The following is a 144,179-nucleotide window of genomic DNA, read 5'->3' as shown; positions in this document are numbered from 1 at the left end:
TCCTTATTCTCTGAAATCCCAGACGGCCAACAAATAAAATGTTATGTAAGGAAGCAAGAAGTCAAATCTCATATCAAAAACGTATAAATACACTTTTATTGCTTTATACAATCCCTGTAAAGAAAGGAGTCAAGTGTTTGAAATAGAAAATGTATTATCGGGAAAGGTTGAAAAGTCCTGTATGGATTTTAAAACAGTGTGAGACTTTAGAGAAGAAAGCCTGAGACATGTTAATAGTGAATATTACTTCATTATTTGATTCTTTTTTTCCCGAGAGCCGTTTGTTATAGCCATCAGCGTGCTGTGCTGAACACAGTATTCCACATGCTTTAAAAAACAATTCAAATTGTTATGCAATCGCTTCTCTCCAAAAGAAATTGGGATATATAAATATTCTAAATATTTCTTAAAGGATCGAAATCAGCTTTTGCGGAGGTCCAAAGGTCTTTAAATTATTATCATAAGCTTCGGGGTTTGAATCAGACTACATTAGGATGTTTATGGAATCGTATCAATCAATAATTCATTATTGCATTGCGTAAACAGTGAAGCCTGAGATGCTGGGTGAAGCTTATTAATGGATTTACAAGGACGTGTACATTAGCGCTGGTAGCAGATGGGAAGCTGGTAATAATTAGATAAAGGGCAGATTCTTTTTTTCAGTTTTTTTGTTAGAGCATCCTGCTCTCTTTCAATAATTCAGAAATCACAGCGTGTCTAGATAAGTCCATCAGGCTGACCGGCCTTATTCATTATTCAGTATGTTGTCTGAATAAGAGAGTTGAATGCATGGCAAATAGCAAAGTCTAAAAAATATGCAAATATCGTCTTCAGCTAAAAAGCTCAGCTATTACATCCAGTTAACGCACTGAAGAGCTCCAGAGTTATGTTTCCTTTGCCTTGCCTCCCTCTTCACAGAGCGTAGCCTCCAAGCTGGGTCCTCTGCCCAGGATCCTGCGGGAGGTCAACTCGGCTCTATCCAACCCGTCCTGCGTCCAGATGACCCCCGGACCCTCCTCAGAGCTCTCAGGCTCGCCCCCCCCTGAGGCCGGCTGCAGCATCTCCACCGGCCTGCAGAAGATGGTCATAGACAACGAGCTTTCAGGGTAAGACATATTAAACACCTCCTCTAGAACACACACACATATGTGTTCATTCATGCAGATTACACTGTTTTCTGAAAGATTAGAAGTTTCAAAGACTATTTTGTTTGGTTTTTATCTATTTGATAGAGTATATCTTCTGTTAAATCGAGCAGCACGTTAAAGGAAGCTAGCTAATGTTCCTGCAGCTGCTAGCATGGCTATTTAGCCATAGCTATGCAAAGCCTTAATATAGAACAATTAAAACATGTATACTATGCATTTCTGCTCCTTCTCTGCATATTTATATATTTAAGTCTTTGAGTGAAATAAATACAAATGACTCTTTGTACAAGCAGAACATATTCCTGAGAGCGCAGACATCAGTCAAGGCCCATGCTTCATCTCTCATTGTTGAGTGAAAATGTATTTGTTTATCCGCACTGTGATTCATATCCACTCCCAAATTGATTTGTTCTTCATTTGCCAATTTAACACTGTTACACCAAGTTTTATGAAAATCTAGCTAAAGCTTTTTTACATATTCCTGGAAAAAACAATACCTACTTTAGTAGATATCACAGCCTTTTAAGCCAATCAACAAAGTCTTTAAACAGTCCTTATATTAGGAAACAAACAAATAAAAACATTTGGTGCCAACAATATAAACTTGCAACCCTTGTAACAGCTCATCCGTTTGTATAAAGGTCAGTTACCAATACATCCAGGTGGGTATTACAAACACGGAGGAGCTTTTGCCTGTGAAGGAGATGCTGTTCTCAAAGCAGTTCTGCTGAGTGTTAATGTTTGTCAGCCGTTGCCGTGACACAGCGTGAGTGTCACCCCTGCTTGTTTACATCCGCCAGATGAAACCTCTTTACTCTCCTGCGGGTGAATACACTGACTGCACCTTATCTCCCTTATCTATGTCCTCTAACTCCCTGGCAGAACAATGGCAGGAGGCAAGGTGACACTTATAAAGATTAACATGAAGACACAGGGGCCCACAGATGTATGAGTAACAGCCAGCAGACACAACACCAGAGCACCAGCAGAGATCATACTGCACATAACAGGAAGAGGGTCATACAGCTGCTGTCATTATGGTAATCATAGGTCCACGATCAATAGAGATGTCCCTATAAGACCTGGTGTCAGAGTCTCTTTACTTTATCACAGTTACTGTTTGCTCATATATTGACTTTTGTGTGTCGGTGGTGTGGCGATATTCAAATGAGTTCACGATTCTCACATCATTGCTTCTCATTCAACAACCAGTGACACGCAAAGTAGGAGACAGTGCCAACATTGAGAGAGGGAAGAAATTGAGCAGAATGAAGAGGGGAAAAGCAGTTATGAGGGGAGGGTATATGGAACGGATGGGAGAAGGACATAGAAAGGAGGAGATGAGCGGGATGTGAATCATTGAGATTATTGGAAGATAAATCACGGCTGTCAAGGTAATCGTCTCTTCTGGCGATAAAGCCTCCATCTGCTGGCTGAAGGGAAGGAAGATGAAGGGACTGCAGGGGCCACACATTCTCAAAAACTAGCCTCAAGACTATTTTCCACTGCAGCTACTTTCACAATAGCTTAGCATTTTTGCTACATTTTCAAACTACTGTTGCTAGACAACCTTACTTATGACCAGTAGCTTATGGAGAGTGCTAATTAATGACCACATTACTGAGTCAGTTCAATGACTTTATGACTCTTCTCCACACGCTCTACTGTTACTGTGTGACGAGCAAAATGCTAAAATACTGTAGATTACACTAGCAGCAATGACACATTTTGGGCAAGGGGGCTAAAGTGGTTCAAGGATGCCTTTTAGGACATTCTGCAACCAAAACCATCACCAACACATCATTTAATGCATATTAATGTTTGTTTTGTTAGCACTACTGTGTACCACCCTTGGTGGTGATCTTTTTTTTATTGACTACACGCCTGAATTTCCCTGAAAATCTGGCACTGAGCATAAAGGTTATATTTGTTATATTTGCATTGTTTGCGACCCTAGCATGGTTACAATACGTTCACACACAAACACATACTGACATACTTAAACACATATTTTCAAGGTGAAAACAATACCACTGTCTTCTGTTTCTACTGAGATGGAAATATGCAATTACAGTGCATTCACAAACAGGAAATCACAAAATAAGGTTCACTTGTGGCTGAACTAAGTTGGCTGAGGTTTTAAAATGCACACCATATTAATTGTATGTTTTCGCTCTGTCTCCTTCAGATTGGTAGACTTCACCCGGTTACCCTCCCCCACCCCGGAGAATAAGGACCTGTTCTTTGTGACACGGAGCTCAGGGATCCAGCCCTCCCCAGCACGCAGCTCCAGCTACTCCGAGACCAATGAACCCGACCTGGGCATGGCCAACGGCAGCAAGAGCCTGTCCATGGTGGACCTCCAGGACCCCCGTAGTCTGGAGGGGGGCCCAGGTCCCAGCTCCTCGGAGGCCCTGAGTGAAGGTGTAAGCTCTTTGGGGGTGTGGTCAGCCAGAGTCCCACAAGGAATCATCCCGGGGGGTCCCACTCTGAGGAGGTCAGGCCAGACCCCCCCCACCCTGGCAACAGAGAGCACCCCCGGCCGACCCGCCCAGCTCCTAGCCCCCCTCTCCTTCCAGAACCCTGTGTACCAGATGGCGGCCTGCCTACCTGTGTCCCCCCGCGGGATGAACGACTCAGGGTCAGAGTGCCAAAGCTCTGTCAGTTCCCATAGCAACAACGAGGATGGGACGGCGGGAGGGAAGCACTCCTTCTTGAACCACGGTGGAGGAGGTGGAGGGGGGGGGGGGAGCAGCGGGGACGAGTACACCCGGCGCTCGGGGGAGTTTAACCGCCGACAGCTGTCCCTCACAGAGCAGCAGCACCAGCCCACCGTGCCCAGACAGAACAGTGCCGGCCCCCAGCGGAGGATAGACCAGCCCCCGCCTCAGAGCATCACTCGGGGCCGCACCCCCCCAAACCTCCTCACCAGTGGACCCTACCCACGGCCCTCCTCTGGAAACATGATGACCAACTCACCGGACTGGCCCGGCAGCGGGGCGCGGTTACGGCAGCAGTCCTCCTCCTCTAAAGGGGACAGTCCGGAGACCAAGCAGAGGGGGCCACACAAACAGGTACGCACTCACAGTGTAGCGTACACATAGTCTATCAATTGCCCACCCTGTGTTACCTTGTGTGAAAAAATCACTATTCATGTATAAAAAAAATAAAATGATCGATGAATTTAAGTAACTTAGGGAAAACTCAGCAAAACTAAACCAAATATCTGTCTTAAAAACACTCTTTCTGGGTTAGGGTTTCTATTGTTGATGTATGTGCAATACCATATTTACATGTACATGCCACATGCTGTAACAAAAAAAAATCCCAATTTAGGATCAATTCAATAAATCTGAACTCATAATCTTACCTCTTCCTAAACACAAATAATATTGATGATAAACTATACGCTTGTTCAGTTTGATTAAAAAGTCCCGTTCTGGTGAATTGCTTGGGAAGGGTTTGGGAAAAAGTGAGGTTAAAAGTGGATAAATAACACTTGGATTTTCCTGCACAATTCAGTTGTTAAACGCGGCCCCCAATAACTTATCAGGATTTTCTTCTATTTTGTATTATTTATTCACTGTGGATGCATGTGAGAAAAGTGTGTCAAGGTCACACAGGGTGTCTAACTAATACACAAATCATAATGTTGTGGTGGAAGTATTCTTCTGAATTCCAGTAAAATATTTAAAGATCATTATTCAAGACAGCCAACTAGAGCTGCCTCAGGCGCTATCATACCAGAGTACTTTTCCCGTACTTTTCACAGAAATAGTTCCGATAGTTCCTGGGATGTTGCGTTTTTCGGGAACCTTTTCACCCCTTTTTAGGGGCTTTCCTGGGGAGAAAATGTTCCAATTTCTGATTGGCTGGGCGAATTGCAAACCAAAAAAAAAAAAACTCCAAGCCGCCATTTTATTTCCTCGCATTATTAGCATTCGCCCAGCGCACCAACGGAGAGAGACTAACTTATGGCAACACAAAATAAAACATGGGATCGGTGTGATGAGGAGGTGTCGGCGCTTCTGGCGATTTACCCGGGGCTTCGGGTGGCGATTTACTGCCACCCAAAGTCCCGGACTCTGGGGGGCTCCGGGACTTCGGGTGGCAGTATACGCCGTGAAGTTGTTTGCGGCCTGCCAGTAAACCCAAAGCAGAAGAAGAAGAAGTGACGTCAGCGGCTTCATTTGCATAATCTTCCCTCAGGGACTTATTCTGGTGTGAACGCGATTTACTAGATAGTTCCGGGGAAATAAAAGTTCCGGGAACTATTCCTGGGAAAAGTACTTGGTGTGAAAGCGCCATATGTAATCACTTAAAAGTTCTTATTACAAAATGGCAATTGTATCTAATGTTAAAAAAGGCTGTGTGGGTGGGCTCGGCACAGGCACCCTAATTAGGTTTAGTCTTGTGTGTGTCCTCACAGTGGGGGGCTTTACATTGTTTGATGCATTCACCCGAAAGTCTATGTTCAATATTGTCAGGTCAGGACTATCAGCTGTAATTAAAACACTGGTCAATAGTTGCCCTTGGATAATGGCTCAAGGGAAGGGCATATTAACCATAATGCTTTGCTCTCGTCTCTGTGGGATAGTCTACAGTATTGACTTATTTACTGATCGCACCAAACCCTAATTAAATGTGCATGTGAGGGGAACTCATTTATGATGTATTTGTCGAAGCAGCAAAGGACCTTAAAGCCACTATGTGAGGATGTTTATGTTTTTTTAAAAAAGATTTGGATTGTAATGCTGGTTGCTCCATTGCTTTGGTCCAGAATGACATTTCTCCACAGCTTTGGGATGGATCGCCATATAATTGTACACGTTAATGATCCCCAGAGCTTTGTGATCAAGTGACCTTTTGCACCACTAAATCTTAAATTGTCTAGTAAAATATCTTGACATAGATTTTACATTTTCTAAAGACCTTCATGGCTCCCAGATCAGAACTCAGAATCAGAATCAGAAACAGGTTTATTGCCAGGTAGGTTCGCACATACTAGGAATTTGACTAGATGTCATGGTGCATGATTTTGGTGACCCTCTGACTTTTCCTTCTGTTCGATGATTGTGGTTTTTAGAGAAATATCTCTCACTGACTTATTGTACATACACTTTTATTTCCCTCAGGATGATCTGTAATTACTTTGGTGTTCTAACGATAGCATTGGGTTCATTTTTTGAATATGTATTTATCATAATTTTTTGAATATAACTATTTTTGATCCTACCACAGTAGAAATTCAGAAATATTTGAGTTCTGCATACTGGCTTTAAGTTGACTTTCCTACCCATTGAACCTACATGTGCTACATCTAAAAGATTCAACGTTAAGTATGTGTCTAGAAAACAGTAACATTTTGATTCCAAATGAATTTAAATTCATATCTTGACTTTTCCCTACAGGTCTCGATTCAATAATTAGTCAGAATGAGTGTAATTGTAACAACAATTATAATTCGTTTTAATCTGTAGGAGTACAAGTTGTATTTAACATTTCCAAAAAAAAAAGACTAGCCAATGAGGAAACGGCACCCACATTTTATTTTTTTATTACATATTGTCCGTTTGCAAATATTCGATTTTCAGCCTTTTAAAAAGCCCTCAATGCAAATGAGTGGGCTGAACTGTAAAAACATCCTACTTCTGCTCTCGTGTTCTGCAACAGCCCACAGCTTTTCTTCTCATCTGTATATCAGACAACTGGCAGATGGAAACACACACACACACAGACACGCACACACACACACACACACACACACACCTTAACTGCTAGTATCTGCCTCCAGGCTGATTTCCATTTCTCTAATTTAATCTTACAGTGTTTACCTTCTTTGCTGCTAGTACGATACTGTAGGCGTACACACTCACACTCACAGATCAGCGCTTAGAGGTGTGTGCTCCGGTGTGTGTGTGTGAGCTTGAAGACAGCGGTGTGTATCCATTCCACCTACTGCTTTCAGTCCAGATGATTTGGTGCATTTCAAGCTTATTTCTGTTGTTTCTGTGCTGTTATTGCAACCTGCCCTCCCTCCCTTCCCCTCCCTGTCACTTGCACTCGGCTCATGTGTGTGTGTATGTGTGTGTGTCTGTGTGTGTTGTATTGTGTTCACTAGGCCCCCTCCCCAGTGAACCCCAGTGCGCTGGACCGCACAGCAGCCTGGCTTTTGAATATGAATGTGCAGTTTTTAGACCATGAGGGGATGGAGCCCGAGTCACTGAGAAACAGAGAGGATCTGACTCAGGTGGAGAAGGTAACCTACCTCCTCATCCGACCTTTGACCTTTTACCAACCCCTCCTTTCACAACCCACCTCAACCTTCCGCCCTGACGCTCCCACTCAACTCTCCTTCCTTCCTTTACCCCTCATTAGCTCCTGCATACACCTCCCTCCCTTTAAACAGCCCTTCCACACTTTAATTGTCTGCAGGATTTATCTCCACTCCTTTTCCTCTAAGCCTTCAGACGTACCCAAAGTGACACTTATAGTCATGATATGCACATTTATTACATCAAATGTAGGTAAATAGCTTATATTGTGCGTCAGGCAGGCTCTGCATGAGCACACATAATACCTCAATCTACCATTTTTGAGAAAATGCTCTTTCTTAGTGCTGTACATGCTGTTTTTCTGGGATGCTTTTTTCAATACCTGTGCTTTTCACACAGTCGGCAGTGAGCCTCATTGTGTCAAGTGCAGGAAAGTCATAGCAACAGCAATGACAATAGAAAGTCTATCACTTTTTCATTTACAAATCAAAGTATCAGTTACTTTGATTTGGGATTCAAATTCACTGGAATTGTACCATATTTTACTTACGTGACAAATAAGATCGATGTATTGATGGTCTGTAACAAGAAAATATTTGTTATTTTCAGCCCTAGACTCAAAAGATCAATCAGGTTTAGGTTATTTTATTTGTAGATTTGTATTTCATTTAAAAGACAAAGGATCCATTATAACAGACATAGGCAACAGACGGCAACTACTGTGAAAAGAGCACCCTGTGTTCCATCACTTTAAAAACCCACTTGTACAAACATGAAACAATCAAGTAAATAAATGGGCGGTGCTTCCAGAGCAGCCGTGTGACACCGCCACAACTTGATAATCCATAATTAAAATATTTGCAGCTGTTGACCAAGAAATAAACTAACCATTGTGTTTGCACGGCTAAAAATACCCTACTTATATTGTCAAAATCCACGAATAACTCCTAGAAATACTGTGTGCAGTGAGGGGATGCTGGATGTTGTAGTTTGAACCTTCTTCCTTCATTAAAAAAGGTCCCTCCGCCTGCCTTTGAATAACTCCCTCACAACTTTCCCCCGTCTCTCTTACCATCTTTGGAATGAACTACAAAGCCTGAAGTGTGTGTGTGTGTGTGTGTGTGTGTGTGGTGTGTGTGTGTGTGTGTGTGTGTGTGTGTGTGTGTGGTTGTGTGTGTGTGTGTGTGTGTGTGTGTGTGTGTGTGTGTGTGTGTGTGTGTGTGTGTGTGTGTGTGTGTGTGTGTGTGTGTGTGTGTGTTGTTCACAGCGCAGACATGTTGGAGCTTGCATGGATGTGAGGGATGGAGACAGAAAAAGCATTTTTTTGCTGTTCCTACCCTCAGCTTCGCTTCCATGCTGTGATTGGCTGCCACACGCTCCCCCACTTCTTCTTTTTCCATCTATAATGAATACAAGCCTGTCATCCTAACATAGCTCATACTTTATGGAAGGCAGCAGCCGCGGCAGGGAGAGCAACCAAAGAAGGAAATAACTTGAGTCTTAACAAAGAAGCCGCCGCCGCCACCTTAAAATAGCAGAGCCGCAATAAGAGGAGGGCTGCAGCTAACGGTCCACACACTCCTCACACACAGATCTACAGGAGCCATTTTCAGCCTTCACACACATTTACACGAGCTGCATCTGCTCAGAGATCTGTAACAAATTACAGCATGCATGTGTCTTGATAGGAGGAGTAGACTTCAAAAAGGAAATTCCAATACATCAAATCATATTCTCATTTCAACACAAGCTAGTTCAATAATAAGACAGTTCAAATACCAAAAGAAATGTCCCGGTTGAGTACCACTGAGTGTTTCATTGCATAACAAGTGAGGCACTAACATTTTAGATCTTTTGTGCAGTGGATTTTGATTTTGATTTCTGATTTAGCAGGAAGTCAAGGGTCGACTGTTTTTGACATAAAAACTACTACAGTGTGTTGTCCTATGGATTATGTTTACATCCGTTTATCCTTATTGCTTTTTTAACCGATGTGTTTTTTAGTCCTCTTTTGTTATATAGTCTTCAATCTGGCTTTTAATGTGTGATTGTTTTTGCATTATTTGACTTTAACTTTAACTATATATTTATTTGTTGTTCCTTTATTTTCTCTTCACTATATCTGTAAAGCGTCTTTGAGCACCTGTAAAAGCGCTAACAAATTAAATCTATTATTATTATTATTAGTCAGATGTACTTTTCTAATCTGTAGTTGGTCAAATGTCAAAGGCCTAAATCAAGATAAGAAACAATTAGAAGCACTCAAGTGAACAGTGCTTGTTTATAATAAACACATCAGTTCCAGCCGTAAAATAATAAGTTAGTAACAGCTTGTATTGCACACAGAGACCTGCAGCCCTTTGCTAAGGTACCGTTTGAAACACAGTACAGTTCATTCATTCTTCTTTAATAGTTTGATTTGCTCTGAGTTTATCCTACAGTGTATTCCAAATATAGAGGAGAGAGCCAAGGGCACGGTCAGTTCACTTGAAATGTTGTCAGCATTCTATTAGGTACTTTGATATATGTTGTATTGATAGCTAACTGTGCACTTGATTTCTGCACAATGCACCGTGGAGAGCGATTCATGGGTAGTCTTTGTCTCTTCCATGTGGGCGCTGAAAATGTTAAAAGGTTGTATTTTTGAAGTCTTGTTTTGACATTATCTACAGTAATTCTAAAACATGCACACGTGGTAGGGAAAGACATCGGGGTACAGAGTGGATGTTTGGTGAGTTTGTCAGCGGCAGGTACAGACGCAGTAGATCTCACAGCAGGAGATGTTAGAGATACAGAGAGGAGTGGACAAAAGGCCATGAGGTTCATCTATTTGACGTCACCGTTCCTCCTGGGAAGAGCGGGATGATGGGGGAAATGTCCCAGTAGTGGGCAAGAGATTGACGTGGAAAAAGAAGTCGAATGTGGCAGTTAGTCTGTGACCTGCTTAGTTCTTCTTCGTTAATGAGCTGCAGCATGTTAACATACAAAACACAGAGAAACAGCTCATTTGAAATGAGCCTTATTTCATTGGCAAGAAGGCCCCAATAAGATGTATCACTTTATTATCTGGGAAGAAGAGTGTATAACTGTAAATAATAGCATTATAAGACTGTTAGGCTTTATCATAAACTAATAGTTTATAGATGACTATGTCTTGAATGTATCTTTATAAGTTTGTTATAGTTGATTATAGCCTATAACATTACAAACACATTTGAGTTTAACTTACTAAGTAAATCATTTTAAAAGCTGTGTTGCTTCATTAAAAGCTGTTAACTCTGCATAATATTAAGTTGAGTTTTTTCTGCAGGTACCAGGTCTAGAACAAAACAGTGTCTTAATAGGATACCCTTTAAAATGCACTTTAACAATACACTTTCAAAGGACACTTTTTGAAAGATGTAAGGCATGACATGCAATAAAGTTAGCTAAATGCTAGTAAAGATTACATTAACACTAAATAATGTTGAAAAGCATCTTACGAGGACCTTATCATTAGACGCCCTGCAAAAAACATCACTTCACTATTTAGGCTCTATTCCTTTGGTCTAAAAATATGTTAGTATCAGGTATATCAGAGAAGACTTTTGACAGGGGCAGGGAGCTTTAATCATAACAATAATACATGATATTTCTACAACTCACAGACGCTTTACGGTATGAGGGAGGGGAGGCAAACAAGGACAGGCAAACAAATGAATATAGTCAATAATATAAACAGAAAAGGCAGTCAAGAGGAAGTTGATTGAGAGGGGGGGGGCTTATGGGTAGACAGAGTTGAAAAGATGTGTTTTGAGGCGGGACTGAAAGACTGTGAGGGACTCAGAGTCACGGAGATCTTGGGGCAGGGAATTCCAGAGCCTAGGAGCTGCCACTGAGAAGGCCATGGCCGTTTCTCGATGTCGAGTAAAGCTGCTCCAGAGCCACTATGTCAAGCATACTACGTCATCGAGTGGCGCCGAATCACTGTTTAAATGCCCAGCATACTTGTGCTACCAAGCAAGCCTCCTCGACATGGAGAAACGGCCTCTGTCCCCAAAGCTGCAGAGTGTGGATGTGGGAATGGATAGGAGTCCGGCTGCGGTGGATCTGAGGGACCGTGGGGGTTGATAAGGAGTGAGAGATAAGGGGGGGCCAGATGGTGGAGTGCTTTGTAGGTGAAGACCAGAATGTTGTAGTTGATGAGATGGGAGACAGGAGATAATGTAGAAGTATAGTCAATAGTCTAGTATTTTCTTCAAAACAACTGACATGATATTGATTTCATTAAGTAGAACAAACAGTGCTGCATACATATGACAGTATAACAATCTGTTCACCCCTTTTAGTCAGGCTAGCAGCGTGACTTCAAGCATGTGATTAGCAGTCAGCTGACCTGGATTGCCATGACATCAATTTATTCATAGAGGGTTAGTCCTAATGACAACCAATTAGTCAATATCATTATATGATGTTTTAACTGCTGGAGGGAAAGCCATGGCAAAAGAACAGTTGTTCATGTCCCTTTGAGGAAGACTTGAAATGAATTTGGCTAAAGTTCAATTATTCATCAGGTCAAAATGTTCATATGCTATACTTTGTTTACTGACCAATGTCCTCTGCCTCAGTTGCAATTTGTATTAATCATGTATATATTAAAACTGTTAAACATTAACATTTGTAAAGTGTCATTGTGGGCAAGTTGTTGTTAGCCTTTAGCTCTTAGCTCGCAGTGGCTGTAGGCTTTTGTAGGCTTCACTCTCCCTGATCACAGTGTCCCTCACTGCTGTAAGAAATGTGTTTTTCTATCCTGAAGAGATTCGATTTCTCCATTATTCCCCCCCCCCCTCCCCTTGCCTGGAGAAAGCTGCTCTGAGGTCCAGCGAGAGGTCAGAGAGAGATTGTCAGAGCTTATTTCACAGACTAGACTCCTACTTCACTGCCATGCCTCCCTTCTCCCTTCCTCCTCCTCTTTGTTCTCGTTTCATCCTAAACTCCCTCTCTTTTCTTTCACTCTATTTGAATGCCAGTTTGACTTCTCAATAAGGGTTATTTCAGAGGTCTCACTGATGTCTTTTCTGCCATAAAAGCATTGCTAACTGGATGAAAGTGAATGATTGGAAAGAAAAAAAGGATAATTGATTCCCCAAAACGTTTTTTAGGGCAGCTATTCAGGCAAAGTGTAAGAGTGCAATAATGAAAATGGCTTGTAAATGAACCGTGTGATTCCCTTCTCTGCCTAAATGACTCTCTCAGGGACAACAGGATCTCATCTCAGGCCCGATGAGAGATGTCTTTTGCTTCTTGTCAGCTATCTCAATGAATGCGTCCCAGCTGATAGGGATGATGATGATGATGATGATGGTGATGGTGGTGGTGATAAGCAGAACATGATGATGGTCCTCTCTCTGTTCAGTACCAGCAGGAGATCCTGGTGCTGCAGGAGAAGCTGCGGGCCTCGGTGCAGAAGCTGGAGGAGTACGAGGCCCGTCTGAAGGGCCAGGACGAGCAGGCCCAGAAGGTCCTGATGGAGTACCAGGCCCGGCTGGAGGAGTCCGAGGAGCGCCTGCGCAGACAGCAGGACGACAAGGACCTGCAGATGAAGGGCATCATCAGCAGGTAGGGAGGAGGAGGAGGAGGAGGAGGAGGAGGAGGAGGAGGAGGAGGAGGAGGAGGAGGAGGAGGAGGAGGTAATGGCAGGGGTCGTGTGTATTTCTTATTCTCCATCAAGAGAGCCAACGGTTTGAAGAGACTGCCTCGTAAAGCTTTATAAATGTCATATTTAGCTTTAGGGAAAACAAGCAGCAGCTGTGTCACCACGCTCGGTCTGTGCAAAATCCCCAAATCAAAAGGGAAATGTATTTTAAATATTTTAACAATTGCAATTATTTGTACTTGACTTTGATTTAGAGGAAACTGGTCAACAATATTCACAATATCATTGACACATTTTTGTTTAAGAGGTTTTTTAACAATCAAATATTTGTAGTTGTATATTTACTCTGTAGAATATTGTTGTGTAGGCAACGGCTGCCCTGCGGAACCACAGTTATTTATGCAGATATTTCTACATATTGTGCCAAATATTGGATATCCACTAGTTGTACAATCAATTAAAGGTGTGTGTGTGTGTGTGTGTGTGTGTGTGTGTGTGTGTGTGTGTGTGTGTGTGTGTGTGTGTGTGTGTGTGTGTGTGTGTGTGTGTGTGTGTGTGTGTGTGTGTGTGTGTGTGTGTGTGTGTGTGTGTGTGTGTGTGTGTGTGTGTGTGTGTGTGTGTCTGCAGGCTGATGTCGGTGGAAGAGGAGCTGAAGAAGGATCACTCAGACATGCAGGCCGTGGTGGACTCTAAACAGAAGATCATCGACGCACAGGTCAGCTCACTCTGCAGGTTCCATGTGGTTCTAGATCTATGTGGTTCTAGATCTATGTGGTACTAGATCTATGTGGTTCTAGATCTATGTGCTGCCACTTGTGTCCTCTGCTTGAGGAAACAAAGGGTCGCTCCAGAGATGTTTCATTCATAGCCGACTCAGAGCTACCGCTGTCAAGCTCGGGTGGCTCTGCTCCCTCTCTTTTGAAACCTACATTACTCATTTCTTATCTAGTTTTCTGTTAACATGAAGCCGTTCTATAATCCATGTGGTTCTTGTTCATATACAACTGTGTTTTCAAATCTGTCTAGGAAAGCCAAAAAGTGCAAACTGAAAAGTTGATTGTTGGGAATATAACGAGCTAAGAGTAATTGAAAAGGCTAAACAGTTGCGAGAAAGAAGTTAGCACAAAGTGTTCATTAATGCCTTTCAACACACCATCAGCACAAAGGTGCGTCTTTAGAGATTGATGTCAATGGGATTCAACAACAGCATGGGGGGGGGGGAACCACCATGCTGCAACATAACTTTCACCGACACGGAAAGGTGATTAATCTCCTTCACGCTGCGAGTAATGAGACTTTGCATGTGCAAACAAACACACGCCACAGGAAGGCAATAAGTTGTCTCCCTCTGTAAGCAGGCGCAGAGAATGGAAATGAGGAATCTCATTATGAAGACAGAGAGGGAGGTATGCCCGCTCTGAGCCATCTGCATGATCAACACAGAGAGCCTGGCGTAGGAAGCACACACACACTCATTTGTTAGGGGCACACAATGTCTGTATGTACGCAATATCAGGAGAGACTGACTTATGCTCAGATGTGACTTGTAAATGTGCTTTGATTTCAAATGACTTTGTCTGGATTAAAATGGAGTTCAAATGTATAACCTAAAAAGAAAACTCAAAGTGAATACTCTGCTGTAATCCAATCACTTTGCTTCGTTGGGATAACTTTTCACATATAAAACAAGCAATTTAGACACATATGTATATCCAAATTGTACAAGCAAGCCTTATAGAAAAGGAAGGTTTACTTAGGGGTTTGGATAAGAAGAAGAACACGTTGCAGTAGAAACCCCCCACCAGCAGGAATAAAGTCAAAGTAAGGTTGCATGTTTGCACTTAGGTCCCGTCTACCTAAAGTCAGGGGCATTTTGGAATGTTACTTCTGCAATGAGTGGGCTGGCTTCAGTATTCTTCACATGTTGATGTACAACATGGATATCTGTGGTTCAACGAGACAACATACTGTAGGTTTACTGTACATTACCTGACGCCGAACAAAGTCCACCGTCAGCTCCGTTCTCCTTGGTGGCCTTCAGAGAACACGTCTTCCATGCAGCACCTGCTTTTGTATATATAGATAGATTCCATCTGTTGCTCTAACTGTGTGTGTGTGTGTGTGTGTGTGTGTGTGTGTGTGTGTGTGTGTGTGTGTGTGTGTGTGTGTGTGTGTGTGTGTGTGTGTGTGTGTGTGTGTGTGTGTGTGTGTGTGTGTGTGTGTGTGTGTGTGTGTGTGTGTGTGTGTGTGTGTGTGTGTGTGTGTGTGTGTGTGTAGGAGAAGCGCATAGCCTCGCTGGATGCAGCTAACGCCCGTCTGATGTCCGCCCTCACGCAGCTGAAGGAGCGCTACAGCATGCAGACCCGCAACGGCATCTCCCCCACCAACCCCTCCAAACTGCAGATCACTGAGAACGGAGAGTTCCGGAACAGCAGCAACTGTTAGAGCCTTCCTCTGCCCTGTGGAGTGTGTACAGTTATTCAGAGAGAGGACGTCTGCATGCACGCATATGGCTGCATGTCGGTTTGAAAGACTGCAGGAGTGTATGTGTTTTTAGAGAGGATATTTCAGCTTTTTGGGCAGCATTGGAGAGGGCGCCAAGTAGCGGACAGATCCCTCGAGAAGACCACCAGACGGCCTTCGTTAGGAGGGGCGGGCCGAGGGGGCGGGGCAGAGTTTGTACATAGAAAACTCAAAGCTGTCCATCTGTCAAACACTTCTCCAGAGGATGGAAGGGACGTTAAAGACCCTGCCTACGCGTGGGACGAACCACTATTCAACCACTCACAGTGACGACCGCCTCTCACGGTCACCTTCGCAACCCTCCTTTCCTCCTCTCTTTCTGCTTTTCCCTCTTGAGAACCGAGTGGACCGTGAACACGCATTGAGGATGATCGCTGTCTGGAGAGGATTACCTTCCAGTTAAAGTCATTGTTTATAAAGAACCAAATAGGTGCGCAAAAAAAAATAGATATTTTTAGTCAACAAAAGTATCTTTATGTCCCTTTTTCTCTCTCCTTGGTGTGTTCCTGAGTGTCCCCCCCCCCCCCCCCCCATCCCCATGTAGTGCACTTTGTGAGAAGCTATTGGTACATGAACCGCCTTAAGTAAGGAACACACCTCGACTTTATCCCACAGCTCCCGATTTCTGCAAAAAAGGCACAACTTATACTGTGGATTTGTAAAGGGTACAGGAAAGGTGTACACACATACATGTATTATGAAGAGTAAAGTCAATCTATGTGATATGCTATATTGATGATATTTAATATAGATGTATGCATTTCTTTTCTTCTATAGAGTATACACACATGTCTATATTTGATAATCTCAAATATAAAAGCAGCCCTTTATTTAGGAGTGAGATCTAGTGTTCTTCTCTTGCAATGAAAGACTGTAGTGTGTCGCTGCAGAGCCCTGGAGGAGAGGGTCCCCCCCCCGAGCAGTGATCAGCACCATCGCCCCCCCCCCCCCCCCCCCCCCTCAAACCTGCATCATTGACCCTTTACATTCAGTGTGCAGTGCATGTGCTCGGTTTCTTCTTCTGGTGCTCATCGTTCTGTGTGAGTCACACGTTTGGTCTTCTCACTCTAGTAGCACCAGAGCTATGGAGAGACGTGTGAAGACCCTCACTCACTCACTCACAGGGTTTCCGTTAGAAACAGTTAGTGACGGCCCTAGAAGATGTCAATTTCCTGGACACTTGGGAGGACTTCTGATCAAATATGATTGGTGTTTATTGATCTTCACCTGCAGGCTACTTAAAGAACCACATCATCACGCCATTTAGACTTCTGATGCTTTCCATTTGGTGGAGGGGCTGCTGCAGCACGACATGTCCTCAACAATCACAGGTGGATATACGACACTAGGATCTGCAAACAGCCCAGTCTGTTTATATATTTGATGTGAGGTATGGCCCTTTTACAGAGAAATTGATCATTTGTTATAAACTACCACAGGAAATTATTTTATTCATTTTAACAGTACCATTTGGCTTACATAGCTGACCCTGTAGACCTGTACGTACCCATACAAGAGGAACTCAGTGAAAAAGAAGGACGGAAAAAATCCCAAACAAAACCAAAGCTCACCGGCTTCCCCCCCCAGCCAGTCAAATGATACAATCAGTGGCACATTCGCCCTTCAATGATGCCACACCTAATATATTGACCGGAGAGATTTAACGGAAACCCTGCCCTCTCACACTATACACTGGACTGGTGAGCCGTTCTCATAATGGCCTCCTTTGTTTCAACATTTGATCTCTAACTGCTTTATGTGTCAGTGGTGATGACGTGTGCTGCATCCAAACTGTGATTATTAACCCTAGTGACATCATTTTGCTTATTTTCTTCTTCCTCGCTTCCACCCTTCTTCATCCCTTGTTCTTCTAATGTGAAGATGCTAACTCACAGATGGTCTTAACATGGGGTTTGGTCCTTTTATCTCTCTTTGCATCTCTCCCATGCATCAGCATCTGTATTTTGTATATTTTTGTATTGATTTGTTCTTACCTGTATCAGACTGTAAACATCAAGTGTGAGGCTCCGCATGCTTCACCTTGCTCTCGAGACAATTTTTTTGTTGCCAATTCGAAGGTGATGACGACAATGATGAATGCTTTGCTGCAGACATATATACAGTAAATATATGATAACCGAGTGCATCGTGAGGCTGGACAGCCTGGGAACGTGTAAATAAAATGCACACACTATTTTTACCTAATGTTAACAGAGCTTTTTTGTAAATGTATCTTGTGCTCAAACTCTGCTGTATCTATTGATATTGTAAATACAACATAGCTCAGTCGGTCATCTGTCCTCATGGGGTAGAACTATACAATTTAAATTAACCTTCAGTGTTTAATCCCTGTTAGAGCTATTGTTTTTGTATTTAGAGTGTAATATCACTAGCCAAAAAACGGATTAAGGAGCAGTTAGACTCTTGGGAAGTAGTGGAACATGCCGCCCAATCCTGTTATTTCTCATCAGTCTAGCTCAATGCACTTGTATCCTCGGTGGTTGGTGTTTATTTGAGCTTTTTAGCTTTAAGTACCCATTTCAGTTGTTTAAAAAGTGGCATATTTCAAAACCTAAGAAAGGGATTTTTTCTATAGACCATTCACAAACCTTTCTATCAGACTGAAGAAGTCTCATCGCGCAAAAAAATTGTACCTCACATTCAGTCCTTAATCTTTTACTGCAGAGATTAAAGCAAGACTATGTTACTTTTGACAAACAAATAATACTTTATTACAAATCATTCAAGATACATTTGCGATAAAAGGCATATTCATTATTCAGTTCACTGGAATAATGGCTATTAATAGTACTGCTACCATGCTTAGCATTTTAGCTAAATGCTAAACTGTTAACTACTTTTTAGCATTTACCTTAGCTAAACACATGGAATTAGTGATGCTAATTCTCGCATCGTCTGTTATGACAAATCACTTTTGGTTTCCAACATTAGCAAATGTCAGGTCATGTTTGCTTTAAAAGGCAGTTATTCAATTCAGTTACTGTAAGAGCATTTTAGCTAAATGCCAAGCTATTGGTTTTTTAACTGTTTAGCATTTAGCTAAATCAGAGGATTAGCATAACAGTAGTTAAGCATTACGCAGAGGCTGTTGTTTATCAAATTTGACATAGTCTTACTTCAAATCTCAGTTTACAACTATACAAGTTAACTGATATACTTAGTACTGCTTTGTTTTTTTAATTTCACTTCTCATCAATCAGTTATTTTATCCCCTCCATGTTCTCACCCAGGTTTTAGTAGGATAACCACAAGCTCTGGTCACACATTTCATCCAGTCCGACAAAAGATCTATTAAAAATATAAAGCTATAAATAAAGTAAAAGATGTTGTATGTTTTCTATTATCTTGTAGAAAATACTTTTGTAAGTATGTTGAAAGTATAAAGTATTTGCTGGATTCTGCTTCCTTTGACGACAGTGACAAAACAATAATGTACAGAGGAATTTGTGTTGACAAAATGTGGCTGTGCAATTTATGTACATTTGCAACTAGACCTATTAAAGTTTTATTTAGCTATTTTAAAAATGTTGTTGCCTCTTGTCTGTCTCTCGTTATTCTCTTATCGTGATATGTAAATTAAGATTATTTTGAGTGTGGGAGCTGCATCTCATGCGCATTAAATACTCAAGCAGGCCTAGATAGATGACAAGTAGCTAGAGACCATATGCTCAGACGAGCGGTCCAGAGACAGAGTGAAGGGTACGATGTGACACTGCTCAGAGCCTGACCTACATAACGCCTCATTGGTATTCCCCACAGTGGAGCAGAAAGACTGGAAATAACGGGGAATTCTTTAGCAAAATGTCTCTTTCAGAATGAACTGTTGTTTTTTTTTTTTTAAATGCTCACACTTTGTTTCTAAATATAGCTCAAAGCCAGGCGACATGTACTTATCATGAAACAGTATGTTCGAATGGGGAGTGTGGAGCTCATTAACAGCGGATCATTCTCAGGTTTATTAGAAGGAAAGCTCCTATGAGGCTAATTGCTCCCTGAGAGTCACACCTGTTCCTTTGGCCAAGTGGAACCATCTCTCTGGGCATTAAGGTGTCAGGCTAATGGAACACGAGAACCACATTAATAAAGTAAACATGTCATGGTATAGTATGTCCAAAAATATGGAAAAAAAGCGTCATATTATAGTATTTATAGTTTTTCTAAAAGAAAAACATGTCAAATAAGGCATGATATAGAATGTTCTGTTTTTTAATCATCAAAGTTTAGTATGTCCAAAAATTAATGTGAACAAAAGTCATAGTATTTGGATAAAAAAGTTGTAGTATAGTTTGCCAAACATCATAGTGTACTATGTTGAAAAAAAATATCATAGTAATAAGAAAAATCTGGAGAAAAAAAGGTCATAGTATGTCGAATAAAACATGGGAAAAAAAGTAATAGATTAGACTGTCTTAAAAAAATATCATAGAAATATGAAAGTCATATAGTATTTGAAAAAAAAAACGTCATAGTATATTTTGTAGGAAAATTGGAAAAAAAGTCATAGTATAGGAAGTCGAAAAAAAAACAATAATTTGTAGTTCATAAAAAAACAAAAGAAAAAGTCACAGTATAGTATTTTGAAAAAAAACGTCTATTCTATGACATTTGTTTTAGACATACTATACTATGACCTTTTTTCATGTATTTCTTTGAACAATAAACTATTACGTTTTTTTTCCGACATACTATGACTTTTACTACGACATTTATCTGGACATACTATGTTTAAAAAAATGTTTCGACATACAATGACTATGACGTTTTTTTCATATTTTTCGTATGACGTTTTTTTGGACACCCATACTATGATGTTTTAAATATTTTTCGACATACCATACTAACACCTGTTTTCAACATACTATGCAAAAATGTTTCACCATATACTATGACCTTTTTTCATGTATTTTTTCATAACTGACGTTTATTTGGACATAATATGTTTAAAAGAAATGCAACTTCATCATATAGTTTGTCGGAAAATTTGAAAAAAGTCGTAGTGTGTCGAAAACACCTTTGTATTAAGGACAACATGAAAACAATTATATTATAGCATGTCTTCCAAATACGTCATAATATAGTATATCAAAAAATATGTAAGAAAGTCATGGTACAGTACAGTATGTCGAAAAAAAACATAGTTCATAAAAAACCTGAAAAAAAAGGTCATAGTTTAGTATTTGGAAGAAAGCATTGTAGTGTAGTATGTCGAACAAAAATGTAAAACAACATAGTATAGTATGTTTGAAAAAAACAGAAAACATGTCGAAAAATACGAAAGATACTTCCTAGTATAGTTAGTCAAAATATGTGAAAGAAAGTCATACTATATTGTTGATAAAAAAAAACTCAAAATATGTCAAATAATTAAAATCGTCACAGTATGTTGAAAAATACGAAATAAAGGTCATAGTATAGTTTGACGGAAAATATGAAAAGAAAGTCATAGTTTTTTTTTTTTAAACAACATAGTATGTCCAACAAATGTCATAGTATTGTGTGTCGAAAAATGTGAAAAAAGTCAGAGTATGTCGTAAAAAACATAATAGTTTAAAGTTCACAAAAAAACATGAAATAAAAGGTTATAGTAAGTCTGAAAAAAATGCTAAACTAAACGTTTTTTTAAACATCATTGCATGTCATATTTTCTATTAAAATGTCATAGTTTAGTGTGTGGAAAAAACATGAAAAAGTCATAGTATAGTATGTTGAAAGAAATGTTTTAAAACGTATGTCCAAATAAACGTCAGTTGTATGTCGAAATAAAAGCATCCATGATTAGCAACATAGCTGGTGAATAAAGAACACTAAAGAGATGTTTAGTTTTTTTATAATAAAAAGACAAAGTTAAACATAGTTCTTTCAAAATAAATATTCATATATATATATATATATGTACACACACCTTCAGTTCAAAGAGCAACATTACTTTTATTATTTTGCAGTGCTATGAATACATTTCATTCATATGATCAATCACTGTTAATAACCTCATATCTACTTCATAGAAACGAACATACTGCAGGGAATATGTTAGTCCTACGTATCTAGGAAACCTTCAACACATCTGATCGTCTGTTAAACAGGTTCCTGCTGCATCTGCTACAGTTTGATTGTTCTTCAGTGCAACACGTCACACTTCATTCAGTCTGCATGTAATCAAATAAGTGTAAAAGAAACAAACGTACAATTCAAATATGAATGTTCAGTGAGTCGCTGTGGTGTAAATAACTTAGAACAGCTATGATCCTATTGTCATGTTGTGAGGAGCCACTCATCACAGGATGAGGTTTTCTGATTGATTAATAAACATTGCATCTGGTTTAATTGTGACAATTCCTGCCATGCAATAATCAATAGCCCAAAAGCAACTGTGCCTTCAGAGAGAGCATCCTAACAGCGAGGTCTGAAGGCTGCCTGACTGGAATAGCTGCAGAAAAAGAGGATAAGTGGTGACATGGCCTTTTCCCTTTGAATACTTATTCACTTAACTCATCACTGACGGGCTCACGGAGCTGTGACGCACAGCTGAGCCACGGCTGTAAAGAAGCTTTCAGCATCGAGCCAAACACAAATAAATACAGTCCACACTCTGACACACACATTGTGCTCACAAATGCTCGGTCACCCTCTCATCCATCTCTGTGCAAATGTCAGAGAGTTGTTGTGCAAATTCAAGAATATAAGGACACTCCCTCACACCCAGTTATTGTGGGTGAAACCAAGGATGCACGATGTACGGGGGACGATCAATCATCGGCCAATCAGGGGAAAGGTTTTAGCTTTCTGAAGGAGAAGAAGATTTGCCAGATTACATCAAAGCATTTCATTTAAATTCTCAAGCAAAAGTTAAAAGTATGTTTTTTGATGTACTTTTGTCCTTCAAAAAACAAAAGTACATTTAAAGTGTCAAACTGTTAGTGGAGTTAATAATAGTGATGTTAGATTTGGTTTCATTTTAAATATGTTAAAATACATCTTAGCCTTTCTTCAGGTTTGCATATGAAGTTCTTTTAAAAATACAAAAATGTGAATATTGGCTTCGGCTGTACGAAGCATAGATGTGTAGCTCGTCTTCGTGGGCTGAAGAGAATTCAAAGCGTGCATCTCCATTGAGAGTAAAGCGTCTCGTGTGAGTCTCAGTGACAGGGGAAGGGAAGCAAATAGCTGCCCTGTAGAATCAGTACATTTAGTAAACGCAGCCCCTCCTGGCCGGACCACGTTGTTCATATATGATCTCAGCGGGGGGGGGGGGGGGGGAAGAAATGCAACAACCTTCTGGAAGTCCATGTTCTATTTCCTCTCCAACTCTCCCCCCTGCAGACCTCCCCCTCTGGAGAAAAAGCAATCAGGCTGAGAACGGTGCTCCCGCGCAAAGTGAGCCAGCAGGGGTCCTCCTCTCAGCTCCCATCATGCACTGCTTGTGAGAGCTGAGAGGAGGGGCTGCTAATGTTGCAGCTCCTGGGGAGAGGGCTACAGGCGTGGTTTGGGAGTGGGACCCCCTCAGTTCTCCAGGTTGGCCCTGAGAGAGCGAGGCTTGAGTCTCTGGTGCAGCCGGTAGTCCTGGCTGGCGGCCCGGCGCAGGGGTCCGGGGGAGGAGAGCTGGGGGTTAGGGAGGGTCTGAGTCCTGATGGAGCGAGGCAGGGCCCTGCTGCAGCTCACTGAGCGCCTCTCCTCTCCGCCCGGGGGGGGGGTCTCCAGCTGGGCCTCACACAGCTCCAGCAGCGAGGCTACCTGCTCCCTCAGAGGCTGGGACTTGAACCTGCGACCCGCCAGGTAGAAGAAGGCCTCCACAAAGGCTTGGAGTCCCATACCTGCAACACAGTGAGGTTTAGAGCAGTCATTCAGAGGAGAATCAGTTATGACAAAGCCAAGATGTCTTTTGTATGGACTGAACAAACTAAATGTCACGTGTTTATTTGTGCGCTTTAGAGGTGCGTGTAGGAGGAGTGTCTTTCCTATGGACAGAACGAAGCTAGCTTTTGTCCTCGTTTCTAGTGGTTCAGCTAAACTAAATGCAGCCCAGACCCTGGTTCTGCTGGAGGTTTCTGAGCTGTCATTCCATGTTACTGTCACCAAGTGTTCGCTCATAATTGCTGCGTGTCAGTAAATAATGTCTAGACTTGCTCATTATGAAAAGTTCCCTGAGAAAACTTCTTCTATCAAATGTCAAAACAGAGAGAATTTCCATGCAAGTCCAAGATGTTGGTTGTTGTAATACTCATTTTGGCCACAAGAGGCTACAGTGGATCACTACCCCTAGTTCGAATCAGGATGAAACCATTCAGGTTGACATTTCTTCATGCTGGATAATGTTATGTTACATAACTGTCCATTTCACCCGTCAATGAAATAATAGAGGACCAGGTTTCTGTAGATATGAACTGTGTGTTAACACAAAGGTAAGAATCACCCAAAAGAATACAAAACTATGTCAAATCAAATAACGTCATAGAAATATGCAAAATACCTTTTAACTTGTCATTAAACAATTGCCAAAGCTCTGATAATTATTGCGTACTTTAGCCTCTGTTATTGTCGATCAAGAAGAGGAAGACATTATTTGCAGACAAAAAAAGAAAATGAGAATAATGAATAAAGAGGCCAAATCACAGAGGAGCGACATGGTGAGAGTTTTGCTGTGAATCCAAACTGCTACAGATCCCAAGAAGCGAGCCTTTTCCTAAATGCCTTCACGTGTCCTTTCAGAACTTTGCTGCATATCCCCAACATAGAAAAACATCATATTGTGTTGCCTCTTATTGCTTCCCCAAATAACAGCGCCCGACACTCGAGTCCCTCTGAGTACGTATGAGCTCATTCTGAATTCAGCCCACCACCTCCTCCGTACAGACTCTTCCATCCTTGTCCATGTGATCTCCAGCCATCCGCTCCGCCTCGCAAACATTCCTCGCAAGGTGCAACGTCTGAATAATTCATGTCGGAGAGTCTCTTGGCTGTCACATTGTGATCTCAGCTCATTTACGCTAGCGCACGGTGTCAGAGGGAATCTGACAAAGAATGACAAGCAATTATCTCCAAGCACGTTATTTGCTCCGAGTCTCAAGGATATCGGGCTCTCTGTCCTTTACTGTACATGTTGTTCCTTTGTAGGGAAAGGTTGTTTTTGCACCTATGTTTAAGTGTCCGTGTGTGTGTGTGTGTGTGTGTGTGTGTGTGTGTGTGTGTGTGTGTGTCCGTTGTGTGTGTGTGTGTGTGTGTGTGTGTGTGTGTGTGTGTGTGTGTGTGTGTGTGTGTGTGTGTGTGTGTGTGTGTGTGTGTGTGTGTGTGTGTGTGTGTGTGTGTCACCTGCTTCTCTAGAGTCAGCCATTGTCCCTGACCAGCGGCGTGTGATGTCTATGTACAGGATGTCCACTGAGGCCATGGAGAAGTTACTGTTGCTCAGCTTGCAGGTCCTGAAGACATGGTGGAATCAAACATGTCAGAAATCCAACTGAGATGTTAGTAACTCATCCCCTTTGCAGTCAAACATATTGTCAACAGCTCAAGGACATGGAGGGACTTCAAACCAATCACAATCACATTATGATGGAATACTACGGAGCATCCTAGGGGACATGGAGAAGAAAAAAAGAAAACATTTGAACAAAAAAACAAACAAAGGTTTTGCGAGATCTCGCAATACTTTTCATTTAGTACTTCCTGGTCAGTTCGGCTGCTACGGCAACACAGAAACCACAACAATGGAGCGGTTCATCGATTTTACTTAAATATAAAGATATAACATCAGTGCTTGGCAATAGGCACGGGTTTCACACATAGACTGTATATATAAAGAGTTTCACATATGTGAAGACACCTCAAGAGAACACTCAGAGCGAGGGGACATGCACGTCCCTCTGAGCTGAGTTATTGACAGATTCGAATTTCGCGGATCAATAACTCATGAACATAACGTTGTAAAAATACAAACAACATGACTTTACAATCATAGCAAGGTAGACAACGAGCTACAGAGTCGTTTTTATCAGAACAGTTCGATACGCGCCGTCATCCGAGCTAAACATCAAGAATCTGCAGCTGGAGGAGGGAGAGGAGTGCTTAGGGACCGTCTACAAACTGCAACGGGGTTTTGCGAGATCTCGCAAAACATTTTTCTTTTTCAAATAATTTTTTTTTTCTCCTCCATGTCCCCTAGGGGGCTCCGTAGGAATACAGATGCAAACATCACACTACTATTTGGGGTTATGCAATACCTAAGGAATGCAAAATGATACACTTTAGGAATAAATATGATTATATGAATTATATTGATAGATATTTAACCAAGATATTATTGATCACAAGCAAGAATAACGAGAAATTGGTATGAAACTGAATCCCCTACGGAAATTATTTTAAAGAGATAACTGCTAAGAATAAAGTCATCTATCATCTTAGAGTGAGAGGACATGTTTTTTTTTGAAGAAATGTATCATTTATCACACGGATGTATGCAAAGACAAAAACTCAATGAATATTAAAGGTTCAAAAAGCAAGATGTTTTTAAACTGTAAAATATCCATAAAGAAAAATCAATCTGTTGACAGGTCTGTTTCATCTGGTGTTGAGAGACGTATCCGTAGAGCTCCTCATGTTGCTCTCAAAGGGCACCAGATTGATGCTTTTAACTTCAACATTTAAAACAAAATCTTCCCCAAAAAAAGTGTTTTGTATAACCCAGAACAAGGAATGGATCTATTTAACTGTTTTATGTAAATAATATATCATTACATATATATTACATTTGTAACTTTTTCTTGAAGAAGAACACAGGACAAATGATTTATACATAAAAAAATAATACCATTCAAGATCATCTTTATTTGAAATAACGGGCTGCACACTGAACACAATATGATTTGAAAAATGTCTAAATCATTGATCGTTGAGAAAAGGACACTAGCTCAGAGGACAGGGCATTCGTACTCACAGTATCTGACTGCTGGTATGCTGCCAATATGAATGATCTTGATTGACAATCAGGACGTCATGTAACCGCTATGACAGAAGCTAACGGGGACCCAATAGAATACATGGATGAGCTGTGTACCTGATGAAGGTCCTGAAGGCGGTGGGGCCCAGCCGCATGTTGCCTTTGACCCCCAGGAAGCGGATGAAGAGCGCGGCGATGCGCTCCACCAGCCGCAGGTAGTTGAACTGTTTGGTGTATTTGGGGTAGACCTGCTTCAGACACAGAGAGGGCAGGGCTCCTTCATCGGGGCTCCTGTCCTGTGGCTCCGCCTCCATGGGGATCTCCTCCCCGTGGTCCAGCCCACCCGCCCTCAGGTTGGAACTATGGAAACCAAATGGTAGGAGGGAAATGAAAAGAAAAACATATTATATTAAAAATGTATTGAAAAAAGAAAGCAGTTGAGCGAGCATGTGGATTAAGGACGACTAAAGTCCCTACTTTACTGCTTAGGCCCTGCAGGAGAGAAGCTGGAGAACAAAAAGCCACCCAGAGTTCCAGGTCACCTGAGGACGCACGTAAAGCACAGAGATTTCCTTTTGAGTATCCCTCATCTCTCACCTTCTCACTGCCTGTGCTCACATTCACAACATGGAATGCAACGGTAGATACATCTACACGCGATACATATTGCATGTAGAATTAAGATATGTTTTGAATGCTTATAAAGAGAAAGTTAATACTCCTCACAAAGTTTGGAGACTTAGTTTAGTAAAAAAGGAAGAGTACTTATGATGGGAGTAGCAGTCTGACTCATGAGAAACGTCACTCCCAGGAGAGCCTCTGGAGAAGCTACATTGGATCTCCACAGTGCTGTTATTCTATATATAAGACATAAGTCAACAAAAAGCCTGAGCATGAAAAACTAAAAGAGCAATATTGACCATTACATTGCACATGCTGATGGTGGACTCATTTAGCTTTCAGAGGTTCATTATTGACATCATGATAGATGCTAATGCTGGTGAGGCAGAATATAAAAGCACTTATGTCCGTTTGTATATTCAAAATCACTGTCACAAGAGATGGCTTTCCATGCAAATGAGGAAGTCAAATCTGGTCTTAAAATCTTGAAAGAAAAGTTTTGGAAATGTTTTATGAGACAGCAGATGCATTCACGATCCCTGGTGAAAAGGGAGCCCTGAGGAGTTTCTCTTGAAACAAAGTCCTGCTTGAAAGTCTCTCCTAAAAAAGACATTATGTGTAAAGACCTTCAAAACGTGTTGAATAAATGTTCATTAAAAACTTGATTGTTAAAAGTTAAATTATGATATGCTGTGGAGGTCAAGGGTATCAGGCTCAGAAAAAGTCCCGACACAAAATAAATGTGTGTTTTATATTTAGCTAAAAGGTCAAAAAAACACATTATTCAATAATAATAAAGTAAAAATATATGCTTAAGCATCTTATTTAGCCATTAACATCTTTGTTTTGCATTTGTTTTCATCTTAATTTTTTGTAAACTTAGTTCATAATCTCATTTTGAAAAACACTTCTGAACGCACCGTACTTCTTTACTTTATACATTCAATGTGCAGTTCTAGAATCATTTATAGTAATATAATACGTTGGTTGGTTTATGACAGACGGCTCTGTTCACAATCCTTATAGCTTTGATCTGTAATATAGCATTAGTCATGGTTTCGCATGCATTTCCCCAAACTTCCCCACAGTAGGTGCAGGGTGTCTGCAGGAATCCTGAAGTCAAATGTAAGACCTTATAAAACCTTTTTTAAGACCCTTTCCACACATTTTAAGACCTCATCGCCTCTTGGAGTTTGAACCGGTTACATTGGCGACACTTCACCTCACAGTTACTATACAGTATTGATTGTCCTTCCTTCTTATCCTCCAACCATTTGGACGCAGACTTGCATTTCCCCATAACGATGTTTAACAACCGGCATAAACGGACCTTCGCGCTATCAAGCAGTGAGCGTGCGATGTCCTGTTCAGATGACGTCCAATCCAACGGGATGCCATCAATAAACTACACAGAATCACACTACACACCTACGCCATGATTACATTCAGGCAGACTGTGGAATACAACCTACAAGCTACAAAATGTAACACCTTGGAAAATGCCGCTTAATACTTTTTAATAGCCTTCATCTTCAATTGATTTATCAACTTGTAATACTTGTTAAGACCCCGCGGACACCCTGGGGTAAAGTATGGAACGAAACATAAGTAATGAATTTATATTGAAAACGTCTAATTCACAATAAGCATGTGATGAGCATCAAGTCTGATTGGTCATAGTCCCACTCATTTCCACTTCTTTAAGGTCACAATGGATTCATCTGAACGATGCGCTCTGCACCGCCTGCCTGTGTCTCGCTGCCAGCTCTCCCATTGTGCTTCCACCCAGGGATTTGCCTCCTTCTCACAGAAAATGAAGATGAGTCAGAAGTTTCTGCACATCCTCACCCTCAGGAATGTGTGGGAGTGTAGACTCTGTGCTTAACAGACATCTCCCGCTCTCTCCTGTTGGCTTTGCAGAACTTGTAACTGTAGGCCAGTATCAAATAGGCCTCATCATTTGTTTAAGTTCATTGTGCAGTGAATTTGAATAAATGCCATCATATCATAGCAACCTGAGCAGAGGTCTCATTAGTGAGAGTCAGTGACAACACCTGTGTGGGTGTGCAGCGCCTTAAATAAACTCCAATGTTCAACACAAGTAACGAAGGAAAGGCAAAGGGGATTCAAACGTCAAGGGGATTCAGTGCTGCTGACTTTTAGGAGACAGTTTCTTTCTCCATGAATTAGTAAGCAGTGTGAATGGCACACAGAGAGCACTGCTGAATGTTTAATAGAATCAATCATCCCTCAGCAGCCAGAAGGACACCACCCACATGTATTAGACAGGACGGCTGGGCTAAAAACAGACACATTTTCACCAGAAGCTGACAGACAGGCAGAGACAGTGAGGGGAAGGTCCCAGCAGAGGGAGGGGAGAAAAGGATGGAGGCTAGGCCAGAAAGCAGAAGTTGGCAGGATATCAAAAAGACTCAGACGCCTGGTGCTAAATGCTAGCCGAGTGTGCGTGAGACGAGGCTAGGACTAATTTAGCTGTCATTACACTGCAATTATGGTTGTTCCGGCCTCCTGGGGAATGAATCATCAAAGCGGTTTCAGACTGTCGAAAGTCTTAAAAGGTAGAATTCAGGATGGATTGGCTGAGTCACACCGAAACACAAACGGCACAAATTAGCCTCCCACATGTGTGTAAATCAGGTGTGTGTGATTTAAAATATTAACTTTTTTCACTTGTCCCTACAGTATCACCACAACTACAAGAATCACAGAAATATAACGCATCAAGAAGTATAACATTAACAACCTACTACATCCATGAGTCCCAGGAAAGTGTTCAAATGTGACATCTCCCTAATCTGCAGCTCCCCTCGGCTTTTTTCAGCTTCAACACAGGCTCCAGATCATTACTGCAACTCTTTTGGTTCACCCCCCCCCCCCTCTCATGGACACATTCACAAATAATAGATCGCAGCCCCCTGATAAAATCACCATGCAATTATTTTTTTGTAAGTGCCATCTGCCCCATCTCAAGGTCTGATTCCTAAAAGATATTGAGCTAATTATAATGCAGCGCAAACACAACAATAACGTTTTTGCATCTGATTGCAATTATCCCTTTGCAATAAGGGCCAAATGTTGCCTTCATGCTCACAGTTGGCAGAACAATGGCAGAGAGAAATGAGAAAAGAAAGTCAAGCTAAAGGTCCTGGCTGACCTCAGGAAAGGTATTCCAATCTGATAGTGTGTAACCTATTTGGGCTTTAATGTCCCAGTCTGTGCGCGCTGCTTCCAAAGCACACCTCCAGACTCTAAAATAATACACTATCATTCTTTATAGAGCACTTAACCACAAAGTTATTTTCAACATGAGGGAATTCGAAAAACACAAGTAATGTCATGGACAAGTGCACATGTTAAATGATTAAATGTATATTATTAAAAGAAGATAGACATGATTTGAAGAAGAAGCATAAGTTAACACATGAGTTGGTGTTGTGTTATGCTAATGATGCTCTGTAATGGCAGTATGTGTTAATAAGCAACTATTTGTTAACACAGTTACAAGATGTCGACATGTAAATCATTTGTTCACATCTTGTTTCTGCTGCCCCCAAGTGGCCAAAACCTAGTAATGCAGCTTTTAGATGAAGGGGTTACGTGTATGTATTCAAATATTCCACTGTGAAATAAACTCACCTCAGTTAGCCTTATCTACCATATCATGTATAATTGTATAACCTATTATTTCTCTGTATGCAGATGATGCCTTAGTTATCGTGTCCCTTGCACACTATTTTAACAAATGTGTTCCTCCAAATATCTGTTGTTTGTTCCCACCCACACATCTCTCATAATGACTCATCAATCACCCTCAGACATCATACACAGGATGAATGAGCTTTGTGTCACTGATACCATCACAGAATACATCCCCATTAACCTCTACCCCCTTTTCTCCAAAATGACACTTTTTCCCCCTTTTGTTTGCCACTTTATTTATTTATCTGATTTATATAAGGTCTCACTCAGTCTTCTTTAGAAGAAAAACTGTTTTTCCTCAACTGTATCTCTGTATAGTGTGCCTGGTCAGTTCTCACCTCTCTTTCACTTCATCTTGACCAGTCAGATTCATACGTGGGTGACTTCAGTCTAAACTCTGCGTTCTGAGCGACTGAATCCCATAAATCCCGCTGCACACCAGCTGTCAGAGACCACAACACACGTTTACTTGTGGCTGCACCATCTGTGCTGTTAACACATTGCTTAACCTCCAGTTACGATGTTGAGAGATTATGACCTTCGTGGAGGTATGTGCAAACAGTGAAATGAGCCAGGTGATTTCGAAAATCATAGGCTAAGCGCCACATTTTCACAATACAACAACTATTATTCATATTAGTCACAAGAAAACAGGCTGAAACTGGGGCTGTGAGAAACTGAAATGTTGTGGCTGATACAAACATAGATATTTGATAGATGTGTTTTTAATAAATGTCTTGCAATATTTATAGGAACTGTGAGGTCAAAATCAATATAACAAATGTAAGTGGCATTGGATGAATGGATTAGGAGTCTGTATAAATACGTAGATTGGAATTAGTTGAAATGAACAGAATTCCAATCGTATGTTTGACATTGTGCTCGAGTGTAATTCATACACAAGATGTGATTCTGCTGATTCTAGCTGGATGAAAATATAGCAACCCAGGAGGCATGAGGATTAAACATATTATAGTCGCATTATATCGATGCGTTACTCATCATCATGAATGTAATAGCTAAGTGGGTATTATCCCCGAGAAGATATCCCCGTCGCTGGCAGAACAAAGCAGATCAAATATCTGATATGGAACATAATCTGCGGAGGAGGCAAGAAATGGAGAGAGGAAATAAATGGATATGGTGGTGGAATAGAAAACAGTAAATCCTCTTGTCATTGAAGAAAAACTGATTAAAGGGGGTACAAAAATAAAAAGGTGGAGGAGGGTTATTGCCAGGCAGCACTCAGGGCTGGTCCGACGCAGATTGAGCCATCACACTCGTACAGTTGTGTGTGACTCTCCACCTCGACTCGGCTGAATCACATGTTTCCATTTAACAGGCTTATGGAGAGAGCGGTGCAGAGCTCTGAGAAGGGAAGGGTAGCGTAAGGTAACACATCCTTAAAAATGGACTCTTTTAGAGGATGTTTTGAAGTGGGTTAAATGAGGTACTCTTGCATGGTCAGAGTATTACAGATGACGGTCAGAAGGCTTCAACTTGGAGAACCAAACAGGAGTACTGGCACTGACTGCATTGGTGCGTCCAAACATTTACATATAGGGAGGCGTGTGGCGCAGCGACCTAGTGCGTTGGTGTTCAGATCAGGGGAGCACAGGTTCAAACCCCGCTGCAGTCAGCATGTCGTTGTGTCCCTGAGACACTTCACCCCAAAGTGCTCCTGTGGGGATTGCCCACAGTATTGAGCATGTTAGTCGCTTTGGATAAAAGCGTCTAAGAAGTAACATGTAATAAATATACAATCTATGATACAAACTAACCCCATCAAGCACCAAAGGCACATACACAAACCAACCTATCAAGGCAGAGCTAGACCAGTAACTCCAGTGTCCTGAAAGGTATGATTATTGTTTTTCTCAAAGAAGACTGGTGGCTTTGAAGAGAGCAAGATATCAGCTAAGGTTTCCGGACAGAAATGGATTTCTTATGGCATGCTAAATGAGTGAAAATATTCCAAATATAGCATACATGTAAACACATATGGATGTGTTTAGGATTATAAAAATGTTTTGCTGCTTTCCCCACTGACTTTGGATAAGTGTAGAATGTGCACTGTGTTAGAATTGTGTTTAATGTATAAATAAACCTGTGTTGTATAGTTAAAGTGTGTTTTTGTGATATTTTATGAATTGTAGTAAAGTATTTTCATTGGTATCATTTTACAACCCCACTTCAGAGTGTGTGTGTGTGTGTGTGTGTGTGTGTGTGTGTGTGTGTGTGTGTGTGTGTGTGTGTGTGTGTGTGTGTTTACATTGAAGTTCTCTTGTGGCCGGGGTCCATAAGGCGCAGAGTGTCCCTGATCACCCCCACTTTGACCTCTTCGTCGACCGGACTGGGAACATATTCAAAAACTCCTGGCGCCATCTGAGACCAACACAAAGATGTATCACAGCAAAGGGAATACAACAATATCACAAAACTATGACAAATACTGAAGATGACCTTCACTCTTACCTCCTGCTCATGTTCTATTCTCATACTGGGGTTGGAGTTGACCTCTAATAGAACTGGCTTCAGGTTCTTCATCAGAAGGATGTCAAAACCCAAAATCTGAGAAACAAACACATCTCTTTTTATTCATATGTTACAGAAAGAAGATTGTATACTAGAGGTGAACAAAAGCCACTATCTTTATCTTTTTATCTTTTAATCAGATTGACGAAGAAAGTGGTCATGCCTACAATAGAAGTTGTTAGAAATATATGGGTGTGTGTGTATAGTTTCAAGCTGTATAACTGTTAATCGTCTGAATCCTAATGGGCAAAATTAAATGAGATTAGTGGAATTCCGATCTGATGATTATGAAAGAAGTTCTGAAACTATTCCGTTTTTAAACAAATGAATGCATATTTTGTATTAACTTGAGTATTTACATTTTTTTGTACAATGCTCTTCTACTCCACTCGATTTTGAAGCTTTTACTGCACATTTGTCTGACAGCTATATTTACTTTTCATGTTAGAGTTTTCTTCCCCTTCCTTTAAAAACCCTCTGGAAGGAGGTAGAAAATGAATCATCACAAAGCTTCCCCCACCTGAAAGCATGTGGGTCCCGGTTTGCCAGGAGGTATTTCAGCCTGATAGTAGACTCTAAGTTCAGGCACCACGGCGATGGTGGTCTTGATGACGAGGGCGATGATGTCGGACCACACCTTCTTGATGTCCACGCCTTTAGCTGCCAGCCTGTACAGCACGCTGGAGAGCGAGCGCTTGCTGCCTGTGCTCTGGCTGTTGGAGTGGACAAAGTTTCCACTGTGGACGTTCAGCGAGTAGTTTGTCAGGTGCATGAAGACATGGCTCAGATTCTTCTGGCTTGGTTCCTACAAAATCAGAATAAGAGTTGCATTAATTATATGTACAACTGCAGTGCTGTTCAAAAAGCTCCTTTTCAGAAAGAGCAGATTGCTCTTCCTCAGGTAATGCTGCTCGCAGCTTTTTCGAGAACGGCTCATCCAGACAACTTCACTTTAAAAAAGATTTGCAATGGAAAACACTCAATAGGTTGACCATGGGCCATTTCCATTATCATAATGATTGTGAATATTCTCACATGAGCAACTTGAAAAGCCTAGCTCACTATTATGGTAGACAAGTTAAACATAGATCCTGATTGAAAAGAAAACGGAAAATTATAATGTAAGAAAGAACAGACTCAGAGACGCAAGACAATAAGGCAAAAAGAGGCTTTAAAATAGATTGCCTGTTTTACATGTAGTTAAAGTATTTTATTTTGCCCAGTGAATATGTGCATTTTGAAAAATACATATGTTGTTCTGCATCTTACAATCAAAATAGGAACCATGTTAATTCCACTTCAGGAGAGACTTGATGTTCTCTACAATTAGGTGGAAAAAAACAATCAAAAATGAAATTGTGTGCATCCCTAGACCCCCAAAATATTTGTCTTTCCTGGGGCACCTTATCATTTATAATTACTGTATTTAAGATTGTTTATTTGTTGCTCTATTGGTTAAAAACTCAAATCGGTCAGAAAAACTCCTTCCATTTTAGTGACATGCCATAAAAGTGGAAGTACGCGTTTCATGTCATCGAAGCAAATGAACAGCTTCAGAGTGAACCTGTGGACCTCCACAGCTCCGTCATGGCTACCTGGTATGGCTCGGTGCAGAATCGTGTCAGGCCTTCCTTGGCAATGTAGATCTCCAGCGGCTCCAGGGACTTCAGCAGCACGTACAGGCGGATATCGAACTTGAGCTTGTCAATGAGCAGCGGCCTCTGGATGTACTCCTGGACCACAGCCTGTTTGGCCTGTGAACCCACCATGAGCTTCAGGTCACTGGGGTCCCGGATGAGGTAGATGCCGTCGCCCTGAGAGCCCCCATCGGGCTTCACAATGAAGGTGGGGTTCACCGAGGCATCGTTCTCCTTCACCATGCGGATCTAAAGCAGAGGTGCGGGTGGGTGAGGATACGTTTAACAAGAACCTCAAAGACAGTTTCTGGTAAGACGTGAATCACACATTTTCACAAGCCGTTGCAAAAAATCTAAAACAAAGGTCCCAGAGATTGAGTGAGAAAAGTGTTATGGTGGTTTATAAAATGTGTTATCAATCCATCATAGTCCTTAATATCTTACGCCAGATATTTTATTAAATCAAATCATTATTAGGCCTTGCACTGTAACTTTTGGAGCTGCATTTTATTCATTTATTATTACATTTCAGCTTCTTTGAATATTCGATTTTGTTTAACTCTTTAATGACCGATTTAAATTGTAATTAAAAGTCGTTATCATGTTTATGATCATTTATTTCAATGCTATTCATGTCTTGTGTAAAGCATTTTGAACTGCAACAGTGCTGAAATGTGCTGTAAATAAATGTGTCTTGAGTAAATGTTGACAGTGTGACATACAAAAAATGTTGAAGGAGGTTTGGGTCTTTTGTTCCTTCAGTCTTGTCTGCTGCAAACATTTGGAATGAAAACTGATATTCTGCTGCCCCCTGCTGGAAATATTATAATATTACTACCAGTTTGCAATGTGATATGTCGTTTTTTACTATCTGTGCATGCAATTTAAAGTTCCCCTATTATGAAATATTTAGGCATATATTATGGGTCTCAGATATATAAAAATATATAAAAAACATATCTATGAGGTGTATTGCTCAAAATACCGAACAGATCATGCATTTGAGACATCCCTCATATCCCTCTGTTTCAGCCCTGTTAGAGAACTACAGGTTCGGGGTCCTTAGCTTGAAAAAAAAGAAAAGAAAGGCGGAGCTAATGCCAGCTCAGAATTCTACGGGATACAGGGAAACACTGCCGTGATGAAATGCCATATCATGTTCCAAACCACATCAAGAATTATTTCTGAAACAGTATGGAGCTCAAATGCTTTTTATCTTGCCGGTTATACCGGTGAGTTCCTTTTTTTATTTCCTGCTTTTTTACACATACTCTCTCCAGTACAGGTTAGCTCTGAGTGTTAGTGATGGTTGCTAATGTAAACAAAGACCATATTTGTTCAAAACAGTCGGGCATTGTTTCCGATAGCAACGTTTCTGATAGGGCTGATCTGGATCCGCTCGTTGTACCCCCGTTTTTAGAGATTTGGGTACGGAGGAAAAGAGAGAGGGTTTTATTTTCTGACACTGCGTGAGTTCCCTACGGAGCCCTGGAGGGTTCATAGAGAGAAAAATAAATAAAACGAGGCCACGTTTTATTAATTAGTTCGCACAAGATACTTTTCCGTGCGCACGAGAAACTTACCGGTGCGCCAAGTAGGAAGTGGAGCGCACAGGAGATAACCGTTTCATTGCAGACTGTTATGTTTATGTGGGGAAATGGCAGTGCATACATTAGACTTCATTTTAGGGACATTTCGGCCAGAGGTGTAGAGCTATTTGTTTAAGCACCGGATTCGCAAAACAGGAGAGTCTGTGAACCAGTCTGCCTTGATCTTTGAATTCATGTCCGTGACTCTCACAGTATCTGCTATCTGCGCACACAGAGCTGTGTCTTTTACGCAGCGCCTTCACTGTGTTTACCTTCATTAGAACAGCTGAATAGAGATCGAGGTTGCTACGTTTTAGCCACACACACCGAACTGCCCGATTATTCCCCCTATTACTCGTTTTATGAAGGAGATGTCCGGTCACCAGGGCGCATGATGTGTAAATAACCCAATTTGTGTTCTGTGACACTAAAAAGGATATGACATTGTTTTGTTACAGTTGTATACGTCTTATATAGGTTAACTTCCTGTTTTATTTAGATGCTTTTATTTTGAAGGCGAGTTTACGCTGTTGACAGGAAGTTGTTGCTATGGAAATGTGAAATGCTACATGATGTGTGTGTGTTTGTGCTCTGCTCAGCTCTGTCTGTGTGTTCGGTGTATGTGCGACACCGGCATTTGTTTTCAAATTACAATGAACAGTAATTTACACACATCATATGTGTATTCTCAAGTGAAAGAAGTTTGTTTAATCTTAATCTCGATGTAGTGCTAAATGCTACACACACACAGGAATGCTGCCTCTGTTATTGTCTTTAAGTGCCAAACTCAGGCCAAGGCCTGCGCCTTATGGACCCCGGCCACAAGAGAACACACACACACACACACACACACACACACACACACACACACACACACACACACACACACACACACACACACACACACACACACACACACACACACACACACACACACACACACACACACACACACACACACACACACACACACACACACACACACACACACACACACACACACACACACACACACACACACACACACACACACACACACACACACACACACACACACACACACACACACACACACACACACACACACACACACACACACACACACACACACACACACACACACACACACCACACACACACACACACACACACACACACACACACACAGTAATAATCGGGCAGTTCGATGTGAGGCCGCAAATTACATCTCGTGCGCACAAATTAATAAAACTTGGCCTCGTTTTATTTGTGTTTCTCTCTATGAACCCTCCAGGGCTCCGTAGTTCCCTGACACACCGGGGACACATATTTATGTATAAAAGACATCAAAAAGTCAATTTTGCATGATAGGTCAACTCATCTCGTCGTATCATGTCCAGGATCATGATATGAAGTATACCTGTGTGGAGAACTGCTGGCACTCCTCAGGCAGGATCCAGGAGCGGGGATAGAAGTCATACTCCTCCGGGAACAACTCCTGCATGGTCCGCACTGCCCGACTCAGGTTGATCTTCCTCAGCATTTCAATCATTCCTGTGACAAAAAAAAAGAAGGTATATGATAAATGCAAGAGTTTGACATGTAACATATCAAAATTAGGGCTGTCAAGTTAACGCGTTAATAACGCAAAATTAACCCCACTAATTATTTTAACGTGCGATTAACGCATGTGTATTTGTCCTCGGCCCGCCCCGTAGTTTCAGAGCCCAAAGGCTTGACGTTGTTGTTGTTAGTTGGATGGTGGGAAATTCTAGCGAGAGATATAGATATGAAAAAGTTGTTTTAAACAACAAGCCAAGCACACAGCCGATGCTGACAGCCCCGCTCCTGCCGCTCGCTTGCGGCAGACCACGCTTGAAAGTTTGCCGGGGAGACACCAACAACAACAGCGATAGCTAAATGGGGGGCTACAGCTTAACATTCTGGAGGACGAGGGGCTGCGTGAGATCATTCGGATCGCATCCGACGTGTCGACTGCACATCACAGCGCATTATTTTGACCCAAGGTGGGAACTTCAGTCTCATGCTTTGACTGTTATGAAGACAGAGGAGCGGCCTTTCGCCGACAACTGTAAACAGGCTTGTCTGTTTGAGCAACTGGCTCAGTGCATGAAAAGGTTAGCATTGGCTCTATGAGGATCAGTCAGGGTTTAACTAAATCCCTGCTGTTGTGATCACTGAATACTGAGCACACATGAAGCACTGCGGCCTGAAATACATCCATCCCTTTGAGGTGCTCTACGTCTAGAGGAGGTTAGAGAACCTGTGAAATACCTGGGAACTTGTTCACCTGCCCAGAGACAATATTTTCATTGTCATGGAAGGAGACGCCATGCCAGTAGATATCACAGGGCGCTCGTCTCCCCAGAGGAAACTGCAGAGGGAGAGAAAACGGAAACATGGGGAATAAAGATGGTTACAAAAAATTATTTTGAGGATAAACATTTACTTCCCTCTCACATTTTTGTTTATTGACATTTTTTAGGACATAAAAAGGATCCGAAATTGAGTTTTACATTTCAATGCCTATATCAGGTTGGACATAGGTAAATATCACTGTTCATGGAGAGATAGTCAAATGTATATTAAAAAGTAAAGAATACAAGAGAATAATACTATTAAACATGTTAAAAGAGTGTGTTATTTAAAATATAATATAAAAGTAAAAAGGTGAAGGTTCATTGATTCATGTAAGTTAGAATATTATCTTGTATTTTTTTTTTTTAAATCACACTTTTTTCGCATCAGTAAATGATTGAGAATCGTAATCTTAATATGACAGGACATGAGGACATTAGCGGGTGTTTGTCCTCATGCAGAGTGCAGGGGTAATGGTGCCGTAAGATGGGAGGCAATGCGTGTTCTGTTGTGATGAGCTGGGAAACGAGAGGTATTCCCCCTGGCACACGCCACCACTTTTGTCTTTAACACACCTCTACTCCAGCACACATCCACACACTCCAAACCATTTACTATCCAACACATGTGCTGCTACCATGACATCATTATTAATATTACAGTCATACATCTTTATCTAAAGTCACTACTAGTTTGTGTCACTAAGAAATAGCGCCCAGTGTTTTTAAATGAGTTGTGGTCACATGCCATCTTGAGCCAGTAGAAAGCGTCATAGACTAAAAAAGCTCATGTAAAGTTAGCGAGGCTGTATTTTCCTGCATACAGTAGGAGGGTTAACAACGACCTCACATGTACAATCTGCTTGTAACACGCAGGGAGGCACAGCTGTGCTCCTCCTCTTGAATTGAATTATTTATTATTTCAACATAGGGGGATGTATAGGGAGCAGGGGGAGGAAACGTTTAGCATTAAACACTTCATTTCCTGCATTATGGTGCATTTGTATGCACTACTTTATGTTGGAAATGTTCCCATTTATGTAAAGAAAGACACAAAATGAAGGCGGCAGGTGACATTTCTGTAAATATAATACTATATTGTAGTAAGGGTGCCCGGCATCCTGTATTGTTCAGCCTGCTGGCCTCTGTTGTGACAAAGCGACCCCCATGTTATATGCAGCACATTTCCTCTGTCACACACTCTGACTTTGTGTCCAATTCCCATAGCACCATGATATAAAGTATGCCAGAGGGAGTCTCCAATAATCCAATGGAAAACTCCCATTGTTTTTATGTCAGGGGAACCAGGGCGATGCTAACTTGCGGGTTGGCCTACAAAAAACCATCAACCCTGCAGCACTGTTCAGGAAGCTTTCTCTCTTCTGATTGCATGCAACTAGAAAACTACCAACAGAACCAACATATCCAAAATATTTAAAGTTGCTTTGGATAAAAATATCCGGTAAATAAAAATGTAAAGTAATGTAATAATTAAGTGCACTGCTAACATCATATAAGTGCACTGCTAACACATAACCAAGAGTTGTAACCAGGACAGTAAAACGTTAAATCAATTTTTTTTAAATGAATGTCTTTTATACTATTTGTACAGTCTATGGGGAAGGTCTTCATCCTGAAAATCTTCTGAAACACATCTGAATCATTTATTTTAAAGATGTCCTCCCTGATTTCCACCTCCTCATTAATATATCAAAACATGACACAGCCCACATCTGAGCATCAAGACGTCATCGTTGAGCTGCGAATCATTTAGTCATGGAGGCCATCTTTAACTTCATTACCTCAGGGCTCTACATCAAGATGTATTAAGGTCAGGAGGAAATCCTGACCACTTCTTAAAGCGGCTCTCATAAGACCCGAGCCACTGCCCAGCTACGAGTCAGATCTGTGACAGAGCATCTCATTAATGAGTTAGCATCATAGTGTGTGAAACAGGGAAACCTGCTCCACAGCCAAGAGCTGCTATAAATACTGCCAGTCTGATCCCATCAGAGCAGCACGTCAATTAAATTGAGATGGTTTTCTAAATCCGAGAAAATAAAATAGCCATCTTTTTCACAAATGGAGACATAGAAACATGGTCACCCCGTGGTGTGGAATAAATCATGTGTGGGCTAAGTTTGTGTTTTTAAGCTACTTTATGAATGAAGACACTTTGATATCTGAAACCAAGCACAAGGACATTGGGCCTCGTTCATCAAATGTCCTTCCTCGTCAAATGCACTTTTTTCCAGTTTTCTGAATGTCTGTTTGGCATTCAATGTTGACTTTTTCAGGATCTGTTCTACTGCAAGTACCAAATCAACATTGAATAAGCATCCCAGGAATATTACTAATACTACTAAATGTTGCCTTTTTCTATGACTTTGATGCTCCACACTTTCAAATCGCTTGAACATTCTTTACTTATTTCTCGAAACTTTTCCTTTTCAATTTTCTGTATGCACGGCACTGCAGTCTCAAGTTTGCAATTTGCACAACGTTTACCAATGTTCCATGGTGCCTGCAGAGGGGCCAGTTCCTAGAGTCTACATTTCAGTGTGCGCTGTGTGTTAATGGTCGCTTTAATTAGAATCATTCGATATTTAAAGTTGTAGAACATGTTATATAAAAAGCATCTAAAATGTTCAGTTATACAAGTTATTATTTTCCAAAGACGCTCCAAGGCTGCCCAGGTGGCAGACCATTTTAAATGTCAGCTATGTCTGTAGAATCCTAATAAAGCAAGTTCATCCCTCGATGCACGGTTATTAGTCTCATCTCTTGAAGTTGTCATCTACACCCTCAGGCTTGCCAACCTCTCCGCCTAAAAGAGGACGAGAGGAGTTATTGGATTAGAGGTGCTTACAGCTAATCATTTCCCACTGTGTGAGAACAGGTCATAAGCTGAAAGTCCGTTGACAGCTGTCCTTCTCAGGCCAAAACAACTGCAGATGTAGAGAAGAACTTATTTGGATGTAAATGGTCATTGAATGGTAAAGCGTTGGTCTTTTTAGTAGGGTTCTATCAGGTAACCATAGTCAGTGTATACACCTCATCCAACACCACCTTAAAACATCCAAACTACCCTTTTAAGTTATTCATATTACAAATCGCTAACGTTTTTCAAGTGATGCATGTTCATCTCATAATTAACAAACAAGCTACTCGAGTTTCAAGGGACCCTTCAAAGATGTTGACAGGTACTTTCAAAATGTCAGAGGAACTATAGCACCCCTGACTTTGTCGGGGGTGCGCGGTGAGGACAAAGCGTGGTAATGTATAGGCCTTCGGTCTACTGTTTCCAATACCAGACCTGCAAGGGGTTAAGTGTCACTGCGTGGTCACCTGTGACAAGTAGAGACTTTACTTCGGCAATGTCATCGTGTTGCCCTTCTTTACTTCTCATGCATAATGGAGACCATGTTAATAATGATAGCTGGTATTAATTGCATCACATTCAGTAATAAATATCAAAAGAAAAGGATAATAGATTAGTTGACTAACTGTTAAGTAGTTGATGGACAGACAGAAGTATGTTTATATGCAAACATTTAATTTATAGCAGGAGATCTCCATTTTTAAGAGGCTGAAAGCTGCATTTCCTGCTATTTATGCATGAAAATTACTTATATCATAATGAATATCAATAGAGGATAACTTTTCTGTAAAATCGTTGCAGCTCTAACCAGTACCTTAGTGTTTCATAGGAATGAGACCTGCAAAGCACATATCAATAGCAAAATCATTAGAAATAAAGACACATAGCACACCTCTTTCCACTTCAGCTGCCTGATGCTCAACCTCAGGGCCTCCAGCGAGGTTTTGGCTTTGGACGTGTCCACAGTCACTGGCCTTCTCTTCCTTGCGAGCTTGAATCCGTCCTCACAGCGTGCTACTTGAATGTTTTTGGAAGGATGCATACTGACCCCATTATTCTCATTATTCTTGCCCTGCAGTATTTTTCCAGTCCCTTTGATGTGAAGTGTCCGCTCATGCCCTAGTTTATTCACGTTTCTCCCACCATGCAATGACACATCCAAGCTGTGTTTGCCACAAATGTTCTTGTCATCTTTCCCCATCTTGATTCGACTTTTCCCCCTATGTTTAAAAGTGTTGGACACGTCTCTCCCGGCTATGGTGATGCTGGGCGGGTCTGGGGAGACAGAGGCGGGGGGTGACGAAGACACGGCCACCTGCTCCTCCTCCTCAGCATCCACACCCTGCTTCTCTGCATCCTCTCCGAATGATTTCATTTGCTCGACGTGAATCTTGACTTTTACATAATGCTCACTCATAATGCGGTATGCTACGTGCACTGCTGAGCAGGGGACAGTTGTGCCCCACAGTGCAATAATAACCCGGCAAGCTAACGGTATTCTGGAAGGATGTTGAACGCATTGCTAGCTTAAGTGGCTCATTAAACACTATAAGCCATTTGATTATGTCAGAGTGGAGATATGCTCAGTCTTTTTAGGCTAGTTACCGGCTCACAGCTCATGCTAAGGGGAACAAATAACGCTAGACGTTTGCCAGATGGCCACAATAATACAACTTTAAAAGGCTAGCGAGTGTCACAAGCTGGCTTTGACTTGCCCTAACGTTAGCACTTGTAGCTAGCAGCTAATTGAAGATAGCTAAACCTGCCGTTAACCTGTCATTTAGCTAACATATGGGTCTGTACCGTTGGCGTAACTACCCGTTAACCCATGACAGACTTTACCTTACAGGTAGCGTTATGTATATTTCTGCGGCCACCAGCAGCGTTGTAGTGTTGCCCACAGTTAAGTCGTCCGCTCTCTGTGTATGTTATCGTCCCTGTGTTGTGAAGCAGACAGAGCAGAAGGCAGAGCCGCCCAGACTCCATCTGCTTTGAACACAGCTGATGCTGCCTTTTGAGCTCCTCGTAATCTCCGACTTCCAAAGACGTGTTGGCTCTATAACTTTTACTATAAATACATGTTAAGAAAAATAATTTAAACGTGTAATTGTTGCTTTAAGAGTACGATTTTAAACACTGACATATTGTGAAGCTGTACTATGTGTATCTTCAATTGGTTTCTGCTGAGATGTAGTATTTTTTTCCAACGTCACCTGAAGGCAATGGCCTACTGACTGTGTGTCCCCCAGATCAAAAACATCCTTAACCCTCTTCTCTTCACCCTACTGCGGGATATAATAGGTACAACTCTTTAAATAAATCAGTCATTTATTTAAATTGGGTTAACCCATTTTGGCCCTCAGTATTTTGTATTTATTCAACCCAATTTAAATAAATACAGTAATTTATTTAAATTGGGTTAATCTATGTCTCTGTGGACATTTATTAAATTGCTCTGGGTTTTATTATAAGCACACATATTACAATTATTTAGCAATACAAATATTAGATTTCAGGATCCCTCCAACAAGTCTCATATATATATATATATATATATATATATATATATATATATATATAGAACAAAATAGAATCACCCTGGTAACAGACATTCTGCATCATTTACAAATCACATGTCTACAAGATGGCTTCAGGAAAGCATGGACATAATAACCGATTAAAAGATAATAATTTCACACCTTATGGAGTTAAATGTCTGTTGGAGTGCATGACCAGGGCAACACTCCTTGCACAGCCAGATGACATCCCAGAGTTTCTGTCCACACATGTGGATGAAATGAGGCATCATGTCAGGGATGACAGATCAAGAGATAACAAGGAGGTGGCCTTTTGCTATGAAGAGCAGTGGGGTAAGTCAGAGTGGCATTTTGATGAAGGTACACTTAGGTATTGAACTCTGCTATTGGAATAGTCTGCCAGTGCCTTAAATTGTGTTTTTGATTATTGTAATGTCATGTCTTGGAGTATCTTCAAGTGCCTAGTTTTTTTTAATGACTTTTCCAGAGAATATCTTCTTGCAAGGGGAGTTCAAATGTGCCGATGAATCTCCTTCACCTGCATTCAGTGTGTCCAGTACATACTCTGAGTCCTTCCTGTCACGTTCCCCTGAGGTGAGATGGTGCAAAAAGGTTGTCTGCTACAATGAGTTTAAGCGATACTGGATGTTTTCATTCAATAGCAGCCATGTCATGTAAGTGACTAAATTCAACTCAAGTTCCTTGACTGTTTCTTTAGCTATTAAGGTTTGAAGAACAATAGTACATTAAGATAGGTACCAGGAGGCAAACGTTTTTTTCCCTTACCCATTTGGACAAGAGGGTCAATGACCTGCTGAAAGTATACTTTCAGCAGGTAGATCATTGAATGTATACATTTTCACTTGCCCCTACATTGTTTATTGTTTTTTTTCTAAGTTTAATTCGCAATGTAAAGCAGATTGTTTTTCCCCACATGAAGAGACAGGTGGTTATCAGACAGCCAAGTCCCAACACTGATGATGAAGCTGATGATGAATCCCCATTGTTTGTTGGTTGTCAGGATAGCATGGATCTAACGTCTGAAGAGAAACCACCGCTGTCACCTCTACTTTCGCCACCACCAGGAATAGGTGGGAAAAGTTTAGCCCTGAGCCTGTTTTTCAGGTCTCAGGCTCGAAAATGACATTCCCAGAACAAATTACCATATCTTCCCTTCTAAAAGGGTTAATTCATAATCTTTTTCCTCAAAGTAATGATAAACCTGTGAGTTGGATGTAGAAGAGTCAGAACAATATAGATGTTTTTTTTATTTTAAAGAAAATTCAGATTGAACATAGTAAAAAACTGTAAATTATAGTGTCCGTCCAAAAATGATGTTTTACTTATAGTGAAAACCAGTGGTGTAGTGGGCGTTGGACGCGGGGGTACGCCGTACCCCCACTTATTTGGAGCATAATCTTTTTTTTAAGTCTAATAAATATAAAATCATTGCCAGTGTTATCAGTTGCAAGTGTGTATTTGTTGTAATAATGACCAAAACATAATACATTTCACAGTAATTAAAATAAAAAATACAAACGATTTCCTTAAAAAAGTATGATTCATACTGACCCCGCGGTCACTGACCATAGTCACTGACACACCCACGGTGAGCCAGCTCGTCGCGCCCGCCGATTTTGCGGCAGCTCTTTCCCTCAAGAACACTAACGAAAAAGCTCTATAATGGCAGGCTAACATGTTTTACTTGACTTATTTTCTAAAAAGAATATAATTCACAAGAAGAAAGAGGCTAGCAGCACCGAAGCTACAAGTGAAGCTGCTAGTAATACATCATCAGAAGAGCCGCCTAAAGACGTGGATAATGCTAGCTAACGTGCACGTTAGCTGCGCTAGCAACGTTCCCCTAGCTAGCTCAAGCTCACCTTTCCCAGAGGTATGGACGGAGAGAGAGAGAGAGAGAGAGAGAGAGAGAGAGAGAGAGAGAGAGAGAGAGAGAGAGAGAGAGAGAGAGAGAGAGAGAGGCACAGAGAGTACACCTTTATCTATGTAATATAGCCTAGTTAAAACAGTTACTAAATCAGCCTACTATCACCTAAAGAATATATCTAGGATTAAAAGACTAATGTCACAGCAGGATTTGGAAAAACTTGTCCATGCTTTTATCTTCAGTAGACTCGACTTCTGCAATGGTGTCTTCACAGGTGTCACTAAAAAATCTATTAGGAAGCTGCAGCTGATTCAGAACGCTGCTGCTCGAGTCCTCACTAACACTAAGAAAGTGGATCACATCACTCCTGTTCTGAAGTCTTTACACTGGCTTCCTGTGTGTCAAAGAATAGATTTAAAAAATATTGCTACTGGTTTATAAAGCACTGAATGGTTACATTACATTACATTTAGCTGACACTTTTATCCAAAGCGACTTACAATAAGTACATTCGACCAGGAAGACACAACCTTGAAGAAAACAGAATCATATAAGTACATCAGGTTTCATAGAGCCAAACATTTCAAGTGCTACTCAACTGGCTTTAGATAAGCCAGTCCTTTATTAGTATATAAGTGCTTTGTTAATAAATCTATCGCACAAAGTGGAGTCGAAAGAGATGAGTTTTCAGTTTGCGCCGGAAGATGTGCAAGCTATCTGCTGTCCTGATGTCAATGGGGAGCTCATTCCACCATCTTGGAGCCAGGATAGCAAACCCACGTGTTTTTGCTGATGGGAACTTGGGTCCCCTTCGCAGCGAGGGTGCAGCGAGTCGTTTGGCTGATGCAGAGCGGAGTGCACGCGCTGGGGTGTACGGTTTAACCATGTCCTGGATGTACGAAGGGCCAGATCCATTCGCAGCATGGTACGCAAGTACCAGTGTCTTGAAGTGGATTCTAGCAGTTACCAGAAGCCAGTGAAGGGAGCGGAGGAGCGGAGTGGTGTGGGAAAATGTAGGAAGGTTGAAGACCAGACGAGCCGCTGCATTCTGGGTGAGCTGCAGAGGTCGGATGGCACATGCAGGTAGACCAGCCAGGAGGGAGTTGCAGTAGTCTAGGCGTGAGATGACGAGAGCCTGGACCAGAACCTGCGTCGCTTTCTGTGTCAGCTGGGCACGTATCTTCCTGATGTTGTAAAGCGTGTATCTGCAGCAACGGGTTGTAGCAGCGATGTTTGCAGTGAAGGACAGGTTGTTATCTAGGGTCACACCCAGATTCCTTGCAGTCTGAGTCGGGGAAACTTGGCCTACCATTTTATTGGAGCGGCGAGGAACAGGTGGGGCTTGAAAAGGCCCACCTGTTCAAAGTGGGGAATGCCAGACAAAGTTTGAGAACCACTGGATTAACCTATGGATTAACTTCAGCAGCGTTTTTATCATTTTAATGCCATTGAAGACCACGTTTGACCAGACTACGACACAGTGAGCCATATTAGCATTGTTAGCTACCTAGCGCCACATGTTTTGATGTCTGTTTTTGTTTATAAAGTCCTGATTTCGTATAATTGAGTGATAATGAGGGTACCCTTCGATTCTGTGTCACACAAACATTCATAGTTTATTAAATGAACATGCCCTCAGACACTGTTTCCTGCAAGATGTTGCGGCAGTGCCCCGGTACCGGAGTCTCTCTGGTTTAACAGGTTAAGACATTACAAGTACAATCATTCAAGATTCACCGTCAAAAGGACAAAAAAACGTCTCGACGATCTGCACGGCCAGTACTCTCTCCTATCAAACAGAAAGCTCCTCCACAAGTTACAAAACAAGAGCAGGGACACAAATCAACTAAAGGACGGAGTGAGTATACCTGCCGTCTCAATGATTGCCCTTACCACAACAAACCTAAAGAAGGGTCAGCAGCTGAAAAGGAATCAGGGACGGTCAACACCAGCACTGGGCCTACAGTAAAAACAGATCCAGGGCTGCATAAGTCCTCAGAAGGGTCTGCATTGTATGAGGTATGTGTCCCATACAGACCAAAGGGAGGGCTTATTGTAGATCCAGAACTAGTGCCAAAGAGAACCAGGCCAGGACACTTGACAAATACCTCATTCACACCAAAGGTGTTTCAGGGCCGGTTCGGAGCTGGAGCTTGAAAAGCACCGGGTTTTCCTCTTCACACCGCAGCGGAGCAGCCTCTTAGCTCCGGAATCCGGTTCATTTCGAGCACCAAAAAATTGTCCGGCCAGAGCAAAAGCACCGCCTACGTCATGCTTACGTCGAGGCGGGGGCAGGGGCAGATCAACTCCTGAACAACAACAAATAGCCGGCGTTTTATCCAGTTTGTACACAACGATGGAGAAACTTAACAAGCAGCTGTGGTCCACTGAAGAGACCAGCTACCTACTGGGAATCTGGTCTTCCGAAGAGGTACAGAGGAAGCTGGAGCACAATCGGCCATTGTTGTTGTTGTCGGTGTCAGCTGTGAGGGGTTTCCTTGTGGTTTGGCTTTATGAAGCAGGCACGCAAACGGTTACGTCATGACGCAAACGATGACGCAGCATTGACAACAATGACTCTGGGCAGTGTGAAAGGAGCCAGAGCTAAACCGAAGAACCGGTTCTGATCCTGAAAAGCTCTAGCACGGAGCTTGAACCGGAGTTGCGTTGGTGTGAATGAGGTAAAAGAGGACAACTGCTGCAGAAATTACCTCGCTTTATGGCAGCCGGTGCAATTCCTACGGAAGAAGAAGCGCTGGCATAAAAAGAACAGATCTGTCAATCATGTTGCTAACCATACACACCTGCCTTCATCTGAAACATACTGTCCATGGGATCAGATACAGGTGTATGCATGTGATGCGACTTCATCTGCACAAAAATAAAATGAGCAATGCAACTGATGATATTCCATTATTCATTTCACACAAACTGAACTCTCACATACAATGTCTCAACTGGGAATTCAAACAGCAAACTCTATAGGTATATAAGCAAAAACACATGTCTCCTTTTATTTATTTTTTTATTTTATTTATCCTTTATTTATCCAGGAATGTCCCATTGAGATACAAGATCTCTTCTTCCAGGGAGTCCTGACCAACACGGCACACAACAAGTTTCAACATAAAACAAGGGCATTAAACAAAAAACATACAATTAAAATATAAATACAGAAGGCCATTTGTGCAGTGGCAAGAAGCATAATCACATCAGCAATAGCATCAGGTAAAACAGTTACATGTTTCATGAAGGGCTAATCGTAGCATACCTTTAAAAGCATTTACAGTAGGAAGTGCCTCTAGACAAAGTTTTACTTGCAGCGTATTCCATAAAAAGGGAGCATAGTGGGAGAATGCAGCTTTACCAAGCTCTGACTGCATCAAAGGAACATTTAAAAGCATCCCATTTGCTGCTCGTCTGGTATTAAAAAAGCAAGTATAAAAGGACAGAAGTCTGGAGATATATAAGGGTAGCTTACCTAGCAATGACTTAAGGATAAAAATCAACATGTGTGATTGTCTTCTTTGGTACAGAGAGGACCATCCTAAGGACTGATACAAAGTGCAGTGGTGGGTGCGAGAGCCTGCACCCGTTACAAAACGTATAGCAGTATGGTACGCAGAATCCAGCTTTTTAAGCAGGGAGGAAGGAGCATGCATATAGATCACATCGCCATAGTCTAATACAGACAGAAAGGAACTCTGCACAATTCTCTTCCTGGCTTCAGACGGGAAACATTTCTTTAAACGAAAGAAAAAGCCCAGTTTAGGTCTAAGTTTTCTCAGTAGGTTCCCAATATGAACATCAAAGACCATCTTTTCATCAATCCATATGCCCAGATATTTGTAGGATGCTACTTTGTCAAGGCATGTCCCTTCCAGTGTCAGAATCGGAGGGACAGCTGTATTAGCTCGAGAGCGAGAGAAGGTCATGTACTTGGTCTTTTTTGCATTAAGGACCAGTCTTAGCCTTAGCAAGGAGTGTTGCAGTGTATTAAAAGCATCCTGTAGAAGCTCTATGGCCTGAGTTAAAGACGAAGCCACTGTGTAAACAACTGTATCATCGGCGTATAAATGAAACCGTGCTGGGTTTATCCCATTTCCTAGTTCATTTATAAAGATGGAGAATAAGACAGGGGCCAAAATAGAACCCTGTGGAACACCTTTGTTTACAGTAAGAGCAGCTGAGGTATAATCTTCTACTGAGACACACTGAGTTCTTTCAGATAGATAGTTTTTAAACCAGCTCAAAGCCATTTTTCCAAGACCTATGCAGCCAAGCCTCTGCAGTAATGCATGATCCACAGAATCAAAAGCTTTAGACAGATCAACAAACAATGCTGCACAGTGTTTTTTCTTGTCTAGTGCTTCAATTATGTCATTTGAGACTAGCATAGCCGCTAAAGTAGTACTATGGCCTGAACTGAAGCCTGACTGATACTCGTTAAGAATATTATGGTCAGTTAGAAACTTTTTCAGTTGTTCGTTTACAAGAGATTCAAAGACTTTGGCCATTACAGACAGTCTGGAAATAGGGCGATAATTATTTAGGTCAGAGGGGTCTCCGCCCTTTAACAAGGGGAGAACCATGGCCGACTTCCATGAGCTAGGCAATTCACCAGCACAAAGACTGAGATTCAAAATAGAGGTTATGGGTTCTGCAATCAGACCTGCAGCAACTTTGAAGAAGAACAGCTCTATCTTGTCTGGGCCTGAAGATTTCTTTACATCTAGGCTCATTAAAGCTTTGTGAACCTGAGAGGTCAAGATGGGGGCAAAGGTGAACAGTTGATCAGGGACAAGTGGCGGAGGACCTGGCTCTCCTTCTGCAGCGATCATCCCTGAGTTGCTAGAATCAAAGATTGACGGTGGGAATGAATTCCCCAGGGACCCGTAGCGTCTGACCATAGACGAGCTCTGCTGACGAGGACTGCAGGTCTTCTTTGGGGGCACACCTGAGGCCGAGCATAACCCACGGGAGCTTATCCACCCAGTTGCCGTCTATCAAGCCGGCACGCTTCATGGACCGGTGAAACCGCTCACACAATCCGTTAGCCTGGGGGTGATATGCAGTGGTGCGGTGCAGCTTGACCCCCAAACCCACAGCAACAGCGTTCCACAGCTCCGAGGTGAACTGAGAACCGCGGTCAGAGGAGAGGTCAGACGGGGTCCCGAATCGCGCCACCCACGTGCCGATGAAAGCGCGGGCGACGTCGGAAGCTGATGTCGAGGCGAGGGGAACGGCCTCGGGCCAGCGGGTCGTCCTGTCCACCATCGTAAACAGGTAAGTGAAACAGTGAGAGGGGGGAAGCGGACCTACGAGGTCGACATTGACATGGTCAAACCTCCTCTCAGGAACCGCTAAAAGTTCAAAAGGGGCCCTAGTATGGCGGTGGACTTTGGCCCGTTGACAGGCCACGCACGAGTCGACCCAGGACCTCACGTCCTTCTTAAGCCCCTGCCACACAAACTTCTGTGACAACAACTTCACGGACGGCTTCCTACCGGGGTGGGAAAGATTGTGAACTGCCTCAAAAACGGGTCGACGCCAGTCCGCAGGGACCAGCGGTCGAGGCTGGCCCGTGGAGACGTCACACCACAGCTTTGCGCCAGAGTCACCGACCGTGACCTCCTCCAGGCGTAATCCCGTGACCGAGGCCTTGAGGGTCTGGACCCCGTGGTCAGAGGCCTGGTCAGCGCCCATGCGGAGGTAATCGAGGCCCAGCTGCACAGCTCCGATGACCGCTCTGGAGAGGCAGTCCGCGACCACGTTAGCCTTGCCAGCGATGTGTCGTATGTCCGTGGTGTACTCGGAGATGTACGAAAGCTGGGGTTGCTGTCGGGCGGACCACGGCTCGGCCACATTGAACATGCAGAAGGTCAGTGGCTTGTGATCCACGAACGCCGCAAACTCCCGGCCTTCCAGCAGGAAACGGAAGTGGCGAACCGCCAAATAGAGACCAAGGAGTTCTCTGTCGAAAGCGCTGTACTTGCGCTCCCTGGGCTGGTCGGCTTGCCGTCGCAAGTGCGCGCTGCATAGGGGGAAAGTCTCCCATTTCCCTGGGCCCATAGACAGCGTATGTTTGTAGATGTATATGTGCATTAATAAATAAGGCAAGTCAGGCTGTGTCTCAACGCCGTGTATTCACACTGAGCAGGCAATCATACAACGGAGGTATATTACATGAGGCAGATATAACACAGGCACAATACGTCCACAGGGTGGAGCTGCAACCTAGCCTAAACCACCCTGTAACATCTCCCTTCCTTTTGTTAAGTAACAACACAGGATCAATACTGCCATTAAACTGTTGACCTTCAATCAGAACATTAATCAAATGATTTCAACAACAAATAGCACACATAGCAGAGACACTTCAATAATAGCCGGATCCGAACACATCAGCAATAAACTCAGAACAATCAATCACATTTGTTTTACAATCTCTCCACTTCCTTCTTTTTTTCTTTTTTTTTACATCTTTATCGTCCATGTGTGTTTGAGTGCGCACAGTCCAAGTGTGTGTGTGTGTGTGTGTGTGTGTGTGTGTGTGCGTGCGTGCGTGCGTGTGTGTGTGTGACCTAGAGGCCAAGTCTGTCAGGAGGTCTAATCAGCCGTCCGCTCCGGGAGAAAGCCCGGCCCTGTAACTCAAGGCATGGTGTATCCCCAGTCTGCGGGGAAGACCGCGACAACCCCGGGGGTGATGGCCTTGGAGACTCGTTGGGGACGCCGACGACCTCTCTGGCGCTCCCCCCACTCGCAGGCTGCTCCGGGGCCGATTCTGGGAGAACTGACGGCTGGAGAAGGGCCGCCTCTGCTGGTCGAAGATCAACCCTGTTGCGCCGATACGTGTTCCCCTCCACACCGACCAGATAGGACCGGAGTCCCAACTGCTGAAGGCACACACCTCTCCTCCATCGGCCCGTCCTGTCTCCTGGGAGTGGCTTCATCCGTATGGGCTGGCCGACGTTCAGCTCCGGCAGATCCTTGGCAGATCTGTCATATGTCAGCTTTGCTGCTTGATGTTTCATTTTCAGCTTGTCAGGAACACCCATGACGACCTGAGGCACCAGTAGCTGGTCGGCCACAGGGAGAAGGGTTCTCAGTCTCCGCGACATAATCCGCTGTGCTGGGCTGCAATGCATACCCTCAGTGGGCGTATTTCTCCAATGCAATATGGCCCTCCAGGGGTCCTCTTTGGCACGGTCTGCCCTTCTGCACAGGCTCTTTACAATTTTCACTGCTGATTCTGCTTTGCCGTTAGCCTTTGGGTGCCTCGGTGAGGACATGACATGCTCAAAACCCCATTCTCTCGCAAACGCCCGGAACTCTCCACCGGCAAACTGGCCTCCACTATCAGAAATGGCCCTGTCTGGGACACCGTAGCGTGCAAACTGTGCCTTGCATCTACGGATCGTGGTGTCTGCTGATAGGTCGGGGAGCAGGTCGATCTCCCAAAAGTCAGAATAATGGTCCACCACGAGCAAGAAGTTCTGTGCTGCGTAGCTGTACAGATCCATGCTTACTAGCTGCCAGGGACGTGTGGGGAGCGGGTGTGACATCATAGTCTCTTTCTGTTGTTCGTGTGCATACTCATTGCACACAGAGCACTTTTGCACATAATCCTTGACTTCCCCTTGCATACCGGGCCAGTAAAGTGTATCACGGGCCTGCCTGTAGCACGCCTCGCCCCCCACGTGGTTGTAGTGGATCCGTCTCAGCATTTCCGGGCGCATAGCTTTTGGAATGATGACCCGCTGACTCCTGAAGAGCACGCCATCCTGTGCACTTATCTCATCTCTGATGGCCCAGTAGTCCCTGACGGCTACAGGGGTCTCCTCTTTGTGTCCTGGCCATCCCTCCAGCACGACAGACTTAAGTGTTTGAAGACACACATCCTCCTCAGTGTGTGTCCGAATCTGTGCCAGGCGTTGGCTGCTGACACTTAAATAGTCTGCCTGCTGAATGGCCGCCGTGTCACCCTGCTCCTGCTGCATGCTGCAGACCATTTCACATTGGTACAGTGTGTCTGTTCTCTGTGGCGGGGTGGTGGCTCTGCTGAGCGTGTCACTTATGTACATCTCAGGGCCTGGCTTGTATACCACCGCAAGGCAGTAGTTCTGAAGTGTGAGGAGCATGCTCTGAAGTGTGAGGAGCATGCTCTGAAGGCGCTTTGGCGCACTGAGGAGGGGCTTGGTGAAGATGGACACCAGCGGGCGGTGGTCGGTCTCTGCAGTCACATCACCCCTCCCATATAGGTAGTAGTGGAAGCGTTGGCAGGCAAATACGATGCTCAGGCACTCCTTTTTAATCTGTGCGTAATTTTGCTCTGTTTGGGTCAATGCCCGGGAGGCGAATGCGACAGGCTGTCCCCCTTGAAGCAAGCAGCAACCCAGACCCGCCTGACTGGAGTCGCTCTGTACGGTGACTGGCTTGCGGACGTCATAGTACCTTAGGACTGGCACCGCCGTGACCAGTGCCTTGACTTTTTCACTATGACTAGATTGCTAATCCAGTCCGTGGGTTGAGTGACTGTGGTCAAGTGTCCCTCCTCTTCATATCGATCAAGCTGAGCCTTAACAGCTGCCTTGAGGGCCACTGGAACGTTCCTGGGAGCACACTGCACCGGTGCCACAGTGCTGTCCAGCTCAAAGTGAATAACACCGGGCAGAAACTCAACAGGGCTGGTGAACACGTCATGGTAGGTGCTGACCAGACACTCCTTGGTCAGGTCTCCCTTCCTGCAGTGCTCCACCTTATTCAGCTCCTCAGGAATGGTGAAGCGTATCAGACCAAGTCTCTCACATGTCTCACCCGAAAGCAAGGGCCTCTGGCCAGTATGCACAATCTCAAAGTCCAGTCTGTGCGTCTTACCCCTAATGACGCATTGTGTGCTGTACACACCTAATGAGCTCATCCACTCACTGTTGTATAGTTTTAATCTGGTGAGACTCTTCAGAAGAGGTGTTCTAGGCAAGGGCCGCTCATCACATTGCAAGTGGCTCCAGAGTCGAGCTGGCACCTCTGAACCCCACTTTGCAGTGGCAGGTTGACAAACCACTTTTTACCTCGAGTGTTCACAGCCCCCACGCTCTCCGCTGTGTACACGTCTCTCTCATCGCTGTCCTCCTGTTCCCCTGGCAACGGGTCATCCACAGCATTCAACTGGCGTGCCTGCTGGCCTCTTTTCATGCATACTTTTGCTAAATGGTTAGCAGTGCCACACGAGCGGCACGATTTACCAAAAGCAGGGCACAGGTCCCGCCCACGCTTGTGCCGTGTGCCACAGTACTTGCATTCGCCAGCGTCTCTCATGCTCTGTGGTTGTGCAGATGTGTTGGTGGACTCGGATGGCCTGCTGGCAGACCTCCGTCCATATCGCTGTCCTTGTGTGGCATTAATGCTGTCCCCAGGTCCAGAGCTGCCCAGTGACATGGTTTTTAACTTGCTGTCCATGACCTCGGCTGCACGGCAAATTTTAATGGCCTCGTCCAATTTAAGGTCCTTTTCCCTTAGTAAGCGACGTCTAGCACCCTCGTCAGTTATCCCGAGAACAAGCCTGTCCCTTATGAGTTCATCTTTTATAGCTCCATATTCACAAGAGGCAGCCTTTTCCCTCAGCCTGGTAGCAAACGCATCCAAGAGCTCTCCATCCTCTTGTTTAAGGTTGCCAAAAACGTACCTCTCAAAGATTACGTTCTTTACGGGTGTGAAGTATTTCTCCAGTGCCACCAGTATAGCACCCGCATCTTTTTGTTGGTCCGCGGTGAGTCCCAGGTTGTGTTTACATGTCGGCAGTCGTTCCCCATTAGCCTCCTGAGCGCAGCTGCTTGTACCGGCTTTACTTTCTCGCAAGCAGATAATCCTCAAATTCTGCTCGAAAGCTCACCCAGTTGCCGTGGATGTCCCCCGCCATCTTCATAGGCTCCGGAGGTGGGATGCTGGATGCCATTGTTCCAACGTGACGCTAATGCTAACAGGCTAACTGAAACTGCTAAACCTCACCAAAACAAATAAACGCACTCTGTCTCAGCGACGGACAGTAGCATGCAATCCGCAGCTGGGTCCTATTTGAGCTTCTGACACCATGTTTGTAGATGTATGTGCATTAATAAACAAGGCAAGTCAGGCTGTGTCTCAACGCCGTGTATTCACACTGAGCAGGCAATCATACAACGGAGGTATATTACATGAGGCAGATATATATAACACAGGCACAATACGTCCACAGGGTGGAGCTGCAACCTAGCCTAAACCACCCTGTAACAGCGTAGTCCTCGCGGCAGAACCCCGGGTAGATGAGACGTCCATGAGAGAAGGTCCTCCGCGAGCAGCGGGGTTGTCATCATGGCAAAAACTCTTACTGAATCCGGGGAAGCCATGGTGCCTGGGGTAGGCCACACATCAAGCGCAGGTGTGTCTTGTGGGTGTTCAGCGTCGGGAGCGACACCGGTCCCGGAGATCCCCAGCACCAGGTAGCCGACCAGGTAGAATAGCAGGGGAGGTAGCCACATCATCACGTGGTGAAACACATGTGACCAGAAATGAGCTTCACTTTTTGCTGTAGGTGAGGAGTCTGGTTGTCATCGAAGCCTCGAAGAAGATACTGTTTGAGCTGTGTCCTCAAACGACGCAGCGCTGTGTTACACACAAAGGAGCACAGAAAGACACTAACAATATAAAAGCGTGCTTGAAGGTGCTAAATGAATGTGGGGAGAATATACCAAGATTCGTCTCCCACTATCTGGATGACCTCCCACCAGTTTCTTACGACCACATTGATGTCTCAGCATTGCTGGGGCGGTTGGAACAGCTGAATAAGGACATGTGCTGTGTGAAAAAAACGCTCGAAGCTCAAACTGATGCCTGCGAGGGTCTGCGGGTGACGACCATGGCCATCGATGACCGGGTGTCCGCAATTGAGAAGCCCTGTGGATCTACCGGCGTGGTCCCAGGGGCGGGGTATGTGAGGCCATGCAATCAAGCGCGGCCAGCAGCTGTGTGTGCTGATCAGGAGGTAACAGTGGCTGGAGGAGGCTCCAGCAGCTCTGTGGGATCCGTGTCTACACCACAGCCACCAAAATCTCCTTTGTGGTCCGGTGTTGTGAAGGAAGGACACAGAAGCAAGGTGACCACCTGAGCATAAGCCAGCAGCAAGACAACGGGGAATGCAAGGGCCACTGAAACGGGAGAGGAAGAAAACGGGTATAGTTGGAACTGGCCCAGCAAGTTCTAACGTACAAGTTGTGATCACAAAGATGGTGAGTGTGTTTGCCACTAAGTTTGCCCCTCAACTGGAAGCTAACATGCTAACTGAGTATCTGAGAGAGAAACTTGGCCGAAGATCGAGTCGGCACAGAGTAGGTTCAGCTCATTTTATCACTGCCGAATGCAAGGAAGTGGCAGAAATGTATGACCCAGAGCTGTGGCCAGCTGGTACCTATGTCCGACGCTATTATGAGCCAAGACGGCCTGCTAGTGGGGTGCTTGTGGGGGATAGCACTACTACAAACAATGTGGTCGCTACTGTACAACACGGGAAGCATGCATCTGCTGATGTAAATGACTGTAGTACATAAACAATAGGATGCGGGTGGTGGGGATAAAGCGAGGCGGCTGGTTGTTGATGAACTGTTGGAGGAATGTGATATTATGTGCTTATTATAAGAGACATGGTTACCTAAGCAAGATCTGGAAAGGCTGAATACACTAAATGCTAATTTTCATGGAGTTGGAGAGTCAACTACTGATCTCTGTGATAAAATAGCCCATGGTAGGATACCGGGTGGAGTGGTGATTCTCTGGAACAGTAAATATGATCCTGTAGTGCCGAGAGAAAGGGAGTCGGAGGCGGTGCATCGAAGGTGCAAAACTGTCTTTAATGAGCAGCAGAAATGCAGGTGTTGTCGGGTCGCAGCCCGGGACAACAAGAGAAAGAGCCAGGAGGGCACACAACATATAAAGGTAACCACATATATGTCCGTGTGGAAACAATACCCCCAACTCTAGTTCCATGTGTGGATTATGTAACCCAGTGTATTAAAGGTGGTCACCACAATCCTTTGGTTACAGTGGTAAGATTGGATGTCGACTGGGTCATTGGTATAGAGATCAAGTATGAAAATAGGTCATTTATTATCGTAAATATTTACACACCTTATGAATCATATGAAAATGAAGATGAATATCGCAATAGAATGGCATTTGTTAACGCATTCATTAAGGATAATGCCACAACCTGTGTGTATGTAGTGGGGGACTTGAATGCTGACATTTCGGATGATAAATCTCTGTTTGGCAAATGTTTACTGCATTTTTGTAACGATAATAATCTCATACTGTCAAGTAAATCTCTACTACCTGAGAAAAGCTTTACATATATTAGTGAAGCATGCAGGGGCGCCGTAAGGGGGTGAAAAGTTAGGATGATTCTAAGGGCCCATGACTGACAGGGGCCCCAACATTTTTTAGAACATTAACAAAAAATGTTTAAGTAACCTTTCATCAATCATCAATAATTAACATTAATATAACTTCATATTGATGATGTATTCACTGAACTTATGATTCATTTCACTTATTTTCTTCCAAAAGTTAATTATCCAAAGCATCGAACACCCCCCTCTATTTACATGTAATGGTTTGGTCCTGCCTCCAAACGCTGTGCAGCACCGGCCCTTTCTAGCAGAGAGAGAGACTAGTGAGCGCATGTGAGGAGGGATGCTAGTACTTACGTGTGTAACGACTAACAAAGTCAGGCTTTCAAGAAATAAAAGAAAGGAGAGAAAGACAAGAGAGAGGGACTAAAGGGCGACAGTATGTCACCAAGTTTTTCAAAAGAAAAGGTGGGTGTGGTCCATGAGTGGTGGAAATTAGTCTGTTAGCTAAGCGTAGTCCATTGTAAATAATAATTGTAATTTTTTGCTGACATTCAAGGTGGGGTAGGTAAGTTTGAGAAACCGGCTCGAGATATACTTTTTGTTATATTGCATGGAATGCTCTTAACATCCCGATAGCAATGAATATCTTAAGTGCTTTGACAATAAATACATAAAAAATGTCATCTGTGGAAGCCGTGGCGCTGTAAAAAGCACGACCAATCATTTTAGCCGGCCCGGCTAAAGTAACTGGATGGCCTACCTGCCTACTGTGCACAAACTTATCTCGTGCCCTCATTGGTCATGTGCGTATTCGTGTGTGTTGGAGGAGGGGCTCTGTAAGGAAGTGGCAGATTTGTTCCTGTTGTGTATTTTCAAATTCTAGCGCACTCGAGCTGGTTTCTCCAAAATTACCTACCCCACCTTTAAGTACTGTTAATATCTTCACAGAAAATTCAGAGGTTTTTCATTTCACTCTTTTAGCTGACATTTAATAAATGCAGGTACATTTTTAGCAGCTATTCATACTAAATCAGTTGTGCCTCCCCTGGTGCCAGGACCAACTGATCCATCTTTAGGCTCCACAGCCCTGTCCCCCCATAAGGCTTTGCAGTCTTGCCATGCTGTCCATTGAAAGCCAGTTGGCTAGAAAGCTGGACTTCAAGGACTTGATCAGTGACTTTGCCTGTAAGAAGGCTTGGCGCTGGGCTCTTGGTGAGTAAGGCTGAGCCAGGGCTCGTAATAACTGTTAAAGGGCAAGGCTATGGTGACAATATTGGATCACTACACAGAAGATGCATGATGAGAAAAAAACTGAGAACAGGTAATAGGCTCTGATTTAGCGCCACCATCAGGCCTTTTCACTTCCATTTCCGTTTTGTTGTCCGTTTACACTTTAATACCCACTTATTTTGTAGTTGGTATGTATATTTAATAAAATAATCTGCTGCTTATGTTATTTTTTTTGTTATAGCATTTTATAAATGATAATATTGGTGTTAATGTTCACTTTATTTTAATTGAAGAGGTCATGTATATTTAAGTTATATTTATTTTGATTTTTGAATGTTCCATTCAAAAATGTTATTAAAAAGGCATGTACACCATAAAAGATGACTATTGAGGTCTATTGTCAGGAATGTTAGTGTTATATCAAATAGTGAATTCCACTGCAGTAGAATGTTGCACGTCTGCACAGTGTTATATGTTCACCGCTCAGTGTCAGTAAATATTGTGTAGTTAGGATTGGACTACAAGATAGATGCAAGCCTGTACAGTTAGTTATTTAAAGCATAAATGAGTCGGTTGGGTTCTGGAGGTGTGGTTACAGCATTGTGCTTGGTTGGCGTGGCCTGGGCCTGGTGGTGGGGCTCAATGTGATATATTTTCATGGGGCCCAAAATCCCTGGCGGCACCCCTGGAAGCATGGCATACTGTGTCATGGCTAGATCACTGTATATGCACACGCTTCTCTGGACAACATTGACATCTGTTATGAGTTGGCCACTACAGATCATATTCCTTTTGTATTGACCCTAAATGTTGAAAATATTCCGGTGCTATCTGTTGATGACAATAAAACATACACAGGGAGGCTGGATTGGTCAAGGTTAAGTGAGAAGGATATTAATCACTATACCTCACTCACTGACAAATCATTAGACTTGGTTGTAATTCCAAGAGAAACAATGCTGTGCAGTGACACCAACTGTAAAAATGTGCAACATGGTAGAGATCTATGTTTTACATATGATCTTATTATTGATCCAATCCATTTTATTTATATAGCACATTTAAAAACAACAGAGTTGAACAAAGTGCTGTACATCAACAACTGTATAAAAACATAGCATAAATACATAATAACAGACAGGACATTAAATAAATGTAATACACGATACAATGAAACCAGATCAGAAGCCACCGACTGAAAAACTCTCCTATATGACGTAAAAACAATACAAAACACTAGTAAGGTCAAAACAAAACAAAAACAAAAACACATTTAACAGCACAAGTGTCACCTGGTCTGTACAGTAAAAGCCAGGGAAAATAAGTGGGTTTTTAAACGAGATTTAAAAACAGGCAGAGTTGGAGCAAGTCTAACCTGGAGGGGTAATTCGTTCCATAACTTTGGGCTCTGTCTCCCCGCTGCTTTAGCCTCGATTTTGGGACTTCCAGAAGGAGTCGGTCAGCAGACCTCAGTGACCGTGTGGGTGTGTATGGTGTGTTAAATGCCTCAAGTAAGGGTTTTTACAACAGTAAGAAAAAGGAGCATAGTATAAAACCTGGATGGAATGAACATGTGACTGAGCTACACTCTGCTGCTAGAGATGCTTTTAAATCGTGGGCCGAATCAGGAAGGCCGAGACAGGGGTCTTTGTTTGAACATAAACAGTTCACTAATGCCAAATATAAGTATGCTGTCCGCTTCATTAAAAAAAACGAGGACACAATGAGGGCTGACTCACTTGCCAGAAAGCTGCGCAAGAATAGTTGCTATGATTTCTGGAAAGAGGTCAAAGTCATAAACAGCTATAAGACTCCCTTACCGTCTTCCATTGAAGGAGTGTGTGGGTCAGGCAGCATCGCAGAACTGTGGCGACAACACTATTATGAGTTGTTCAACGGTGTTAAGAGTGATGCATTTGTGGTTGAAAAGGTTGACTCCACTGAAAATGTTACAGTTAGATCAGAGGAAGTCTACAACACTATAATGAATCTAGAAAATAACAAAGCTTGTGGCCTGGATCTCATCTCAGCTGAACACTTAAAACATGCAGTTAAGCTTGCTCCTCTTCTTGCTCTGTGTCTTACTGGTTTCCTTAATCATGGCGTCTTACCAGATTCCATGTTATCTGTGCTACTTGTGCCAGTCATCAAGGATAAAGCTGGGAAGATTAATGGCATTGATAATTAAAGACCCATTGCTTTAGCTAGCATTCTCTCCAAAGTGTTGGAGAAAATTCTGTTGGATAGGCTGGAAAGGTATATTACCACAGCTGACAACCAGTTCGGTTTTAAAAGAAAACATGGCACAGATATGTGTATTTCTGCTTTAAAAGACATTATAGCAAAATATAGAAGCCATAATTCCACCATGTTTCTGTGTTTTATTGATGCTTCCAGGGCATTTGATAGACTGAATCATTTCAAATTATTTGACCAAATGTGCCAGAGGGGTAACCAAGTACATAATAAGGATCTTAGCCTTCTGGTATGCACATCAGACTATGCAGGTGAAGTGGGGCAATACTGTGTCTGAACATTTTTATGTTGGTAATGGGGTCAAGCAAGGTGGGATTTTATCTCCTTTGTTGTTTAATCTGTACATGGATGATCTGTCTAGGAAACTGAACTTGTGTAAAACTGGCTGTGTCATCGGAGCTACTGTTGTCAACCACCTTATGTACGCAGATGATTTAATCATCTTCTCCCCATGCAGTGCTGGCTTACAACAGCTTCTGAGGACTTGTTCCCAGTATGGCATTGATTTTAATATTAAGTATAACGCCAAGAAGAGTAGCATCATGATTGTGCGAAGTAAAGAGGATACAAAGGCTGTATTTCCTCATTTTATTCTCAGTAGCAACATTCTTCTTGTGTGCAGTGAGATTAAGTCTTGGTCATTATATTTCTGATGATCTCACAGATGACAAAGACATCCATAGACAGCGCTGCAAACTGTATGGCCAGGCAAACATATTAATGCGGACATTTCACAAGTGCTCTGTAGATGTCAAGGTATCACTTTTTAAAGCTTTCTGTACTCCATTGTACACGGCTCACCTGTGGAGTAACTACAAGGCTAGAACTAAAAGTTGCATGCAATGATGCTTTACGGTTGCTGCTGAGGGTACCAAGATGGCACAGTGCCAGCCAGCTGTTTGTTAACTTGGGGGTACCTACCTGTCAAGCCCTTTTAAGAAATGTAATGTACAAATTCATGTGTCGCCTAGAAGACTCGGACAATCATGTTATCTCGATTTTAATCAACCCTGTGAAGAGTTCTACTCGGTTCTCTTCCATGATTTGGAGACATTGGCGCAATAGGCGGATACAAGCGGCCGAGATGGGTTTTCTCCGCAGGGTGGCTGGTGTCTCCCTTAGGGATAAGGTGAGAAGTTCGGTCATCAGGGAGGGACTCGGAGTTGAGCCGCTCCTCCTTCGCGTCGAAAGGAGCCAGTTGAGGTGGTTCGGGCACCTAGTTAGGATGCCACCTGGGCGCCTCCCTAGGGAGGTGTTCCAGGCATGTCCAGCTGGGAAGAGACCAAGGGGTAGACCTAGGACCAGGTGGAGGGATTATATCTCTTCGCTGGCCTGGGAGCGCCTTGGGATCCCCCAGTCAGAGCTGGTTGATGTCGCCAGGGAAAAGAAAGTTTGGGGCTCTCTGCTGGAACTGCTACCCCCGCGACCCGACCACGGATAAGCGGGAGAAGATGGATGGATGGATGGATGGATGGCGCAATAGCCTCTACAGACAGTGAGCATGTGTGGCTCGCTGTGATTGGACTGATTTTATGTTTTTTATCTGTTTGTTTTTTTGTTTTGTGTTTAGCTTTTTAATCTTATTTATTGATGTGTATCTTGTCATTTTGTATGTGATATGGACCTTGAGTCTGAAATAAAGATTGGAAATAACACTGTTAATCTCTAAACTATACGAATAATTATTTTTGTAATGGTTGTATTGTGAATGTGAAGCATCACTTTCAAAAATATCAAGACAAGATGAGCATCCTAACAAAAAATGGCATCAGATCCAATTGATCAAATTCTGATAGGAGTAAAGAGGTTTGTTGATAATCGGTATTTGACACGGTTTTGCTAGAGTTTGACCTAATACGTTTGTCAACAAGCTTTCTTTTCCATGACTTAGATGATGACACTACATCAGTAACATTGGGTTAAAGCTTTTTTGCACTGCATTTTGATATTTTATATAACTATTTAAATTAAATATTTTTCAGAAGTTGTCACATTGAGGTTTATAATGATGCAAATTACCATAGGAAATATGTATTCATTTATTGGAAAAATCACAAAAACTGTCCCTGGCCTCCCTAAATAGTAGCCTACTTTTCATTTTGTTTACCTTTTTAAAATGTGCATTTAAGGATTAAACTCAGTTGCACACTAACATTGAGAAACCTGTGAATGTAGATTTGATATGGTACAATTATATTCTCAAATGTAATCTTATAGAACACATTGTTTTTTAGAATAATACAAATATCAAAGTGACTTTAAGCCATAGGCTGAAGCAAGGGGTCTCTGGGAGAAATCAGACGGACCGGAAGCAGAGGAGAGATTTGTGTCGGCGGACTAAAAGCCTCTCTCTCCCGGCTGAGAGCCCGCAGCTTCCCCTTTAAGGAGCGCAGTGATGAGTCGCTGGGAAACAGACTGCTCATCGGGAGACCCACTAGCTATTTATGTCACATTTTCTCTTCTAGCTTAATCTGATGGGATAAATAAGATGATGCTTTTGAATTAATCGGATTTGTTGGTGATCGCTGGACTCTGAGGAGGACTATGACTTTAAATCTGGGATGTAGCCGAGATTTTCTCCCCCATATGGAGCTGAATTGTGAAATTGCTCAATTTCAAGGACGCTCTCTTGATATTTTTTTCTTCTTATGAACGATGTGTTAAAAATAGCATTTTGAAATACCGTGTGCGTCAGCTCTATGGCATTTTTGCAGTAAATCTGCGGGAAATATTATGGCAGATGTGCTGGGTTTTGGTTATTTGCGACGCATGGCGCAGGTCTGCCCTGACGATGTGATCAGATAGTGGTCAGGTTCCTCTCTCCTCCTCACCAGCCGCTCATGATGCCGAGAGCTCTGCGGAGACTGGTCCATATGGTGCTGTTCTGCCCTCTGTCCAAAGGGCTGCAGGTATGGAGCCCAGCAGATCTGCCTTTGTGGCTACCAGGGTCCATGATATGCAGTGGGGATATGCATCTAGATAGGCTATTAGAGCTCCTTAAGTAGGCCTACCAAATGAAATACAATTTGATATGATTTACTTCAGTAGGCCCGTACACATATTTTAGGTAGGCTACTTGTGGGTTACCTGCCGCCACTTTTTAATAGCAGGTTCCTCTCCATTAACCTTTTAATTTCTCAAAATAACACACATTAATCCAAGGGGTTACAATACACAGGGCAACCATGGAAAAAAATCTTGCCTAATAGCAATAATAATAATAATACAATTGTCATAGATAATAAATAATTATTGTATTGAATACTGCGCAAATAAATACAAATAATATTCTAATAAAAATAAATGCAAACACACGATTCTTGTATCAGGTATATGTATACTTCTACTATAGCCTACGTTTTAAAGGGAAACATTGTCTGTTTTATTCAAATGTAATTTATTTAACACAAACATAAAATAACAATATACAAACTAAACTATCCCCATAAAGGATCTGAATATTTCGCCAATGCATGTCAGATAAATTCAAATACAAAGGGTTTATTTGCAAACTAGCTATAGCAGTGGTTCCCAAACTTATTCAGTCGGCCCCCCTTGGGTAATTGAAAATATATTCGGGACCCCCCAACCCGGTTCCCATCTATATTGGTAGGATTAATTGTATATTGTTGTAAAAACATTACATTTTCTCTACTAATAATAAGAAGATACAAAGATCCAACTATCATTTTATATTTTATTATGGATTACACATGAACAAAAGTGCTTGTAATAGATAGAATGTGAATTACTTTGGCCTAATTAAAACAGCCCTTCTTCCCTGAGTAGTAGATTTTTAAATTCAAATTTATTTAAGGAAAATATATTAATGAACTATTATTTCTACTGCAGGTTGCAAACAATCACACCACGTTACCATTCCTATTCCACACATAGCCATCAATGACTTGTGTGTGCTTGCTTTCCCTCGCAGATCTTCTCAAACCGGGGCTGTTGTTTTGAGACTGCCACTCTCAGTTCATTCTCAATGTTCAGCTTTGATCTGTATTTCGTTTAGATGGCAGCAAGAAAAGCATCTCACACAAGTAGATGTAGCAAAAGGCAGCATTATGCCCACAGCTCTCTGACCAATGAGATATTTTCGAGCAGTGTTTGTTTACAATTGAATAATAATAATATTAATAATAATAATACATTTGATTTATATAGCACACTTTAAAAACAACGTCATCTCAAGGTGCTTAAAAAAGCTAAAAGGAGAAAATAATCAAATTGAAAAATCTTCCAGCGCCCCCCCCCATGCAGTACCTCCGCGACCCACCAGGGGTCGCGCCCCACAGTTTGAAAACCACTGAGCTAGAGCATTGTTTTTAAATGAAAATGGGACATCCCAGGCTCCAGACATAAAAGGATAAAAATACTGCATGAAGAACTATAAATAAATACAAAAGACATCCAATTCAAACAAAGTGTGATTTAAATAAAATATTCCCCTATCTATCTAGCTATCTTGGTTCTTTTATTGTGTTGTGGGCCTATTTTTAAGATCAGTTTTCATCCTCACTGTGTTTTCTCTTATCCTCCTTATCCATCCCATTCCTCTCACCCTCATAAGAGTCGTCTGCCAGCCATTAAGGTGAAGTATCTCCTCCTGGCCTGGCTGGGCATCCTCATCACCAGCTGGGTCATCTACATGCAGTACGCCTCCTACTCTGAGCTGTGCCGCGGGCATGTCTGCCACATGGTCATTGTAAGTAAAGTCTTTCAACACTGCAACACCCAATATGTGCGTTTTCATTAACCTGTTTTTATGCACATTTCTGGAGACGCCATACATTTGAAAGACTTCTGAAATAACTCCAAAAAGTTGTATACCTAAGCTGAGGTCGAGAAAGTTGGCTCTATTGTGGGAACTAGGTTCAAATAATTTTTTAATACACTTTTGGGGTTAAAACTAATATTTACAAAACAAATAGAGGCAAGTATATGAAAAGAAAAACTACATTATGATGTTTGAAAAAAGTTGTTCACATGCAAATCAGAAGGGACTTTTAAACCCAAAATATATGTTTTATAAGATACTGGGTAAAAATTAAACAGTTGTAATTCTGTCACATTTTGTCATATTTTTGACCATGCGTAGGGTAAACATTGAAACTATGTTTGTTCTTGTTGCTCCAGCAGGGCCACAGAACAGCAGATAGCCCTAAGGCAGAAACAGTTCATAATGTATCATCATAAAAACAAAGGGGAATAAGGCAGGATACTGGACAAGACTGTCTTTTGAGAAAAAGAAGAGGGAGAGTTGGGGGCTGCTTGGGTTGGCCTCTTCCTTTACACATGGCCTTTGATGTTGGCTAAAGATACAGCCTTTAGCTGGACTGATCTCCTGCTGTGCCCAGCTGTTTCCAGAGATTTTGTCAGAACAGGCGGCTGAAATGTATTGAGAAAACTGAGATCAATGATGAAACCGGATCATCACAAATGATCCGATCTGCACAGCTCTGTGTGTGTGTGTGTGTGCGTGTGTGTGTGTGTGTGTGTGTGTGTGTGTGTGTGTGTGTGTGTGTGTTTTTTTGTGCCTCAGCTCCAGTCCCTAGTCTCAAAGGCAATGTTTTTTTAATAGATTGTGTTTGGATGACTGAAATAAGGTCTGTGGTTAGTTCAAGCTTAGCATTTCCTGTTTCCTTTTTCAGTGTGATCACTACAGAAGAGGCATTGTATCAGGCTCGTCCTGCAAGGCATTGTGTGATCAGAGAACTCTAACCATGCAGCGCTGCATGTCCACCTCCTCTACACACCAGGTAAAGTAAAACATACACACACCCACACAGATATAAAACGATACCAAACCAGACCCACTTTGCATGTATGTTAAAGTGTTTGTTTGTATGTAAATCCCGTAGACAGTCTAGCCACTAGTCTCAATTGTATCACAACCAGGGGCACCGCCAGGGATTTTGGGCCCCATGAAAAGATATCACATTGTTTACTTAAACATTTTTTTCTTAATGTTCCAAAATTGTTAGGGCCCCTGTCAGTCACGGGCCCTTATAATCGTCCTAACTTTTCACCCCCTTACGGCGCCCCTGATCACAACCATACCATATTCTCTCTCTCTTCACATTTTGTAACTCACAGGTGTACATTGGGCTGTGGAAGGACAGACCTGTTGTGATCAAGTGTGGGCTTGAGGATCCGCTGAAGACTGATGGGGCTCCAGGCTCTTTTCTGCGACAGGAGATGAGCTTATTTGAAAAACCCACTCGTGGAACCTCAATGGATGAATTTAAAGAGATGCTACACAGTTTCCTCAAGGTTTCCTTAAGCAATTACACCTACATTCATTGTTGTAATATTAATAGTAAAATATATATCACAATCAGGGTTCTCAACAAATACTTAAAATGTATATATATTTTTGTATAGTTAAAAAGAATGTTTTAAGAAAATGTAAATGTTCTGTTGAGCTTGCAACCAGTTGGAATGTCGTGTCATTGACATCATGTGCAAAAATAGATGTTTTAATTGTTAAAACCTAAATGTTTATTTTTTTTAAAGAAACATTTTAATCTATTTTTGACCAATTCTAACAGCCTTACTCACCTCCTTCTTGCAGGCTAACCTTGGTGAGCAGCCATCTTTGAACACATTGGTGGACAGGGTCATTACTCTGGCTGATATCAACAAGGACAGCAAAGTATCCCTAGCAGAGGCCAAGTCTATCTGGGCTCTTCTGCAGATCAACGAGTTCCTTCTGATGGTGGCGCTGCAGGAGAAGGAGCACACCCCCAAGCTGCTGGGTTTCTGTGGAGACTTGTATGTGACGGAACACGTGGGCCACAGCTCTCTCTACTGGCTGGAGGTGCCTCACTACCTGCAGGCTCTGGTTCCAGAGGCCCTGAGCTCCAGCCTGAACCACTGGCTCGCTCCAGCCTGGCCTCGCAGGGCTCGCATTACCATCGGCCTGCTGGAGTTTGTGGAGGAGGTCTTCCACGGCTCCTACGGGAGTTTCCTCATATGTGATGCCAGTCCTCGCCACGTGGGCTACAATTCAAAGTATGACTGCAAGATGGCCGAACTGCGCAGCGTGGCGTCTGAGGCAGTGGTGCGGGGGTTCATGAGGGGGCGGCGGTGTGAGACCAACGCAGACTGCACCTACGGCCGGGACTGCACGGCCACCTGTGACCGGCTGGTGAAGCAGTGTAACTCTGAGGTGGTGCAGCCCAATCTGGCGAAGGTGTGTGTGCTGCTGCAGGATTATCTGCTTTTTGGGGCCCCTGTGGACCTCCGTGGGGATCTGGAGAAGCAGCTACGCACCTGTGTGACACTCAGCGGCCTGGCCAGTCAAATGGAGGTTCACCACTCACTGGTGCTCAACAACCTGAAGACATTACTGTGGAAGAAAATCTCCAACACGCAGTACTCTTGAAAGGAGCTTATCATCTACAGTGAATTATTTCATGAACGTGGTCGTTTTTGCTCCTGAAGCTCTGCCAAATGTTTTGAAAGGTGGTGATTATTAATATATTTTCCCTCTGCATTGACTGTGAACAACAGAGAACTGTGATACAGTACGAAACAGCATTACAATGCATTATTTTGAGAAGCACATTCATCTCCTTGGACATAATATTCTCAGGGCGCTTGCCTCTAACTTTATTTGTAAAATAATCTGAGTAAATTTAGTTTTCAAAATATATAGAAGAGTCTTGTCTATCCCTACTGAATGTCAAATTTGACATGGCGTGATGGTTTTTGTACAATTTTAATTATTGGTGGAAATGATTGAACTTCTTGTTTTTTGTGTACAGTATAAATGACTCCATGTAAAGCACAGATAAGATACAAACAATGGATGGAATAATACGATAGTACTGATGTGTGCCTACTGATGTTGATAATGTACAGACTGGGGTTGTATATGATGATCATGATTATACTTGAATGAACTTCTGACCTGTGAATAAACATAATTTGGTTCAAATAATTCATTGTAAAATATTGAAACTCTGGTGAGCTTTCTGACCTCTTGGAGTATGTTTTGATTGAAAACTGGTACCTTTTTCTTAAATGGGTAATAAGATGGATGGAGATACAAGGAACAACTTGAGGTAAATGATTTGATTTAAAGGACCAAGGACATTCAGACCACTGATGACAGCTCTCAGTCAACAGTAACAGTCTCATTGCTCACAGCAAGCAGCCACACCCAACCTCACACAGCACCAGTAAATCTGCTAAAATCGGCTAATTTATAAACTAATTGGCCTAGGATAAGTCAATTAAGAGAACACGAAACTCTTATTATGATGCCATAGATATCATAAACAGTTTAAAACAAAAAAATAGCCTGTTGCATGTTTATCCAACACACTCTCACTCCCTAAACGTCCAGGAGCGACGCTTGGTCAGGGTCCCGTGGCGTGCAGTTGGGACGCGCCGAGGCTCCTTCAGCTTCATAAATGGACGCAAAGAGCTTTCAACTGATTGCAATGTATTCCCATCGGCGGCGGTATTTCACGCTCAGGGAAGCACCGCATCCATTTATGTCGGCAGCTCTTACGGAGCGTCCACACTACAGCTTCAAAAAAAGCTTGGAGCTGGGCGTGTCTGAAGCTTGGGGATTTTATTCGAGCAACGCGACCAACAACCAATCACATGAATCTCCCGCCCCCGACATACAAAGCAAAAAAACCCCGGGGATTTTATGGGAGCAATATATATATAAACTCCCCAAACAGGCGAAAACCTACCCGTTTCACCCACTGTCTCTGCCACCTCCCTCCATGCCTGGTTCCTCCGGTTTGTATCCCGGTAGGTGAAGAGGGTCTGGTCATACAAAACCGGGTGATTTGCTACGGCGATAATTAGTTTCTCCTCCATCTTTTTTTTAAATATAGAAATGAACGGCGGGATATCTCTCCCAGCTTAGACGCGGTTTGATTGGCTAGGGCTTGATCTGTCAGATTTTCCGAAATGGGATTTGATTGGCTGGCGCTGGCTACTCCGGCGTCTCCGGCGTCAGAAGTTGAACATTGTTCAACTTCTGACGCCGGAGACGCCGGAGACGCCGGAGACGCCGGAGACGCCGGAGACGCCGGAGACGGACCGCTATGCTACCCACAATTCAGTTCGGCGAAAAGCGAGGCAACGTGACGTCACCCCATTCAAAGTGAATGGGCAGACGCGTTGGAAACCGTTTTTGAAGCTGTCGAAGCTGTAGTGTGGATGGCCCGTTAAAGGCAATGTGAGTGTCCATTCCCATTGGATAACAGATAATTGTACACCCAGAAGTAAGTATTATCCTTACTGTCGATTGATTTGAAAGTGATATCTCCACTACTCATAAACTCCAAAACACCAGATTACCTTTGTTAATTAAACGACATTGATAGGTTTAAATTGTGTACAATGCTTTTGTGTTTTTCCCCTTCAATTTTGAGAAACAACTTGTTTTCTCTGAAATGTGGAGCGCCAAAGACACTACACTACCCACAATCCCCAGCTATTGTTGTGACGACGCCTGTCCGCTTTGCGACAAACCCCGTGATTAATCTTCAAGCTCTGGGATTGGATATTGGAGTGGCAGTGCGCCAAGGTTACGCCGAGCGTCAAGCTCTTTGAAATGGAACGAAACCACGGCAGACTATTCAAAACTGGACTCGAACGCCCCCCGAGAACTACACATGCTGGCTATTGTGTTTCGCAACATGTTCTCTATTGGCACATTTCCACTGCAGCGGGGTAGCCCCGTTTAAGCGTCCCTAAGCGTCCTCGCTCAGGCCTCGGGCTGCCTCGCTGGCCGTCCGAAGCCGTGGCGCATTTCCATTACAGTTTAGGACCTGGGGTAGCAACGCAGTGTAGGCGGGGCGATCGGCTTCACATTTTGAGTTGTTCCGTCGAGCTCCCGCTGGATTTTATCATCCCCAATGAGATGTAGGAACGTCGTCACCTCCTCGGTCGACCACGGTGTGCTTTTCTTTGACGTTGCCATTTTTGTAGCTCCTCTGTTTACAAAAATGCTGTGTATAAAAATGCTGCAAGCTTGCTTCTAGATATATATGCGACGCTAGGGATGATCTCGCGCCTTGTGACGATTCTCTCTGACCAATCAGCAGTCGAGAGTGTTGACGTCACTAGTTCAGCCCTGGCCCTGGCCTGATAGAACCACGATTTTATGTGGCCGGAAAAAGAGAGAAAAAGTACCCGCTAGCCGGTGCTACGCTATATGGAAAGGCCACCAAAAACTGTCCTGAACGCTTGAGGACGATAAAGGACGCTTAAACGGGGCTACCCGCTGCAGTGGAAATGCGCCAATATGGCGCATTTCCACTGCAGCGGGTAGCACGTCTCTACTGGGAATTGTAGTTTTAAAAGACGTTTTCGTTTTTCCCAAAATTAGAAGTTGACAGTATTAAACTGTGTACAGCCCTGGAGGTTTAGGCGATAGGAAACAAATTGGTGTGTACAAATGTAAAACATGTAATTACTAAATGGGTGAAAATCGCTTGTGTCCATAATGGGCAGCATTAATATATACCCACATGACAGCTCATTGTTACTTTGTAATTCTACTCCACTACAATTCAGAGGTTAACCTGGTATTTTTAGTCCACTACATTTATTTTAGTTACTTTGCAGATTCTGATCAATGATGTGAAATATAAACAACCCTTAAATCAGACTTTAGTTACACCTGAGTAAAATTCAGGGAAGGTGATTGTCAAGTGCCAACAATCAGGAGAGATATTTGATAGTTGCGTGAGAAGACTAAACATTTATCTGCAGATCTCTATAAAGTATATTCATTAATCGTTATTCTCTACTAATAGTTAATTAAAAACTGTATATAATGGCTATTTTGCACATCCCTTTCAAGATTTCAAGATTTCCAAATATACACAACTACGGTGCAGAGTCATATTCCCGCATCATCGTGAGGTCTGATGACACAGATGTGGAAGTACTGCTCATATATTATGCAAGCAAATACATGTTTGGTTCATCTCTGTGGTGTACATGCATGCAGGCCATGGAATGAGAGAGAGATATGTCCCCATCAACACCATATGTGAGAAAATTGGAAAATACATAATAATAATAATAAATTGCATTTGTAAAGCACCTTTCATTGCTAAAAGCAATCCCAAAGTGCTACAGGAGGCGTAAGAAACAAACAAAATAAACAAAAGTTTGATCAAAGGCTTTTTTTTAAAGAAAGGTTTTTAGGCCTTTCTTATAGGCGTCAGTGGTCTGTGGAGTCCTCAGGTGGTCTGGGAGGGAATTCCACAGGTGAGGAGCAGCTGCACAGAAAGCCTGATCCTCCATTGTACAGAGTTTGGTCCTGGGGGGCGAAGCAGATGGTTTGTTGTGGAACGGAGGTTGCGTGTGGAGGTTTGTGATGTGAGTTATTTTAGGTATGAAGGAGGATTCCCGTGGATGCACTGATGGGTCAGTAGTGAGATCTTGTATTCAATCCTGAATGAGACAGGAAACCAGTGGAGGGAATGAAGGACGGGTGTGATGTGGTTGTATTTTCTCACCCTCATCAGGATCCTAGTGGCACTGTTCTGTACGTATTGGAGCTTCTGAAGGTTCCCGTTTGGAGTCCCGATGAGGAGAGCGTTACAATAGTCAAGCCTTGAGGAAACGAAGGCATGGACCAGTTGTTCAGCATCTGACAGGAGTTTTGCAATGTTCCTGAGATGGTAGTAGGAGGTTTTGAACAGGTGTTTGATGTGGGTGTCAAAGGTCAGATGTCGGTCAAATCTTACACCCAGGTTGGTAACTGATGTGGAGAGGGGTATGTTTTGGCCAGAAAAGGTGATGTGGGTTATGGGGGATGACTGGACCTGGTTTGGTGTGCCAACTAAAATAGCCTCTGTTTTGGAGCTATTTAGCTGCAGGAAGTTTTGTTGCATCCAAGCCTTTATCTCCTCAATGCAGGTGTTAAAGGATGTTGATGGGAACGGTGATGTTGATGGTGACAGTGAGGATGCAGGTGGGATAGGGTCTGTCTTTATATATAGCTGCGTGTCATCAGCGTAGCAATGGAATGATATTCCATGCTGGCTGATGACACGGCCAAGGGGCAGAGTGTACAGGGTGAACAGAGTGGGCCCGAGGACCGACCCTTGAGGGACACCACAGTTGACAGGGTGTGTCTGGGACCTCGCACCTCCCAAGGAGACGAACTCTGTTCTTCCAGACAGGTAGGACTGGAACCAGCTCAGGGCGGAGTCAGAGAGTCCGATGGTGTATTGGAGGCGCTGAAGGAGGATGCTATGGCCGACAGTGTCGAATGCTGCAGTCAGATCCAGGAGGATGAGGAGAGATGGGGAACCAGTGTCAGCCGCCATCAGCAGGTCGTTTGTGACCCTGACCAGAGCTGTTTCAGTGCTGTGGGCGGAACGGAAACCGGACTTGAATTTCTCAAAGAGGCCGTTTAGATGGAGATGGTCCTGAAGCTGGGCGGCAACCACATCTCTAACTGTCTACCAGCATGTCATGCACTCACTGGCTGTGGCACAACAAGTAGTTTGTACAGAATAGGAAAGACATTAGCATTCACCAAACTCGAGTCAAGACCCATCTCAGCGAGCTCAAAGATCTGGCCCATTTTGGACTTTCTGCCAGCTTGGAAGAGTCTTTGCCAGTTGCAAGAGAATTTGCGCTTCTGCTATATGGAAAAAAGGAAATTGGACTGATGTGCACAAACTTGGATGAACTGAGGTTCATAATTGCATCAACAACGGATGCAGCCTCGGAAAATCTGCCGCCAACAGAGGATGCATTTCAACAACATGTAAAGAGCAATGTTTCAGACAGCGATATGGTGTCACAGGCCGAACCCAAACCCTTGTTATGGAGTCCTGTTGGTAAGGGGTGGATTGTCAGAGATGGGGCTATTCAACCAGTGCTATTTACAAAACCCCAGCACCTAGAGAATTGAGAGACATTACTCACTTGTATTGCAAAGATGCAAAGTGTGGAGAGAGTGGAAAGTGCCAGTGCCTCTCTGTTGGCCTTCCCTGTACAGAGTTATGCACCTGCTGTGCAGAATGTCAAAATGTGTCCCCTAACGTTTCTGAGGAACCAGACATTTAACATTATATTCTAGTATCTATATACTTGACCTCTCACATAATTATTTGATGATTTGTATACTGTACTTTGAATTAAGGTTCCAGTTTCAATAAAACCTGTACTATTTACACCTATGTTTTAGAGGCTTGCAATTTAGAACTGATACACTTTATTGTATTGGGTTACTCTTATTCTGACTATTTGGTGATGTAGTTCTATTTCGTCCCTACTGACCGCCAGAGGCGGTGCTTTAAGCACTGGATATGTCCATCGCGCGCATGCGCAGCTCGAGTACCAATAACAACAAAGTCACCTGTGACCCACGTGACACCGGCTATATCAGCCGGTGTCGTCAGAGGATCTGTTCTTTTCATCTTCTTGCTGCGCGAGGGTACGGTGGCTACATTTTTGTAGCCTACAGCGTTCAGGTTTGAGCGTTTGATCTGAGGGATTTCTCTGCAAGCAGCTGGCCGCATGCAGCTTCGTGACTGACAGTCGGAGCTACGGGTCGTTAACGCGTCCTCCAGGAGCTGTGGCCGGCTGTGCGCTGTGCAAAGCCTCGACAGACAGGTTGGTGTCAGCTTGTTGCTGGTGATGGCTGTGTCCCCGCACCCTCTCCCAGCCAAGTTGTCCTGATTGCAGTCTTATTTTTTGTTTGGCTTAGACTTTCTGGTGACGACAGTGTTCCCGCTTCCTCTCCCATAAAGTTGCCCTTATGCTCTTTTGAAAGTTCTGCTTGTGGCGTTGTGCCCGAGCTATCATTAGCATTTGAGTCCCAGCTTTGGCTGCGTCCCTCATTCAATTTAGTATGGAAAGCCCAGAGTGTCATATTTTAAACCCGTTTTTCGTTTAGATGCAGAGAGTAAGGTAAGTACTTTCTATTTCTTAGAAGCTATTATCTGGTCTTAACATTTGTGTTCTGACTTGGTCGCTTGATTGTTAGCAGCAGCCGCTTGGCTAACACCTTGCTGTTAAGCTTAACTATGAACTCAGCCGGTGAGGGCAGCGCTCCCGCTCCCAGTAACATAGGGTTTGATTGCAGTAGCGCTAGATCGTTGTATTACTGCTCCTAGTACTAGACTCCTAGCACTAGGATGATATGCAGAGAACATCTTCACTGCGGGTGCTGTGTGCTCCGCATGTGCGCTTACTACTGTAACCATGGCCTCTATGCGGGCTGTTCTCTTTCTTAGAAGCTAATTATCTGGTCTTAACATTGTGTTCTGACTTGGTTGCTTGATTGTTAGCAGCAGCCGCTTGGCTAACACCTTGCATGTACTGTTAAGCTTAATTATTTAACTCAGCCGGTGAGGGCAGTGCTCTCGCTCCCGGTAAACGCATGGTATGGTTGCAGTAGCGCTATATCGTTGTATTTACTGCTCCTAGTACTAGACTCATAGCACTAGGACGATATGCAGAGAACAATCTTCACTGTGTGTGCTGTGTGCTCTGCATGTGTGGCCATTAAGGAGGATTTCATCCTCCCAATATTATATTATCTAGTGGGCAGCCGTTTGGCTGACACTTTTAGGCACCGGCCACAGTTACTACTGTAACTAAGGTTCTAAGCCGTAAGTACTGGCCATAATTACTACTGTAACTACGGTTCCAAGCCATGCAAGTACTGGCCATAGTCAATACCGTAAACGGCTCTATGCTGTGTAAGTACTGGCCATAGTTACTACTGTAACTACGGTTCCAAGCCATGTAAGTACTGGCCATAGTTGCTACTGTAACTACGGTTCCAAGCCGTGCAAGTACTGGCCAGAGTTACTACTGTAACTACGGCTCTATGCTGTGTAAGTTCTGGCCATAGTTACGACTGTAACTACGGTTCTAAGCCGTGTAAGTACTGGCCATAGTTACTACTGTAACTACGGTTATATGCCGTGTGAGCACTGGCCATGGTTACTGCTGTAACTACGGCTCTGTGCTGTTCTCTTCTTTAGAAGCTAGTTATCTGGTCTTAAACATGTGTGTTATTTGACTTGATCTCGCTTGATCGTTAGCAGCAGCTGCTCGGCTAACGTCTTGTGTGTACTGTTAAGCTTCTTTATTTTACCCAGCTAGGTGAAGGCAGTGCTCTCGCTCCCGCTCCCTCTACCGGTAATGCGGATGTAGCTACATCCCTTTTTCTGTTCGGTAAGTAGTAGCACCACTCTACTCTTCCCGTTCAGCAGGTAGCTGGTGAAGGCTGTGTTCCCGCACCCGCTCCCGGTTACGCTGCATCTGGCATTCGTCTCTAACTCAACCAGTGAAGGCAGTTCTCGCCCCCGCTCCTGGTAGACACCAAACTGCCTCGTTTTTCCGTTAAGCAGGTAGCCGGTGAAGGCTGTGTTCCCGCACCCGCTCCCGGTTACGCTGCATCTGGCATTCGTCTCTAACTCAACCAGTGAAGGCAGTGTTTTCACCCCCGCTCCTGGTAGACGCTGAACTGCCTTGTTTTTCTGTTAAGCAGGTAGCTGGTGAAGGCTGTGTTCCCGCACCCGCTCCCGGTTACGCTGCATCTGGCATTCGTCTCTAACTCAACCAGTGAAGGTAGTGTTCTCGCCCGCGCTCCTGGTAGATGCGGAACTGCCCTGTTTTTCAGTTAAGCAGGTAGCTGGTGAAGGTTGTGTTCCCGCACCCGCTCCCGGTTATGCTGCATCTGGCATTCGTCTCTAACTCAGCCGGCAGTGTTCTCGCCCCCGCTCCTGGTAGACGCTGAACTGCCGTGTTTATTAATCCAGCCAGGTGAAGGCAGTGCTCTCGCTCCCGCTCCCTCTGCCGGTAACGTGGGTGTAATTACATCCCTCTTTCTGTTCGGCGAGTAGCAGCAACACTCTACTCTTTCCATTAAGCAGGTAGCTGGTGAAGGCTTTGTTCCCGCACCCGCTCCCGGCTACGCTGCATCTGGCTACCTACAGAATGGCTCATTCATGTAGCGCCTGTATGGCTTCTTTTGAGCCCGAGGACGGCCACGACCGCTGCCCCTCCTGCCTCTGGCGGTCAGTGGGGACGAAATGTGAGCATCTGAGGGAGGTTCTCACGGTAAACGCCTGCATGAGCTGTAGCTGTCACCACTAACGGAGGCATGTAGGATAGTCCTCCGTAGCGTACCAGTCGAGCCAGGGGAGCTGTTTAGGTCAGCTGCCCTGGAGGCACTGTAGTGTGCCGCCCAAGCTAGGCAGACCAGGCAGCAACTCTCGGGTCTTCGCAGACCTGTGCCCACTCCCAGCAGGCCCAGGGGCCGCTCTAGCAGCCGCACTCAGCCGCCAGATTACAGGGGTGGTCTGCAGAGGTTTTAGCGGCGCGACCCAATGACTTTCGTGCCCCAGGTCGCCCGCCTTCCAGGCGGCCTCGTGCCCCCGAGCCTTACCGGCGCCCCCCAAGAGGCTCCAGGGGCCGGGGGGCTGGGCCCTGAAATCCCGGGGGCGGTCATCGGCTGCTTTCCCAGCAGCAGCTCAGTTACTGGGCGGTCTGTACTTCTGTCCCTTGGGTGGTTTTCACCTTAACCGAGGGGTACGGACCGCAGCTCCGGCCCCTAGCCTTCGGCTGGGTCTAATTGACAGTCGTCAGCGATCCGGCAGGGGCCCTAGCTCTGGCCCAAGAGTTGGCCGTCCTTCTGTCCAAGGACGCAATCAAGCCAGTAAGACCCTCTGCTTAGCCCAGGGGGTTCTACTCGGCGTACTTTCTCGTGAGCAAGAAAGTCGGCGGATTTCGCCCGATCTTGGACCTCAGAGGAATCAACAGATTCCCGATGGTGCTGCCATTCTATATGCTGACCACTGCATATGCACAGGTGTAGTGGTTCTCAACCGTGGACTTGAGGGATGTCTACTTCCACGTGGGCCGGGCAAGATGGTGCCTTATATTCAGTTCCTCCCGCCCTTGGGCAGACTGGCAGCTGCCTTGGCCGCTGGGCCCTTAGGCCCGCTGTCGTTGTGCCCCATGCAGATGTGGCTGAACAGCCTTCACTTGGACGCCAAGTGGCACAGGCACAGGGAAGTCAGGGTGTCGCAGCATTGCCTCCACTCTCTGTCACACTGGAGGGGCAGGGCCTATCTCCTAGTGGGTGTGCCCATGGGCGCCATCCCATCCCGCCAGGAGACCATCACCATAGGTGCATGTCTCTCAGGGTGGGGTGCAGTGCGGCAGGGCAGGACCGTTCAGGGTCAGCGGTCTGCCCAGGAGAGTGCGCACCAGGTCAACGTGCTAGAGCTTCGGGCTGTGCAGCTTGCACTCACGCACTTTCTACCCCAACTGGGGGGCAATAATGTGCGTGTTCCTTGAGGACAGCATGTGCGTTGTTGCTTAGACAACAGTCCCTTCTAGATAGTGGACATTCTCACTCCACTCTGAATTTATGTGGCTGCGATTTCTGCCCGACATGTTCGGGTCGACGGCGCCACGGCGGGGTGCCACAGGTCGGTGTCCCTCTTTATGAGAGGGGCTTTACGGCAGCGTCCCCCTAGCACCCCGAGGGCTCCGGCTTGGGACCTGCCCCTGCTGCCGGATGCCCGATCATCTCCTCCCTTCGAATCCCTGGCCCAGGTGGGGCTTAGGTGGCTGCCCACGAAGGCAGCATTTCTGCTTGCCATAGCCTCAGGGAAGCTAGTCGGGGAGTTGCATGTCCTCTCCATAAACAATACATGCCCGAGGTGGGACTCTCAGGCGTTGCCCTTTGGGCAAATGTGGCATTCCTGCCCGGGGTCCTTCCACAAACCCACTTCAATCAGCCTGCCCAGCTGGCACGCTTTGACATTCAGGAGTACGGCACGTCGAAGTTGCTCTGCCCTGGGGGTGCCCAACTTTGGCGTATATCAAGGCTACTGCCTGTATACGGCAGTAGGAGCAACTCTTGATTTTGCCCTGGCGGCACTAAAGGAGGTTATGCCCTCTAACCAGTGGCTGCCCCACTGGGTTGTCGATACCATCTCACAGGCTTACGGGGCCAGTGGCCGCCCCCTGCCATCAGGCTGAGATGCCACTCTACAAGGAGCATCTCAACATCTTGAGCTGCCCTGAGGGTGGTGCCCCTGGAGACCATCTGTGCCGCGGCGTCGTGGGCGTCTTCTGGCACATTCTCCAGTTGTCATCAGGTCAATGTCGCCACTCCCCATTCTTTGGGCGTGGTCCTTTTGCCGAGCTCCGCTGTTTCCAGTGGTGAGCAAGGGCTTGGATTCTTCATGACATTGTTGGTATAAGTCATCCAGTGCTTAAAGCACCGCCTCTGGCGGTCAGTGTGAAGTTAAAACTTCTTTGCAGCAATGTTGAGCCAATCATGAAATGAGTGAAACTGGATTCGCCTGTCAATACACTGATATTTATTGAGAGCCTGAACGGCCGGAGAGTTCACAGCATATCACAGTTCTCATGTAAGATCCCAGCAAACTCTGAAGCCTAAAAACGCCAAGAACCCAACTATACAGACAAGAAGAGGAGGGCCCTAAAACACGCGGGTTTTCCTTTAATGCATGCCAGATGTCGAGACAAAGACTCGTTGCATTGTAACCCCACATGAACCAAGCTTCTCCCCCACAAGACATCAGATGACCTCTTGACCTGTGTCTTCCTGAGAAGCTATGGATCACATTACAGGCAGGAATAAACTTCAACCATATTAAACAGATTCCCGAGGACAAATCACTAAACTCTATATACTTTAACAAGACCAAAATATTCCTTTACAGTCAGTAGGGACGAAATAGAACGATAGTTACGGCTATAACTACGGTTCTATGAGTCCCGGATGACCGCCAGAGTTCCCTGTCACTCAGAATTCTTGTGTGCTCGCGAGAAGATTCTGGGAACAGATCCTCTGACGACACCGGCTGATATAGCCGGTGTCACGTGGGTCACAGGTGACTTTGTTGTTATTGGTACTCGAGCTGCGCATGCGCGCGATGGACATATCCAGTGCTTAAAGCACCGCCTCTAGCGGTCATCCGGGACTCATAGAACCGTAGTTACAGCTGTAACTATCGTTCAGCCACCTAGTATTTCCCTCTCCAAATATAATGACCATCAGAGTGAGCATTCTTAACTTATAGGCTATTATGCCACTTATCCCCCATTCTGAATGTGACTGTATCAGAGAAGAGGTAGGCCGATGTCTAATGAAATCTCATTTGCAATAGAACTGTACCAGATATTTCCATACTACTGGTTAGTGTTCAATAGCACCCTAGACAATTCAGTAATGGTATATTTTTTAGGGATTTCTGTTTTTCTGATAAATGAGAGAAAAGTGATGGAGTCCTATTTTCCTATCAACAAAAGTACAATTTCCGTCTAAACTAAAGCTAAGTTTACAGGACTATAATTCAGTATTTTTTTTTGTTAAATAATTGTCTGACTATTTGGTGATGTAGGACAGCCACCTGGTTCATACCTCAGCAAATCTGAAGAGGAAAAGAGTTGTCATTCTCAAATGATGGGCTTTCTTGTCACCTTTCCCATATTCAGCCTGGTCTAATTTGGCTCTTTTTCAGGGATTGGGGTAGTTCTAAAGAACAACCAAAAAAACATTTTTTCCCCCAAAATAAAATTTGACAACAATCAATTTCATTAATGGGAGACCCTAAAGATAAGAAAAATCATTGTTGTAATTTGTTCTACCTCGGGTAGGGGTATCTCAAAATCTGAGGGCCCTTCCTGCTAGCTAGACTATAAAGTGAGGGTGCCATGTTTGTACTGAAAAGGGAAAGGATTGTGTTTAGTTTTTTTATTTGTTTTTGACAGCATTAACCTGCCTTTCATATAACTTTGTTTTTATGTGATGTTGGGATTTGGCTAGGACGGTGGGTCATTTTTCATGCAAAAAAGCTGATTTCCCTTTATATCCTTTTATTAAGCATTTTACAGCAATGGGTAGATAAATCAAGCAATTTGAACAGAATCTTTCTGGTACCTGGGAAACTATAACAGGAGTTTCTAAAGTAATTTGACACTTTCACAACAGCAACACAAGAATTTAGATTATGGCAGTAGACAAAATTCATTGTTTAGTCAGAGATGCAAAACAGTGAAGGTCTACAAAAATACAGTAGGTTATTAAATTAAAACCAGAAGACCATACGTAACAAAAAGATTCCTTTAATAATAATAATAACATACACACAACTTCAGTCTTAACATTAGTGGAGTTGCAACGCTTAGTGAATCTACAGAGAAATATTCTGATAATCGATTAATTTCTTAGGTAATTTACAAAAATGGCAAAAATGCTTTTTCCAGCCTTTCAAATGTTGTCCGTTATTCTGTTATATTAAATTAAACGGAATACTTTTGGGTTATTGACTGACAAAACATGACATCTTGAGAAACTGGAATGGGCATTTTTAAAAATGTTCTTACAATTTATAGTCCAGAAGTGGCAGATTAATCGATTATTAAAATAATTTGAATTTTGAGTTGCAACCCTTAACATAAGACAGCATTCTTGCTTTTCCCCCAAAACACTAGTTAGATTTTTTTCCCAATAATTCAGAGGCATTAAGAGGAGCAGCGGACGGCAGTAGCTCCATGCGTTTCCTTTTGTCCTTAGCACGATTGATAACCATCTTGAATAAGTGACAGTACAACTCCATGGCAATAGGTGTGTCATCATTGCCGGGCACGGGGTACGTCAACAGGCTGGGGTTGCAGTTTGAGTCAATCACTCCAATTGTAGGAATGTTCATCTTTGCTGCATCTCTGATTGCCACGTGCTGCTGAAACACATTGTTGAGAGTGGAGAGGAAGACGATGAGGTCTGGCAGGCGGACCCCAGGGCCGTACTGGATCGGGGCGTTGGTGAGGAGGCCGCCCTGCCAGTAACGGGTGTGAGCGTACTCCCCACATCCCTTAGCAGTGCTCTCCACCAGCTGGCTGAACTGACGCTGGCGGCTGACAAACAGTATGACGCCCCCCCGATACGCTACATGTGCAGTGAAGTTCAGGGCCAGCTGAAGGTGCTCCATGGTCTGGTCCAGATCAATAATATCTTGTTCCAATCGGCAGCCATACAGGTATGGTTCCATGAGCCTGTGAACAAAAATAATTAGTTAGGCTATGTATGATATTGCATACTATTCATTGCCACAGTTTCTGAGTATGATATGTTGGCTTAATGGACGAGATATTTATTTCCCTAGGATGTAGAATGCTTCCTCCTCTTGCCTCAGATTGGGGATTGTGAAAAGGTGTTTGTTCTGCTTTCCTGAAATAATCTTCAAAGCCATTGCTTTTCTCTAAGTATAGTAAAAAGTGGGCTAGTGCCACGATTTAAATGTTTGTTAGAGGTGTATGCAGGGTTCCTGCAGGTTTCACCAACTCAAATTTAAGACTTTTTAAGACCACTTTGAAGAGCATTTAAGGCCTATTTCACGGCAAGAAAGTATGAAGGAAAATTGCTATGAAAGAAGAAATACGTCCCATAATTACAAACAAAGTAAATGTATTCATGTTCAACATAAGAACGATGACTGAATATAACACAGGGATGCAAACTCATCAGGTATGAAAAAGGTGACAAGGATCCGAGCCCCACGGAATATCGGCTTTAACATTAGGAATAACAGAGGATTTTAGCAGTCAGAACAACTAAAGCAGCAGTGTTAATAATAACAGAAACGCCAAAGAGTCACATCTAATAGAAATATATAAAAGCATTTATTTTAATTGTGGAGCAGTCTGTTTATAATTTTGGCAGCACTGTTGAGCATTTTGAAAATGTATTTTCATGCCTCTGTGCAAGGCTTAGTCTTTCTATCTGTATAGCCACTGGTGTAAAGTAACTAAGTTCATAAACTCAAGTACTAAACTTGGGTACAATTTTGAGATACGTGTACTTAATTTAAGTATTTTAATGTTTTGCTACTTTGTTCTTCTTCTCCTCTACAGTACAGAGGTAAATGGTATACTTTTGCTCCACTACATGTATTTAATCCCTTTAGTTTCTTCACAGATCTGAATGAATGATGAAAAATATAATCAAGTGTTAAATCAGACTTTAGTTCCACCTGGAGTAAATCCACAAGCTGCCCTGCAGTATACAAAGTCATTCAAACTAGCTGCACCTTACCAGCTTTGAGAACACTTTCATGATCAATCATTATAAAACATATCATATATATTATTCTGAAATGGACCAATCTGCACAACGACTACTTTTACTGTCGCTACTTTCACTATATTTTGATGCCAATACTTTTCTACTTTTACTTAAGGAACATTTTGAATGCAGGACTTTTACTGTAACAGAGTATTCCTACACTCTGGTACTTCTAGTACAAGACCTGAGTACTTCTACATTTACTCAAGTACAAGATCTGAGTACTTCTACTTTTACTCACGTACAAGATCTGAGTACTTCTACTTTTACTCAAGTACAAGATCTATACTTATACCACCTCTGTTTATAGCCTATGAAAAAAACTATTAGAAAACGAAGGCTAAATCTAACGTTAGCCGATAGTGACAATGTATGCTAGCTAGCTAGCTCAACGATAATATTGCGACAGAAAAACTTTTCAGTGCACATCACGCTCTGCCGCTCCGACAGGGAGCTCTGCTCTGAACACCTGAACGGCCCGTTCTAACAGCTGTTCACCAGCGGTCCAGTCTGTGCCACAGTGACTCCGGACCACACAGTTAATATTAATGAACGCACCCGTAGGTAATGTAGCTGCTGAAGCTAGGCCATCATCGCGGAGCAGCAGAGCCTTATTTTACATCCATGAGCAGAGCCGACAGGCAGGAAGACTCCAGCACACAGCTCAAGCTTCATTATAATATATAAAAAAAGAACACCATGTATGATGGCACATAACAGCTCGCGGCCGCAGATTACTCCGTGTCCCAGACCCCCCCCCATATTTTTTTTGATCATATTTAAGACCTTTTTAAGGCCTTAAATTCTGATTATCAAATGTAAGACCCCACGGGAACCCTGTGTATGTATGTATCAGGGTTTCCGTTAGCCGGTAATTACCAGTTTTTAGCTGGTAAAATGTAATAAAAACTGGTAAATTCAAAACCTGCCGGTCAAAATGTCCGATCGATTGGCCGCCGATCATTATCGGCCGATATTCACTCTTAATAGTTTGATCTGTGCTCTCTATAAAAGCCGATCAGTAGAGCTGGATCTGATCGATATGGACATAAACGCGAGTGAAGTATAACCAAGCCCCCAGTAAGTGTGCCGGACTCTGATGAGAATATTCGTTGTGGCCAAACGGCGGTACTACACTTCCGTTAGGTTGCTGGGCCCGGAAAAACTTTTTCCCATTGACTTACATTGGGAAAGTTTGGAGGATTTAGCAGCCTGGTATATTACACAGTTTTGGCGGCATATATATATATATATATTAGGGCTGTCAAGTTAACGCGTTATTAACGCGTTAACGCAAAAAAGAAAATTAACGCCACTAATTATTTTAACGCATGTGTATTTTTTTTCCTCGGCCGCCCCGTAGTTTCAGAGCGCATCGAGTTTAAAATACCATCTACAAGCTGATGCTGACAGCCCCGCTCCTGCTGCCCGCTTGCGGCAGACCACACTTCCACGCTCACCGGCAGGCACCGACTGGCCATCGGGAGGACCGGGAGGGTGTGTGTATGTGTGGCGCGAGCGAGAGAGAGATCTTACGTGCATTGTTGTTGTTAGCATCTGGTGCTAGCTAGCTGCGCTAACGGATATAAGGAGCTGTTTAAATGAAAACAGAGGAGCGATATTTCGCCAGAACTGCGCCGAGCACTTGACTTGATGCAGGAAGCCAGACAGTGGGACATTGTACGAGAAGTCAGCACACTCAGCTCGGATAGTGCGCAACATGATTGCAGCGTCCAGGCAGCTCCCGTTCGAGCATATGCCTTGCCTTGAGTTGCACACGCACACACACACACACACACACACACACACACACACACACACACACACACACACACACACACACACACACACACACACACACACACACACACACACACACACACACACACACACACACACACACACACACACACACACACACACACACACACACACACACACACACACACACACACACACACACACACACACACACACACACACACACACACACACACACACACACACACACACACACACACACACACACACACACACAATTTGTATTGTATGAGAGAGGTTCCAGGTTGAATTGAGGCGAATATTTGTAATGTTCAGAGGTTGTTGCTTAATATTCATGAGAATATTTGTCATCGTTCAAATGATAATAAACATTAGCATATTTGTCCACTCATATGTTGATAAGAGTATTAAAGTAGAAAAATATTCCTCTAAGGTACATTTAGAACAGATAAAAAATGTGCGATTAATTTGCGATTAACTATGGACAATCATGCGATTAATCGCGATTAAATATTTTAATCGACTGACAGCCCTAATATATATATATATATATATATATATATATACATACACATGGTTGGTAGTTAACAAAAAGGGGTGTTTGTGTCTATGTTGTAGTGTGTGATATTGGTATTTATGGAAACATTTTACACCTTTCCTTCAAGTATTATACGTTTTTGTTACTTGTGGGGTACTTAACATGAATAGTCACAGTTACTAGCCTTTTACTCCATTACAAGAGAAATAGGCTATTGTTATTTTAACTCCGCCACAGTAGTAATCCATCATCAGCTTTACTTTTTAGATAAGATTTAACTCACAATTGATCATAACAGGCTTCAAAATACATACATTTTTATTAGTGCTGTCAAAATTATCGCGTTAACGGCGGTAATTCATTTTTTGAATTAATTGCGTTAAAATATTTAACACATTTAACGCATGTGCAGAATGGCCCGCCCCATACGTGCCACCAGTGGCAGCGCCAGGGTATGGCTGGGGTAGGCTACACCCATACCAAGAAATGGCTTAGCCCCCCCATGAAAAATGATGTTAAAGTCAGCAAAATAAAGTCTGCCAACTCGCGGAGTAAATTGCACAGACAGCAGTTAGTAAGATTGATTTCAGTAGCCACGGTTTTGAAAACTTTTGTCACGTAGTGATCGTCTTCTCAATAGAACATCTTTGATAACGGCGTGGTGTTGTTGCAGGAAGTCCCGACGGAGAATACTTTTGCTGTAGTAGGCTACAGGGGTGCACATAACTGGTACGCAGGTTATGTGCGTAATCTGAAATGCGTACCGTCACTTGTGTCACAAAGCGCATTTGCGTACCGACGTACTTGTGAAGCTTTTCCAGAAGGCGGTTAGATCACCGGACGACAGAGTCGGTCTCCGTGTGCACAGACAGGGCTGCTGTTAACGTCGGTCTGTACAACGGAATTGTGCCAAAACTACGCCAACCGGCTGCGGAGGGAGACTCCCCCCCATTCACTGGAGAACTGCGCTAAAACAGCTGATCACAACGTTCACACTCTGTGGTCACGAAGTACTCTACTGTGAACGAGCCTTTTGGGGGACGTGGTTAAAGTTGCGCATGCTCTATGATCGCACATACGGGTACTTCTCAGGCATGAAGGGTAATCTGTGACGTTTCACTCTCTCAAAAGTTGGGCCATTTTATCATCATGCGCCAATGAGCAGCTCTCATATGAATGAATGAGGCCCCGCCTCCCAAGCTGTATCCAGTTCTTATTATACATCCATGAGTATAACCAGACGCGAGAGATCAGATCAGCTGCTGCATAATCACCTGAAGCCCCGCCCACTGTTTAGCGCGCTGCCGGGCTGTCAGGAGAGAGAGGGAAACTCTGCCACACAATTCTTATTATTATTATTGAAACATGACCGGTACATTTCAAATTTGTCCGGTAAAATAAATTCTGTCCGGACATTTGACCGGCGAGAAAAAATCCTAGCGGAAACCCTGGTATGTATGTATGTATGTATATTAGTGCTGTAGCGACGCGTCGACGACTTCAAAATATCGTCGGCGACATATTTCCGCGTCGACGCGTCGCTACACACACACGTGGGTCACCCAAAGCAACAAGCAGTTCGCAATCGCACTTCAAACACAATGGAGACTGAAACGGCTACCACCTCCTCCTCACAGGATTGCGCACGAAGCCCCCAAACGAAAACATCTCGCCCTAGGTCTTCAAAAGCATGGGAATATTTTAAAGTTAGTCCAAAACGCAAAGATATTTATATCTCACTGAGACTGCTGCATATCCTAGACCGGAAGCAGCAGCTAGCTGTGGTGGCTACCATTAGCAGCTAGCATTTGCTCTCCGATTTTTACATAAAAATGGAATTATGGATTATAAATTCAATCATTTTTTTATACATAGACGTTAAAAACCTATGGATTAACCGATTCAGCCGCGTTTTTTCTCATTTTAATGCCATTGAACATGTATTTTGATCAGATTGACAGCTACGGTGGTGAGACGATCTCCCTAGAAGCTCTGTAAAGGTACGTGTTGTGATGACTGTATTTGCTTCCCCTGTCGCGAGTCCGGATCACTCAGTGATGATACTATATACCTACATAATCTGTGGAGTCTCAGCTTTAATCGGATATATTGTATGTGCAGCTACGATAAGTAATAAGGGTACTTTTATCTTGAGTTCTGTGTCCGTTAGCATTTTTCGCTCAGGGGTCATTTAGATGCTTCTTATGAGACTTGTGTTTTGTTTTGGTAAACATGGTTTGTATCGTCAGTTAGCTGAGATTATTTCCGTTAATCTGGTATAAAACATTAATAGGTTCTTAAATATTAAGATCCCCTGAGACACAGTATCGTGACATTTTTTACATTACGTTTTTTTTACATTACGTTTTTTATGAATTGAACAACAGAAAAATAATAGTTAGATTAGTCCAGTGGTTCCCAAACGGTGTGCCGTGAGGCAAGTCCGGGTGTGCCGTGGGATTTTGTGACAACCATACGTTATTATTGCAATATACAACTACACAAAAATATTTATTTAATTTACTATATCAGTACTTTGTAGGTTTATACGTAATCTGCGCGACTTGCGCATCCACATCTCCATGTGCAGTGCTGCATAAACATGGCTGAGTCAGCGATAACTTTCGAGGGGTGGAGGTATGCCCATTATTTTGAGTTCGTCCGAAGAATAGACAGGAATGTGATGGTGAGGTGCAAACTGTGTCCAGGCCAGAAGCTGTTATCTACTGCTGTAAACACCACGTCAAACCTCAACACACACCTGCAAAGAACACATGCTAAGGTGAAGCTAACGCACAAGCTATTTGTTGTTTGTTTATATCACGTGGTCTGTTCTTCTTCTCTGTCTTCCGGTTGTTGCCTGTTTTGAATGAACACACTACCGCCGCCTGCTGGTAACGAAAGTTATTGCCACTCACGCATGCGCAGTTCGTACGTGCTCGGCGAGTAAAGTAACGAGTTACTTTATGTAGATAGTAACAAAGTAGTGTAATATATTACTTTTTTTTAAAAAAGTAATATGTAATATATTAAAAAATTTTTAGTAACGACCCCATCTCTGGAGTTGGCGTTCTCTACTCTGGTTTACATGAAGAACAACAGGAGGTCACGGCTCTCTGTTGAACAGGACTTGCGAGTGGCCCTCTCCTCAGTGCCACCAAGGATTAAAAAAATATGCGCGCCGACAGGCACATGTATCTCACTAATTTGTAAGTCGGCAAAATATTTACAATAGCACATGTTTCAATGCTGATTGCTGAAATGTTATAATTCGTAGTTCAGGACCATGGACAATGCAGCTTCCTTGCATTGACAGTTCTCTGTGTTGAATTTCAGCTAAGTTTCCTTTGCCTCATTTTTAATTGTGTGACCTGTCTGGTTTAAATGAGTGTGTTGCTGCTTTGATGAAGCCTAATTTGATAAAGTTTCAAATTAATTTCTGAAATATTTCGTTAATAAATATTTCACGAGTAATATAGTTGTCTTTGTCACATTTTATTTGGCATTAGTAAATAATTATGCACATTTACAGATATTTTACATGATATGAGTGATAACATGTGTTATAAGGGCTATTTTTGCACAATAGGTGTGCCTTGAGATTTTTACTTGTCCTTTGGTGTGCCTTGGGCACAAAAAGTTTGGGAACCACTGGATAAGTCGACTAATCGATCAAATAATCGCCCGATTAATCGTTTTCAAAATAATCGTTTCCCCCCACCACACACATACATATGAGGAGTTCTTTTCCAAAACGTTATAAATGCCAAATTTAAAAAAATGTAGTTTGTCGTGCCATTTTGCTGTGCACTGAACCTATTCACTGCTCTATCAACATTTCATGCCAAATCGCTATATATCCTTGTTTAAAATGTACGGCAAGGTGCAGTTCCTTTCCAAACCGCGATAAGCGCCGAACCCATTTTGAGCCTAAACGCGATATGTCCTCTCTACCAATCAGAATTCGGTGAGCGTTCTATGCAATCCAACATGGCGGCGCTCTGAGTCGAGGTTTGTTTATGTTCATTCAGTCTTCGAAATAAGTCTTTAAATGTCTTTAAACTGTTGTAACACCTTTGATGGCCTGGATGAGCCAGGGAGACCTAAACCTGGGGGTAGAAAACGTCGACTGGACAAAGAATACCACAAAAGAAAACAACAAAAGAAGGTTCGTCACTCGGGTGGCGCGTTAATACCGACTGTGGGATGTCAACACAAAGCTGCTGCGAAAGGTTTCTGTCAGGCCGAGAAGCTGTCACCGGACGACCTGATGATGAACTTCAACCATTTGTATGAAAAACCAAACAAGGTTGACCAGGACCGGGCTATACTTCATCTCCTGGACATCACACAAGTGAAAAGGAAGCGTCCGAAAGTTCAGGACGTAAACAAACAAAAAGACCGGAACGTATCTGTCAAGTACAATCTCTTGTGCAACAGTCACCCAGAGAAGGTTCCCGTTTGCAAGGCGACCTTCATTAAAGTGTTTGGTCAGTACAACTTTCGTTTCAGAATTTGCTAGTTTAATACCGTTTTGTAGGTTTCTCCCTTGCGACAAAGATATTCTGCTGTTAATAAGCATGCTAACGTGTTGTTGTTAGCATCTGGTGCTAGCTAGCTGCGCTAAAGTATATAAGGAGCTTTTTCAACAACAAGGTGGAGGAGATTCCTCTCTTGTCAGACTGAGAGACTGATAACTACAGCTCAGGTGAGGTAAAGGACTCTGAGTGTTTAGATAGTTAACTTAGTCTAAGTTCTCAGTGGGTCTCAAACGGTTTGGTCACCATTTATGTAAACACATATTTCCATTTGAGGGGGGAGTGATTAGTAAAATATGCATGAATAATAATAAAAAAAACGTTAACTAGGTGAAAAAAGGCAAGATAAACTATTAAAACTTGTTGAGCTAAAACTAGTCTTTGCTTCTGCCTCAAAGAGGAGCAGGGGGAGAGGAGGGAGACAGGAGAGGCTGATTCAGGAGCACAGACACACTCACAACTATAAATGAACCAAAAACAAATAAACAAGTTTCAATGTTTTTTCATATTGGATATGGTATTTTATTGGTTATGGCCATGTTTTTATGATTTTATGATTATTTAAATGTATACAGTTATGTTTCATATGGGTGTAGTCTCTTTATTTCCCCCTCAAAATGCACCAGATTGATGCATTTAAGTCCAACATTTAAAGAGGCAAATATTTATTTTATTTTACTATTTATTTCATGTATTTGCACTTATTTGGTTTATATTCATTTATAGTATGAGTCCCTGATATCATATGTTGCATGTTCTCGTTTAAAAAAAAAAGAAGACATAAACCATCAATTAAAAAAAATGCATGGATTTATAACGTTTTGAAAAAAATAAAAATAAAAACTTTGATTTAATCAACAATATTGTTGTTTGATTTAATAATCATTGTTCAATATGTTCAGACTGAGCCAACAAACCATTTTAACAGGATACATTTAATATTAACAAAATGTGTGGGTCTAGGTAAAACATTTCATTTTCCTGAAAACTATTAAAATGGATATATAGCGTTTTGGAAAATAACTCCTCATATATACATACAGGGCAGTCCAGAATGTGTACAGTTACCATGCTCTAGATTTACTCCACTGGGTTGAAACTAGTAATTGATTTAATTTGAATCAATATTTTCGAAAATCAAAACAGAAACAAGGTCAATCCAAAGTACAGACAACACTGGTCAATTTCCTTTAGTTGATCAGAAGCTATTTATTAATTTATTGATTGGTTGTACAACTGAAAAAGATCAATCAGCAACTAACTAACAAACTGATTAGTAGCTGCATTTTAAAACATTGGCATTGTTGAAGGGAACCTGTGAACAAAGAATTGCATGGCCAATTATAGTTTCACTGGAATCGTAGAGACCTTTAAAATTAATTTAAGGACTACACATTCGGTGCTGAGTGTAGAAAATGTGATATTTCAGTTGTTTGCTTGTTTCTGACATTTAAGAGCCCAAAACGAATCATACATGTATTTGAAGACAGCCAGCAGATTACTTGATAAGGAACAACAAGTTGCAGGACAATCTTTCACACTCAAATGATTGAATAAATAGAGCTGCTTTAACATTATGTATCTCTCTGCACTTATACGGTATGCGGTTATGGTACATGGATGACCCTAACCAAACAATTCCCACCCCAATGTCACTGCAGATCCAACGCAACAAAACACATAAAGAGCTGATGAGCTTTACTAATACCAACCTGTGTCTGCAGCCCTTCTTATGTCCAAGATGCACCCTGGCCTCGAACAGGGATTTGACCGAGAAGAGCTCCGACACACGAAAGAAGTCAGGCTTCTCGAGTGGCAGGGTCATTATCCTTTCTGTATGTAGGAGAAATGACATTGCTTAAAGTCAGAAAAACAAATCCAACGTGCACACACCTGACCTGATGGTTTAGCATTTGTTCGATTACCTGAAGCATCCTCAACTTGTAGTTGAGGTGATTTGACAGCTGCCTCGGTGCCGTAGAAATGTCCAGAAGCGGGGTATCCGATTGTAACAGCTCTGGACTGTCGTAGCGCCCAAAGCCCTTGAGATAAAACACAAATATCAGTCAAAGAAACCGATATAAGTTAACTTGTGACAAGCGAGTAGTGCTAGCTACGGAGCTTGCTAACGTAACGGACGTTAGCTGTGATGCTAATGTTTCCGTTAGCATTACAAGCAGAACAATGCTACAGCATGTTTGTGATACTCCCACATTATTCAGTTTATAACATTACTTTGTCGGATAGTAAACTATGCTTCCATACCTTTCGTAAGTGCCCGGGCAGCCATGCTTGCTTGAGTACCACGGAAGGTCAGCAAACTGCGACTGCGTGTTTGTAGTTCAGGGACTGCCGTAAAGTCCGTCTGTCGTGAACGCTCTATGCATTAAACTACATCACCCATCACGGAAAAATAATTGTCTTTACGTTTAAACTTTATTGAAAAAGAAATACAACAACTGACAACAACGGCATCGTGTTATTTGGCTTTAAAAGATATACACAACATAAACCAACGTTACTTTGAAGAAATAACTAATTGAACACGTCTGGCAATAAAGATGACATATCAAAACAAACAATAACAGCTGTAGTATGTTTCATTCATCTATTTGGTGCAGGATAATAATAATAAGGTAATATCAATAGGCTACCTTAAAACTAATTATTTTATAAGCAATGTAAAACCGAAGATGTACTGCCAAAACTCAAGAAAAAGGACATCATGTTGGCTAAATAAACAACAAATTAACTTCCAAATCTCATTACATATTTTGGAAAATCCTTATTAATATTTAATTAGGATTAGGATGTTTCTTTTGAAATCCAACTTAAAACAATGCCACCTGCCTTCAACATCAAGTCTAACACCACATTTTCTAACGCTTAATGAAGTGTAAAACAATTATTCAGCAACCCACATATTGCGATATGCATGCCTCAAATGCAAAGGTATGTTTTATTTTGTTACGCTGTGGTGGCTGGATGCTTCACTGTTCCTGAAAAAGATGAAAATCGTTCAAAAATGAATGGGTTTTTATTTGAATGTGATTAGTCACTGTGGAAAAAAACATATAGGTCTAACCACACACACATACCTGTTGACAGGAATGAACTGAAGCTTTCTCTTGACACATTCCACTGCCTTTCTGTACACAGGAGCACGGCTGTAAGAAGGAACCCCCTGCAACATATTGCAATAATTCTCACTCTGGATATTGACTACTTTGAACTCACATCTAATGAAAATAATAACACAAAAACACCCAAAGATTGCTGAAGGATGAGCTTTTATGTTGCTAAATATCTGGTTTCAGGTCAAAAGATACAGCGTGTAGAAAGTAGAAACCTACTAACACTGGGGTTTCTATGTAATTGTACCTTCTTGCATGTGCGTGGAAGGAACCTCGTGTCGAACATCCTGACTCTATCCTCCGTGGTTAGAGCTATGCAAGGTCTGAAGGTGATGCCAGGGTCAATAGCACTGGACAAAGACCTGGGCAAAGAGCAGGATACACATCAGACAAATTCCTAGTAATGACTTAATGCTCTATTAATCACAAACTCCATCTTCAAGCAAGTTAACATAGTGTGTAAATTCAAATTGTAGGGGTTCAATGAACCACGATGAGCGTTACAGTGATGCAATTAGAGTTATTATACATTATTAATGAGGACCCAATGTAGCTCGGATTCCAATCTTTATTACACAGATGCACTTAAAAGACACAGCAACATTTTGTTTTCTGAAAGAGTAAAAGAAAAAAAGAAACAGATCTTACAAAATATTTACAAAACCTGGCAATGCACAGCATGTTCAGTAACTTCTTTTGTTTGATAAACAAAAATAAATAACCTTTTTCATATAGGAAATTCAAGAAAACGTCAACATGACAAAGAAATTAACACACTAAATATCAATATAATCAACCAGAGAGAAATAACCACGTGGCTTCTGGAAAAACGCTTGAGTCATAGAGGTCATAAATCCAGTCATTGTGGCTTTTATATGAGCAATATGTTTTAATTTGAGTTTAAACCATAAAAGGGCACTGTGAAAAACAAATGTTGAGAAGATGTGGTTTAATGTTTCTACAGTAGTTAAGAGAGGAAACATGATTGTTCCACTCCAAATGTTATTATAGATTTTGTCTACAAAAGGTGCCTGTCAAGGGGTCAAGGGTATAATCTGTTTTTAAAGTGTACCTTGGCTATTTCCCTTATGTGCAAAAGTTAAAGGCTATTCTCAATCTATGGGTGAGAGGTCATTGGGTCTGCATTCTGCAAGTGGCCTCCTAGTTTCCATTAGCCATTTATTTATCAACTGATTCATCTTTACCTATCAGAACTTCTCAGAGACCCATGTGATGTTCAAAACCTAAAGTAATACAATTTACTCTCTGACAAAGAAAAATGTGTTTTGCATGCAAATCTCTTTTATGCTATACCAATCAAGTAATGAAACCAAACTGTGCCGTTTTTTGATTTACCGTACTCCAAAACGTGAATTAATTGAACACTGTAATTTAGTTTTTTCTTATGGCTTTTATTGAGATACTCCTGATGAAGGCAATGATGGAAAACATATTACAATAACATCAACAATACTTTTTAACTTTTGCACATTAAATGACTTAAAGTAAGCCCATAAGTTATATTGGGTAAGATTTTGTGATGACAGCATGTCTTTTCTGATTACCATTGCTATTTGAGTTTTCTCGGTGGTAAATTTAAAAAGATACATCCACATTTGGTCCTAACCCTAAATCTGTATTTATTCTTTTTAAGTAAAACGTGAAAGATATTTAGCATGATGCTGTTTTTTTCTCCAAGAAAGCCTTTTTATAAATCGTACTACTTATTCAGTCTGCCTTCAGTTTGAACATTTAACTGCATTGCTTTCCAAAGGTTTGCTGATATGAAATAACAAAAAAAGTTGCTATGGTGGTGCCACTGCGTTACAAGGCCATATAAATGTACAAACACACATAAAAAAAGCCTGTTTCATCTTATCATATTAACAAACATTCCCTTCCGTCCCATACATGAATGAGCTTGACCATAACCTATACTATATTTATAAGCAGGTAACAATTGAGAAACTCATTTTAAATAGAATTCATGATGCTATGGGACATAGAGGCCAAAGGAAATACTTACGAATCGGAATAGCCCTGCTTCTGCCCTGGATTTCTGGTGTTGCCTGACTCACAATCTGCCTCGTCTATAAAGTCTTCCTCTCTCGTCTTTAGATGTTCTTCTTTATCGTCTATCTCCATACTCTCACTTTCTCTCTTCATCTCACGTAGCAAGTCCACTTTCTCATTTCCCTCGCTCCTTTCCCTGCTTCGAACCTGGACATGGTTGGTCCTATTAGACTCCAGTTCAACAAACACACTCTTGTCTTTAGATATGTGCACCATACTCTCTGTCTCTCCTTCTATAGGGAACTGAGACCTCTGTGTAAAGGACACTCTTGGATGCTGCCTGGCAGTTGACAAAAGACTCAAACCAGGAGATCTGAACGTGGCATTTACATTTGTCTCTGTGGAGCAGGGCAAAGGAGCTCTGCTGGTCCTTGCAGAGGACCAAACAGTGCCTGGAGTTTGTGATTTGGGCCCCTCGCTTTGATAAGCGGGAGATGCTGATGAAGTCTCGCTGATTTTAGAAGATGTGATATGGAATGGAGTTCGACTTGGCATCCTAGAGTCAGTAATGGGAAGTCCGAAGCTCTGGCGCCACTTGTTTGCCTCAGAGCGAGAATGAGCAATGTTAGGACTCAACACAGGCCTAACCTTCGCAATCTGTGGGGTGACATTGTGGAAGATACCTTTTCCAAAGGTAGGCCTCATTTGCTCAGTTCTAGCCGCCCCCGCCCCGTCTGCTGGCTCCAAAGCAGTCGGGCCGCAGGAGTGACGCGATTGTGCGCCGACAGCAGATATGTCTGGCATCAAACCCTGTGGTGTGGGAAGAGGCTGACTCCAGAAAGGAGATTGTCCTGGACTTGGAATTTCAGCCTGCTGATTTTCCTGTTTAATGTCTCTCTCTTGAAGTGGGGCACAAACCGCCGTAGTACCGTTTCTTGATACATCTTCATCTTTACTTTTCTGCGTGGTTGATACTTTCGCCTTTTCAGCCAGAAACCTTCTGATCTCTAGCTCGATGCTATCGTCACTGTCCACTGAACTGCTGTCCTCCTTTGTCTCAACAGCAGTCTGTGTATTGTACGGCAACAGAGTGGCTTGAACACCAGCTGTCAATTCACCTTGTTTGTGTTGTGAAATTCTGTTTTTACTTAATCCAGACCTATCTTTCACCTCAACTTTTCTCTTTTCTACTTTTTTCAGAACCTTTATGGAAATAGGATCCATTTTTAACTTTTTGGTCTCTAAAGTATTTCCCAGCAATGGTTCTCCATCCGTTAGGCTCAGCCTTGATTTCCGCTTAAGATCTCGCTTTTTCTTTGTCTTCTTCTTTGTCTTGAGCAGGTCTTTTATAGCCGTGTCTAGGTCTTCATCACTGTCAAGCGAGCTGCTTTTGTCTCCACTCTGCTCCTTCTTGATTAGTCTAGATATTTGGTGTGTTTGACTACCCTGGGAAAATAATAATGGGCTGGATTCTATTCCACGCTCAGGTGAAGCTTTAGTGGCTGTTTCTTCAACATTGTCATCTGTCCTTAGAGGGTTGGAAATGCTCAGGTTTGCCTCTTTTTGTTTTCTTCTCTGAGTCAAAGACAATTTTAGGGGTTTCTTTTGAGTTGCAACTGGTTCTTCTTTCGCTGTCTCTGGCTCATTTATACTTTGAGGCTCTTGAGTCTTAGCAGTGGGCGGTTGTTTGAGCATTTGGGCCTTCTGCTCAAGAAAATTCTTGATTTCTTGCTCTATCCCATCTTCACTATCAATGGAGCTGCCATCACTTTCTTCATCCGGGCAGTTGCCAGGAGGGGATGATTGCACAGAAGATTCGGTGGGGGTGCAACTGCTATGGCCAACACTATGATGGAAGACTTCAGGCATGACAGTTTTTGAAATGTCCAGTATTGCCTCAGCACACATGAGCTCTGCAGTAGTATTCATTTTCGAAGGGGACGTATTAAGTTGCTCCTTAAAACCTTCAACTTGAAACAAAAGCAATTCATTTCCTTTACCCGTCGAGCTCCCGGAGAGTGTATTCTTGGGTATGAAAATGGATGAAGAAGGAGTTTGAACAGATTTGACTTCTTTCTCTGCTACGGTCTTCTTCTTTCTCAGTCTTTTTTTCTTCATTTTTTCAGTGCTCGTACTTCCAACATCATGCAGTAAAGACTTAGTAAAGTGTTTTGGCTTGTGCAAGAATGGATTAAGGACACTCTTATCTTTGAGTTGCTCAAGCTGGTAGGAGCGAATAGCTTCTTCAATCCCATCATCGCTAGTTGAGTCAGACTCTTCTTTTAATGCATGTGGAATGAAGGGTTCTGGTTTGTCCTGTTGCTCCTTTTTCTCCAACTGGTATCTTTGAATGGCTTCCTCGATGCCATCATCACTACTGGAATCATTGGAGTCTTCCTCCACTTTCGGGAGTTCTGCTTTGTTGAAGAGGTTGATTGTTTTCGAGGGGATCTTCATTGGCTCTGGGGGCATGACTAAACTTTTGGTTGTTGAACTTTTATTGAAATCAAATGTATTAGCTGTGTTTTCATTTAGGGAGATTTTGTTTTTGATATACTTTTTTATAGGTATAACAGCTGGTGATGTGGGAGTGTCAACTTTGACACTTTTTGGGAACTGGCTGCTGGCAATCAAAAATGTACTGGTGTCAGAGTTCTGTTTGGAAACCTCAGGAAAAGGAGGGCTTTTCCTGGGAATGTTGGATGATTCGAGAAAGGTGAAGCATGGTTCCGCCTTGCGTTTGTGATCATCCTTTTCCTTCAAATATTCCAGTATTGCCTCCTCAATTCCTCTGTCCACAGAACTATCGCTGTCAGAGTCACTGCTCTCGTGGTTGATTGGGGAGGAAACATCTGCCTGTTGGTTCTCAGTGGGACTTTTAATTTTGGACTCAGCCCCCACATAAGAACCCATCGTAACCTTGCACACTTGGGGATGAACTTCCTGTCCTGGTGGTACGTTTCCCTCAATCTCGTCGCCCATCTCGAGTGAGGTCTGGGTGCTCCTAAGGCTCTCTATGATCATCTGGACCTTATCTGAGATAGGTGTGCCTCTGGTGGACAACTCTGGGTCAGAGTCATTGAAGCAGACTGGAAGGCTATAGCCTCCAGGTGGGCCACATGTTCTCCATTCTGTTTGCCTCGCTGCGACAGGAGGGACATTCATCAAGTACATTCTAGTGGAGGGGGGGTGAGGTCCTCGACCATTGGAGTGCAGCTGCCTCCAATCAATCACATCGTTCAATCTGAGGAGAGAACAGAAATAGAGAAACAATGATAAGCCCGTCAGACTACATTCAGTATTTCCAAAAATGTCTTAAAGACAACATAAGATGAAATGTATTAAACAATTGTCGTCATTCTGGCAGAAATATGAAGGAAAATTAGAATTAATTAAAATAAATCCAATAATAACTTTCAGTAGATAGATTTTTGATACCCAATGTTCATTATTTAAAAGGTCGGCATACAAAGGCAACATTGGGCTTCCCTTATGGCTTTAAGCATGTATAGTAAAGAGAAATAAAAAAACACATTTGTATGTATTGCTTGGCAGGTATAATGGGAAACACTATGGATCACTCATGCTTACAATGTTGTATAAACCTTACACAATACATCTTGTGTAAGGTAGGAGTAGGAACTGAAGTTAAGGGTTGTTGTAGCTTGGTCATGCATTTATTACGAAGCCGTTACTCTCTCAATGTCAGAGAGAGTAACGGCTGTACTTTAATACAAAGATGCCCTCTAATTAATGTATCAATTACTTTAAATTAAAATCATTATATGATCATGTTTATCCAATAGGTCTTTGTCTCTTGAACAACCTTTGTCTAATTCAGTTTTAACACCACATTGGATTGGATATTGTTTAAACCCTTGTTGATGAACATCTTTGACTATGCACACATCACACTGTGTAATGAAGTACAGAATAAATACGGGTGCACACTATTGGACCTTTGTTGGGAAATGAGTTCCCAGCTAATTTTGTCTGATTGTCAATGCATAATACGGATATTATACAGATTATGTTTTTTCCCTGGGTTGCCTCGAATATAATGGAACAAGATGGCATTTTGCTTTTAAACAAATAAATGTCTCTCTCAAAACCAAGTAACTCGTGATTTTGCACAGAAAGTACCAAAAGTAAAAGTTCTCCTTATGCAGAATGCCCTGCTTCATAATGTTATTAACATTACATTATTAAAATACAATTATTCATGCTTTAATGAGACTAACTCATGTTGAGGCTGTTGGAGGAGGAGTAAAACGACTATTTTACTGTACTGTTGGGTGGCCTTATCTGTGATAAAACATTTTAATTGATAGTTGATCTATCTTTTGCATTTAGGATCCATCTCAACATCAAAAGTGAATAAAGTTGTTTGAGAAAAGTAGTGAGGTTAAAAGAATAATATGTAGCCTTCCTCTGAAATGAAAGGAAGTAAAAGTATTAATACTCAAATACTGGAGTAAATGTAACAGTTAAACACATATTGACTGTAGCCCTAACTGTTCCTGTTTCATGGTGCAAACGCAGTTCATGCAAACACATCGAAAATATAACTGGATACTTGCCAGGCTGCGTAGATATTGAATGGTAAGATGGCACCTGGTGAACCATATACTATAATGAGTCATGTCTAGAGATCAACGATGCAAAAGCCAGTATTGTGCATCCATGTAAATACATGCTACTAGACATTATCCCAGTCGCTATGCAACCGCCTTTAGCCTAGTATCTACCCTAAATGTGAATCCTCCCGAACTCTGCACCCTGCAGGGGGATATGGGCATCCCCTCTACATCCTGACACCAAGGGACAAAATGCACAACTCCTATTATTAAAACCTGCTAAACGTGTAGAAAATAGCAAACCACTACAGGAAACCAGGATGGGTCACCAAAGACGCCCCGCTGAAAGAAATACGCCGAGAAGCAGAAAAAACGAGCTAAAAACGTAGCATAACGTAGTCGTATGCCAACTTTGTTTGACATATCTAACAAAGTTTAACTACACATTCAAACATAAATGGGTAGCATTTTCTGGATTGCATAAGCAACTGTGTTGTTGGGTGTATTTTCCCTTCCGGACCCTTTCCTGTTTGTGACAAAGAAACCCCGGCTGTCACCGTATCCCTCTAGCGGCACGAACTGCACCGATGCCCGGCATGCAGCGCTAGGAGACTCCGCAGAGCAACCATGTTTCTTCGTACCGGCCACGGTTGTCAAAACGCTCCATATTCAGTCGATATCACCTCTAAACGCGAAAAAGTTCCATAAACACGTCTTTATAAAACAGTATGGCTACATATTTAGTGAGAAAATTTAGCAGATGGTGGTGTGAAACGTTGCAGCGATAACCGTGGCTACTCGGTGACTTGAAAGACACAGGCGGGCCTCCCGGCTGCTGCAGCCCCGGCATTTTCTCCGGCAAAGAAAGCCTTTGTATTGAGCCACAGCTTACCCTCCTAGCCTCGGCTATTTCGCACAAAAACACAAGCGTAGACGTTTAACTCACCTATATATGACACAAAACAGCTCTACGGTAAGATTGTGTTCAGTGCTGCGTGGATTTTAGGATGTTTGTAGTGTCGTCGTGGAGATATTTCGGGGTCCGTCGCCAGCTCACACAGCGCCTGAAGCTCGATCCGTCGAGTCTCCCACCGCTGCAACTGCCGGGCGGACCAGCTTCCTTAAACCCAGAGTCCAGCCAAGCATGGCCCCTTTCAAACGGCATCACACCACCGGAAGACATGCACGCTTTCATTTTAAAGTACACTCTGCCATAACAAAAACACACAGGGATGGGATACGTTTGATTACATTTAGTATTTCTAGATTAAAACATGAAAACTGTCTTTTTCGGGAACAATTTAGTGTAGCCTAAACTACAGGTGGAAGAAGTAGCCCACTTTACGTAAATAAACAAAGATAAAATAAGTAGAAATTCGATGTCGACATCAAAAGTACTGCATTCAAAATCTTATTTAGGTAGTAGGTTAGCATTATCATGCAAATAGTATAGTGTAATTAAATACGTCCTACAATCTTACTTTTAAGTATAAAAGTAATTAAAACTTAAAGGCTACCAAAAGTAATTTAGGTTTACTCATTATGCAAAACGGCCTATTTCAGTAGAATATTGGCCAATATATTATTTGATCATAATCATTGATGCATTAATGTGCACTTTAATGTTGCAGAGCATGCTAATGGTGAAACATTGTTTTTTTTAGGCCTACTGCCAGTTTAGTGAATTTCACAAAGGTAAAGTTAACCACAACCTATAATAATAGATGGCAATTCATTTGCTGATTATATTTTGTATGTTTTACCTGAATCTTCAAAGTAACTGAAGTTATTAAATAAACATAGTAGAGCAAGTAGTTAGATCTGCCAATTAATAGAAGTAGGCTATAATGTTGCAAGTTTAAATACTTAATACAAAGTACAAAATATTACCTATACGTAAATTTACTTAAATACTATACACCACTGCATTAGTATTATGCAGAATTGCCCTTTAAAAAATATATAGCTTTTATATAACATCATTTATCATATGAGCACTAATGATGCTGTGATTTACTATCGTGCTGCTTTACATTTTAAGAATGTTGTTTAATATTTGTATAATATTACTATTACTAAAACAGACCAGATGCAGGCTAAATAAAAATGCTCACAAAAAGCTTTAAAACCCAAAATGAAAACTGCTACCCAAAAATAGAAGGAGCAGAAAGAGCAGTCCATGTCTGGTTTATTTTTCCAATAATGTATGATTTGGATTGTGTTCCACAGAGAGCATTTGCATCATGTCTCTTCTTTGGCAAAAATAAGCCCATTCCTCCTCCAAGGGAATAGCCTTGCCAAATCAATGCATTGCCATTTAGAAATGAATACTAAATGGAAAAGCATTAGAGCAGTGGTTCTCAACTGGTCAGGCCTCGGGACCCACTTTTTCTTTTGTCAATAAATCGCGACCCGAAATGTTGAACCATTCAAATCTATTCAACAAAGTCTTTCAGGTAAACATGTGGCTGTCTCTCGCGCTCTGATCGTCTCACCACGGGTGTAGCAGGCAAGTCCGGCGGGACCGGAGTACACAGAATCACTGGCTCACTTGCAGGAGGTCCTTCTTGCTTGATTGTCACTGGTACCACAGTGTCTCTGTTGGAGTCCAGCACCGGCTCTAAGGGCACGGTGTCTGTCAATCTGGCTCTTACTTGATCCACATGCCGCTTCACGACTTGACCACTTCCAATGATCACTGTATATGACACTGGACCTGATGATCTCTCGATGACCGCAGGGATCCATTTAGGTCCATAAGAGTAGTTTCTGATGAACACTTTATCCCCAGGTGAGTAACTTCTCAGTTTCCTGTTTGTGTCATGGGACTGTTTCTGTTTTAGTTGTTTTTGCTGCACTCTTGTTTTCACATCTGGCAGGAGCAGGTCAAGTGCAGATCTGAGTCTCCTTGACATCATCAACTCTGCAGGCGACAGGCCTGTGGTCGCGTGTGGTGTGATGCGGTAACTGAACAGAAACCTTGTCAGTCTAGTTTGCAATGTTTCACCTTTCATCTTTTTCATCCCCCCTTTGAAGGTTTGGACCGCCCTCTCTGCCAGCCCATTAGAAGACGGGTGAATCGGTGCTGACCTCACTTGGCGGATGCCATTTTGTTTCATGAAAGTCTCAAATTCAGCAGTTCCGTTGTCTGACACCAACATTTTTGGCAGTCCAAAAACACTGAAACTCTGACGCAGCTTTTCAATGGTCACCTGTGATGTAGCTGACTTCACTGGATAAATATCCATCCATTTTGAGTGAGCATCCACTATCAGTAGAAACATCTCTCCCAGGAAAGGACCTGCATAGTCCATGAATTCTTGTCCAGGGAGACTCCGGCCACTCCCAGGGATGTAATGGTGGTGACTTGTGGTGCTTTTGGCACTCCTCACAAGACTGCACTTCCTTTTCTACATCCTGGTCCATCCCAGGCCACCATACATAAGATCTAGCCAGACCTTTCATCCTTGACATGCCGGAATGTGTTTGGTGCAGTACTTTCAATATATTTTCCCTGCCTTTGTTTGGTACGATGACTCTGGCTCCCCAGAGCACGCAGCCATCCCTCACACTCAGTTCCTCTCTCCTCTGATGATACGGCTTGAGAGGAGCCTCAGTCACTGAAGGCCATCCCGACAGGACATAACCATGAACTTGAGACAATATTAAATCCTTAGCTGTCCAGTGTTTTATTTTGGCTGTGTCCACGAGTGTGTCATCTAGAAGATCAATCATGAGCACTTGTTCTGCGGTCTCACTCTCTCGCACATCTTCCGACAGCGGCAGTCTGCTTAATGGGTCACCATTAGCGTTGTTCTTTCCTGGTTTGTTCACAATGTGATACTCATAGGCACTCAGGTGCACCGCCCATCTCTGAACTCTAGGGGAACCCATCTGTGGAATGGGTTTCTTTTCGTTGAAGAGAGAGATCAGTGGCTTGTGATCTGTATAGATGGTGAAACTTCGACCATACAAGTACTTGTGGAATTTCTTGATTCCAAATATAACTGCTAAGCCTTCTTTGTCTAGCTGTGAGTAATTCTTTTCAGCAGGCGCTAGGGTACACGACATGAACCCCAAAGGACATTCAGTTCCATCGTCCATTACGTGTGATAAAACAGCGCCCACCCCGTAAGGTGACGCATCACATGACATAATTAACTCTCGGTCAGCAGAGTAATGCACCAACACTTCTGCTGAGTTTAACAGGGCCTTTGATTTTTTAAAAGCCTCTTCCTGTTTCCTTTGCCATGTCCATCGCACATCTTGTCGCAGGAGCTCATGCAGTGGTGCCAATAGTGTAGCTAAGTGGCAGAAATTTGTTATAGTAATTTTGCAAACCTAAGTACGACTTGAGTTCAGTAACATTTGTGGGGTTGGGAGCCTCCATGATGGCTTTGACTTTCCTTTCCACAGGGTGAAGTCCCTGTGCGTCCACTCGATGTCCCAGATATTCCACTTCCTCTTCCAGGAAAGTGCACTTGTGCTCCTTCTCAGACGCAATCCTGCCTCCTCCAGCTTTGCCAACACTGTCTCGAGGTTCTGCAGATGGTCTTCCTCATCCACACCGCTCACCAGGATGTCATCTAAATACACTGCCACGAAAGGAATGCCTCGCAGGAGACCTTCCATTGTCCTCTGAAATATAGCTGGGGCTGATGCTACTCCAAAAGGCAGTCTGTTGTATGTGAATAAGCCTCTGTGCGTGTTCACTGTTAAGTATTTCTTTGATTCATCATCCATGAGTATTTGCTGGTATGCATGACTCATGTCCAACTTTGTGAACTGTTTTCCTCCTGTCAGTGCTGCAAACAGATCTTCCATTCGGGGTATGGGATATTGTTCAAGTGAGGAAACTGTATTTACAGTGAGCTTGTAGTCTCCACATAGCCTTACTGTCCCAACAGGCTTCAGTATTGGAACCTGGTGCTGCCCATTCTGCATGTTTAACAGGTGAGATTACTCCTTCTTTCAACAATCTGTCTATTTCTTCATCTACTTTGGTGCGCATGGTGTACGGGACAGACCTTGGACGGAAGAAACGAGGGACTGCATCAGCCTTTACATGGATGGTAGCTTTCATACCTTTAAATGTGCCAAGCTCCTCTTTGAAGACATTTTCATGTTTGCTCAGTACTTGCTGCAGCGATGTGTCCTCTGTCTTCAGGTGTTTCAGGACTCGGGATTTGTGTCTGAGCTTGATTTCATTCCAACTCCGATTTATTTCCTCCAGCCAGCCTCTTCCCAGCAGGCTGGGGCCGTCCCCTTTAACCACAATGAGGGGCAGGTACCGCCTTTGATGTTTGTATTTCACTTTAACAATGGCAGCTCCAACCACATTAACAGGGTCACCTGTATAAGACTCAATGTGGATTTTGGTTGGTCTCAAACATGGACTTTTTGTGTCTTTCCATAGTCTTTGAAATGTCTGTTCATTCATTATTGTGAGACTACAGCCAGTGTCTATCTCAAAGTTAACAAACTTACTATCCAGCTTCACTTCAACCATGTATGGGTCTACTCGTCTCAGGTGCACTTCACTCATGCGTCCCAATCTGAACCTCATCTTATTCAGAAAGAATGTATCTTCTTCTGAGCTATCACTTTGGCTCTGTTGCTCTTGTACTTTATGAGAACGGTGATATGTGGTTTGCCTCCTTTCCCCTTCCTTTGGGTCTGCATTTTTGTTGCTGTTTCCATTCTGTGTAGATCTACTACGACAAGCTTACAGTCTGCTGCTTCGTGCTTGGTTCCCTTGCATCTGTAACACTCTTTGGTAGGTTCTCTGTGTGCATAAGCCTCCTGTGGCTTTTTATCCATTTTGAAGCATTTAGCTGTGGCCCCTCGGTTTTGTATCTCCTGTGCATTTTTATTTGCAGTCTCTGACACCACAGCAATTGACAATGCTTTTTCAAATGTTAAATCCGCTTCTGATAAGTCGTCTCTGAATCCGATCTTCATTTATTCCACAGACGATCCTGTCTCTCAACCTCTGCTGCAAAGTGTTACCATAGTTGCAATCCTGCGCTAACCGACGCAGCTCAGCCACGTATTCCATTACTGACTCATTGGGCTCACGGTTGCGGGAGTCAAACTTGTATCTTTGCACAATTTCACTAGGCTTTGGGTCAAAGTGATTTTTTAGCAGCTCCACAAGTTGTGTGTAAGTTTTATCCTTGGGCTTATCTGGACTCAGGAGGTTTTTCATAAGGCTGTATGTTGATGATCCTACAACACTTATTAATATTGCCCTTTGTCTGTCTCCATTATCAATTTCATTAGCCTCAAAAAACTGTTCCAATAGGCTCTGTGCACAAGATGACGTCTATCAACTTCCGGCGGGTGGGTGTGAGGGCGAGTACTTCCGGTTTGAGTACAGTTTTGACAGCTTATATGACACACCAAGAGCAAGAATGAGCGGATTTTGGGGTAAAGAAAAGCGATTGGCCTTCCAGCGGGTAAGAAAGTCAGCACTACATTGCTGTGTGCCCCTGTACAAATTTGTCCCGTTCATTTCATTTCATTTCATTTCATTTCAAATCTTTATTTATACAGATAAATCCCATTGAGATCATTGATCTCTTTTTCAAGGGAGACCTGCTCAAGTAGTTCCACATGAAACATAAAAACATAAATAGAACAACAAAAGGACATCATACAGCATCATTTACATAATTATCCACATAAACAGGTACCAATAGCTTCCGATTGAGTAGCATCCAACCGAGCTTTAAAAACATTTAGTGGCACCAGATTGTTCAGTTTCCATTTCATTTGCAGACTATTCCAAGACAGAGGAGCTGCGCATCTAAAAGCTGTCTTCCCTAAGACAGTCCTAGCAGTTGGCACATTTAATAAAACCACAGCATTCGATCTCAGGCAGTAGCCACTTACAATTTTCCGTGAGATCAGGGAGCAGATATAAGATGGAAGTTTCCCTAACATGGCTTTGTATATAAAAATGTACCAGTGACTGAGCCTCCGTACAGTTAGTGAAAGCAAACCAGCCCTTGCATGCAGGGTACAGTGATGGGTTAATGCTTTACAGTTTGTCACAAATCTTAGCGCGCTGTGATACGCAGCATCTAACTTGACCAGGCAATTGGCAGGTGCATTCATATACATCAAATCACCATAGTCCAGCACAGGTAAAAAGGTCACAGTGACTAGCCTTTTCCTGGCCTCAAGCGAGAAACAGGACTTGTTCCTGTAGAAGAAACCTAGCCTAACCCTCAGCTTTTTAAGCAGGTTATTGACATGAAGTTTAAAAGTGAGACAATCATCAAGCCAGATACCAAGGTATTTGTAACAGGTAACCACTTCAAGTTTTATTCCTTGCGTAGTTACAATATCTAAAACAGGCTCTGGTGTCTTTTTAGCTTTAGAAAAGAGCGTTATAATTGTGGGGTAAGTTTCCATGCATTTCCTATTGATGCTGAGGTAAAGGCTCAGTGGCTGATCAAGGTCCATAGGGACAATTTCAGCCCCACAAAAAACATCCGTGTGTGCAGTAGGCATTTTCGACCAGGAGACTTATTGGTCACAGCTGGAGGACTGCACAGAGTACAGAAAGGAGCTACACCTGTTATCTTTTCATGGAATAACTACGAGCTACCTACACCAAGACGTAATGTTTGAGAGCGTCGGCCGAGGGCAGAGAGCCCCACCCCGGACTTGACAGCTGAGTACGAGGTGGAAACAGTTGCGCTGCCTGATCATGAGTACTGTTTAAATCCAGCGACGGCAGTGATGGCAAATCAGGTGGCCGACAAGAACGAAGCCTTGAAAAGTCAGATTAGGGAGCTCCAACACAGCAGTTATTCCATACTATGTTTAGGTACTAATGAATTATAACCTCAAAACAAATGCACACAAAAATAACATAAGACAATACATAATATAATAAATCCACAATATGATAACATTTTACAGATTCATTTAATAAACTTTTACAAAACATAGGTTGATGTTATATTGGGGGGAAAATACATATTTAAGCATTTCAATTAGTCTCTGCATATTTAAGTAATGCTACTTTATGTAACAGATGAACAGATCAAGGCAAGATAAGTTAGTTATCATCCACAACATTTGTTAATGAATAACGTCATATGACATTAAATGTCTGCCAATGAGCGCTCAGCTCGAGATACCAGCGAGTCGTTTCCCATCAAGCATTTCACTTCCGCAGCCCGTGGAGAGAAACTGCGCCGCCTCGCCGCGCCTCGCTCTCAAGTCTGCGGGCGTCTTTGTCCCTCGAGATTTCAACATCTCATAGGCGAGCCTCCAGAGCAAGTCGAACAAAATGACTAACCATCATGCAACGCACTAGCAAGACGTTGATCGCAATTGCGCAGGTCTGCGCAGGTCTCGCTTGTCTCAAACAAGCCTAGTGAATACTGCTGAATACACACACTTTACAGAGATGCTGTATGAGAAACCAATGTGAGTTTGGAAAGATGCACGGTATAAATCTATTTTAGTATACCTCAACAATGTAATTATGATCAGTGGAAATGGCCATGACATGGGACCTTTAATAGAAACTACAGATATAACAACAAAGTCTGGCATTGTGTGCAATATCTAAGCTTGTATTGAAATATTCTTATTCTAGAAAATATTTTGCCGAAACACAACAGCGACATCAACTCTGGCCAGGCCCCTGTTTGAGGGAAAATATCATATGTTTTTTAAATAAAATTCATCCAAATATTTCTGGACAGCCATCTTGTTAGCTTTTCAATCATTATTAGCCGCTTTTAGAGTTCTTTAGATAAAAGTGGCCTTTTATTCTTGAAATAATTGGAATACAATATGGGATGCGTCTCTGAAAGAAAAAAACTATAACTCCCTACTATCTTCTGGATTGCTTGGTCTATAAAATGTAAAAAAAGAAAAGAAAATTGGACATGCCAGTTTATCAAAGTCTAAAGGTTGTCCTTAATTATATTGTCAGGTATTCAGTTTAATATGATATAGAAGAGAGAAAAGCCAGACATCCATAATCATTGCTATTTGAGAGACATTGACATCAATTACTTTACTTTAGAATTAATAAATTATCAAAATCATCATTAAGTCCAGAGGTCTGTACTATGAAGCTGGATTTTTGCTTAGCGAGTATCAAGTACGGGCACGAGCAAAAAATAGGACTCAAGAGCACAACCAGGCAATAAGGTCTTTAGTCAAGCATTTAATCCAAAAGGTAAAAATAAAACGGGCAATGATCAAAAAATGTACTGACTGGAAGTAACGAAAAACAACCAACTAAGTTGGCGAAAACTACTAGAGAAGCAACAAAAAAACAACCAACTAGGTTGGTACAAATGCTAAGCAGCTAGAACAATAGCTTACGTCAGGAGAGAAACATGGAGCACTTTCTGCTATACAGACAAGAGGAACTGGCACTGACCAAGGAAACAGCACAGACTAAATACACAGGTGAGGAGTGATCATTAGGGACAGCTGAGGCTCATTGAGGCCAGGCAGGTGATTAACAGGGAGCGAAAATACACAGGTGAGGGAGTGAGGCGATCAGCCAGGGCCAGGATGTGACAGTACCCCCCCCCCCCCTCAATGACCGGCACCGGACGGTCCAGGCTCGTTTGGATGATGCCTGTGGAAATCCCGGATGAGGTCTGGGTCGACAATGTTCTTTGAAGATACCCATTCCCTCTCCTCAAGACCATAGCCCTCCCAATCCACCAGATACTGGCGTCCACGACCCCGCCGGCGAGCCGCTTGACAGAATAAACTGGCCCTCCATCGATGAACCGGGGGGGGCGGTGGGGGTCTGGAGGCAGGGACCAGAGGGCTCTCTTTGACCGGCTTGATCCGAGCCACATGGAACGTTGGGTGCGACCTCATGGACCTGGGAAGCTTGAGTCTCACAGCAACAGGATTAATAATCTTTGAGACGGGAAAGGGACCAACAAAGCGAGGCGCCAACTTACGGGACTCGACTCGAAGAGGAAGGTCCTGAGTGGAGAGCCATACTCTCTGGCCGACACGATAGGTGGGAGCAGGGATCCGTCTGCGGTCTGCTGCCCTCTTGTACCGAGCAGACGTCCTAAGCAGCACTTGTCTAGCCCCAGTCCAGATGCGACGGCACCTCCGAATCAGTGCCAAGGCACTGATTCGGAGGTGCCGTCGCAGAAGGAACCCTGACCTCTCCCTCCAGGGACGGAAACAGGGGCGGTTGGTAGCCATAAGCACACTGAAATGGGGAAGAGCAAGGCAATGTGTTGTGCGCATACTCAACCCAGATAAGATTCTTACTCCAAGTAGTGGGGTTCTGAGAGACTAGACAGCGCAGACCGGTCTCCGGTCTCCGGTCTCCGGTCCGTTGGACTGAGGGTGATGGCCGGAGGAGAGGCTAACGGTGGCACCCAGGAGAGCGTAGAACTCCTTCCAAAACTTGGAGACGAACTGGGGACCCCGATCCGACACAACATCTTTAGGGAAGCCATGTAACCGGAAAACATTGGACAGGACAACCTCCGCCGTTTCCTTGGCAGAGGGTAACTTGGGCAGAGGAACAAAATGCACCAACTTTGAGAATCTGTCGACAATGATCAAAATGGTTGTGTTACCTTGGGACAGGGGAAGACCCGTTACAAAGTCCAGAGAGACGTCCGACCAAGGGCGAGTAGGTACAGGAAGGGGACGTAGGAGATCAGGGGAAGGCCGACGAGAAACGTTGTTCCGAGCACCCACTGGGCAAGCAGCAACATACTCCCCCACCTCACTCTCCATCTTGGGCCACCAGAAGCGTTGCTTGACCACAAACATGGTCCGTTTGATCCCCGGATGGCAGGAGAGAGGGGACGCATGAGCCCAGTGGATGACCTGAGAGCGAAGAGGAGAAGGCACAAACAACCTGTTCTGAGGGCAACCATTCGGCCCTGGGTTACCAACATTTGCTTCTCTGACCCTCTCCTCAATAGCCCAGGTAACAGCATCCACCATACATGAGGGAGGCAGGATGGTAGCAGGGGAAGAATGGTCAGAGCCCGTATCAAAGAGACGGGAGAGAGCATCAGGCTTAGTGTTTTTAGAACCAGGACGATAAGATAGTGAAAAGTTGAACCGATTAAAAAAAAAAAGAGCCCATCTGGCTTGACGAGGGTTGAGTCTCTTCGCTGTGCGCAGGTACTCCAGGTTCTTGTGATCGGTCCACACAATAAATGGCACTTCAGCTCCCTCTAACCAGTGACGCCACTCCTCCAGGGCCACCTTAACAGCCAACAGCTCTCGATTCCCCACATCGTAATTCCTCTCAGCAGGAGAAAGCTTCCGGGAGAGGAAAGCACATGGGTGAACCTTGTTGTCCTCTCTGGAGCGCTGGCAGAGCACAGCACCAACCCCCACGTCTGAAGCGTCCACCACAAACTGCAGACGTGGGTCCGGGAGGGTCAGTATAGGGGCCGTGGTGAAGGCCTTCTTGAGCCTCTGGAAGGCTTGGTCCGACTGAGAGGTCCACTGAAACCTTGTGTTTGGGGAGGTTAGTGCATGCAATGGAGCAGCAACAGTGCTAAAGTTTCTTATGAATCGCCTATAGAAGTTGGCGAACCCTAAAAAACGCTGCACTTGCTTGCGGTTTGCAGGGACAGGCCATTCAGAGACATAATTAACCTTAGCCGGATCCATCAAAACATTGCCCACTGACACAATAAAGCCCAAAAATGAAACAGTGGAAACATCAAACTCACACTTCTCGGCCTTGACAAAGAGGTGGTAGTCCAGGAGACGCTGTAGGACACGGCGTACATGATCTCTGTGGGTCGTTTTGTCAGGGGAGAAGATGAGGATGTCATCCAGGTACACGAAAACGAAGATGTTAAGCATGTCTCGAAGTACATCATTGATCGAAGTCTGAAAAACAGCTGGGGCATTTGTGAGGCCAAAGGGCATTACGAGATACTCGTAATTCCCACTTGGGGTGTTAAAAGCAGTTTTACATTCATCCCCCTCCCTTATTCTCACCAGATGATAAGCATTTCTAAGATCTAACTTGGTAAAGATCTTAGCACCTTGTAACTGGTCGAAAGCTGATGACATAAGAGGAAGGGGATACCTGTTCTTGATGGTAATGTCGTTCAAACCTCGATAGTCAATGCAGGGGCGAAGTGACTTGTCCTTCTTTGCCACAAAGAAAAATCCGGCTCCAGCGGGAGAGGAAGAATGTCTAATTAATCCAGCGGCAAGAGAAGACTCCACATATTCCTTCATTGCCCGTGTCTCTGGAGAAGATAGGGAATAAAGACGACCCCTGGGTGGTGAAGAGCCTGGTAACAAGTCTATAGCACAATCGTACACACGATGAGGGGGCACCGAGGTGGCTCTGGCCTTGTTAAAAACCTCCTTAAGGTCATGGTAACACTGAGGGACCTTGGAAATGTCAGGGTAATCAGGATCTGACATGTCTTGAATTACAGGGACAGCTGGAGGAGCAGTCAGGGAACATTTGGACGGAAAACAGGTACTTAAACATCCCTTACACCAAGCAATAATCTTGCCAGTGGACCAGTCTATGTAGGGGTTGTGTAGGGTAAGCCAGGGGTACCCCAAAATGATTGGGTGTTCCGGGGACCGAAAAACATGAAAGACGAGAAGCTCAGTGTGACCGTCCTGGAAACTTAGCTGAAGAGGTTGGGTGTGGTGAGTTACCCTACAGCTAACTTCTGGGATTTCCGGTCCTACGAAGCTGGTTCACTTTTTAGCGGGCTAGATAACTTATTCTGAACGGCTACGCCTGCTGATCAATCAGAGCTCAGTGTGCGGAGTTTAAAGCGATCAAGTCATATTATAGGATAAAGGAAATACAGTTAAGACTGCCGTTGTAGGAAAGACGGCCGTCAAAAATCACCGACTGTGAACGTGAAAATTAATAGAACATCACCTCCCATCTTCAGAGCAATCTGACTATTATAACTATTATACTATTAGGCTATGTTAAGAAAGCTTACTTAAATATCTGCCACAACCGGATCAAAGTAACATTAAGTAGGCCTACAGTCCGCGGCACTGTGAGTGCAGACGTCGATGTGTCCCATTATCATTCATATCACATCATATCATAATGTATCATATGTTTCCTTATCTAAGTCAGCTGAGCCGTATCTGGCCGTGCAACACTCACAGTGTCACATACTGTATGCATAAGTATTATTTTAAGCAACACCTTAAGTTGACGAAACACTCGAGTCAAATGTAATTAAAGTCAGATCCACTCGTGTCGGACGGGGGCAGTGATATCATAAACCTGTTAATGTACGCATTCAAACACTTGTTCTGTTACCAGCTGTATTCACCTTGCAGGTGCAGCTATGTGGCTTTTATCCTGGATAAAGTGTTTAAGTCATGGATGTTTAAAGTTTAACGTCTTCATATTTGTCTAATTATATAGTTGACTTTTCATTCAGGAAGTATGACGCTGCGGTGTCAGTACGCTTGTCCATGTTTGTGATTGGTCGAATGCTCCAAATGCCACCCCTTTCATGTGAACGCGCACCTAACTAGATCGGACACGGCCGGTTTGAGCGATCCGCTCGCGTCGTAGGACCGTTTAGCGATAGCGCGTATGTTTTGGATTAGGCCAACCGGCTAACTCAAACATATCCAGGTTAGGTTGAACCGGCTTCGTAGTACAGGCCTCAGGACTCACTGCAGCTCTAATTTACACATATTCATAATGTACATACAGGTTTGGGGAGTAACAGATTACATGTAATGTGGATTACATAATCTGGATACAAAAAAAAGGGTAACTGTATTCCTTTACAGTTACATTAAAAAAAGATGTAATGAGATATCTGTTACATTTCTAAAACATTTGGATTACTAGCAGGATTACAATGTCACTAAAAACCTAAAAAGAGCAGTATTTGTTGTAAAAAATCAGATATTATCTCTTCTCTGTAAACTACTGTTCTGTAGTGTAGGTTTTACAGTTTTTCTCGATTGCTAACACACAAAAATTCTACATAAAGCACAATTATTTTAACTGACACTCAAAGAGCAAAACATCGGTTCAAATCTCCAAAACTCTAAACACGTTTTCAGCTTTTCACACAATTTGCAAATCAACATGGGACTTTTTGCAAACCACTGCACACGTTTCTCCACGTAAAACACAGGAATCTGACATACAGTCACGTGTTAGCAGGTTTAAAACACTGATATTCAAAATGCCTCACACATGGACCAATGATCAAGAAGCACGTTCCACCTGACCAAACACCTGATAGCATAATTGTTGGCTCATCAATCAGAAATAAAAAAAAAGACCACAGGTGAGTACTTTCTTACAGCAACAATGGAAGCCAACATGGAAGCATGAGTAAGAGGAAGAGGAAGAGGAAGAGGAAGAGGAAGAGCTGGGCTGAGAGTGAGAGGATGAGGAAGAGGTGGGTGAGAGTGAGAGGAGGAAGAATGAGAGGTAGAGGTAGAGCTGGAAGGAGAGGACGTGGACAAAGAGGAATACTCTCTAATGAAATGAAATGTTATCAACCATGGTTTGACGATGAGAGAGGCTGGACACAGGGTTCAGCCTAATCTAAGCCGATGTACTGTTGCCTCTGTAATCCGGACACTTAGACTTGAAAACAGGTTAGTTAGTTTGTAGCTCTGCATAATTCATGATATATCAGTGCTTATATCTGTTGTGTGAAACGTATTTACTTCATTACTGTAATTGAATTGTTGGCATGTTGTTTACTATAACTGTACAAACATCCTGCACAATGTACTGTGGTAAACTTCCTTTTATGCAACACAGACACTGACCGACCACTATATCTTTGTTGTTTATCTGAAGGACTGAGAAAAGAAGAGGTGCAGGTGGAAGGCTAAGGATTTTCAATGAGGCACAGGAAGCAGCAGTTACAAACTGGGTTTTGGCAAACAATTACTAAGAGTAGGTTACTGATTACCATTTTTTAAGGTCACTGGTAATTGTAACAGATTCCACTTTTACAGTTTTTCTCACATTCCCGCATTGTGTTTTGCGGGAACCAATCTTTCTTTTTATTATAATTATCTGCACATTTGGGGCAAGACACAATAAATAAAGCTTCGCCAGTTTGGGTCCTTATCACAACTGATCAAGATGGCCAAAAGATTCGCCCTGCTCAGAGGGCCTTGCAAATGATTTTGGAAGAGAGAGAACCATTTGATGATGATGTAGAGGAAGAGGAAGATGTTTCAGAAGGTGAGGATCACATTTCTAAGAATTCTGAGTCTGACAGTGACTTTGAAGGCGAGGATGAGATTGAGCATCAGCTAGTTTCAAAATAAAGACGAGCCACAGGACCAGCCGGTCAGCTGGCAAAAAAACAAGTATCAGCATCATTCATGTGATATAACAAATGTAAAAGGGCAAATATTAACCATGTATGCGGTTTATATTGCTTGTAATTGAGATGAAGTCTGTTGAGTATTTTAATATACAATTATTTGATTGTGTTGAATTGAAACCCAAAAAGGCAGCGGGTCCACCGGCACCAGACCCATGAGCACTGGCTGAATAACAAAAATATGAACACCACACAAGGGTTACAAATGTTTTTGCTTATAAAGTCACCAGTTATCAAAATGGTTGCAGATTCACTTAAACATAGTGAAAGTTCATGAGGATTGTTTCCCTGATTCTGGATGCATTATGTGCTCAGATCATTCACCAGTGTTTTTGTTGCTGCTGTTTAAATTGTGGCAGTACAGATTCCACAGATTCCAGCTGATTGGGCAGAAGCCCAAGAAGCAGTTCACAATCACATACAACTGAAATAAAGCTTTACTTGGAGAAACCCTAATCTCACATGTGCCTTTACAATACAAAAATGCTTTCTAAATACTGATAAAAAAATACCTCTTTAGGTACAATAAAATGTCTCTTTAATAGAAAAACAATTGAACCTTGAGTAAAAAGTAAATGCCTCTGTGTATTACATCTTTCTTAATAAAGAATAAATGCTAAAAAAAAAAGCCTGCAGGCATATGATTATTGGTATGCAAGCGATAACTCATGCACAAATAGCACTTAGGTCTGCCTATAGATGCAGGTAAACTAGTGGGAATAAGTTATTTACTATTCATTGCCGCTAGGTTTCAGAATATCTTAAACTCCCTTAACCAGAAAAGAGTGTCAAGAGCAGAGTTTCTGTCTGACAATCTCCACTGAAATGAGCTTTGCATCAGAATGCCCTATTCTCTTAAGCCCTAAGGAAAGGGCGTCGTCACACCCTGATTGGTCGAGAGGAGAAATGCACCAAGCTGTTTTGAATTCTCCCACACCCCGCACTCCAGGTGATCTAAATAACCATCACTGTTACAGCACCATGTAAGATCTAAAGACTCTCACCTGATTTGATACATATTTTATTTAAACAAAGACATTATAATCAAGAAAACGAATTGAGTGTGTCAAGTCCCTTTTATGTCTACTGAATTTCAGATATTACTATGCTAACAGTCGAGCAACATTAGGGTAAGAATCAGAGTTGCTGCAGAGAGGGTTTATTCTTAATTTGTTCGTTTTTCATAATCAGCAGGTGAAAACATACATTAACAAATCTAGCCAGACTCAACTAAAACTGGGCCCCTGAAAGGTCAACATCAATGGGTAATGCTCTTCATTTTACACTTTAAAACCTGTTACAGTTTTTCTCGATTGCTAACACACTTTTTTTTTTAATTGCTCAGTTTCTCAGAACACTAAACACAATTCACAAAACCACACCAACAACTCCTCATTTTTCCTGCTAAATTAAGAACTGCACTCAAAACTACATAAACACTTACCAAATGCAAACTTTAGCACCAGATATCACACACTTCATTCATAAAACTAGATTGTTTGACCACCCAACTGCACACTGCTGAGCATCATCTAAAGCACTCTCGTCTGTTATGGGCTATGCTCTGTACATAGAGGTTTCTACAGAGAAAGATTACTTGAGTTTACAGAAATACAGTAAATGAAGAAATACAAATGAGTTGTTGAAAGAAATCACATTTTATTCAAAGATAACATTGTGCAACATGCATCTCAGCACATAGTTACTCTGCTTCGGATCTCTCTAAGTGTGATGCATTGTTTGCCAAAACCCAGTTTGTAACTGCTGCTTCCTGTGCCTCATTGAACATCCTTAGCCTTCCACCTCTTTGTTTCTCAGTCCTTCAGATAAACAACAAAGATATAGTGGTTGGTCAGTGTCTGTGTTGCATAAAAGGAAGTTTACCACAGAACATTGTGCAGGATTTCTGTACAGTTATAGTATACAACATGCTAACAATTCAATTACAGTAATGAAGTAAATACATTTCACACAACAGATATAAGCGCTGATATATCATGAGAGTATTCTTCTTTGTCCACATCCTCTCCCTCCAGCTCTACCTCTACATCATTCTTCCTCCTCTCACTCTCACCCCACCTCTTCCTCCTCCTCTCACTCTCACTCTCAGCCCAGCTCTTCCTCTTCCTCTTCCTCTTGCTCTTCCTCTTCCTCTTGCTCTTGCTTCCATGTTGGCTTCCATTGTTGCTGTAAGAAAGTACTGACCTGTGGTCTTTTTATAGTGCTAACATCCTGATTGATGAGCCAACAATTATGCTATCAGGTGTTTGGTCAGGTGGAACGTGTTTCTTGTCATTGGTCCATGTGTGAGGCATTTTGAATATCAGTGTTTTAAACCAGCTAACACGTGACTTTATGTCAGATTCCTGTGTCTTAGTGGAGAAACGTGTGCAGTGGTTTGCACAAAGTGCCATGTTGATTTGCAAATTGTGTGAAAAGCTGAAAACGTGTTTAGAGTTTTGGAGATTTGAGCCGATGTTTTGCTCTTTGAGTGTCAGTTAAAATAATTGTGCTTCATGTATACTTTTTGTGTGTTAGCAATCGAGAAAAACTGTAAGCCCCAAGGTCCCCGCCGGCGGGTACTTTTTTTTTTTTTTCACGACACTGTGTCTCAGGGAATCTTTATATTTAAGAACCTATTAATGTGTTATACCAGATTAACGGAAATAATCTCAGCTAACTGACGATACAAACCATTTTTACCAAAACAAAACACAAGTCTCATAAGAAGCATCTAAATGACCCCTGAGCGAAAAATGCAAACGCACTTTCGCACAGAACTCAATATAAAAGATACCATTATTACTTATCGTAGCTGCACATACAAGATATCCGATTAAAGCTGAGGTTCCATAGAATATTTAGGTATATAGTATCATCACTGAGTGATCCGGACTCGCGACAGCAAACACAGACATCACAATACGTACCTTTACGGAGCTTTTACGGGAGATCGTCTCACCGTAGCTGTCAATCTGATCAAAAGACGTGTTCAATGGCATTAAAACGAGAAAAAACGCGGCTGAATCGGTTAATCCATAGGTTGATAATGTTTCTGGGTAATATTTTTATTTATTTATAATGCATAATTCCATTTTTATGTAAAAATCAGAGAGTAAAAGTTAGCTGCTAATGGTAGCCACCAGAATTATCGCAGCTTCCGGTCTTGGCTATGTGGCAGTCTCACACACACACATGACCAAATAAGGAGTATGTGGGAGTTCCCCCTCGATTCCATTGGCTCTGACGGTTAGAAAGAGATGTCAATCAGCAAAATCGAGCAAGGGGGGCCAGAGATAGGTCAAATCCACCCAAATGACCCCAGAAGTGTTTTTTTGTTGCTAAATCTCTCTAAAAAGGTCAAATTTCACTTGTTTTGCATTAGTCTTGATACAGGGTACTTATTATATGTTGTAGTTTGGATTCCTAAAGCTTTTAGTTTACTATCCAATCATTCAAGGGTGGTAAGTCATTTTTTGTTTTTGGACGGACACTATCATTTACATTTTTTTACTGTGTTCAATCTGAATTTACTTTAAAATAAAAACATCTATATTGATTCTGACACTTCTACATCCAACTCACAGGTGTAATCTTTCTTTGAGAAAAAAGATTATTAATTTAACCCTTTTAGAAGGGAAGATATGGTCATTTGTTCTGGGAATGTCATTTTCGAGCCTGAGACCTGAAAAACAGGCTCGGGGCTTAACAAGCATTGGCTTCCAATAGCAATTGAAATGGCTATGACTTCTACAGTAGCTGGAAAATGAATGTGTATCTTAATTCAGTTATGTTTAATAAAAAGAGCAATTCAACTTTGACTTGGAGACAGTTATGAGGCTTTTAAAGGGTGTCAATATTCTGCTCACATTGTGTTATGATCAGTCCGTGCCTTCAGACACTTCAGAAATGATTGAGGACAAGGAGCCAATATATTTGAGCTACACTATACTGTATGCATACTGAGCAGGATCCTGTGTCTGTTTTGCAGCAAGAAATTAAGTGATTTGAGTGGCACTAATGTTAATGTGACTCAACCAATTGGCCCCATTTTCACAACGACGCGAAGCCTGGCACAAGCAGCACCACAACATATTGTTCCTGACCTTGAAATGCCCTTTCCCTGGTCATTTGGTGTTTCCATTTGCATGTAAATGAGGAGGTGATGAGCTGGTTCTTGGTACTTGGTGATAATTGAGTCTGACGTTGCACCGAGAACAAACAGACGACAGGCACGTAAGTTCTCAGACCAACATCATTCATTTGATAATAAAACAAAAGACATGATGAAAATACAAAGCAGCTTCTCTATTTTCTCTCTTAATATCTATTTATATCTTTAAATCTGCTGTTCATTTCCTGTTTGCTGCGGATACTCAGCCCTGCAGACACGGAAGTTAGGCCTAACAAGAGAAAAGGACTTCAGCACCATGGACAGCAGCCATGCTCTCTTCAGCCTTAGGCCCCGGCCACACGAGGACGATAACGGTGGTATCTGCTACAGTTCACTATCAGATAGACGGTTCGGCCATACGAGGCCGACAGGGAAACGCATACAACGATAACGATAACGGGTCTCAACATGTTGAAGGTCCCGCTGCTGCTTAATAATGCTGCTAGATGTATGAATAATGGCTAGACCATGGTTAAAGAAGGTAATCAAACTGTTTCCCAAAACGTAGGCACAACTTGACATTGCATACTATCTTGTGCTGACTTGGATTTCTCTTTACACATCTTGATAATTAATCTACCAGGATACAGAGAAAAGGATGACAACACACACAAACAGACTGAACACAATGATGCAACATGGCCATACAGTACCTACAGGCAGCTTGCTACTGCTTTTATATATTTAATGTGCACTGAAAAGTCAGTCATTCATTTATTCAATAAGGGTTTACAAAGGAAGCAAGTTGTCATAGATCCTTGGCTTAACACAAATCTGGAACAGGTGTCCCGGACAATGCAACAATATCAGCATACATCTACAATAGGTGGCGGTGTGACATCGTATTTGGAACTGTTCATTGTTGATTGGGAAGTCCCCACAAAAGTTAAACAAATTGTACTCCAACTTCCTTTCTGTGCTCATTAAAGCTGGACCTAATGAAGTCCATCATTTGAGGAGTAAAAACAAGTCATACCTCCAAGGACAGTCGAGAAAACATCGATACAGCATCTGACCTCTATAGACTTCTTCAAGTGTCTGCTGTAGCAGTGAGCACACGCCTGAATAAACGAGACTTGGATTATAATGCACAAATTTTGCGAGAGTTTGAAAACAGACGATTAACACTGAATTGTTTGGCTGTTGTTAAACGCAGCAAACATCTATTATATTCATGAGTAGTTTCTGTCGATGCATACTAGAAAGACACACAAATGTTCGCCAATAATTCAAGACGGAATGGGTTAAGTAATAGATGACCAGAACCCCCTCCATTAACCACATCACTCCTGTTCTTCAGCAGCTTCCCTGGCTCCCCGTCAAATCCATAACCTCACTTCTCTGTACCTCTCCGACCTCCTGCACATCAACACACCCATCCGCACACTCAGGTCTTCTGCTTCCCTCCACCTCACTGCACCCCCCTTCCGTTTAACATGGGGTCTAGAGCCTTCAGCCGCTCTGCACCCCGCCTCTGGAACTCCCTCCCACCTGACATCCGCAACACTGACTCTCTCCCCATTTTCAAATCACGTCTCAAAACATATCTCTTCCCTCTCGCATGTCCACCCTGATCATTATCCATCACACATCCTCTGTTTGATTTATTTGATTATTTGATTGATTTATATACTGCATCGTCTTGTTTATGTTTCCTATGCTGGTGTTATGTATTGTGTATCTTGTTTTTTATGTGTCTGTACGGCGACCTTGAGAGCCTTGAAAGGCACCTATATAAAATAAATGCATTATTATTATTTATGTATATCATCTTTTTGGGGAGTCGCACGTGAAAGCCGTTGTCGATAGCTAAGACGCCTAATTAAACTCTCTTTAACTAAATCCTTATCATCAGCTTCTTAACACAGTAGCAGTCTTCTCCTGCACATGTTCACACCGTTTGTTCACAACAGTTAATACAGATGTCATAGAAAGACCCCAACATCTACTGAATGAACCTTGTAGCACAAATTAAAACATCTATCCATAGTTTATTCAAATGACTTGCAATTATCATGCGATGAGAGAGTGTAGCTCAACTGCACAACTTTGTAATATGCACTCAGTCTGTGTTCATCTATAACATATGAGTATAGCCTATTCCTGAGTTGAGGTGAAATTATGTATTGCTTCTTTTGTAAAGTATGAAGTGCAAGAGCTGTCCCGTAGTATGTGCTTAGCTGCCAATTGACGCACATACACAAGAGTTTAAATGCAGTAAAGAGTCTACCTATTTATTTATTTATTTGATGTTTAACAGTGTTTCAACAGGAAATCTAATGTGTAAAATGTGCTTCCAAAAATGCGTCAGGGTTGGTTTTTTCTTGCAAAATCATCTTTAGAATACAATTCATACTATTATGTATGCCTGCATAAAATAGCATGCATCCTTAAGTCTATAGGTAAAGTATGGCACAGGCAAATAGCCCAACTTATGTTGGCAGTGGCTCAGTCAGTAGGGGCTTGGACTGTGAGCCGTAAGGTCGCCGGTTCAAGTCCCTGACCAGACCTAAATATGGAGTGTGGACTGCTACTTGAAGAGGTCCCAGTTCACCTCCTGCCCTGCCGTGGTGCCCTTGAGCAAGGCACCGGACACCCCCCTTCCCCCCTCATTGCTCCCCGGGCGCTGTACAATAGCTGCCCCACTGCTCCTAGTACTAGACTCCTGGTACTAGGATGGGTTAAAAGCAGAGAACATATTTCACTGTGTGTGCTCTGCATGTGTGACCATTAGAGAGGGTTTCATCCCTCCGATTATATCTATTCTATTAAATCAGTCCATATTGAAAGATGTACTTTGTCATGATTTGTGTAGTGAATGACTGAAAGAATATTTTTGATTTTGCCACTACTACTTTAATATTTTGTAAAAGTGAGAGCACTCTGCAAACACATTGGCCAATTATGTTCAGTTCAGGCCTGTGGGTGTGGGAACTGTTTTGAAAATATAACATGACAGATGGGATTAAACTAATAAATTAAAAAAAAAATTATGAAAAATATAATTACATAATGTTCATGTAGGTCTTCCTGCAATGTGCCACCAGATGGCAGTGTAGACCTGTGTAGAAACACAATATACTTCCTCAACTTGAGAATAGGTCAAATATAATTGATGATAATAAATAAAAACACAGCATAATATAAGATGTATTTATTTTTCTTCCAAAACCTACATACCAATGTGTAATTAGAGCCACTCTATCCACAATCCTAGGGGCTGGCACATATACAAAACAAATCAGTTTTTCTTTGCTGTACTTTATATTTATTTTGTGTCCGAATGATCAACAGGACAATTGTGCATCTTCTCCATGCAGGCTTTGTATCCGAGCAGCCCATAATGCCTTGGGTTGCTTCATTTTAAATGATCTATATTGCATGCAGTCCAGGGGCGGTTCTAGGGGGGGCCAGTGCCCCCCTAACACTGACCTCTGACCCCCCTGTGGCCCCCCTAAAAATGAAAAGTGAAAAAATTGAAAAATTTGTGATTTATTACACGATTTATTGAATGACGGAATAGGCGGAACTAACGTTATTTGTCATTCTAGTCGGACCCATTAGAGCGGTGCACTCAGGACCCATTAGAGCGGTGCACTCACTTTCACTGTCCGGCTGAAGCTCGCGAAAAACAAACACTTTTCATCTCAGATCATCAGAGGCTGTTGCATCCAAGAAAGACTGATTGAAACCTACGTTTCGAGAGACTACCACGATAATTGAAAGTGAGTTAAACTATTATATCCGTGTAATTGTAGATGTAAAGTAGAGATGTAATTGTTCATTGCCTTTATTTTTATATAAATATGATATGGTGTTAGTGCAAACAAAAATGTACTATAACTTAAGCTGAAGCTAACAGTAATAACTATAAGATATATCTGAAATAAATAAGTGTACTGAAACAAATACCAATAACTGTATTGCATTGTTTTCTTATACGCAATTACTTCATACTGTCTAGTTCTCTTTTTCGTCCTGCATTTATTGTGCCCCCCTCAGAAAATAACTGGCCCCCCAGTGGCCCCCCCAGTCAAATTGGTCTAGAACCGCCACTGATGCAGTCATGTGATGTGAGGGGCAGACGCATAAAACGCACGGATACCCTGAACTATAAAAAGCAGTATGCTCTTTATGTTCTACATAATTCATTTAATTATAACACGAAAACCTTTCCATTTTAGTATATTTTTGTATGACCTCCTAAGTGATATTTTTCAAAGGAGACATTAAGTGTTATTGTAGTACGAAATCCGAGTGAGTTGTTCCTACAGGGGGCAGCAGAGACTCACTGTGGAGCTACAGCTTTTTTCCTTTTTCCCTGACTGTATTTCGAGTGTTCAAATGAGAGAAAGATGGTATTACATCACAAAGTTCAATCTTAATTTGTCTGCTCTCATCCTGCATTATCTCCTCAGAGGAGCTTGACAAACTGATACGATGGCTGAAGTTTATTAACCAAAATGAAACTGATCCAGGGCTCGAAATGCCACTCGGCAGAGCTATTATTTTTCATAATGGGCCTGTCAACTACAATTGTTGGCATGTGTGTGCATTCAGAGCTGGTGGTCTGGGAAAGAAGGATTCAGCGGGTTCAAATGCAGGCAGGCAGGTTAAGTGTACAGATGAGGGTGCAGGATTCTGCTGCTACTTGTTAGTCGACCCGTCAGTTTCTGCTGTTTCCTCCCTGAAGCATGTTTCTCACAAGGGGTATAAGTACTCCTACAGGTAGTTTAGAGTACTGCATGGGCATTTGAATAAAAAGGAAAAGCAGTTATGCATTGGTCCCTAAATAGTTCATTATTCTTTTAATACAAAATTATACAGGGATTACAATTTAAATGCAATTGGTAGCTACCATACTCAGTCAACTACCGCAAAAAAAACACACACATTCATGATCACGTTTGTTCAGTGTAAACGGGAAGCAAGTTTCGATGTTGAATGACGGATATAAGGTGTTGTCGAAACCATAGTCTGTTAGTCCATGTAGTTATCGAGATTGTTGGTGTTGAACCCTCCAATTCTGAATCACCATCTTTTTTTTTTTGGAACCAGAAGTGGCATGAGAGGGTCGAACACTGAAAGAGAAGTTTCTAGGTTGAAGTTGTTAGATGAAAATAGGGACAACACCTCAAGCAGACAACACCATGATAGTGACCAAGGTAGTCACACCGTTAATTATACACTTCTTTAATGACTTGTTGACTAGTGATGGGATTGAACGATAACAAGAACGGCTCTCACCAAGTACGACTCGGTTCCCCTCGTTCGTACCAAAGAGCCGTTCAAAAAAATCGGCTCATTCGCGACCGACACATCACTATTGTTGACTCTAAATGAGATCATGCTTTTAAACTTGAAACTAGAGTGTTTATCATGAACATTAATGCATTAGGAAAAAATGAAATAATTAAATTGAGAAGTAGGTCCATCCACACAAACAGACTGCTTACCTGCTGGATAGTATAAATAATGCAGGTTTCAGGTAGGCTACTTCCACGTTGGCTTTACTTTTCAGACTCTGAGAATGCTGCTTGGTTAAAACAAAGCAACACAGCTGAAAACATGGAGGAGGAAGTAAAACTAAAAGTCTGTCTTGGTATTATTGTATTGTATTATCTACTACTATTGCAATACTGCCCCGAGTGGCTGTTATTGTTAAATAATGTTTGTGTTCGTTTGGATGCATTTCTTTGAGCTATGACTTCTTTATCCTCTTCGTAATGCAGACTGAGCTCTGTGTAATTATTTATCATGTTTAAGTTTATTCATGGTAATGCTCTAGGATTTGGTGTTCAGGGCTGCTGGGCCTTCTTAAAGGTTGTTTTGTGTTTTTCTGTATTTTTCTTTTTGTGTTTGAATGTTTTGTATGTCTGTTTTACATTAATGGTTGAATCTAGCAATCTTTACAATCATGAATCGCATGTATGCGTAACAAGTGACAGGAACATTATTTGCTATTATTTCCAGACTGGATGAATTAAAGGGTATACAAATCATTCATTTGAATATCAGGAGCCTATTGCCCAAAATTGATTTACTTCGGATATGGGTTGTTCTACATAAACCTAAAATCATCACACTCTCTGAAACTTGGCTTAATAGTAACATTTCCGATAGTGAACTACAAATCACAAATTATTTGCTTTACAGATCTGATAGATGCAGCAGGGGTGAAGGTGTGGCTATTTATGTCTCCTCTGACCTTGTGACTGAGCTAATTGCTACTTCTATAGAGCCTCTACATTTTGAATGCATTTTTCTTAAAATTATTTTTCATGAAAATAAATGCTTAACTATTGGTACTATCTATAGGCCACCTTCTTCACCTGCAGAGTATTTTAAGCATATAATTGACACTATCAACTCCATTTACTGCGGAAATGAAATAATCTTGCTTGGTGATTTCAACAAAAATTGGTTGGATAAATCATCTGATAGAGAGAAAATACTTTTCAGTAGTCTAAATGTTAAACAGCTAATTAATGAGCCAACTCGTATCACTCTTAGAACCCAATCTCTGCTTGACTGGATACTGGTGTCACACCCTGACAGAATCTTAAAAGCTGGTGTCATGTCGGATTGCTTCAGCGATCATTCAATTGTTTATTGCGTATGGAAAATCAAATTAATTAAACCACCTCCAAAACTAGTCTAAATCAGACAATATAAAAAATGGAATGTTGATTTATTTATTAATGATGTTGTTGCCCTTAATTGGGACAGATTTCAACTAATATCTTTTGTACAAGATGCTTGGGATTTTCTGCATAAAGAGCTCACTGATGTCATGAACGAACATGCACCTGTGAGAACGGTTAAGGTCAAAGGTCAACATCTCCCTTGGATCAATTCTGAACTCATCAGTCTCTTTAGGGAAAGGGATAAAGCATGGTCGATATATCGTCATTCAAGAACTATAGCCGATTGGGAAGTATACAGGCATCTTCGAAATCTGAGTAAAACCAAAACCCGAAATGCTAAATCCAACTACTATAAAGAATCTCTCACATCGGACTTTAAGAATCCCAAGCAATTTTGGACTAAAATTAAATCTATTTTAAATAAGTCAGGCAAACATTCTATTAATAAAATAAGAACTGCTGATACAATAATTCATGACCCATTATCCATTGCCCAAATATTTAATCAGCATTTCGCTAATGTATGTTCCACACTACTATCTGACTCCTATTTGACGACTGGTATTTCTAATAGTAACTCATACTGCAACAGTTTTTTTTCTTTTAAGAAAATTCTACCGCACGAAGTTCATAATGCTATCACAGAATTAGAAGTGGATGGCAGTGCAGGACTCGATGGTATAGAAAACAGGTTCATAAAATTGGCGTCCCATATTCTCATGTACCCACTTGCTGATTTGTTCAACCTGTCTTTGTCCACCTGTGAGTTGCCGACTATTTGGAAATGTGCACGCATAATTCCACTGCATAAAGGTGGTGATTTACTTGATACAAATAATTATAGACCAATCTCTATAATCTGCTCTATTTCCAAAGTTTTGGAGAAAATAATTTATAATCAACTGTCACATTATCTCAATACTTATAATATTTAATCTCCGGTTCAATCTGGTTTCAGGCCTAATCACTCCACAACAACTGCCCTACTTACATTTACGAATGATTTGTACTCTGCTGCAGATGATGGTGAACTCACAGGTGCCATTTTTATTGACTTGACAAAAGCCTTTGATTTCGTTGATCGATATCTGCTCTTGGATAAACTTCACGGCATTGGCCTTTCTAATAATACAGTGTTATGGTTTAACTCGTACCTTCACAGTAGAAAGCAATGTGTGGTTGTTAATGGAAAACAGTCTGACCTGTTGATCCAACAAAAGGGTGTACCCCAAGGATCAACTCTGGGCCCACTTCTGTTCTCTATTTACATAAATGATTTATCTTCTTGTCTCATTAATTGTTGTACTCACCTTTATGCTGATGACACTGTCATATATACATCCAAATCAGATTTTTCACAAATTCAGATCTCTCTTCAATCGGATTTTAATATCTTACAGGACTGGCTATCACACAATAAACTACTGCTTAACAAAACAAAATCTTATACCATGGTCTTTGGTACCAGGCAGAAGCTCAAATCCAAACCTAATGTAGTAATAACATGTAAGGATGGCACTTCTCTGCATAAAGTTGATAGCTTTAAATATCTTGGTGTATGGCTAGACTCTGAACTTTCATTTAAACTACATATAAAGCATGTAATACAAAAAGTCAATTATGGAATCGGTGTTTTACACCGCTCTCGCAATTGTTTTATGCTCAGTGTCCGAAAGAGAATTGCTTCTCAACTTATTCTTCCGATTATGGACTATTGTGATGTTGTCTACCAAAATGCACATAAATCAGATCTTGCTCCACTCAACATAGCCTACAACAGACTATGCAGATTTGTTCTTGGTTGTCCTTTTCGTACACATCACTGCACAATGTATAACTAACTTAAATGGCCTTCTTTAAATGTAAGAAGACACACGCATTGGCTTCAGCTGATATTTAAATGCATTTATCTTAACTATCCCCCGTATTTAAAGCAGTATTTCGTACCTTACTCACCAAATCATCAAGTTAGACATTCTGTTCAGATTTATTTCTCTGTCCCCTCTGCAAAAAAATGTATTGGCAGAAGAGCGTTCATGTTCAAAGCCCCAACTGACTGGAATACTTTACCTGCTGCTATTAGATCTTTTGCATCATTGGGTTTGTTTAAACATGCATTGTTATCTCACTTTCAACTGGTCTGCACTTGTTATTAATGAAACTGATATTGATGAAACTGATTTGCTTGACTGTCTCAAATTGTAATGATTGTAGGCTATGCATTGCTTCGCTTGAATTGTACTTAACAGACTGTATGTGGTTTGTCTTGTGTGTCATGTTTTGCATTTTGTCTTTTTGTTTATGTATGTCTGTAAATTGTTGCTATTGTCGGGACCCCCTTGAAAACGAGATGGTGCATCTCAAGGGGTTTATCCCAATCAATAAAAATGTCTATATATATTGTATAATTACAAAACATTTGCAATGCAGCATTTAAGAGTTTTCAGCTACGATGTTGTTTAGCTAATTAGACACTGATGGCACAGAGATTATAAGCCAATAAGTATTGTGCATATTTATAGGCTTTTATTCAATTTAAGATGTTTTATGCTGGTTAGGGGGTACCAGCGGAAAAAACGTATTTCAAAAGAGTGAACATTTTTGGTAAAACGTTTCAGAAACCCTGCAGTAGTCGATAGTAAGAGGAGACAGGGAATAAATGACTGAAGCATGAAGTGTGCTTGAGCCCGTCACAGATGTTGCAGCGAGCAGAGCTGAGGAGTCGGTAAGCGGATGTTTCACAATGAGATGTAAAAAGGCTTGAAGATGGTGTTCAGAGGGAAAGCCAGGACTCCAGCTGTGCCCCCTCTCCCACTCAGCACACATATGCACATATGCAGGTCCACCCACACACAAACACAGTGGGTGAAGGGTTGTGTTAAAAAACAACAAATGTAAGCCAACCAGATATGCTTCTTACATTTCATTGAGTGTAAACAGCAGAGCGATCGAAGAGGAGAATCATTTTCACAAATTTGCATCAAGTCCAGAATTGGCAATCACGCACAATATATCTCACAGGAGAAAGCCAACATTATAACTGTTCAAAATAGTGTGCAAGTCAAGCACAATAATTGCATTTAATTATGTTTCTCCAGTTAACTGATAAACCGGCAGTGACGTGACCCTGTGAGTGTGTTGCATTTCAATAGCCAGTTTTACACATTAACTAACATGGATAATGTGTTATGCATACCCTGATGGGAGGATACATTTATGTTGGCACATTAATACACATCAGCTATCGTAAGACATCTATACTCTATTTTAACAGAAGCTTCAAGAGAATGCATTATGTTGTTTTCTGATTGATTTACATCCTGGCAGCTTATTGTCCCCTGAGAGTTTTTATTCTTAGAGATACTGTAACTGTCTAAAAAGAAACACAATGTTTTCTGATTGACAGGTGGGATGATTCAGTGATCCACTGACCTCTGACATACCAGAAATGTTTTCAATCAATACTGTACCTGAGCTTTGCATATGGTATGGGATGAAAAGGTAAACGAATACCTCAGGAAATTAAACCTATTTTCAATTCACATTCATAATTTTGCAACCTTCTCTGAACTGCAGATCAATTTGTACATATATATATAGACATTTTATTGATTGGGATAAACCCCTTGAGATGCACCATCTCGTTTTCAAGGGGGTCCCGACAATAGCAACAACTTACAGACATAAACAAAAAGACAAAATGCAAAACATGACACACAAGACAAACCACATACAGTCTGTTAAGTGAAATTCAAGCGAAGCATACAATCATTACAATTTGAGACAGTCAAGCAAATCAGTTTCATCAATATCAGTTTCATTAATAACAAGTACAGACCAGTTCCAGGAATCTGCTTAATTCAGCTCTGAGTCTGTGCCGTGTATAATTTGTTCTTGTTCCCCACTCAGGGGAGAGCAAAGTGTTTGTCAGCATGTTTGCTCTTGACCAACAAGTGAGTTGTCTTGTTGTGTTTGGCTCTCCTGCTATTTCCACGCTCTCAGACTTTAACCGCATGCTTAGGCTTATTTGCTTTTACAAGTTTATGTCCTTGCTTTTTCCTAGCTGGGGCACTGTGGCACTTTGCAAAGTTGCACAGAGGCCGTGTTGCATAACCATATTTCACTGAGGCAACCTTTTTCTTGATGCAACCAATAATCTTCCTCACAGATATTGTAGGATTTTTACATTTTCACAAGGCCAAGAAGCCATTTTTACATTTTTACCTTTTACCTATATTTTTCATGCTGCCTATATTCACCTGATGGCATTAGAAGCATGCACATTTGATGATTATGGGTACCGTTGTTGAATATGTGCCTTGAGGCATATAAGCAATCAAGAATATTATGACACACAGAGACTGGATAAAGGAGTAGCATGAAAAAACAAATGATGTTGGAGCCACCAAAAGGATGAATGAGAACAATTTAGTTTCATTACATTCACCAAGGGAAGATATGTTTTCAGTTTGGTTTGTTGTCAACCATATTAAAGGTCACCTATTATACTGTTTTTCATCAATATATTATAGGTCTCAGATATATACAAACATGTCTCTGAAGTGTTTGGCTCCAAATACCAAACAGATCATTGCAGCATCCCATAATCCCCTCTGTTTCAGCCCTGTTTCAAAAGTGCTGATTCTGTCTGTTACTTTAGATGAAAATAAGGAGCCCCTCCCCACGCCCCTCTGAGAGAGATTTGGTTAAAAAGAACTCAATGGTGCTCTAGGAGGAGATTCAGGTGATAGGTGGGGGGGGGTTACCTTGGTTGGTTATTGGCTAATGGTTACACAAGCCAAAACATCGTTATGACATCATAAAGTGACCAAAATGATGGACAGGTTTTTATATAAATGGATCAGGACAAAAAGAGAGAGAATCTTTTTTCCTGAAACTTTCAGAATCTCTTTCCACAGAGGGGACACATGTTGATGTATAAAATACATGAAAAAGTGGATTTTGCATAATAGGTGACCTTTAAGAAAAAAACTTGTCCAGTTTTCTTTAAACTTGGTGGAAAGATGTAGCATGGGGAGGAACCCATTACATTTTGGACTGAATCCGAAACAAACGGTGCATTATTTTTGACTAATGAAAACAGCCTTGGCAGATGCCTGTGCTCTCAGAGTGCCCTTACAGATAAAATATATATGTTAGAGGTCACCCAGAGACAGATGAGAAATAGGCTGATTTAGCAAACATATAATGCTCTTAATCTAAAGTTTGCAGATACCAAGTGCGCAATGCGCCTCGAAGACAAAGCCATGTCATTTTGTTCCAACCCCAATAACCCTCTATCATCTCCACATAGTGGGTATTGATTGGGGTAGAAAGTACATTACATTTCTCTCTCAGAATGGAATATTCCAGTAAGAAAAAGACACATACAGAGAGATAGAGGGAGAGAGTGAGTGTGTGTGTGTGTGTATATGTGTGTGCGTGTGTTTGTGTGTGTGTTTGTGTATGTGTGTGTGTGTGTTTTCAACACCTCCTCTGCACAGGGAATACTCATTTGATGAGTTCCTGTCACATGGCAGTAATTCACTTGGGATTCTTTTTTCCACAGCTCATTCTGTAACTTGAATGATTACTTTTGTGCAAGATGATGCCTAGTAGATCATCTGCATTTTAAAATGTAGCCTTTAATCCCCTTTACAATGTAAATAATTCCAAAATGGTACAACAGAGAAAAATACAAAAAACAGAAGTATCTCTTTTTACAATATTAAATATCCTTTCCCCCCTGGACATCCCTACTTTGATATGTCCGGGTTTTTCATGCATAAAGAACGAAATGCATAATTTAGTATTTTTCTCATGAAATCAAACACCTGATGTTTAACAAAGTTAAAATATTCATGAAGAGTGTGCTTAAGTCAGCAGTGTGTTTTATCTATAGACTATGTGCTTTTACAGATGGGTGACACTTCAAAGAGGCCTTATTCTGCTGATGTTCAGGTGTATATTAGTAGGTAGTGTCTCTACTGTGACATGTCTCCTTGCTCTAATGTTCAAAAAGCTCTTTATTTGTCTCGTACTGCCTGTGCTGCAGCACCTCTTTTCACCCTCTGTCTGAAACCAGAGCCCAGTCTGCGCTGATTGGTTAGCTGGCCAGCGCTGTGTTGATTGGTCAACCGCAGATGTCTCGCCCCTAACCCCTAGATTCCACCGGTTCCGTCTGCGTCGCGTTACGACCACGTTACGACCGCGTTACGAACGCGTTACGGCTGCGCCGCGGGGTGCTATTCCACCAGACACGCGCCGCGTTACGGCTCAGAAGCGTCCCAGAAGCGTCTCGGCGCTGGGCTCCGCTCTAAATAGGATTCAAGTCTATTTTTCGACGCAACGCGAGGCGTTGCAGAGGCGCCGGGCAGGAAGTGGACCGATCAGAGCATCCGGCCCATCCCCCAAATAAACTAATTTGCAGACCTTATCCCTCCGTAGTCTTTCAAGTAGGAGGAGAAATGCCAGCGTTCTCCTCCGGTTTACAGGCACTGTGTAAATTATAGAATAATTATGATGATGAATGCATTTTTTACCACTAAAATACAGCAACACATCTTTGATTCATGTCGTTTATAACTGGGATATTACAAGTATTATTAACTTTGTTTGTACAAAGTAGCCTGTCCAGGAAATATGCCCAAATCAACAAAAACTGCGAGCCGGCAGGCAAGACGCTCCGCTTCTGAAATGCTTCTGAAATGCGCCCGGTAGGGTATGACGCCGGAGGAGGCCGGACCAAAACCACGGCGCAGCCGTAACAAGACGCAGACGGACCCGGTGGAATCTAGGGGTTAGCCTATCAGGTACAATGTGTTGGAGCGCTAGCCAATAGGAGCGTGAGTGTTACATAGTGATGTTAATATGTTCTAGAAGTAAACAAAACAGTCCAATGGAGGCGTTTCAGGGGGGGGGGGGGGGGGGTGTATGGGAGAGAAACAGGGATTTTAGCCTTTGCAGAACATGCACAAAAAACAATATAACACACTATAGAAAATAGAAAACCCAAAAATGATAATAGGGGGCACCTATAAAGAAAAGGAGAAACGTGCAGTATGTCTACATGTGTTACTGTATACTATCATGCATCAAATTGTTACTCTTTAGCACGTCCATTTACAGGTCTTAGTCATTTACAGGTTAGTACACATGTGTAAAAAGGTAATTCACCTTTAACCTCAAAAGGTGTTTGTTCCTGAGGTGGGAATTATATTTCAGATGCTCTGAGCTTCAGCAGTTCACACCTTGTGCCTTTGAGACTATTTGTGAATTTCAAACTATAACCAAATGTCTCCTTAAGGGGTTGTATCCCCATGTGTCCTTTATGTTTTCCTGTATCCCCTCCTCTGGGACTGACAACATCCAACCTCATTAAAAGTAAGGATGACATCATGTGCAGTCCTTCTCTGTCCCTAAAGGCCCAGTGTCAAACAGTTTTCCTAGGATCACTGATAAACAAAGCAGAGTTATATAACAAAGAGGCCAATGTGCACATCTGTTGGATGAAGAGAATCCTTGCTGTTATTCAAAGTCAGGCAAGTTACATTGAGCTGTATCAGCAAATAAAATGAATGAAAGAATGTAAAGGTCCCATGTCATGGTCATTTCTTCTGATCATAATTCCATTGTTGAGGTCTACTAGAATAGATTTACATTGTTCAATGTTCCAAACTCACATTGGTTTCTCATACAGCATCTCTGTATAGTATGTGTATTCACTGTCTGTCCTAAACGGCTTGTTGGAGCTCCTGCCCCCCCCCCCCCTCCCTGTGAGCCCACTGTACTCTGATTGGTCAGCTCGCCCACTCTGTTCTGATGAGTCCACCACCGTTACAGCGGAACATCAGTGATTATATGTTACAATGGCGTTTGTTAGCAACCAGAAAATGACACCAGTAATGACAAACAGATGAGAATGCTGCGTGGGGTCTGGGTGCCGTGTTGGTGGGACGTTGCGCGGCTCGCTGCTGCGCCCTTTGAGCAGGGGCGGCGGGTGCTGTAGGCTAGGGAAGGCTAAGCCTTCCCAAATATTTGTGTCACTGCATCCTGGTAAAATACAAATATAATGTCTGTGTCTTTGACATTAGCGCTGCTAGCCACCTGTGCCCTGTACTACGAAGCCAGTTCAACAGACCCTGGATATGTTTGAGTAACAAACAAACTAACAACAACAAACTAACAAACGAGATCTCGCTAAGCGGTCCTACGACGCTGGTTATCAACTCGGTAAATCAAGCCAGGGTTTCTCTCACCAGCTGAGAGCGCGTTCACAGGCAAGGCAAGGCAAGGCAAGTTTATTTATATAGCACTTTTCAACACAAGGCAATTCAAAGTGCTTTACAAAAAATGAAAGAGATTAAGAAAATGGCATCTAAAATCAGTCATTAAAAAGAAAAGCTAATAAAATAAACATTAAAAGAAAAAATACATGGATAAAAGTTACAGTGCAGTCTAAGATATGAATAGTTCAATTAAAAGCAGCGACAAAAAGAAAAGTCTTCAGCCTGGATTTAAAAGTAGTCAGAGTTGTAGCGGACCTGCAGGTTTCTGGGAGTTTGTTCCAGATATTTGGAGCATAATAACTGAACGCTGCTTTTCCATGTTTAGTTCTGACTCTGGGGACAGAAAGCTGACCAGTCCTTGAAGACCTGAGAGATCTGGATGGTTCATAATTTAGCAGGAGGTCAGAAATGTATTTTGGGCCTAAACCATTCAGTGCTTTATAAACCAGCACAGGGGCGGGGTTAGCTACATTTGACCAATCACAAACAGGGACAAGTGTACTGACAGCGCAGTCTAAACTAATATTAGACAAATATGAGCTTTAAACATCCATGACTTAAACATATAATCCAGGATACAAGCCACAGAGTTGCTGCAAGGAGAATACAGAACAACTGGTTAAAAAATAACTAGGCCTACCGAGTGTTTGAAAGCGTAGTTTTATGATATCGCTGCCCCATCTAAGACACGAGTGGATCTGACTTTAATTACATTTGACTCGAGTGTTTCGTCAACATAATGTGTTGCTTAAAATAATACTTCTGCATACAGTATGTGACACTGTAAGTGTTGCACGGCCAGATACGGCTGGAGAAGCTGACTCAGATAAGGAAATATATGATACATTATATGATCGATGATCTGATTGATGATGTAATGATAAGTGCGACACGTCGGCGTCTTCTCTGCATACGGCAGTTTAAACTGTATTTCCTTTATCCTGTAATATGACTTGAGAGATTTAAACTCCGCACACTGAGTTGATCTCTTTTCTATAGACGCCGGAGGCGGGCAGCGTCAGGTAAAAAAAGTTATTTAGCCTTCCCAAACCTGAGCCTCACGTGCCGCCTATGCCTTTGAGGCTCACACACACACAGCACACACACACACACACACACACACACACACACACCACACACACACACACACACACACACACACACACACACACACACACACACACACACACACACACACACACACACACACACACACACACACACACACACACACACACACACACACACACACACACACACACTCGTAGACTGCTGTTTACTCACTACAGGGTGTACTTTGAGGGTTTGTGACTTTGCAGACCGTTTACATGCATAAAAGCTACATAACACACAAGGGGACGGGTAATAGCCAGAAAAGCATGACATGGGACCTTTAAAGAAACACAAAAATACAAATTTTTCTTGACTGGAGGTAATTAAATAAAACATTCAAAGCAGTCAAATGTTATCGCGGTATATGTCTCAGCATCATAAGGTCTATATTGTATTCCTTTATCAATCCACAATATTTATTGTCAATTTTCAAAGCAGATATATATATAAGTAGGATTATTTTAAAACTAAATACACTGGGCACTTATATATATATAAAGAAATATCTATCGTTACAAAATTATAAAAATGTACAGATAATATATAACTTAATATTGGTCAATTATTGTTACATATTGTTGATAAATATAAAGTATGATTGCACATATCAGTTTGGTTTTTTAGTTAGATTGCCTGAAACACTTGTATAATCCAATAAATCGGGCATATTAACACAGGTGGAAGTTAACACACATCCTGCTGAGTTCTTGGCAGCCGGGGAGAAAATGTTTGCCTAGTCGATGTGACTTTTAACCAGAATGCTCCCCCGGGCTCAGGCCTGGGATTGGAGTGAAAGGTTGTCTATAAAATATGCATGTCACACTTGGGGCTAGCGGTGAAGTCAGTCAGTGTAGGTGTGTGTGTGTGTGTGTGTTTTCCTGTGTGTGTCTGTGTGTGATGGGCAGTGTGCTAAGGGGCTCCTTGAGACCAGAGGTGTTGATGTGTATTTTAAAATACACTTACATTCTGGGAGTGGATTTATGCTGCAGTGACCATATGGAATTATAATGAGGCCATAATTCAACTGAAAACCCACAACAGCATTTTGTGCAAAAAAACAGGATGTAAAAGCCCTCAAGTCTCCTTTTAACTCCGCTTTTTATTTTTGCATTATTTAGATCCTAGTTGTAGCCCTCTGTTTGGCTTTTAAATGATAGTGGTGCAGTGCCTTGGTCGGCCGATTGCTTAGCCCCCCGTGTTGCTGATTGCAGCTTTTTTGAGAATCGCTCATACAAATAACCTCACACTGCACTTTGTGGAGCACTTAGCAATACACCTGCCAAGTGTGAAGTCATTTGGATGAACGGTTGTGGAGAAAATGGAGGGACAGACAGTCTCCTTCCATTTTACTTAGTAAGATCATGTTTCCAAATAATCTCCTCAAATGAATGCAGCATTGACATATTTTATTATATAAAGCAATTTCCCCCATTTGATTGATTAAACAAATACAAAAATTGAGTTTGTGAGCAAGCAGTTGTTCATTTAAATATTCAGCAGACACATAGCATCATAAGCAAACATTTAGAGTTGTGTTCTTGATGAATAATAGAATAATCACTCTCGTTTTAGCTCTATTTCTCCTCAGGAAAATGGTGGCCCTTAAACTGCTAAACTATATTTACTTGCTTTACTTCCTGAAAACAGCTTCCCGATGCAGCTGCAGAATTGTTTAGGAGAGGGGTGAACCAAAATGCATTTCACATAGCTATTTAATTGATTGTTGCACCTTTAAACAGTGCAGCTTGAATGTGAAATGGACTTCACAGTTGCATTTTGATATTGGCAGATAATTGCTTCTTATCCTCAGGTGTCTGCCTGCTCCTGTGACCCTGAGAGCTATGGAGTCAAGGGCAACAGCCCCTGAAAGGGTATCAATATAACGCGCTCCTCAGCACCCATGAATTTTCTCCTGCTGCCTGTAAGGGTCCCGGTCAGGGTCAGCCCATCAAAACAACATGCAGCTACTTCCATATGAGCTCATGACCCTCAAGACGGAGTGCAGTGCTGGATGACAGGAGAGGGCGGGGCATAGGTTGATTAATCCCTTGATTAAAACTGACTGATGGGACAATGAACATCCTCTCAGTGCTAGTTCACCATGACCTCAACACATTTGCAATTAGGCAAAGCCTGCAGAAACACTACTTTCTGCAGAGACTGAGGCAAGACACTGATTGGTTCATTTTAACACACACTTTGTTGTGGCCTTACTGAGCATTTGTTTGATATTTTGGTATGGGAACCTTAAAGTGCAAAAATAAATTGTTAACAATAAAGTTTTTTGGAAGAGAGGGAGGTGTTTAAATGTTTGTTTGTTCCAAGTGTAGTAAATGTGCCCTATACTTTGCATGCACATTATGATGGCTACCATTATAATGGTTTTAAAACTTGAAATGAACAGGTCAATCTTTTTTAACAGCCCCAACAGAGGCGCTAGTGTTGTTTCCACCTGGTGTGTGTGTCATCTTGGCAAAATGTGCTCTATGAGACTTAAGGACTTTGTCAGGTGTTTATATTTCTGTCAGTGGAAAGATTTTTGAACGGCAATGGGCTCCCAACCATGCAAGATAGTCACAAAACTTTACAGATTTGTAGAATTTATATTTCGGAGGCTCCTGGCGGGCAAGGTGAAAGTCTGAAGCCCCTGGGCAAAGTGTACGCTGCCGTTCAATGTTTTCACATTTGCCCAACTGCATAACAGCACCAAGCCAAGTCAACAATTAGAAAAGGAGAAAAAGAAATCTCAGGAGACTGCTGTACTGTCAGCGAGAAAATAAAATCTCTATTGAAAAGATATCCTCGAGCTCAGGATTGCAACTAAAATATAAATTCAGCAGTAAAAATAGAGAGCTCCATGCTTCCTCTTCTGTATGTCAGGCCATATGCATATTCATTGGGGCTCAAAGCTTTTCTAGTTGATATTCTTTAGTGCTTATTCAAGAAGAAATTACAACCATAATAACAAGGAGACAATCTGTGCATAATGGTCATATGAAAAAGACAAAAGCTAATAAGCTATAATGCACCATGTGGTTCAGGTGAAACAAACATTGAATGTAGTCTTTATCAATGTCTTATTGGTAAGCTGATCCATTAATTAAACATTTAATTTTCTTTATTTGACAGCTCCTGTGGATCTAAACTAAACGAAAAACTGAAAAAAACACATGTTCCCTGTGGGCTTCAGCCACATATTCCCCTTAATAAAACACGGACGTGCATGCTCTCCAGTATACAGATTGAATCACTGGATGGTGGTTTGGGATAATGTCACCTCTCACTGTACTGCCAACCCTTTTTGTTGGTTGCTAGGAGACAACACTGTAGTGCCTAAAGGTTTCCAGAGATAGTGTAATGATCCAGAGACCTACTTTCCCAGCTCAAGTGTGAGAAGCATGTGCACAAAGATGGAGGAATTTTCAATGCATCAGTCAAAGGAAAGAACAACTGCCAACTCGTGTAAAATCTCAGGTGTGGGTTATTCAAGCATTTGGCAATAATATTATTCTGTTAAGAGAGTACAAGCAAAAAGGTTTTTCCATGCACTGTTCAATCGAGGGGATTTAAGGTAATTATATTTTTGCTGTTTTACTTTCATGACATCCAAAACATCCAAATTATACTTCTATATTCTGAAAGTTTAGGCTTCTTGATGCATCATTCATAGCCGGATTTATGTAACATACCAAAATATGTCAGTGTTTGATATTCAATCAGTTTGCACCAATGGGGGGCAGTAAAGGTCTGCATCAGGTTGGCACTCCTTCATTCAAGAATTGTTTATTTCCCCCTTGCCTTTCTCCTCCTTATTTTTTTATTTAATTTTCTGCCCATCCACGTAAACCGTTCTCACAACAGAAGTGGAAACAAAACACAATGCGTTGGAGAGGACCAATTCCAAACACAAATTTGGACAAAGAGGGAATATCCCAGGATGCCTTTTTATGTTCATAAAACTCCTCTCAACCCTTCCTAAAAAAGTGTGTGCAAATATACTGTTGGGTCAAACTGCTCTGAAGACATTAAGACTGTTTATCCATCCGCCACTCCCTTTCCCCTTAAGACAATCAAACACGAATCCACAAACAAGCAATACAAGCTTAATCGTGGCTTCAGACCTCAGAAGCTAACACTATCTCGCCACTAATTGTCTGCTCAGTGACACTACCAGCTGCAGCTAAAAACAGGTGCCTTTTAAGTGAACTGATGGATGCAACAGGAAGTTATGGGCTCCTGTTCACTAAGGTAACAAATCAATTAAAAAGTAGGGTCATTTTCAAATAGACTTGTTTAAAACCCAAGTTATTTTTGTAACCAGAGGTGTCGCCTACTGCTGGATGTTCGAGATAATGCAAGTTTAAGGAACTGGCTTCATAATCCAGACCCTGAGGTTGCCTCCTGGATCTATTTCACAAACGTTACAACATCACTTTGTGCTGGACTTATTTGAACACAAACAGCAATCTTTTTACCAAATACTTTAATTTCACAACTTAAAATAGTTTGGTCATGTGATTAACGGTCATAAACATCAAGTTTAACAGTCATACGTGTCCTTTCCAGGAGTCATTTGCAATAGAAGTATTTGGCTGTTTTGGTATGAAGAAGTGTTAGCCAAGGACATCATTTTTTTGTCTGCTGACTCTTGGTTGAAGGGTACATGAGCTAAGTAAGAAGCAATTACATTTTGGAGTGGATCCCAATCGGGGGGTATAAACAAAGTAGGCCTATATTTGACTCTTTTAACATTTCAAGATGGGGAAGGTCTGCGTTCTAGGAGTGCCCTTCTAATTTCTAAATGGTCAATCCCACCATCATTAATAAACTAAATGATTGAATTAATATGGTGAACACAATTGAACTGGGATTGCAAGCTGCAACTTCTGTCTTTAAAGGTGGGGTAGGTAATTTAGGAGAAACCAGCTCGACTGCGCTAGAATTTGAAAATACACAGCCGGAAAAAATCTGCCCCTTCCTTCAGACTTCCTTACAGAGCCCCTCCTCCAACACACACGAATACGCACATGACCAATGAGGGCACGAGATAAGTTTGTGCACAGATGGAAGGCTGACAGGCAGGTAGGCCGTCCAGTTATTTTAGCCGGGCCGGCTAAAATGATTGGTCGTGCTTTTTACAGCGCCACGGCTTCCACAGATGACTTTTTTTAATGTGTTTATTGTCAACGCACTTTAGATATTCATTGCTATCGGGATGTTAAGAGCATTCCATGGAATATAACAACAAGTCTTTCTGAAATAAATTACATACCCCACCTTTAAGAATTGAAATTATCCAAATATCGCTCTCAATCGTTGCTTAAAGGACCAGGTTAGAAATAAATCCTATTGGGATTCACTATATTACAAACCTTTGTTGAAGTAGCTGTCTTCATATGAATCACTAAGCTATTGCTAGCAAAAATGATTTGACTTCAAACGCCAGCATGGTTTAATGTGCTTGTACATGAAGAAAACGTTCATTATAAGCATGTTACCCCCCACAACACATACATCAAAGGCATTTCCATGCTCTTATTGCTTCTTGTAGCCTCTTTCAAGTGTGTATACAGCCTCAGAAAATAAAGGATGCCCAGCAGAAAGATGCAGTGTGAAGTGTGAACCATCACAGGTAACATTTACAACCTGATCTCACCAGAATGCGTGACTCCACCACGACTCCTTAACACCGCATTGCGTGGTGGAGTCACGAACTTTGTTACATTTACGTGTCTGCACCACGCAAACAACCCTAATGTAAAGTGAATGAGGCTCCTTTGTCGTGGTGCACACACGCATTTCTACAACGTCCTGCAGTGAGCTTTTATTCTATAAAACGTTTTTAAAATCTACTTTATAGCTTGTGACTCACGGGAGGCTTCTTTTATTTTATTTTTATTCATAATCATTTTTATTTTTCGTCAGAATGTATTATGGTGCATTAGTTACGAATTTTTTTTCTCAAAAAACAGTGCATTGTGTGTAATACAACTGTGATTTTTATTACATTAGTTAGTTTTTAAGGAAGGCCAGAGCTTCAGCTGTGTCAAATAGATTGTTCCCTTTAGTTAACGTTTTTTAAAAGAACATTATATTCCTATTTGATCATGTCCCCTTTATTGTATTACGGAGAGCAATATGAGCGTCCATTCCCATTGGATAACGGAGGATTTTACACCCGGAAGTGAGTATTCTCTTTACTGTCGATTGATTTTACAGTGATATCTGCTCTACTCATCAACTCAAACACACCAGATTATCCATGTTGATTACACAACATTGATTGGTTTAAATTGTGTACAATGCTTTTGTAATTTTCCCCTTCGATTCGGAGAAACAAATATTTGTTCAGTTTAGGATGGCCGAAGACACTACACTACCCAGAATCCTCAGCTATCGTTTGGGACTTCTTCTTATTATCGTGTCCACAAGGCAGTCAGTTACAGGGCTTGGTTAGATGTGGTTCAGCCACAGCTGAACACATTGCTGTCCCTTCTCATTAAACTCTGCCAAGTTCGATGTTGTGCAGGGTTGCTCCAGCAGGGGGCATATCAGGAGATGTTGCATGGTTTGTGGTTCAATGCCAATGTCAATATGATATATTAGACAAATCATTTCTAAGTAGCAGCCAGATGAATGTTATGGATGTTATTTCAAAGTTCAGGTGTTTAATAGTCTTATGGCCTGTGGGATTAAACTGTCCCTGAGTCTGGTGGTTTTAGTCCGGATGTAAGATAAGATAAGATAAGATAAGATAAGATGGTACTTTATTGATCCCAATTTGGGAAATTGTTTTTGTTGCAGCAGCATAAAAGACAAGGCATTTTACAATAAAACAAAACCACAAATAAACAAGAATAGAAAGAAAAGAAAATAGAAAATATACGTGTTGAAATAGAAAACATACATGTAGATATTATATATGCAAATATACTTATTCAAAAATATATGACAATGGAATATGGAATATCAAATATTGAACAGATTATATATGTGTAAAATGTACAGCGAGGTTGTATTACAAGAGAAACTATGGAGCAGAGAGTTCTCTTCCAGCCAGAGGTGATTTATTGTACAGAGTTATTGCAGTGGGCAGGAATGTGTTCCTGTATCGGTCCTTGTGACAGCGGAGCTGCAGCAGTCTGTTGGAGAAGGAGCTCCATTGACTGTCCAGCTGCAGGTGGAGAGGATGGGTGGGGTTATCCATGATGGACAACAGCCTGTTCAGTGTCCTCCTCTCCACCACAGCTTCAAAGGGGTCCAGCTTGAAGCCGATGACAGACCCAGCTTTCCTGATCAGTTTATTGATCCTGCTGGTGTCACCGGCTCTTATGTTGCCCATCCAGCAGACCGCAGCAAAGAAGAGTGCACTGGCCACAACAGACTAGAAGATCTCCAGCATCTTGCTGCACACATGGAAGGATCTCAGCTTCCTCAGAAAATAGAGTCTGTTCATCCCCTTCTTGTACACAGCGTCAGTGTTGATCCTCCAGTTCAGCCCATAAGTGCACTCCCAGGTACTTGTAGTCCTCCATAACAGCCAGATCCTCTCCTAGAAAGCGGCTGTTGTGCCAGACGGCAGCAGACAGAACAGTTTGTGGCTGGGGTGATGGGGGTCTTTTATAATCCTGAGGGCTTTCTTTAAGGTTAACGTGGTGTTTTTACTCCACTACACTTATTTTAGTTACTTTACAGATTATGATTATGTTGTGAAATATAAA

General features: G+C 42.3%; 5 protein-coding genes and 1 pseudogene across 23 annotated transcripts in view; 2 read left to right on the top strand and 4 right to left on the bottom strand.

Annotated features, from left to right (window-relative positions):
- LOC117561490 (disabled homolog 2-interacting protein-like) overlaps nucleotides 1-19,131 on the top strand; it is a 232,662-nt gene extending 213,531 nt beyond the window's left edge. For 16 of the 18 annotated variants that reach the window (XM_034238951.1, XM_034238947.1, XM_034238950.1 and 13 more), the window contains 6 exons: nucleotides 919-1,106; nucleotides 3,337-4,222; nucleotides 7,270-7,407; nucleotides 12,819-13,021; nucleotides 13,686-13,773; nucleotides 15,336-19,131. In XM_034238951.1, the coding sequence (XP_034094842.1) occupies nucleotides 919-1,106; nucleotides 3,337-4,222; nucleotides 7,270-7,407; nucleotides 12,819-13,021; nucleotides 13,686-13,773; nucleotides 15,336-15,503 (1,671 nt within the window). In that variant the 3' untranslated portion in view covers nucleotides 15,504-19,131. Of the gene's footprint in view, nucleotides 1-918; nucleotides 1,107-3,336; nucleotides 4,223-7,269; nucleotides 7,408-12,818; nucleotides 13,022-13,685; nucleotides 13,774-14,416; nucleotides 15,235-15,335 lie in introns of those variants that run through there. The other 2 variants (XM_034238953.1, XM_034238955.1) reach the window with 2 other exon arrangements.
- Nucleotides 19,132-21,494: 2,363 nt separating this feature from the next.
- On the bottom strand, nucleotides 21,495-43,892 carry ttll11 (tubulin tyrosine ligase-like family, member 11). Of its 2 annotated transcripts, none has more exons than XM_034239050.1 (10): nucleotides 43,718-43,892; nucleotides 38,912-39,011; nucleotides 38,037-38,170; nucleotides 35,007-35,297; nucleotides 33,932-34,216; nucleotides 33,352-33,447; nucleotides 33,149-33,261; nucleotides 26,653-26,895; nucleotides 24,909-25,015; nucleotides 21,495-23,413 (listed from the first exon to the last, which is right to left on the bottom strand). In XM_034239050.1, the coding sequence occupies exons 1-10, from the start codon at nucleotides 43,859-43,861 to the stop codon at nucleotides 23,103-23,105; spliced, it is 1,824 nt and encodes a 607-aa protein (XP_034094941.1). In that variant the 5' UTR covers nucleotides 43,862-43,892; the 3' UTR covers nucleotides 21,495-23,102. The 2 variants fall into 2 exon arrangements, with proteins under 2 accessions (XP_034094941.1, XP_034094940.1); XM_034239049.1 differs by having other exon boundaries at nucleotides 42,768-43,860.
- A 21,117-nt stretch (nucleotides 43,893-65,009) lies between these two features.
- dipk1b (divergent protein kinase domain 1B) lies at nucleotides 65,010-70,120 on the top strand. The gene is made up of 5 exons (XM_034238977.1): nucleotides 65,010-65,078; nucleotides 66,746-66,880; nucleotides 67,827-67,934; nucleotides 68,272-68,448; nucleotides 68,750-70,120. Exons 1-5 carry the CDS (start codon nucleotides 65,010-65,012, stop codon nucleotides 69,560-69,562), a joined length of 1,302 nt encoding a protein of 433 aa, XP_034094868.1. The 3' UTR covers nucleotides 69,563-70,120.
- Nucleotides 70,121-82,030: 11,910 nt separating this feature from the next.
- On the bottom strand, nucleotides 82,031-93,560 carry mrps2 (mitochondrial ribosomal protein S2). The gene is made up of 4 exons (XM_034238894.1): nucleotides 93,419-93,560; nucleotides 93,079-93,195; nucleotides 92,866-92,986; nucleotides 82,031-83,226 (listed from the first exon to the last, which is right to left on the bottom strand). Exons 1-4 carry the CDS (start codon nucleotides 93,441-93,443, stop codon nucleotides 82,662-82,664), a joined length of 828 nt encoding a protein of 275 aa, XP_034094785.1. The 5' UTR covers nucleotides 93,444-93,560; the 3' UTR covers nucleotides 82,031-82,661.
- A 10-nt stretch (nucleotides 93,561-93,570) lies between these two features.
- On the bottom strand, nucleotides 93,571-102,070 carry ppp1r26 (protein phosphatase 1, regulatory subunit 26). Its single transcript, XM_034238893.1, has 5 exons — nucleotides 101,824-102,070; nucleotides 96,314-99,544; nucleotides 94,535-94,649; nucleotides 94,252-94,337; nucleotides 93,571-94,152 (listed from the first exon to the last, which is right to left on the bottom strand). The coding sequence occupies exons 2-5, from the start codon at nucleotides 99,472-99,474 to the stop codon at nucleotides 94,113-94,115; spliced, it is 3,402 nt and encodes a 1,133-aa protein (XP_034094784.1). The 5' UTR covers nucleotides 99,475-99,544; nucleotides 101,824-102,070; the 3' UTR covers nucleotides 93,571-94,112.
- An 835-nt stretch (nucleotides 102,071-102,905) lies between these two features.
- On the bottom strand, nucleotides 102,906-105,888 carry LOC117561458 (annotated as a pseudogene).
- Nucleotides 105,889-144,179: the final 38,291 nt, after the last annotated feature.

Source organism: Gymnodraco acuticeps, unplaced genomic scaffold, assembly GCF_902827175.1.
Source record: "Gymnodraco acuticeps unplaced genomic scaffold, fGymAcu1.1, whole genome shotgun sequence".
NCBI classification, from domain to species: domain Eukaryota; kingdom Metazoa; phylum Chordata; class Actinopteri; order Perciformes; family Bathydraconidae; genus Gymnodraco; species Gymnodraco acuticeps.
This window is presented reverse-complemented; position numbering and strand designations above follow the sequence as displayed.

Bases quoted from the DNA above. Each gene is read 5' to 3' on its own strand.
- ttll11 (XM_034239049.1), bottom strand. From the start codon at position 43,292: ATGAGTGAGCATTATGTAAAAGTCAAGATTCACGTCGAGCAAATGAAA. The intron at 39,012-42,767 runs GTGTGCTATGTG...CTCCCTCTGCAG, and splicing joins GGCAGCTGAAGTGGAAAGAG to TTTCCTCTGGGGAGACGAGC. The intron at 38,171-38,911 runs GTATTTCACAGG...TTTTTGTCACAG, and splicing joins GCAGGTGAACAAGTTCCCAG to GAATGATTGAAATGCTGAGG.
- dipk1b (XM_034238977.1), top strand. From the start codon at position 65,010: ATGATGCCGAGAGCTCTGCGGAGACTGGTCCATATGGTGCTGTTCTGC. The intron at 66,881-67,826 runs GTAAGTAAAGTC...TTCCTTTTTCAG, and splicing joins ATGTCTGCCACATGGTCATT to TGTGATCACTACAGAAGAGG. The intron at 68,449-68,749 runs GTTTCCTTAAGC...TCCTTCTTGCAG, and splicing joins TGCTACACAGTTTCCTCAAG to GCTAACCTTGGTGAGCAGCC.
- mrps2 (XM_034238894.1), bottom strand. From the start codon at position 93,443: ATGGCTGCCCGGGCACTTACGAAAG. The intron at 93,196-93,418 runs GTATGGAAGCAT...TTTTATCTCAAG, and splicing joins TGCCCGGGCACTTACGAAAG to GGCTTTGGGCGCTACGACAG. The intron at 83,227-92,865 runs GTTGGTATTAGT...TTTTGTTCACAG, and splicing joins AAGAAGGGCTGCAGACACAG to GCTCATGGAACCATACCTGT.
- ppp1r26 (XM_034238893.1), bottom strand. From the start codon at position 99,474: ATGTACTTGATGAATGTCCCTCCTGTCGCAGCGAGGCAAACAGAATGG. The intron at 94,650-96,313 runs GTAAGTATTTCC...CTCTTTGCCCAG, and splicing joins AAGCAGGGCTATTCCGATTC to GTCTTTGTCCAGTGCTATTG. The intron at 94,338-94,534 runs GTACAATTACAT...AATATGTTGCAG, and splicing joins TTCCACGCACATGCAAGAAG to GGGGTTCCTTCTTACAGCCG.